The following is a 144,179-nucleotide window of genomic DNA, read 5'->3' on the forward strand; positions in this document are numbered from 1 at the left end:
GGACCCTTCACCTATCAATCTCAATTATCTTTGTAACTACAAAAGTTTGTGTGTATGAAGATGAAACATGATGCAAGCTGTTACCCTAAGATGGTATTTTATAGGCATAGTTATCTTATCTAGTAGACTGACATTCGATAACTTTGCCCACGGAACACTAAGGGTGTGTTTAGATCACTTTACATTTTGCGTTTTTATCAGGTAATCATCAATATTTGAAGTATTAATTGTAGACTAATCACAAAACTAATTACAGATCTCGTCTGTAAACTACGAGACGAATCTAATGAGCCTAAGTAATCCATCATTAGAGCATGTATACTGTAGCATTACTGTAGCAATTTAGTGTCTAATCATGTCCTAATTAGGCTCATTAGATTCGTCTCGCGATTTATTTTTCGACTACATTTAGTACACCATGTAAGCGATTTACAAAAATTTTGCGTTTTGTCTTTATGGCATCTAAACACGGCCTAACACGGTGTGCTGCTCGGGGGTAATGCGCGTGACCTCCAGCAGACCTGTCGCAGACAGCCCACCCCTCTAGGATTTCTTGTTCTGAGTTTAAAATTAGTCCAACAAACCGATCCATTCGTGTTTTGTTGCTGGAACAAAATTATTTTTGTTGCTAAAATATTTTTTTATTGTTTGAGTAATAAAAAATTATTAGTCACACATGTGGCCTTGTTTGGCATTCTTCAAAACTAGCGCGCACGTTTCCCAAAAAAGAATCTCGCATGCATGAAGTACTAAATGAAGTCTATTTGTAAAATTTTTTTAGGGATGGGTGTAACTTTTCGCGACGAATCTAATGGCGGTAATTAATCGATGATTGGCTACATTAATGCTACAGTAACCATCCTCTAATCGCACGGTCAAAAGCCTTATTAGATTCTTCAGGGTCACTAGCACGGGGTTCTGAAGTTGGTTTTATAAACTGACTTTATTTTATACCGTAATTAGCGGTCAAAATGTTACTATTCATTAGCACGCTAAAATCCAGGCGCGAACCAAACAAGGCCACAATTGAAACAAAAATGGCCTGAGCCCAAAAAGGCAGCGTGAGCCCAGACAGGCCTCAAAACAGAAAGCTCGAGCCCAGGCCCGTCCACCGCCACCCCTCACTTCCACCTGGGCCCCAGCCCGCCACGCCTCCTCGCCGCCCCCACCTGCACGTCCTCCGGCCATTAGCGCGCCTCCGACCTCGCCTCTCCCCCATCTAGGGTTCCCCCCCCCCCCCCCCCCCCCCCCGGCCGCAGCTTGTCATGGAGTCATCGCGGTCTCGGAAGCGAACGCGCCAAGCGTATGACGACCCCGCCGCGCCGCCACCTGAGCGAGAGGTGGTAGGGCCCGCTTTGCTCGTTTCTGCTCACGGATTTTCGGGGTTTGGGGGTGTGCTGATGCGGATTTGGCCACGCTGTGGACGCAGGTACCGAGGGGCGGCGAGTCGCCGCCGTGGAGAGAGGACGACCGTGACGGCCACTACGTCTTCGATCTCGGCGAGAACTTGACCCGCCGATGTGAGCATCCGACTCTTAGCTTTCTATTTGAGATCCTTTAGCCCTTGTGCGCAGATAATGTTTGTTTGTCTGTAATAATATGTGATTAACGGTGACATCTACTTGTTATTTTTGTTTTATGTGCTTTTTGATTGGCCTCTGATTCTGCTTCGAAACTGGTTGTCTACTTCTGTTGTCGCGTTGTATGAATTTTTCTTCGATAATTTGGGCTGTTAGATACTTCCATATATTAAATTGTTACTTACATTAGGTTAAGGAGTTGGATGAAGCAGGGTTCCCATTGTGATCTTTAAGTTCTTGTGAGTTTAGTAGTAAATTTTTTGCATGCATACATGCAGTTTGCTTAGTTCTCAGTATATTTTTGGACCTGTATTTAGTTGGTCCTATGTTGGGTTTGGCTATATTTATTGATATTCTGCTTTATGCTTATGCAGATAAAATTTTGAGCAAAATGGGAGAAGGTTCGGGTTTTCTGCAATCTGTCGTCTCCACTTCTGCTGGGTATCTTCGCTATTATTCTAATGAAGGGCGCTGCGAGTTGGATTTTCGTAGGTACTTTTGGGCGTGTTTTGGAATGCTGGGACCGTGAAACACGTGAATATGTTGCCATAAAAGTTGTTCGGAGCATCCGCAAGTACCGTGATGCTGCAATGATTGAGATAGATGTGCTTAACCGCCTCGCAGAAAATGAGAAATACAGATCACTGTGAGTGTCTCAGAAAATTTATTAAAGTATAACCTTATTCCGTTTCTGACTTGACTGTTCCTCTTCAATTGCCAGCTGTGTCCAAATTCAGAGATGGTTTGACTATCGTAATCATATATGCATTGTAAGTACTAGCTTTTTGACATTTATACTAGTTTTAAATAAAATCAGCTGCCAATTTCTGTCCATATCTTGTTTGTTGATAATATTTGTGTTATTAGCCCACCCTTGTTGGGATGAGAGATTCATCTGTACAAATTATGATAATTCACCTGTAGCGAGATTTGCTTAGCTGCAAAATCTTTTTGTTCTTTGCTCATGAAGGTTCCCTGATATGGTTACAAATTAAAAATACTGTTTATTCAATGGATATCAATGGTTTTGTCAGGTTTTTGAGAAGCTTGGGCCAAGCTTGTATGATTTTCTAAAGCGAAATAGATACCAACCTTTCCCTGTGGAACTTGTGCGGGAGTTTGGACGGCAACTGTTGGAATCTGTAGCATGTGTGTTAGTTATTGCTTGATTCTGTGCATCAATTATTAGCTAATTTGGCAACTGCAGCTTCATTATTCTATTGTTCCAAAGGGGCAGTATTGACCATCTTTCTTTATTTTTGAAACAGATATGCATGAGCTGCGGCTTATACACACTGATCTGAAGCCAGAAAACATACTTCTTGTGTCTTCTGAGTATATAAAAGTTCCAAGTTCAAAGGTACTTATTCTCACCCATTTTTAGTGATCATCTGCTATTTCATTAATAGGCATACTATATTAGCAGTTTTCTTGAATGATTGCTTGGGGTTGTACAGAAGAGTTCGCAAGATGAGATGCATTTCAAGTGCTTGCCAAAGTCCAGTGCCGTAAAGCTGATAGATTTTGGTAGTACCGCCTTTGATAATCAGGAACATAACTCGATTGTATCCACGAGGCATTACAGGGCACCTGAAATAATCTTAGGTAATTTGGTTATTCTTAAAGGTTTGATTCTATTTTATCTTGTTTGAGGTATGAACTATCACTCAAAAGTGAATATTCTTTTCTCTTCTCCAAATGGTAAAACAGATATCAAAATCTTAGCAGAGTCTGCATCCTAGTTCATACTCTTGTTTACGTTTAATGGCACAACTGACAGCAGTTTGAAAATAAAAGTTGTGTTTTCCCTCTTTTTCTGAACATATTGACATATTCAGTTGTACAGTTTATGGTTGAGTGTCACTGATTGTCGAAATTGATTGGACTGAGGTCCATGCTTATGTGCAAAACAAGAATAAGACTTATTATCATGCTCCATAGTTTTTATGCTTGGTATCATAATAGTTGCCTATGTTTCTTATCCAGCTATGGCAATCATTAATTCTGATGTTGAATATTTCTATTGCAGGCCTAGGCTGGAGTTTCCCATGTGATATTTGGAGTGCTGGCTGTATTCTTGTTGAGCTATGCTCCGTTAGAACACTTCTCACACTTGTATTATCTGACATTTCTTGATGGATATTTTCCTAATGTTAGCATGATTTTTAGGGGGAAGCATTGTTTCAAACACATGAGAATCTGGAACACCTAGCAATGATGGAGAGGGTTCTGGGACCTATACCGGAGCATATGATACGGAACGCAAGGTGCCTTGCAATCTTAATTTGTTGATCATTTAATCATGTTCAGCTTTTGAATTGAATGTATATGTTTTCAATTCAGCTTTGAGAGGCAAACTATCTTTATTTCCTTGATGTTCAAGGTTTTTTTTGGCAGGGATAAGGTTTTAGGTTTTACCATGCTTTCTTCTATATTTATTTGTTTCCAATCTGTTACACTTCACATTTAACCTTGTTTTCTTCTATATTTTTCCTTCAGTTATTTGAATCTTTTGAGAAAGTGGGGCATTTGATTCTGCCTGTAGTGTTGAACGAAGTTTACTTGTTTCTAATATGTTACAATTCATAGTATTTCTGCAATAGTAGAGTATCAGCTGTACTTAACTAACATGATTTATTCTATTTTGTTTTTCTACTTGATTTTCAAAGCTAATAGCCGCTGTTATGGCCACTAATAATACTACTTTGCACCCCTCTTCTATTTTCTGCTTCTTGATTTTGATTAAGGTACTTCTGCATGTGCATGTATCTCTGTTATGTGTGTTGCCTGCATGTTATGCTGAATTTGTCAATGCTGGAATTTCATGGAAACTCTTGTATACAGGGGATGCAGCTACATGATATTTATAGGGTGTTAACTTGCAATTTATTTATTTATTCTTTTGTTTTTTTCAATATTCATTCATTGTGCTTACATACGTCACCTGGAATGTGCAGTTCGTCTGCTCAGAAATATTTTAGGAGAGCGACGCGTTTAAATTGGCCTGAAGGTGCTGTTTCAAGAGAAAGTATCAGAGCTGTGAGAAAACTTGATCGATTAAAGGTTTCACTCAAGTTTGCTATTTTGCTATGCGTACCTATCAACTATTCTTAAGTTTTGGTTCAGAAACTTTAATACGTTCTTGTCGTTGATCTGGTTATCTTGTTTCCTAAATTCCAAGGGCAACTGGGGGGTTTGGTTAAGGTTAGAAGTTAGGGTTTGCACTTGTATGTCGTGGTAGTAATTAGGTATACTGTTTGCTATTCCTGCTAGCAATCTTTTGGACATATAATAAAAATATGTGGGAATGGCATCTATAAACTTTCTATTGAAAGGCACAAAATTTAGTCAATATGTAACTGCACATGGACAAAAATAGCGTCCTTCAGAAAACGGTAGCAGATATGGACCTTCTCTTTTGGAAGACACCAAATTTACTTAATAACACATCATAAAATAGGCTTGAAAAGGACAATCTGCTACCAATTCAAACATAAAAATCAGTTTGATTTGTTGGATTGAACTAGGAGACAATGTGCAGTTTTGTTAATTCAGTGAGTTGCTAGCGCTATCTTCATATTCTTTCATACCGAATATTAGATGAAAACTAGTGAAGCAGCTATTGATTATGCATCTGGACTAAGAGAATGTCAAATGTAACTCAACATGAGTAAAAAGCTATCAAAATACAAGGTGGTTAACTCTTGAATCCTGAACATATGGACCGCAACTTCAGGACTTGGTATCGAGGAGTGCTGACCATTCAAGGGCAGTGCTGGTGGACTTGTTATACAGTCTATTGCGATTCGAACCATCGGAGCGTCTCAGTGCCCAAGAAGCTCTGGACCATCCATTCTTCAGAAACCCGACATGACTTGTTGAAGAGGCTCGACTCCGACCCATGTAACATTGTACACCAAGAAGGTGGCGAGGAGAAAGCAGGCAAAGCCATCCGTTGCAAGCTGAAGGCATCTTGCTCCTCTGTACCAGGAAATTGATGTACGCATGTTGATAAGGCCTTTTGTGGTGAGAAAGCTGATGCTTCAGTTGGCCAATGTAATGTACACTAGCATTTTTTCCTAGGGAGCTTTAGCGCGCCAGATGGCGCTTGTAGTTGTTAACAGGTGCGTCCCAATATCCTCATGCTGTAATGGCACCGCAGTGTTGAAAAAACGAGTACAAAGGGTATGGGTCTTGTATGTCTGTGCTGCGCCCTGGGGTGCCCGTGCAGCTGTGCTCCCGCGGTGCACACACACATTTGAAAACAAGTATGACATACCTCTGACCTGAAAGCTCTACAGAATGGATGTCATGGGTATCTGATTTGTTGCATCCCAACTGCATGGTGTGAGGCTGAGGCGTGGAGAAAGTTAACATGATATCCATGTCGCGTCTTGTTGCTGAAACTTCCGTTGAGCTGCAGAAGGGCTGGGTTGCTTGAATTCTGGCGTGCCGAGCAGGGTGGCTGCGCCATGTGATAGGCAAAGGTGTAGTTTTGCTGAAGAGCGTATTGTCTGGACCAGAAGGGTTGGGTCGTTAAGGTCACAGCCACTACATTTGCTGATTTGCCTTGCCTGGGAGGCTGGGACCAAAAAACAGGTCACATTGTTGGCCGGAGGGGGTCTACTTCTCAAGCCCCCACATCTGCCTTGCCTGGTCACGCCACTGGCTGGTAAGTCTTTTGGACCCGTCCATCTGTCTGTCACACCCGTGATCCGACCCTGGCCTTGTTTCCTTGCTCGTGTTCTCTCTTCTCCGGTGGTGAGTTGGACACATCAGGAAAGAGGCAACACACGCCCTACGCAGAGGGTCCCGACCTGACCCCGCGATATTGGTTGACCCACCGAGTAGCCGGCGTCGTGTAGCTTACGCCCGGTGCACCCCGGCCACGACGGCTCCCGCGCTCTCCTTTTCCGCCGCGGTTACGAGGGCCCGCGCGCTGCCACGGTCTGCGTCGCCGTCGTGGTCGTGTCTCCCCCTCGGCTCGCGACCCAGCACACGCGCCGTCCGGCGACCGGCGGCACACAGCAGAGACGGCATGGCCGGACTCACGAACAGGCTTCGATGCTTGCCGTCATACGCGTACGTTAGTTGGGATGTCGCTGCGAATCCGCAGCATACCCCGGATCCTCGCGACAACGATTGGTAGAGAAAATTCTTTGTACCATGACACAAGAAGATAGCTCAATTTCTTTCTTAGCCCTGGAAAAATTTCGGTGCCTTATATGACCATCAATTTTAATTTTGTTCCTCTAATGATATTGCCATCAGTTTGTTGCCCAAACGCCGTGCCCCTGGAAGCAGAATGAAGTCTGCTGATCAGTAGAATTTGCCCCAGCGGTCAGTTTTCTTCTCATTTTCCTATATCGGCCACAACTCATGAGGAGCAAACTTTTGTAAAAAAAATACTTTTGTAAAGGTTAAGTCCAAATTATGCATAATTTACACACATTATAGAGATTAATATTTGTTGGATATCAACATTTTGGCATTATAGAGATTAACATTTTGGCATTTTTCTCGATGTCATGTGCCTACGGATGCAACGCTGCTTGCCGCCAAGGCGTCCTTGCCCTCGGCCACAGCACGGCCGCCACCGAGCCCTGCCCGCCACGCCCGAGGGGCAGCCGGCTGCCGCGCCCTTGCCCACCACACCCGAGGGACCACCGTCCGTCGCGCCCCTACCTGCCACGGCCAGGGCAGCCACCAGCCATCGAGCCCCTGCTCGCCGTGCCCCAGCCTGTCGCGCCCGAAGGCACCGCGCGCGCCCCCCTGCATCCGTCCATGGTGCTTAAAAGCCCGTCCGCTCTGCTGCCGCTGGCCATGACTGCCGGATCTAGGGTTTCATGAGGAAGAGAGGCGACGAACGAGAGAAACAGGGGGTTTTAGGGAGAGATCTCAAGGAACTTGATTTACCTCTTGTTAGAGTGAAGGGTAATTTCATCCTTCATTCATTTTCTGACATGGTTTCACAGGAGACTCATGGAAACATGAGATGAAATGGATGGCAGTGTAGTTGGAGCAACGGAATTATAATTCATGGTTATATGAGGCACCATTTTTTTTTGAACAGAGGCACAAAAAAATTTCTGAGTCGAGGAAGGAATTGAGCTATCTTCCGGTGCCATACAAGAAATTTTTATCCTGATGTCATACAAGAAATTTCTCTATAATCTAGTAGTCCTCCAAAAGCCCGTGTCCTTCCTCCGCCACATGCTCATCGTCCTCTTGTGTTTACCCACACCTCTCCTTCCGGGTCCGGGCTGTCAGATCCGGATCCGACCGCGTCCGTGTCCGCGCCTCCGTCAGTCAGACCGTCACGCTTCCATCGGTGGCCGAGGCCCCCGGGCATTGCCCTGCAGCCTTTGCTCTTGTTCATCAGCTCCCTGGCCAGGAGAGGGACACGTCGTCGACGCCATGGCATGCCACGCCACGCGCCCCGGCGACACCAGCTGATGCTGCAGTGCAGGTGCCTCGCCAGTAACCACACGTACTACCCGTCTACCCGTCCATGAACCGTCGCCATCCTCGGTTTCTTTTTCCGACGGCCGGTTGCATTGGCCGTGTGCCGCTGCTGCTGCCGGCGACGCCGACGCCGACGCGCCACGCACTGTCCGGCGACCGGGGCGGCGCGGACGCCTGTGGCAGCCTCCACGGCTGGCGACCGCCGCCGCTCGGCTGCCGTCGTGGCCTCTCGCCGGGCACGCTCTCCCGGGTGCTTGGTCCGGGTGCCTGCCACTCCCTAGCTAGCCAGTCGCGCGCGGGTCCTGAATGCACGGAGGCGTGTGCTGCTCCATGGGTGGTATCGGGAGCTGGCGACGTTGCCGGGTTGCCGGCAGGCCGATTCGAGAAGTGGCGGTCAGCATCGAAGACTTCCACACACACACATGGGGGCAAGCCGAGCTTGTTGAGCTTGACATTCGAATATTCGATCGTGTGAAAGCCCGGAACCCCCTTGTTGCGCGCGGGATTGTTTCTGTTCAAATGGAGATCTCCAGCGATCCGAGTAGCATTTCAAGGATATGATGTCATGCGGCGAAGATATTTATTACAAAATAACGCAAAATGACTTGCGAAAGAGCCACAAAAGTTAGATACATTTTGGGTTAATGTGTCGATAAAAAAATAATAAAATAAATTAGAATAACAATATGCGTAAATAGTTTGGGAGAAGAAATTAACTAGAGTGATGTACTATCGTAATTAATTAGCTAATTCAAAAATATTATCAGGTACCCACTGCATCCTTAGGCTTGCTCCAACGGAGTCCTACAAACCGCCCCCCACCCTATGTAGGGGGAGCTTTGCGGGGAAATTTCCTCCAACGGTCCCCCCAAAGCTCCCCCTATATATGGGGGGAGTTGAAACTCCCCTCATATATAGGGTGAGTTTCAACTCCCTCTATATTCTAATCACATCATTTCTTCATGATATTAATCTCGTTTGAGTCCCGTAATATGATGATAATGCGTATTATGATAGTACAAATACTGTATGATTTTTGTAAATTCAAAAACGATAAATAAATAGTTAGTTAATGAGTGATAGTATATAGAGGGAATAGATATGGGGGGAATGGTTGGAGAGAAGGAGTTATAGGGGGGAATCTTTTGGAGGGAGGTAGTAAAATATAGAAAATAATATGTTTGGGGGGAGTTGGATGGAGGGAATGGTTGGAGATAGCCTTACTTGAAAATATTGTTTGAGTTCGATCATTTCGATTTGCAAATGAATACAGATGGGATGGGTGTAGAACAGTGACAAATACGGAGCTGAGTCATGGTTACGTGACGCACCGTGTGCGCCCACTTGTGACATGGGAGAGGGCAACAGTGACAGAGCGCGCGCCCGCATCCGCTTAATTCAACGGGTCCTCGATCTTGAGTTCTTGACTTTGAGATGCATGCGTACCTAGGAGTATTTATTATTTGAAATGTTAATGACGATGGGACGGACAAAAGGTAATCCGACCTTGCTGTAAATGAAAAGAAAGGGATTACTGTAGCTGTCACACGCATGGCCTTTAGAAATTACGTAGGTAAAACGTTGAGGTCGCCGGTGTACTGACTAGCCATGGGATCGGAGACCTGCGTGCCTCTGCTGCACAAAGCTGATTTGTTCTGGTTGGGAACCTCGACAACGGTTGGGACAACCGGAAACACCACGCCGGGCCCTTTTGTCCCGGGTCTGGCAATCGGGACAAAAAACATCTTTTGTCCCGGTTGGTGTGGACGAAAGGTGCTGCCAGCGCCACGTGGCTGGCGCACCCTTGTCCCGGTTGGTGTTACCCATGGGGCAAAAGGTCCATTTTTTTTCTATTCCTCTTTTCTCAATTGTTTTTCTATTTCGATTATACTTTTACATTTCAATTAAACTTATGTATTGAAATTCAGTGGGTAAGATATCCACTAATATATACATATATATATAGTTAATTATATAATATTTGTCATAGATAGTTTCCATATATACACATATATATTATTGGAGGGCTTAAATATATAATACATACATACTCATAAATAGAAATATAATACATACACACATATATATTTACATAGATATATTCGTTCTTAATTATATATATATACATGTATATTATCATATTTGCTGCGATTGTCAATATTAGATAGTCCATCATAGTAGAATTCATCTTTTGGATCGAGGACTTGCTCAACAATAAATCCGGACAATTGTTCTTGAATCGCCATAATCTTTTCCTCCGGTATGAGTTTATCGCGCATCTCCTTGACCTATGGAAAAATGGGATAATTAATTTCGACTAATTAAAATACAAGTTCAAATATTAACAAGTTTTTTACTTACTTCCTCCTCCCAATCTGTCCAGGCCCTTGGAGGACCTACCAGACCATGGATGTTCTCGCATACATAGTATGCGCATAAATTAGTGTCTTGTTTCTGCCTCATACACTTTAAGAGAGAAGAAATTATCAGATATTTACATGAATATATAATAAAACTAATGAATCGTGCAACGAATCATCCAAGTGTGTACCGCAAAATCTGTCTTGATCTTCAATTCCTTGTCAAATTTGTCTGGCTCAATTCCATCACCGGACATATTCAAATATATGTCGGTATTGCTGCCATTATCAGCTTGTCCAGGGACATCTCCTTGACCTTCGGCAATCATATTCAACAGGAACTGTTCGTCTTCCGCGTCTGTGTGTCGCGGGTCCATCGTAACTAAAATATGAATACAAATAAAACTCTTAAAAAATCTCTAAATAATCCACATATTTGCGAGCATTTGACTAAGTACCGATCGATGGACGAGGTCGAGTAATATTCTCTAAGTAATTCAAGAAATAAACTTGAAATATTCTATATATGAAATATTCTAGACGGTTTTTCACTAAGCACCGATCGATGGATGAGGTCGAGAAATATTCTCTAAGTAATTCAAGAAATATAAAAGAAATATTCTATCGATAATTTCACTAAGTACCGATCGATGGATAAGGTCGAGAAATATTCTCTAAGTAATTCAAAAAATATACACGAAATATTCTATCTATAATTTCACTAAGTATCGACCGTGAAATATTCTAGATTGTTTTTTCACTAAGTACCGATCGATGGACGAGGTCGAGTAATATTCTCTAAGTAATTCAAGAAATAAACTTGAAATCATCTATATATGAAATATTCTAGACGGGTTTTTTCACTAAGTAATGATCGATGGATGAAGTCGAGAAATATTCTCTAAGTAATTCAAGAAATATACATGAAATATTTAAAAGAAATTTAAACTCACTTTACACATACATACATACATACACATTCATACATTTAAAAATTTGTAAATATACCTTAATTTACACAACAAATTATGATTTCACTCTGAACAACAAATTATGATTTCACTCTAAATAATATAATTTCAAAAGTAATTAACACCCTAATTGTCATCAAAATTAAACAAATTAACAAATAATCTATATTTTACAACATAATTTCTAAACAAATAATCCATATTTTCAAATTTAAACAAATAATCCATATTTAAACCAATTTCTAAACATATTTAAACAAATAATCCACATTAGGGTTAGGGCGGTGCTGGCCGGCGGCGCCGGCCGGGCGCTGCAGTGGCAGGGCCAGGGCGGCGCGCGGCGCACGTACGGCAAGGGCGCGCACAGGCGACAGCGGGGCGAGCCAGAGCACACGTCGGGGAGGCGGAGCCGGAGTCGGATGCGAGGGGCGAGGACACGCCGAGGCGGAGCCGGAGCCCTGAGGCGAGGGCCAAGGACGACATGCCGGGGAGGGGGACGACGGCGCGGCGGTGGAGTACGCGAAGTCGGGGAGGAGGAGGACGACGGCGTGTTCGGGGAGCACGTGGGGCTCTGGGCGGCGGCGTGAGGTCGGCTGCGCTCGGGGACGTTGGGCTCGCGCGGCGGGGGCCGGGCCGGGATGGCAGACGTCGACGGCGGCGGCGCTCGTAGGGACGACGGCGCTCGGGGACATTGGGCTCACGTGGCGGGGCTTTGGGCGGCGACGTCGACGGCGGCGGTGCTCGGGGACGTTGGGCTCGGGCGGTGGGGGGGCAGGGGACGGCGGCGGCACCAGGTGCAAATCAAGAAACCAAGTGTTTGGGGGAAGGGCGAAGGAGGAAGAAAATATATGGGGGGGGTCCTTTTGTCCCGGGTGAAGCCACGACCCATGACAAAATGTCATTTTATCCCGGGTGGTGGCTCCACCCGGGACAAAAGGTGTTTTTGGGCGGGCCGGGAAAATTCCCAGCCCGCGGCCCACCTTTAGTCCCGGGTGGATCTACCACCCGGGACAAAAGGGGTCCATTTTCCCTCATTCCCGCCAAATCTTATGTTTGTTTTTGTTTCTTTTTACTTCTCTTTTAAAATAGGCTTTCATTTGTTAATTCAGTTAATAAATTTTGATTTCAAAAATTATGGAACAAAATTTCTTATCTCTATATAAACTTGATACACGCAACAAAAATAATTAATTTTCATTCAAGTGATTGGGTCAACGAAATATCTAACTTTTTTTAATCATTTTTGTTATTTTGACCATGCAAAAATATATTAGGTGACCAAATTTTTTCAAACTGTTGCTTTTCGACAGAAAGTGGATTCTATTACGATATTAATGTTTAAAAAGTGAATTTTACATAAAATTAAGGAATTTCATGATATTAATGAGTAGTGTGTGAGTTTGAGAGATAGTGTGTGTTAGTGAGAGAGTATAGTGTGCTAATGTGAATGTAATTTCATGAAATAAATAAAATTAGTTGAGTAATCCATTATTGAATGAAAATTATAATTGAGTCTGATAATTAAGTGAAAAATATAAAAAATGATATATATAACACATAAAGTATAATTGTACAGTACACATATAATAAAAGTATTCGAATTGCGATTACTTTTTTACACAATAATATAAAATGATTCAAGTACATGAAGGATTAGCTGTAATAGACTTTCTCTTCACAAATGTCCCTTGATTATGATCACGGCACAAGTATGGAGCATCATCATTGGCTAGCAGGATGCATGGATCAGTATTTACTTCGAAAGGTGGAATGACAATAAAATTATTATATTCTTCTGACAAGTCTGTCTTGCCCTCCACTCCGACGATATTTCTCTTTCCTGATAGAACTATGTGTCGCTTATGCTCATCTTTTTACTTGTTTATCCCCTTCTTTGGCTTGCTGGACATGTCCTTAATGTAGAAAATCTGAGCGACACCCTGGGCTAGGACAAATGGCTCGTCTATATACCCAAGATTGTTGAGATCAACTATTATCATCCCATACTCATCTTTTGTTACCCCTCCTCCAGATAGCTTAACCCAATGGCAACGAAATAGAGGCACCTTGAAATTGGGACCGTAATCCAGCTCCCATATCTCTTCAATGTAGCCGTAATATGTGTCCTTTTTTCCATTATTGTCCGTGGCATCCATACGAACACCGCTGTTTTGGTTGGTACTCTTTTTATCTTGGGCTATTGTATAAAATGTGTTTCTATTTATCTCGTACCCTTGGTATGTTAAGATATTCCAAGATGGTCCCCTAGCCAATAAGAACAGTTGTTCACTTATATCCATGTTATGCATTAGATGCTTCCGCAACCAGCTGCAGAAAGTGTTCATGTGCTCACGTGTAATCCATTACTCAGACTTTTCCGGGAATTTGGAGAGAAGAATTTTCTTGTGTTCCTCGATATATGGGTCAACCAAGGATGATTGTTGAAGAACCGTATAATGCGCTTTCTTGAATGAGAAATCATCTAGGCAGACATAAAATTTCTTTCCTAATGTACCCTTTCCAGTTAGTCTCCCCTCATATCGCGATTCAGGGACTCCAATCGGTTTAAGGTCATCAATAAAGTCAACACAAAAGTCAATGACCTCCTCAGTTCCGTAGGCACTGGCGATGCTTCCTTCTGGACGAGCTCGATTACGAACACATTTCTTGAGTACCCCCATGAACCTTTCGAATGGGAACATGTTGTGTAGAAATATTGGTCCGAGGATATCAATCTCTTTCACAAGGTGCACTAGAAGATGTTACATGATGTTGAAGAAAGATGGTGGAAATATCAGCTCAAAGCCAACAAGACATTGCACCACATTGTTTTGCAGCTTTATCAAATTCTCCGGGTCAATTATCTTCTGAGAAACTGCATTGAGGAAGGCACATAGCTTCACGATGGTTAACCGGACGTCATCAGGCAGAATCCCCCGCAGCACAACCGGAAGAAGTTCGGTCATAAGCACATGGCAGTCATATGACTTGAGATTTGTAAATTTCTTCTCTACCAAATTTAAGATTCCTTTTATATTGGATGAGTATCCAGATGGAACCTTTATACTGCTCAAGCAGTCAAACATGTTTTCTTTCTCTTCCTTGCTAAGAGTATAGCTGGCAGGACTTAAGTATTGTCGTCCATTATCTCGCTGTTGTGGATGTAAGGCATCTCGTTCTTCCATACGTTACAATTTTTGATGTGCTTCTACTGTATCTTTTGTCTTTTTGTACACTCCCAAGAATGTTATCAGGTTGACGCAAAAATTCTTCGTGAGGTGCATCACATCAATTGCATGACGAACATCTAAGACTTCCCAATATGGTAGCTCCCAAAATATAGATTTCTTCTTCCACATGGGCGCCATTCCGTTTTCGTTCGAAACAGGTTGGCTACCAGATCCCTTTCCAAAAATAACTTCTAGATCTTTTACCATGTTGAAGACGTCTTTACCACTATGGTGCATCGGTTTTGTTCGGTGGTCCGCTTGGCCTTTGAAATGCTTGCCTTTCTTTCGTACCGCATGCCTGATGGGAAGAAACCGACGATGACTCATGTATACAATCTTCTTACAGTGAGTCAACCATATATTATCGGTATCATCTAAACAGTGTGTGCATGCTTTGTATCCCTTGTTCGAATGTCCTGACAAGTTACTAAGAGCAAGCCAGTCATTGATCGTTACGAACAGCAATGCTCGTAGGTTGAAGTTTTCCTGTTTGTATTCATCCCACATCCGTACACATTCATCGCCCCAGAGTAATAAGAGTTTTTCGACCAATGGTCTTAGGTACACATCAATGTCATTTTCGGGCTGCTTTGGACCCGGGATAAACACTGGGATCATGATGAACTTTCGTTTCATGCAGACCCATGGTGGAAGATTGTACATACAAAGAGTCACAGGCCAAGTGCTATGACCACTGCTTATCTCACCAAAAGGATTCATGCCATCCGTACTCAAACCGAACCTTATGTTTCTCTCATCCAAATCAAATTTAGGGTACGTTCTATCTATTTTTCTCCACTGCGACCCGTCAGCGGGGTGTCTCAACATCAAGTCTTTCTTGCGTTCCTCTTTGTGTCATCGCATCAACTTAGCATTATCTTTATTTCTAAACAGACGCTTCAAACGTAGTATTATAGGCGAATACCACATGACCTTCGCAGGAACTCTCTTCTAATCTTGTAACACAATGCACTGTATACGGGACATGCATCCAAATTCTCGTACTCGCCTCGGTACAGGATGCAGTCGTTCGGGCATGCATGTATCTTTTGCACTTCCAATCCTAAATGGCAAACAAGTTATTTGACTTCATATGTTGTGGTAGGCAATTCGTTGTCCTTAGGAAGCATTTTTTAACAAGTTTGAGTAATTCACCAAATCCCTTGTCGGATACACCATTTGTCGCCTTCCATTGCAGCAACTCCAAGGTGGTGCCAAGTTTCTTCAATCCATTTTGACAATCTAGGTACAACAACTTACGGTGGTCCTCTAACAACTTCTGGAACTTCAACCTCTCCGTTTCACTCTCACAGTCTGGCTACACATTGTGCAATGCCTGCCCCAGATCGTCGTTGGGATCATTTTCTGCTACATCTACTTCGGGCTCTTCCATGGGAATGTCATCATCGAATGCACCGATTCTAGCATTCCCGGGAAAGTGGTCGTCAAAATCTTCTTATTCATTGTCTTCCATGGTAACCCTCTGTTCTCCGTGCTTCGTGCAACAAACATACTTCTCCATGAAACTATTTGCGAAAATGTGGTTGTGTAGGATTCTTGAAGATGAGTAATCTTTGTTATTGTTGCAATGAACACACGGGCAGCACATAAAACCATTCTACTTGTTTGCCTCAGCCACAGACAAAAAATAATGCAGGCCATCAATTAATTCTTTCGAACGTCGGTCAGCATTGTACATCCATTGCCGGTCCATCTGCATTTTAAAGAAATCGATTTGAATTCTTTACACGTATCGAATAAATAAAATATATCAAACCTAAATTAAACTAAATGTAACATAACATGAATAATTAAAAGATCTGCTTAATCCATTAATAAAAATGAATATATGATCTGCTTAACATAACATGAATAACTAAATGTAACATAACATCTTGATTAATTAAAAGGAGTACTTAATCCATTACAGAATTTAACAAAGGAGTAATCAACATGAAACTTAAAAATTCGGACAACAACACATAGGTTTTCAACCGTCCTTGCGTTGGAACGTAGAATGCTCTAACGGATTTCTTGCTAGCGCAGAAGAAGATGGCGGAGCTGAAACCTCCGAGTTTGGTGGTGACGAACCGTAACGCCGCAATAAATCCTCAAGATCAAACGGAGGTTTCTTGCCCCTTGCCATGCATTCTCTATATTCTTTTTCCAAATAATGGAGCGCTGCCATATAAAAAGCACTAGGTTTTTTTGGACCGACGACCTACTTGAGTTGTGCCCTTCTCTCCAAAAGGACAACGATCACCCCCACCAGCGCCACTCCCTCCAGCTGCTGAAGCCATATTTTACTGAAAATACCTTTATTTTCCACAAAATTATAAATTCTTACCATTACAATGCAAATATTATTTACTATTACAATTACAATGATCAGATTAATAACTCTTGCAAATAACAATGAAATCATATAAAAAATATACAAATAATCCATCACTAGAGTGTGAGCATGAACGAATGCAACACTAGAGTGTCAAAATAATCCATTCATAATACAAAAAATTCTAATATACTCATTTCATTAATTCATTCATGAATACAAAAATCAACTATCTACAATATGGTCATATATACAAGTACATCGCATGAAGTGTCTACACTCATTCTAAAAATTTCTACTATCCACATACTCATCTAAATCTAAAAGAAAATCACACCTACATATGCAATCTAAATGTCCAAGGAATGAGCTAGCTATACATTTTCTCTATTTCTAAAGTATGAAATGAGCTATACAAGCCAAGGAAGAAGAGAAAAACAAGCCCCAAACCTTTAGCGCCGATGGATGGACGGCAGAATCAAAGATCTTCACAAATGTGGTGAAGAAATGAGAAAGAACTCTCCTCTCCCGAGCCAAGAACAGCAAGAACAAGTGAGCTGAATGGCTCGGGCGTGGGGAGATGGAAGGGGATAAGGGGGCCAATGAGTTTTGTCCTGGTTGGAGCCACCAACCGGGACAAAAGGAGGGCCTTTTTATCCCGGTTGATGGCTCCAACAGTGACAAAAGACCCCTGTCCTCCCCGCTGGCCCGGCTAGCCGTTGGACCCGGGACAAAAGCCACCTATTGTCCCGGGCCCAAAGGCTGCCGGGACAAATGGCCTGGAACAAAGGCCTGTTTTGTAGTAGTGGCTCAAGGAGTAGAAGAATTCTGATTCTGTTTGGATCTAAGTGCTAATGGCTGAATGCACTAAACTTTAACACTAGTGTATCCAAACAGGAGATAGAGTGGGCTAAAGTTTAACCAAGACTCAAAAACTTTGTCAAAAGTAAGTATTAAAAGTGCTAGGTTTAGCTCCTCCAAAGGGTATTAGCCCATTATGATGGTAACACGAGGTGAGGTCAACTTGAACTTTAGTGTGTTTTACTAGATGTGTACTAAATAATAAAGGTCACACTTGTTCTATTGGTTTTATTACTCATAAAACAAATAGTAGTACTCGCACTGTCTTCCTGAGGTATATGTTACACTTTGGTGAAGTAAGCAGGGTACCTAACAAACCATCACCGATGCCTACTGCAAAATCAATACCGTAAAAACCAATGAAATACGAACCCGTTTAAATAAATTTCATCGTATACTAATAAGCACACACATATATAATTTGATTAGTGGACGCTTAAATTTAAAAAGTTTAATCATTTTCAGATTTCTAATACAAGCAGTGGGAGCACGTCTACGGAGTTTATTTATTTATTAACTACTACTGCTTGCAAAGTTTGGTTGTTTAGGTGAAGCTCCACACACATGGGCCGGCCGTAAGTAAGGAACGACTTTGGACACGTTAATCAAAGATTATAATTACGCAAACAAAGCAAAAAAGAAAAGAAAAAAAGGTAAAGGAAGCAGCTTCTGCCTTTAAAAAGTGTGACCTTTGGCTCGTCCGATGCCGCCCTTTGGCTCGTCGTCCTGGCCTCTCCTGCCGTCCACTTTAAAAAGCCCTGCTGCCTCCAAAGCCTCCAGGTGCATCCATCGTGGCCTCCGACTCCATCTATCTATCCTCTTCCTCTCCAGCGCCACGCCGCGCTAGTTCACACAGCACACATCCCTCTGCAGACTCCGGCCCTGCGGGGGGCGGCGCCATGGCGGCTGCGAATGGGAGCGGCGGCAAGGGGTTCGAGGTGCCCAAGGTGGAGGTCAGGTTCACCAAGCTCTTCATCAACGGCCAGTTCGTCGACGCCGTCTCCGGTACGCCCATCGCCCATCATCCGTGCCTCTCTCTCCCTTCCTGCACCCGAGCTCTCCGCTCTTCCTGCCTGGTCACCTTCTGAAAGAACCGTGATGTCGCCGCTGGGTTCACCACTGCAGACAGAGTTTGGGGGCAGAGCTGGGGAAGAACCCTCGCGCTTCAATCCAAACGACGATGCCGTTCTCTAGTGGCACGCTAGTGCTATACTTACGATCTTCCAATCGAACACAAATCTCTTGGAAAGTTCAAATATTTTCAAAAGTATATTTATTTTGAAAAAAATTGATTTACCTCTTGAACTATCGTAAAAATTCGATTTTCAATCTTCAACTACACAATCGTATTATAGAGGTTATTCAACTATCGAAAGTGAGCAAATTTGGTCCTAGTGGTTTTGAAGTTTTTTTTTAAAAATAAAAAATCTAATTAGTCTAAAAAATCAAAACTAATTTATTTTAAATTAGAAAATTATGTAGTACTAAATTTTTTTTAAAAAATGTAACCTATCTACTGTTGCTCTATTTGAATTTTAGATATTCAAATAACATGCATAACTTCAAGGAATCAAATATTATGAATAGGATCCAAATAGTTGTCAAGTATCATACCAATAGATAGGTTATATTTTGGTATTTATTTCATATTTTTTTATTTAAAATAAGTTACTTATGAATTTTTCAGTTTAAATTAAAATACTTTTAATTCTCACAAAATGAAAAATCACCTAAGAAATAAATTTGCTTGGTTTCAATAATTGAATGATTTATGCCATTGATTTCATAGTTGAAAGTAAATTCGAATTTTTACGATAGCTTATGAGCGTAAATTGCTTTTTTCCCCTATTTGTGGGCACAAACAATCCGTTTCCACCGGCGGACGGGTGGCGACTGCGCGTGGCGCAGCGGGTGGCCACATCGAGGAGGTCAGGAGGAACAAGACAAGCTGCCTCGATGGCTCGATCGCTAGCTTCGGCCTTTGGATTATTCACCGCCTCACCGGTGAGATCTCGGGTGGAGGAGGCCAAACTGGGACCGTTCATGTCCTGGCAAAAGATAGGCCGTCACAGTAACCAAGAGCTGGCATGACACTCCTCTTTTTTTTTTATGCTTTGATCTTGTGCGATCGTATCGTGCCATCGTGGGAAGCAAGAGGCCACGACAAAAGTGAGGTGACCTAGCCGGCAACAAAGGAAAAACCCAGTGTTCATCCCGAGAGGATTTGCTTTATTTGCCTGCCACTTTCTAATTAAATACAACTGATCATTTTTAGGCTTAACCACGGAGTACTTGATGTTGAGTTGTACTCGAAGGTTGCACACTTGTACGCAGCAGTACCACTATTATTAGCACAATGCCGTAACTTAACTAGTAAGGACACTCATACTACGGATGTACTCTCATGAACAAGTGCTACCTCTTTCAAGGATATACGGACGTTTACTCTCGTTAAGTGCTAGTATTAGCTTTTTTGATATCATCTTGCCCAAACCACACAAGCTCTGCGTCTTGACGAAAGAAAAAGGCCTTCATTTTCATTTTTCAGAGTACCCATCAGCAGAATTTAACTCGCACCATCTACATAATCTTCGTATGTAAAATTTTTCTCTGAAAAAAGAAATTCTTTGTAACAAGCAGCACGAATATCTTCTGTCGATCTCTGCAACTCAACCTTCGACGAGCTATTTCGGCCATGCACTTTTCAGTTGACAGTGACCACACGCACCCTTCATGCATGAGGCCAGGTTGCTACCTGTCTAGCACAAAAAGTCGTAGTTGGACTTGTTCCCTTGCAAACGGTATAGTAGGTGCTTGGAGAGTCCTGAATTGTCTAAGCTGAGAGTCCTAGCTAGCTTTCCCGGTTCGTGCAAATTCACCGACGTCCCGCACACTGCCGCGACGCGTCCTTTTTTCAATAGTACAATAATACTGAAAGCCAGGGAACCCGGATGACTAGGACTTGCCACCCTGCTGTTCCATTGGTACATGATGGCCACGGCTCGATGCCTGCTTCCTTGTTGTCCCTGCTATTGCTAGGCAAATCGGCACTTGCTAGCTAGCTCGCAAGCCCTAGGAGTACACATCATTGACCTTCCAGTTTCTGCCCTCGTCGTGGGCACTTAATTTTGGGGAAATCTAGAAAAATCGGGCTGCTAAATATATTATAATACCAGGGGCTGCGTCGCATTGGCTTACCAAAGGTCTAAGGTGAATCACTTGCAAGTGCGAGATGGATGGTGCTGATTTCGCCATCACAGTCATCACGACAGCCACAAAACGAAACAAGAAAAAAGCTGAGCGACATTAAACTACATCACGCAACGACAAATTACAGCTTGGGTGTAGATTGACAACTACAGCCACCTCTAAGTACTCCTATATATATAGTGCACATGCCTAATAACCGATTTAGCCTGCTTTCACCAATTTCAAGCCGCGCACCATTGTAGTATTTATCGAAATTAATGAATAGCCCTGTCATTTTTGCATTAAAAATAGCTTAATTACTGAGCAAGTAGTAACATATATATGATTCAGGGTCTAAAAATTAGCCCCGCTCCTTTTAGCCCTAAAGGATCCAAACGGGTGGGGCTACAGTAAATCCCTCCATCCGAAAAAAAACTTAGCCCCTCCAAGAGATGTTTATTGGGGCTATTTCTGCGTGGACCCCACTAAAAGTCATTTTTCTCCTCACCCCTATGCATGGAAGGTAGAGCCATTGATTGCGATATATGCTTTAATCCTCAAATTAGCCTATGGATCCAAACAACTCTAGGAGGTAAACTTTAGAAGGATAATTGAAGGTAAACTTTAGTCTTCAAATTAGTCCAAGAGCTACTTCTGATTTTGTTTCTTTGTGAATAGATATACGATCCTTAGTGAAAACTAGCATGCAGCACAATTAAGCTGGGGAAACAGTACTTTTACCAATTCATGAAGAAACCATGTATATATAAAAATTTAAATCATGCATGTTGTTGTATACATATAGCTTCTAGCCTACTACTGCTAGGCAACAGTGTATAGTATGAAGTAGTCTTCATGTGATGAGGTGGATGGAGACAAGTCGCCCAACCGCTGAGCTGCGCGTACTAAACGCCATCGGAAGGAGCAATCACCCGCATTTTTCTGGTGCTGGCCTTTGTTTGGCTCGTTGGCTCGTTTAGCTAAACGCACGGGAATGGGACGGCCTCCAAATCAAAAGCGGACCCCCGGCCCGGGTGATGACGTACTCTTGCGGTGGCCTTGCTCCTCGATCTAAATCACGTTCACACCATAGTCACTCTAACGAACGCTGTTCCGGGATGGAAACATTATTTTCGTTTCAACCGCGCACATAAATTAATGTACATCCTAAATACTGTTTTTCATTCCTCGTTTGAAAGTTATCGGGTGCTCTAGCCTAAGAGGGGAGGGGTGAATTAGACACTAATAAAAACTTAGACCTATGGCTCCAACTAGTTTGCACAAAACTAAAACTAAAACATGCTATCTAGATGTACAACTAGGTTGTTCTAGTGTGAAACCCCTATCCCAAAAGAGTTTAGCAACCTATAGCTTTTCCTATCAAGAAACTATTCTATGAAAGAAGACACACAAATTGCTAGTATGAAATGCGGAACCTTAAAGAGCGGGATAGGAGATAGCAAACTCTTGACGCGGGTGTTTATCCCGTGGTTCGGTTAGCCACAAAGGCACACCTACATCTACGTTGTTGTAGCACTCACTAAGACTATTGCTACTCGGCCACCAAGTCTCTTTCGTGAACACAATCACGGTCACCTTGGCCCCGGGGTTCCACTAAGGAGCTTCTCCACAAAGGATGGGGTCTCCACGTCCCCCGCACAAAGATGTTGTCGCCGCTCCACACCAAATCGGAGGGTTGATGACGTTGCCGACGAGCTTCACGCTCCAAGGTGCCGGCGCACCACGCTCTTGTTTTGGCTTGCTAATGAACCACAGCACAAAGGCTCGAAGCCTTGCAATCTCACTCACTAAGAGCTAATCTTTTACACAACACTCTCAAAGTGTGCTAAAGGGCTAAGGATATGATCTTGATGCTTTTGTATGGCTTGGAGATATTCTTGGGTGTGTGAGATGTTCAGCAACTCTAGCAATCTTTAAATGGCCGGGGTGAGGCGTATATATAGGCCACCAAGTCTTGTAGCCGTTGCTCCAACGGTCAGCAGAAAATCTGCGTATCATCGGATGAACCGATGCCTCTGGCAAGGGTAGCGTCGGTTCATCCGGTCACTCTAAGACACGAAGTAGCCGTTGAACTTCTGACTGCTGACACAGTGACCACCGGTTGAACCGATGCTTGCCCGTCGGTTAAACCGGTCACTCACAGCCTTCTTCTCTTCTGCTGACGTCAATGCACCGACGCAATACTCCGATGCACCGTCGGTTGAACCGGTGCTGAAGAAAACTTCTCTTGGGCACTTGACATCGTCTCTGGTACACAGTACGCCCAATGCACCGATGTCCTTTCTTGGACCGTCGGTTCAACCGGTGACTATAGGCTGATTTGGCTTCGATTCCCTCCTGCACCAAACATCATAGCTCGGTTCTTCCGACAAGCGTCGGATGCACCGATGCTTAAGCATCAGTTCTTCTGGTGCTCCTGATCCGAAGAGATTTCAGGGCGCTGACCTGAGACCCGTGAGGGGCGGCGATACTGGCAGGTATCACTTCGTCGACGCCGTCCCCGGTCGGCCCCGTCCTGCTTGCCGTCTCTCACTCTCTCTCTCTCCGTCGGCTAGGTGATAGGATATTATTTTTTAAAAAAACATCTCCGTCGGCTATCGACAAACCAATAGAACGGCACCAGTCAAGTATCCAAGGCACAAAATGTCGTCAGGGATTCAAATGAGAGGATGGCATACGATAGCAGTGCGTAGAACATTGATACTAGTGATAGAGAACATACATTTCATTTCTCTCAAACAGAACATACCTGACATAATTGGAACGCGATGTATGAGTAGAGAGAGAGGGAGGGAGGGAGGGGGGGGGGGGGGAGAGAGAGAGAGAGAGAGAGGTATCATAACAACGGTGACCACAGATGTTCTCGAAATCCTTTGCAAACTTAAAAAGGGTCGCATCCTGATGGTGACGACGACCAGGACATGCCAACTAGAATCTGTTGGAATTTATGGCCGTGCGTGCTTAAGGCTCCTTTAGATCAATCTAGTTAATAATTCATTCATTAGCTGATTAACTAAAAGGCAACGTATGGTGGGATACTAATTTCGACAGCACCAGCTCCAGCTCTCCAAGACGAAGATCATTGCGTATGAAAACATGTCTCCGTCTGATGATGAGATGGAGACAAGTTACCCGGCCGGCTGCTGAGATGAGCGCCAGCATATGTGCACACGCCAACGCGCGGAGCAATCATCTTTCTGGCGCTGGCCTTTTGTTTGGCTAATTGCTCGTGTCAGGAGATAATGTTCCTGGCTTTGTCTTCATTCTAGCTACGCGCACAAGTCTCGTGATGGGGGAATCAAGGCACCATCTGCTCAGAATTATTGCTTGCTACGATTAACCTTTTCTTTCATGGCACTAGCTCATTCAGATGTCACTGTCATCACGAGACGTAATCCTGTAGTGTCAACGCCCAGCTTTTCTTAATGGCCGCTAGCAGAATGACCGGTGCTTCCACGAGTCATGGAAGAACATAACTCCAACCTCTAAATCATGCTGTAATCCAAAAAAAAAACTGCAATAGCAATACACAGCGTTTTCTTTTTCTTTCTTTGGGAGTAAATACACAGCGTTTTCAGCTGCACGGGTTCAGACAGTTTGGCTTTCCATGTTCCAATCTGTGAAAGCAGAAGCATCTGAATTTGCGCGAATGGAAAAGGAAATATAACTGGCCATTGTACTCTTCCCCGCAGGTAAGACGTTCGAGACCCGGGACCCGCGCACCGGCGAGGTCATCGCCAACATCGCCGAGGGCGACAAGGCCGACGTCGACCTCGCCGTCAAGGCCGCCCGGGAGGCCTTCGACAATGGCCCCTGGCCCAGGATGTCGGGCTATGTAAGAAGGAATTCCACCCACCCATTTCTTCGCTCCGGATTGGGCCCAACCCAACCCAACTGGGTGCAGCTTTTCACGCCATTGTTTCGCGCCATTTTTTTTTTTGTCACTTGGTTGATTGGCAGGAGCGGGGCCGGATCCTGTACAAGTTCGCGGACCTGATCGACCAGCACGTCGAGGAGCTGGCGATGCTGGACACGGTGGACGCCGGCAAGCTCTTCCTCGTCGGCAAGGTCTGGGACATCCCGGGCGCCGCGCACCTGCTGCGCTACTACGCCGGCGCCGCCGACAAGATCCACGGCGAGACGCTCAAGATGGCGCAGCGGATGCACGGGTACACGCTCAAGGAGCCCGTCGGCGTCGTCGGCCACATCGTGCCCTGGAACTACCCCACCACCATGTTCTTCTTCAAGGTCAGCCCGGCGCTCGCCGCCGGGTGCACCGTCGTCGTCAAGCCCGCCGAGCAGACGCCGCTCTCCGCGCTCTTCTACGCGCACCTCGCCAGGGAGGCCGGCGTCCCCGACGGCGTGCTCAACGTCGTGCCCGGGTTCGGCCCCACCGCCGGCGCCGCCGTCGCCTCGCACATGGACGTCGACAAGCTGAGCTTCACCGGGTCCACGGAGGTCGGGAGGCTCGTCATGAAGGCGGCCGCCGAGAGCAATCTCAAACCCATCTCGCTTGAGCTGGGCGGCAAGTCCCCGGTCGTCATCTTCGATGACGCCGACCTCGACATGGCCGTGAAACTGGTCAACTTCGCCACGTACACGAACAAGGTACGCGTGCATGATTTGCCGTGCTGTCAAGTATCAGATCATCTGGTTTTCTCATCAGTCATCACCTCTCTCTCTCTCTCTCTCTCTCTCTCTCTCTCTCTCTCTCTCTCTGCAATGTCGAAGGGCGAGATCTGTGTCGCCGGCTCGCGCGTCTATGTGCAGGAAGGGATCTACGACGCGTTCGTGAAGAAGGCGGCCGAGCTCGCCAAGAAATCGGTGGTCGGGGACCCGTTCAACCCGCGTGTCAACCAAGGCCCACAGGTATGAACATCAGGGATTCAGCGTGCAGAGAAGAACACACAGCACTTGATGCAACGACCAACTATGAGATTGCAATGCAGGTTGACAAAGACCAGTACGAGAAGGTTCTCAAGTACATTGATATCGGAATGCGTGAAGGCGCCACGCTGGTCACCGGAGGGAAGCCCTGCGGTGACAAGGGGTACTACATTGAGCCCACCATCTTCACGGACGTAAAGGTCAATGCTCAACGTGAACAGCAGATATAGTTTTCCTGACCATGAACAAAAAAGTAAAACAGAAGACTGAATTTTCTTAACAAAAAAATGCTCATGTAGGATGACATGTCGATCGTGCAAGATGAAATTTTTGGACCGGTGATGGCGCTCATGAAATTCAAGTGGGCTTCTTCCCTGAAACTTTTTTTTTTCAGTTTGACAGCTGAAACTGAATGCCTGAGACAACTGAACTATTACATTGCAGGACTGTTGAAGAGGTCATTCAGAAAGCAAACAACACCCGGTATGGCCTAGCCGCTGGCATCGTGACTAAGAACATTGACATCGCAAACACGGTATCGCGATCCATCCGCGCAGGCGCCATCTGGATCAACTGCTACCTTGCCTTCGACCCTGACGCGCCATTCGGTGGATACAAGATGAGCGGGTTCGGCAAGGACATGGGCATGGACGGCCTTGAGAAGTATCTGCAGACGAAGACCGTGGTCACACCCCTATATAACACACCCTGGCTCTGATCTCATCCTAAGACAACTGAACAGCACAAGAGGGGAAATGAAGAAACGTGTCTTATACAGATAAAAGAATGGGTTGCTTGTAGCTCTGCATCTACATGGATTGATGATGTACAATGTAGCATGGTGACTTTTTTTCAGAACAATAAAGACATGTTTCAGACTTTTGGTTGCATTGGCCGGTGTCTAATCTGTTGAAAGACATTTTTCAGAATTTTACTGACAAGTGACAACCATTGACTTCCATGGGAACCAATGTTCTCAAATCGTATTATCAAACCTAGTCGTAAGCCCACCGATAAGACGATTAGTCGCGATTAGTCGTTGATCAGTTCGATTAGTCGAGCTTAGTCAGTCCTAGTCGTAGTCTAGTCGTCCTGTATATTCCAAGATCAATACTATATATATCGGACTCATATACAATACAGTATGATTTAAAGCAAACCATAGCAACAGTAGTTGTAAGTTGTAACTTGTAAAGAAAGGTAGAGCAACCAACAAACCGTAGCAGCACTGCAGCAGTAGAGGTAAAAAAAAAACCGGTAGAGTAACCAGCAAACCATAGCAGCTAGCAACCACATAATTAAGCAAGTTCAGACTTCAGAGTTGAGTACACAATTAAACAAGGTCCGAAATAAAAATAGGCTTGTGCTCAGCTCAATGATAGTACAACTAATCTCAAGTAACGCTGAGACATAAACCTAAACCTAATGGGCCACCAAATTCCAACCCAAAAATTGCCCAGGCCCAAAGTTGCTGCGCACTAAAACTAGTCGTCCACATGCTAATCGTATGACTAATCATGGTTAGTCGATGATTAGTCGGACGACTAGAGTTCTAGTAGAGGTAATCGAGTCGGTGGTCCTTATCGGTAGCGGCTGACCGATAAGGGCGATTAGTCGGACGACTTAAAAACATTGATGGGAACCTTTTCTTGGATTAGTCGTACTGTAGAATTATATGGCTAGATTTTACGAATTAGTTCTGCTATGATAAAGATGCATGGGCGTCACTGAAAAAAAGTAAATGAATATCTTCGCAGGTAAATTGCTTGGAAAGTACATCCAGAAGTTGACCGTTGTCTAACAAACAATGGCTCTGATCTCATCTTATGAGCAATTGAACAGCACATGAAGAGATGAAGAAATAATGTCTTATACAGATCGAAAGGTTCAATAGTTTGATCCTGCTTGTTTTGATGTAGCAATGCTGCATGGACATGTTCAAGAACAATGAAGACACATGTTTCGGCTACGCCAGCTGTTGTTTCCTCTGTTCAAGAACATGTTTCAGTATATAACTGACCACCATGGACTTTGTGTGGATTCATTTTTGCTAATGACACTACCGGATTATGTTGCTTAGTTTTGTGGATCATTTACGATATGATAAAGACGCATAGGCGTCACTGAAAATGAACACGGAATAAGCGTCTTTTCAGAGACTTTTACTTGAAACAATGGAGGTCACCATTAAGCAACAAGTATTATATAAATATTGCAAATTGCCAACTTTAGTCGGGATGTCCCATCGGAGATGATTCTTTCTGATGTTGATGCTTGACAAAATGACAGCAAGGAATCCTGGATAGCTTAAAACAACAGCACATCCTTAGTCATATTTCGTCATTGGCAAAGACTTAACAAGAGTCAAATCAACAAAGTCTCTGTAACTCTTATTTCTCCCTGTCGCCGAGATTTGACCATACACATATCATGTCATAGACTGCTCTTTCTACTGACCAATAGTATACAATTGCTGACACATTGTTGTGGCTAGGATCGTGTCAAAACGGAAATGGAGCACAGGCTGCACATAAGGCTCCCCAAAGGAGCTCATGTAGCACTATCTAGTCATGACTGCGGTGTTTAGTAAGCTCCACGACTAACATTCTAATTGCAAATTGTTCAACAGATGGTTTTTGTCATCTTCACAATATACAGCACTGCAGCTCTTGGTCAGCTCATCTTCTTCCACATGGTGCTTATCAGTATGAAACAAAGTACTATTCTTCTTTCAAGAAATAAAATGCAAGGTCTGCACTACGATTCACTGCAGGGAATGAGGACCTACGACTACATACTTGCAATGCGAGAAGTAGGGGCAGCATATAATCTCTTCGAGGACTCTGATTCTGATGAGAGCATCGACTTCGACTCACCAGAAAGGCCATCCTTCCTGTCAAGGATGTTTTGCAGAAATGATGCAATGGGCGAAGTAAGAAAAATCAAAATCTCAGTGCTGACACCATTGTAATACAGCCATTCAATCGGTGCTAATTACAAAGCTCGCTTCAAACATTGACAGAGTTCCCGGAAGCTGTCAATCAGGATCGAGAGCGACCATGGCGACGCTTCCAAAAGGAAGGATGCCATCCAGATCAAACCATGGACTTGATCAAGATAAGCAAGGAGAAGGCGATGGCGGCTGCTGTGCGCGCACACGAGCGGATCAGGCAGAAGCTGCCGACCTCACCAATGAAGCCACTGCAGGTGGAGACAAAGCGCGGCCCTCTGAACCCGGAAAGGAGGCAGCAGCACGAACACATCACGACGGGGAAGGAAATCGTGCCGGTCTTCACCAAGAGTTGGCTTTCGGTGTCTCCCACGGCGGGAGTCTCAAGCCCCAGGCGGCGGTTCTCGGGGTCGCCGTCGCCCAAGCTCCAGAGGCACTGGCAAGTAGTGTTACATGGACATGGTGTGGTTGTCGGTATCCGACTCAGGTGCGGCGATTCGGCAAACTCTGAAAAAACTTCGTCGAATATATTTAATTATTTATAAAATTTATTACAAATAAAAGACAAATATTTAATTTTACATAAGAAGCATGAAAATAGACCTTACCATATGTCAAAGGCCCATGAACAAATATAGCCCATAACCTAGGCCCATATAAACCTACCCAAAACCCATATAAACCTAGGCCTCCGCCGGGGACAGCGCGGGGCGAGCGGCCTGGCGGCTCCGCCGGGGGCCGCGCAGGGCGAGCGGCGCGGTGGCCTCCGCCGGGGGGCAGCGCGGGGCGAGCGGCCCGGCGGCTCCGCCGGGGCAAGGTGCTGCGGCCTCGTCAAGGCATGGCGCGGCGGCTTCGATGGGGATGGCGCAGCGGCCTCGATGCGGCTGACGCGGCGGCCTCCACCAGGGCGTGGCGCGGCGGCTGCACCCGTCTCCCTCAAGTCCGGCAGGCAGCAGGCATGGAGGCTCCTCCCTGGTTTCTTGTTTCTGGGGGCGGCTCGGCGTGTCAGATGCGTGTCGCATCGTATCGGGTGTGAGTCGACGCGCCGATACGCGTCGACACGGCAAAAAAATTTCGCGTTAACACTCAGCAACTTCGACCTGAGGCTGGCCGAGGTGTCCAGGGAGCTGGAGACCCACATCTCGAAGCAGGTGCTGTGCTCCGTGGTCATGAAGGGCGTCGAGGACGAAGGCTCTTCGTTGTGATCTCGTAGGATGCTGTTTAGTTCGCAAGATTCATTGCATTTTTTGGTTCTTGATCCCTGGGAATGGTGTGCTGTGCTTGCTTAGCCCACAATTTATCAGGCTTGTTGATTGTGCCCCAGGTGCATACAAAAGGTATCTGCTGGAGAGCTGCTGTGATCTGATCTGCGTTCTCTGAGCATTTGAGTACAGCAATGTGATGTAGGCAAAATGATTTTCCGTAAGCATGTTCTTCTGTCCTGTGGTTATGTCATATTTATTTGATGAGAGCATATGCATTTTTTTTGAAATAAATATGCATTTTTTGATAAGCAAATACTATTGCATACATCACTTTATCAGGATCTGTGCACAGGGAAGGCTTCACGTGTTGGATCTGCTGTCCAATAGCAAAGCAACAACAGGATGGGGCTCCTGAAGTCTTGATGTATTGGTGGCCCTTGAGTAGGACTGGCTAATGTATGGGAACGCATGCAAATTTGGATAGCACTTTTTACCACATATTTATTCAAATTTAGATCTTTATTCTGATGTTCTCGAATGTGATGCAAATCGGATGGTTCGAATTCAAATCTTTATTTGGATATCCACTTAATTTGGACGATTAGAATTACTAGCTCATATCCATTCGTTTTATCATCGATGGTTCTAAAAGAATAAATATTATTTTTTAAGTAAGGATCATCTATTACAATACTATAGACAAATATTACTTTTTAAAATATTTTTAATAAATAATAGTATCATAAATAAATATATAAATACAACAGATAAATAAATAAAATTATAAAATATTTTATATTTATAAGTAAATAAAACAAAGTATTTAAAAGTAATGTACGTAAATAAATATGTCAAAATATTACTTTTTAAATATTTTAATAAATAATAAATATCAACAGATAAATAAATAAAATATTTTATATTCATAAAAATAAAACAAAGTATTTAAAAGTAATATACGTAAATAAATATGTTAGTTTCAAACTAAATAAAAATTAAATATTCATAGCATAGTTTAGATATGTGTTTATTGTATTCGAATACGAATAATATCGGATCTTTCGAATACGAATAATATCGGATCTTTCGCCAATCGAATTCGAATGTATCACTTAAACATGCATTTAACAATCGGATACGGATCTTTTTTTATCATATTCGGATTTTAGCGAATTCGAATATCAAATCTTTCGGATAACCACTTACCACTTACCAGCCCTTGAGGGCCTGTGGCTGATAGCGGCATAGCGCTTTTTAGGATGGTGGACGAGAAAGATAATACTGCTGCCTTCCCAGGAGCGAAAGGCTAATTTTAATATTATGTATATGTTTTTCGCTCTCTTTGGCGGTCGTCTCAAAATGACAAACTTCTTGGATGACATTAGCGGAAGGCGGCTGCCAGTGAGGGAGATGAAACCAATAGGTTTAGAAGGAATTTCCGACTGTGGCAGGCTGGCCCAATGTTGGTGACGCGCATTGGAGAGGGGTTGATCGCCTATGGGCGGGCAACGGGGGGTGGAGGCATGTCTCGCTGGGTTCGCATGGCAGCGGTGGCGGTTGCGAATTTGGTGGCATCCTCGCAGGGTAGTGAGCAGTCTCATGTGAACTAGAAAGTTACGAGCTTTTGAAGAAGACACCAGCATAGAAGAAGAACCATACCGCGTACTTGATCCATGAGATTTTAATCGCACAACAGGAAATGATCGACCGAAGAAATCAGGCCACCGACTACGAGCCTCTCCACAGATTTGTTCCATGGTCTAATAACAAGATGGACCTATACGTACGTGTCACATTCCCACACAATATAAGTTGGGATCCTTCGAACCACACCACAAACACAAAATCTTAGAAAGGATCAAAAGCTGGTAGATCCGATTAAATTTGCTAAAAAGAAAACTAAGGCCGATGAAGCATTAGCTACAAATTCCCATTGCCCCTGGTAATACTGCCTCACTTTTAAATATTTGACACCGTTAACTTTTTAACACGTAGTTTGATCAATCATCTCATTAAAATTTTCCAAATAGGAGAAATTTAAGGAACAGAGCCCGTGACATCCCACGATCGGGTGGTGTCCCGACATTATAGATGTCCAACGGGCCCAGCCCGGCCCGACCCGGCACGGGCCCGATCCGGCCCGGCACAATTAGCCCGGATAACTAATCGTGCCGGGCCGGGCCGACCCACGTGCCGAGCACTGTGCACGAGCACGGCACGATGGCCTGTTTGGCGTGCCGGGCCGGCCCGATATCCCAGCCGGGCTTCGTGGGACGTGCCAGCCTGAGCCTGCCTAGGCATCTCCACCAGGCCGCCACTCTATCAACTCAGAATGAAATCAGGATTTCAAATCTAACATTCAAATTCACAAATGCAATAACATATTGACAAAATCACAAATACACACTGAATCACAGATACATATCACAAAACAGAAGCATATTCATAATAAGAAATTTATTAAATTGAGCTGTTTTGGGTGCTGCCTCGTTAAAAACCTTTGTAGGTAAAACCCCACACCTTGTGAGGACAAAACCCTACAAAGAAAAAGAGTACAGCCAGCTCTAAATGTTCAAATGTTCATCACAAGTTCAAGTCTTGGACCACATGTCCACAGTCCACACTACACACTACACAGTTATACAGATTCAGCATCTAGATATAAGTTTTCAAATGATTCTTCAAGTTCTTCATCCTCTATGAGATGCTGAGGTCTTGCATCGGCTTGCTCCCAGTCCTTGATCAGAGCAAACATCTCCACGACCTCAGGGCCCAGACGCCGTCGTCGTTCCTCGATAATCCTGCCAGTCATACTAAATGCAGATTCTGATGATATTGCAGAAACAGGTACAGTCATTACATCTCTAGCTAGAATTGAAAGAACAAGATATGATAGCTTATGCTCATGCCACCAGTGCAAGATATTGAAATCATCATCAAACTAGTTAATAGTATCACTGTCTAGGTAGGCAGACAATTCAGAACCAGATGCTAGAGAAGCACCAGAAGTTGCAGCTTGCAACAGAGCACTAGCAGAGGTTCTTCTATGCAAGGAGGAAGTAGAACCAGAACCAAGACTAAGTACCAGAATCAAGAGTAGTACCAGACAAACTAGAACCAGAAGAAGAAGACTCACCACCAAAGATTCTTCCCCAAGCAGTTTTTTTCTTAGCTGTAGGGCCTGGTTGGGCAGGCCTTTGCAACCTTACACCACCAAACTTCTCATCATACTTAGCAAAAATAACAGACAACTCAGCCCTTACCTCAGTCAAGTAACATGAGTAATCATTACCATTAAGATGAGATAGAAGTCTAAGAATATTGGTGAAACCTTTCAGCTTAGCCCTAGGGTCCAGTATAAATGCAAAGGAGTAGAGCATGTGTATGTCACACCAGTATTGCAAGAACCTATCTTTCATAGGAACCACAACTGATCTTAATTCTCTATCATTTTCATAATTATTTAGATGGCTAGCTATCTCAAGAACATGATGCAATATTAATGGAGATGTGGGGTAATAAACACCAGACAGAACAAGTTTTGGCTTAAACACTTCAAGGCCAGCCTTAACAATAAGATTGATGATATGACAAGCACTTCTTTAATGCAGGAACAAGCTACCAACATAACCAGACAAAACAGGATTAAGTTGATTAATAGCCCTAGTGTTAGCAGCAGCATTGTCCAGTGTAACAACAAAGATTTTATCAGTTAACCCATAATCAGCAATAACAGAAGCAATACGCTCAGCAATATTCTCAGCATTGTGAGACACATCAATCAACCTGAGACCTAAGATCCTTTTCTCTAGTTGCCAATCAGCATTCACAAAATGAGCAACCACACTAAGGTAATCCTCCTTAGCATTGCCAGACCAGATATCATAAGTAAGAGCAACAGAGGATATAGACTTCAAACACTAAACAAGCTCAGCACGACGTTCAGTGAAGTACTTAGCAAAATCTCTAGTGGTTGTTTGCCTAGACACCTTAGCAAATCTAGGATTATGAGCAGTAGTAATGTACTCTTCAAAAGCATCAGACTCACCAATGCAAATAGGTAGGTGAAGACGAGCAATTAACATACACAACTGAGTACGAGCTACTTCTGGTTTGTACTCCCAAAGGTGCACAGAGCCATCAGGATTAAACTTAAGTTGAGATTGAGCCATGGCATTACGACCTTTCAAAATAGGGCATATAGGAATGTGCCGTTTCAAGTGACCAGTACCATGGGTTGATCTACCAGTGAGGTTTTTCTTGCAATGCTTGCATCGAGCACCAGTTCGACGTTCCTTACCATCAATTACCTCATAGATCTCATCAAAGTCTTTCCAGACCTTGGAGGTGGACGCCCTCCTCTTCCTGGTCGCGCCAGAAGCAGTGGCAGCAGCGGTGCTCGCGCTCCCATTGCCAGATCCAGATCCAGGATTCCCCTGAGGAAGACCTTCTGGATCTAGGTCGATGGCAGCATTGCTGCCAAACAGCTCAGCGGCATCCGCAGCCAGGTCATCCTCATCATCTCCGCGAAAGCCCATCGATCGCAACTCATTGTTATAGGAGTTGTCGGCGGCCATCACCGGTCTTCGGTCCCTCACGGCCTGCACAAGGAGGAACATCCGTGAGGGGGATTCATGAGAAAGAAGGAGAAGAAAGGCGAGTTCTGACTTACCTTTGGCCGGAGCACCGAAGACCGAAGTTGCCGTCGATGCCCTCACCGGAGTTGCAGGCCATACAGACTCACAAAGAGGGGAGAGGCGGATTCGTGAGGAAGAAGGAGAAGAAAGGCGAGAATGCAACAACCAAAAGAGAAACAGAACAAGCAAAAGAAGGGACTATGGAGGGAGCCAGGGAGGGCGGGAGGCAACCAAACCTAGCAGCAACAGTCCAGCACCTCTGCCTCACGTCGTCGCCCCTCACCTTTTCCCTCCTTCTTCCTCAAAAATCATAGTCGCCTGTCATGACAGGTCGCCAGATCTGGCCAAGGAGAGGGGGAGGAGGTGAGGGCCTGAGGGGAGCGGCGGATCTGGCCGAGCAGAGTCGGAGGAGGTCCACTGGAGTGGCGGATCTGACCGAGGAGAGGCAGAGGAGGTCGGAGAGCGGCGGATCTAGCCGGCAAGAGGCGGAGGAAGTGAGGGTAGTGGCGGATCTAAGCCGGCGAGGTGGGGTGGAGGTCAGGGTGGAGCGGATTTGGCGAGGAGCGGGGGAGACGGAGGACGGGAGTCGGGAGGAGACGAGGAGGCGGCCAGACGGGCGGCCGGGCGGGGAATGGAGGGGGTTAGGGTTACCGCACCCCGCGCCCGCCCCCTCCCCCTTATATATGGCCGGCCGGCTCGGGCTGGCGGGCTACGTGGGCTTCGTGCTCGCGGGCCGGCCCACGTGCCGAGTCGGGCCGGCCGCTAAACGTGCCAGATTATGCAGCCCTTCCTTTATAGCTACCTCACTCGCCCTCTTGCGTCCGCCAACGTCCATCCCGTGTGCTCCCGCCCGGCCACTAGCTTGAACCAGAGCAAGAGCCTGCAGCCTAGCACAGTAGCACCGCGGACAATGGCCGCCGCCTGCTCCCCGGCGACACCGTAACGGCCGGCGACACCCTTCGTGGAGCTGGCCGGGGCCGCCGCTTCCTCGTCGTGCGGCCGCGCGGCGCGGGGAGGCTGCTGCCGTCGTCGGTTGACGACGACGGCGGCGACTAGTCCGGCGAGGTGCGCCGTGGCAAGGTCGACCGCGGCCGTGCCCCAGGCCGCGGCGGAGGAGGGCCGCAGACGGAGGTCGTCGGGGCAGCTGGCCGTGCCGCCGGCGCTGGTGGACGAGCTCGTGGAGGAGGCGCTGGTGTGGTGCTCGCAGCACGGCCTCGTCGTCGGCGACAAGAACCACCCGGTACGCACGTCACCTTAATTACTATACCTGTACCACACACTTACGCGAGCAACATGCTATTCTTGCTTGATCTTTCCTCTTTCTGCAATATATATTATTTCCCATCTTTACGTGAAGTCGTTGCAAATAAGATGTTGCTCGCTTAGTTTAATTCGTCAGTTTGACCTGAAATTTAGTCTATCTCTCTTTCTTAAGGGAACAAATAAACACAATAATGTCCAGAAAATTTAAATGGCATCCTTGTGTGGCTGGTTTCCATACTTGTTGATCCCTTCCATTATCAGGATTCAGGAATGGGAACTTTTGAAAAAAAAAACTAATGGCTACCGTTATATATAGCAGCCTGAATATGCATGGAGTATTTAGACGGTCTCCAATGGTACCCTCTAAAATCCACACCCTAAAAGGAATATTCTCCTCACTCTAAATAGATTCCGCACTCCATATCAAAATCCTCTCCAACAATACACTCCATACCACACCCCCTATACCCCACTATCCAATATTTTGTATTTCCCTCTCCAACTAACTCCAACTACCTCTCCCCCCTCAAAACTAAAATAACTTGTTATTAATCAAAATCTGGACAGGAATACCAATGATAGTCTAGAGTGTATAATATATTTTTTGAAAAATAATTAATTAAGATAAGAATCAAATTTACAATTGCCTATTTTATTAATTACACGCAGACCACCATGCGCCGTCTCCCCGACCCGCCGCCGTCGGCAGCTCGCGCCCTCCACGGTCCGCCGGCTCCGGCTCCTGCTCCCCCTCTGCTTGGCCCCACGGGCAGTTGGAGTGCGTCCATATGCCCCCCAACTGTGGAGGGTCCTGCCATCGCCCTCCATTTTGGGGGGCCTTTTACAGTGCTCCATTGGAGCAGTTGGAGGAGATGACCCCCTAAAGGACGGTGCCGGGCGTGATACCGGCCGCCGTTGTGGACGGTCTTAGCTTGTAGTACGTCCTTAGGCAAATGCTACCTCCGTATCTAAATATTTGTCACCGTTGACTTTTTGTCACTAATTTGACCACTCATTTTATTCAAAAAATTTATGCAGAAACACAAAAATATAAGTCATGCTTAAAATACTTTAGATGATGAAGTGAGTCATACATAAATTTTTTGAAACTTACAAAACTTTTTGAATAAGACGAACGGTCAAACTTGTAATAAAAAATCAATGGCGATAAGTATTTAGATACGGATGGAGTGGTATACTTTCTAATGTTGGAATTTGTGGGCGCAACATCATTTTCAGGCCGATTGGGCCATGTTCACTACTACAGAATAGGCCTTTGTTCCAGGTCATTTGTCCCGACTGCCTTTGGGCCCGGGACAATAGGTGGCTTTTGTCCCGGGTCCAACGGCTAGCAGGGCGAGCGGAGGGGGGAGGGGGGGACAGGGGCCTTTTGTCCCGGTTGGAGCCACCAACCGACACCAAAGGCACCCCTTTTGTCCCAGTTGATGGCTGCAGCCGGGACTTTTATACCGGCTAGAGCCACCAACCGGGACAAAAGGGGGGTCTTTGGTCCCGGTTGGTGGCTCCAACCGGGACAAAACTCCTTGGCCCCCTTATCCCCTTCCCTCCCCCCTCCCCGTCCGAGCCATTCAGCTCACTTGTTCTTTCTGTTCTTGGCTAGGGAGAGGGGAGTTCTTGCTCATTTCTTCACCACATTTATGAAGATCTTTGACTCCACCGTCCATCCATCGACGCTAAAGGTTTGTGACTTGTTTTTCTCTTCTTTCATTGCTTGTGTAGCTCATTTCATGCTTTAGAAATAGAGAAAATGTGTAGCTCATTTCTTGGACATTTAAATTGCATGTGTAGGTGTGATTTTCTTTTAGATTTAGATGAGTATGTGGATAGTAGAAATTTGTAGAATGAGTGTAGACAATTTATGTGATTTACTTGTATATATGCCATATTGTGGATAGTTGTTTTTTTGTATTAATGAATGAATAAATGAAATGAGTATATTAGAATTTTTTGTATTATGAATGAAGTATTTTGACACTCTAGTGATGTATTTATTCAGGCTCACATTGAAACCATCTAGAAGCTTAAAAAAACTTTATTTCGAAACAAGTATACGTCGTTAATCTCCATTCACCAGTGATGGCACTACATTTCGGGGACATACGATGCGCTATATGAATGTCGCCAATAGGTTGGTTGCAACACCAGCATTTTCGGTTAATCCAAACGCAGCATTTGGCGCAGTCAGCGTGGCCGTTGTTTTACCGAGAGCATATCAACGAGCATGCTGCATGTGCAAAGTGCTGTGTTCCTATCAACCGAAGATGTTGGTATTGCAACTAGCCTATTGGTTACGTACTTGTACCGCACCGTGTCCCCCCGAAAGACAGTGTAATCACCGCAGGGTCGAGGTTACCGACATATACATTTTTCGAAATAAAGTTTTTTTCTTCTAGATGGTTTCTGGATATTGAAAAGAGTGTTCTCCTGGAACTGAAGGGTGTTAAAATAATTAGGAGTTATAGAGATTTCTTTCAATTAATTAGAGATTTCTTTCAATTAATGATACATTTCATCTTTGTTATTTGTTTTCATTATTATTTATAAGAGTAATTAATCTGATCATTGTAATTATAAAAGTAATTAATATTTGCATTGTAATTGTAAGAATTTATAATTTTGTGAAAATAAAAGTGTTTTTCAATAAAATATGGCTTCAGCAGCTGGAGGGAGTGGCGCCGGTGGGGGTGATCGTTGTCCTTCTAGAGAGAATGGCACAAATCCAGTAGGTCGTCGGTCCAAAAAACCTAGCGCTTTTCATAGGGCAGCGCTCCGTTATTTGGAAAAAGAATATAGAGAATGTGTGGCAAGGGTCGAGGAGCCTCCGTTTGATCTTGAGGATTTGTTGCGGCGTTACGGTTCGTCACCACCAAACTCGGAGGTTCCAGCTCTGCCATCTTCTTCTGCGCCAGTAAGTAATCCGTCAGAGCATTATGCGTTCCCACGCAAGGACGGTTGAAAACCTATGTGTCGTCGAGAATTTGGGAGGCGGTTAAGAAGACATTGATTGATAGATCCCCCGAGTAGGAAGTATTATCCTGTATTTTAATTTGTACTATTTACTTTGTTATGTTCTGTAATGGATTAAGTACTCCTTTTTAATTAATCATGATATATGATGGATATTGCAGATCTTTTAATTATTCATGTTATGTTACATTTAATTTAATTTAGGTTGGATATATTTTATTTATTCGATACATGTAAAGAATTCAAATCGATTCCTTTAAAATGCAGATGGACCGACAATGGATGTATAATGTTGACCGACGTTCTAACGAATTCATTGAAGGCTTGCATTATTTTTTTTCTGTGGCTGAGGCAAACAAGTAGAATGATTTTATGTGCTGCCCGTGTGTTAATTGCAAGAATAACAAGGATTACCCCTCTTCAAGAATCCTACACAGCCACATTTTCGCAAATGGTTTCATGGAGAAGTATGTTTGTTGGACAAAGCACGGAGAATAGGGGGTTACCATAGAAGACAATGAAGAAGAAGATTTTGACGACCACTTTCCCGGAAATGCTGGATTCGGTGCATTTGATGATGATATTCCTCTGGAAGAGCCCGAAGTAGATGTAGCAGAAGATGATCCCAGCGATGATCTGGGAAAGGCACTGCACAATGTGCGGACAAACTGTGAGAGTGAAACGGAGAGGTTGAAGTTCCAGAAGATGTTAGAGGACCACCGTAAGTTGTTGTACCCAGGCTGTGAAAATGGATTGAAGAAGTTTGGCACCACCCTGGAGTTGCTGCAATGGAAGGCGACAAATGGTGTATCCGACAAGGGATTTGGTGAATTACTTAAACTTGTTAAAAAAAAAGCTTCCTAAGGACAACAAATTGCCTACCACAACGTATGAAGCCAAACAACTTGTTTGCCCTCTAGGATTGGAAGTGCATAAGATACATGCATGCCCCAACAACTGCATCCTCTACCGAGGTGACTACGAGAATTTGGATGCATGCCCCATATGCAGTGCATTGCGTTACAAGATCAGAAAAGATGATCCTGCCGATGTCGAGGGGGAGCGTCCCCGGAAGAGAGTTCCTGCCAAGGTCATGTGGTACTCGCCTATAATACCACATTTGAAGCATTTGTTTAGGAATAAAGATAATGCTAAGTTGATGTGATGGCACAAAGAGGAATGCAAGCAAGACTCGATGTTGAGACACCCTGCTGATGGGTCGCAGTGGAGAAAAATAGATAGAACGTACCCTGAATTTAAATTGGATGCGAGAAATATAAGATTCGATTTGAGTACGGATGACATGAATCCTTTTGGTGAGATGAACAGTGGTCATAGCACTTGGCCTGTGATTCTTTGCATGTACAATCTTCCACCATGGCTCTGCATGAAATGGATGTTCGTCATGATATCAGTGCTTATCCGGGGCCCAAAGCAGCCCGAAAATGACATTGATGTGTACCTAAGACCATTGGTCGAAGAACTCTTATTGCTCTGGGGCGATGAAGGTGTACGGATGTGGGATGAATACAAATAGGAAAACTTCAACCTACGAGCATTGCTGTTCGTAACAATCAATGACTGGCCTGCTCTTAGTAACTTGTCAGGACATTCGAACAAGAGATATAAAGCATGCACACACTGTTTATAACGATAATATATGATTGACTCACTGTAAGAATGTTGTATACATGGGTCATCGTCGGTTTCTTCCCATCAGGCATCCGGTATGAAAGAAGGGCAAGCATTTCAAAGGCCAAGCGGACCACCGAACAAAACCGATGCACCGTAGTGGTAAAGATGGCTTCGACATGGCAAAAGATCTAGAAGTTAATTTTGGAAAGGGACCTGGTAGCCAACCTGTTCCGAACAAAAATGGAATGACGCCCATGTGGAAGAAGAAATCTATATTTTGGGAGCTACCGTATTGGAAAGTCTTAGATGTTCGTCATGCAATTGATGTGATACACCTCACGAAGAATCTTTGCGTCAACCTGATACCATTTTTGGGAGTTTACGAAAAGACAAAAGATACACTAGAAGCACGTCAAAAATTGCAACGTATGGAAGAACGAGATGCCTTACATCCACAACAGTGAGATAATGGACGAGAATACTTAAGTCCTGCCAGTTATACTCTTAGCAAGGAAGAGAAGGAAAGCATGTTTGACTGCTTGAGCAGTATAAAGGTTCCATCTGGATACTCATCCAATATAAAAGGAATCCTAAATTTGGCAGAGAAGAAATTTACAAATCTCAAGTCCCATGACTGCCACGTGTTTATGACCGAACTTTTTCCGGTTGTGCTGCGGGGGATTCTGCTTGATAACGTCCGATTAACTATCGTGAAGCTATGTGCCTTCCTCGACGCAGTTTCTCAGAAGGTAATTGACCCGGATAATTTGATAAAGCTGCAAAACAATGTGGTGCAATGCCTTGTTGGCTTTGAGTTGATATTTCCACCATCTTTCTTCAACATCAGGACACATCTTCTAGTACACCTTGTGAAAGAGATTGATATCCTCGGACCAATATTTCTACACAACATGTTCCCATTCGAAAGGTTCATAGGGGTACTCAAGAAATGTGTTCGTAATCGAGCTCGTCCAGAAGAAAGCATCGCCAGTGGCTACGAAACTGAGGAGGTCATTGACTTTTGTGTTGACTTTATTAATGACCTTAAACTGATTGGGTTCTCTGAATCGCGATATGAGGGGAGACTAAATGGAAAGGGTACATTAGGAAAGAAATCTTATGTCTGCACAGATAATTTCTCATTCAAGAAAGCGCATTATGCGGTTCTTCAACAATCATCCTTGGTTGACCCGTATATCGAGGAACACAAGATGATTCTACTCTTCGAATTCCTAAAAAAGTTTGAGGCATGGATTACACGTGAGCACATGAACACTTTCGGCAGCTGGTTGCGGAAACATCTAATGAATAATTTGGATAGGGGACCATCTTGTAATATCTTAACATACCAAGGATACGAGATAAATGGAAACACATTTTATACGATAGTCCAAGATAAAAAGAGTACCAACCAAAATAGTGGTGTTCGTATGGATGCCACGGACAACAATGGAGAAAAAGGACACATATTACGGCTACATTGAAGAGATATGTGAGCTGGATTACGGTCCCAATTTCAAGGCGCCTCTATTTCGTTGCCAATGGGTTAAGCTATCTAGAGGAGGGGTAAGAAAAGATGAGTATGGGATGACAATAGTTGATCTCAACAATCTTGGGTATAGAGACGAGCCGTTTGTCCTAGCCCAGGATGTCGCTCAGGTTTTCTACATTAAAGACATGTCCAGCAAGCCAAAGAAGGGGATAAACAAGCAAAAGGATGAGCCTAAGCGACACATAGTTCTATCAGGGAAGAGAAACATCGTTGGCGTGGAGGACAAGACAGACTTGTCAGAAGAATATAATAACTTTATTGCCATTCCACCTTTCGAAGTAAATGCTGATCCATGCATCCTGCTAGCTAATGATGATGCTCCATACTTGCGCTGTGATCATAATCAAGGGACATTTGTCAAAAGAAAGTCTGTTACCGCTAATCTTTCATGTACTTGAATCATTTTCTATTATTCCATAGAAAAGTAATGACAATTCGAATACTTTTATTATATATGTACTGTACCATTATCCTTTATGTGTTATATATATATATATCATTTCTTATAGTTTTCACTTAATTATCAGACTCAAGTATAATTTTCATACAATAATATGGATTAATCAACTAATTTTATTTATTTCATGAAATTACATTCACATTAACACACTATACTCTCTCACTAACACACACACTATCTCACAAACTCACACACTACTCATTAATGTCATGAACTTGCTTAGTTTTATGTAAAACTCTAGTTTTATGTAAAACTCACTTTTTAAATGTTAATTTCGTGATAGAACCCATTTTTTTGTCGAAAAGCAAAAGTTTGAAAAAATTTATTCATCTAATATATTTTTGCATGGTCAAAATAAAAAAATATGATTTCAAAAAAGTTAGATATTTTTTTGACCCAATCACTTGAATAAAAATTAAATATTTTTGTTACGTGTATCAAGTCTATATAGAGATAAGAAATTTTGTTCCATAATTTTTGGAACCATAATTTTTTTATTAACAAATAAAAGTCTATTTTAAAAGAGAAGTAAAAAGAAACAAACCAAAAAGAGAAAGATTTGACGAGAATGAGGGAAAACGGGCCCCTTTTGTCCCGGATGCTAGATCCACCCGGGACTAAAGGTGGGCCGCGGGCTGGGAATTTTCCTGGCCTGCCTAAAAACACCTTTTGTCCCGGGTGGAGCCACGACCCGGGACAAAAGGCCCTTTTGTCCCGGGTGGATAAAAGACCCCCTATATAACTCACCTTCTTCCTCGCCCCCTCCAACACATCGTGCTTTTCTTGATATGCGTCGGCGTGCCATCGTCCCCGAGCGCCGCTGACCACCGCCGCTAGAGGACGTGCCGCCCGAGCTTCGCCCCCCATCGCGCCGTCGTCCCCGAGCGCCGTCGTCGCCGAGCGCTGCCCCGAGCGCTGTCGTCCTCCACCCATGCGCCGCCCGAGCTCGCCGGCCTCGACCTCGCCTGCCGCCGTGCTGGCCCCGCCCCTCGAGCGACCTCCACCGCCGCCGGCCCGAGCTCGCTGGCCCCGACCTCGACGGCCGCCGTGCCGGCCCCCCGCTCTCGACCGCTGCCGTGTCGCCGCGACCTCGACCGCCGGCACGTTGCCCCTCTCGGCCGCCGCCTCGCCGACCCCTCGCGACGCACCACCGCTAGCGCCGGCCAAAGACGTAAGCCCTTTGCTGACGTCAGCACATAGTGCTGACGTCAGCTTTTTTTATTATGTTAGAAAAAGTCGAAAATAGATAGGAGTTTGTAGAAAATAGGTAGATAATTGTATAAAATAGGTAGAAAATTATAGAAAATAGTTAAAAATTTATAGAGAATAGGTAAAAATAGAAAATAGTTAGGAAATTGTAGAAATTTTTTAGAAAATCATAGAATTTTTTTGAAGAATCATGAAAAATAGTAGAAAATAGTTGGAATTCAATTATGCATATAGATATTTTTAGAATTATATTATGGATATAGTGTTTTATTTATTATATGTTAAGTTGAATTGATTTATAGATATATTATTAGAATTCAATTATGGATATAGTGTTTTCTTTAATTATAGAGATATAGTGAGAATTAGAGAGAATTTAGAGAAGGAAATAGAGAATTAGGGAGAATTTCTATTATGATGTATTCATTATTTAATTATGTCAGTCAAAGACTTTAATTTATCATGTATTCATTATTTAATTATGTCATTCAAAGACTTTAATTTATCATGTATTTATTATTTAATTATATCATTTAAAGACTTTAATTACATGTATTCTTCATTCTTAATTCAAAGGTGTCATTTATATTACTTCTCGCGCTCGCAAACTGGCGCTAACACACAAACTTACGCTCGGTCTCTCGCTCAGTCACTCACCGACGCACACACACACACGCACACATTCGTTCAACGCTCTCTCGCTCTCTCGCTGTCTCCTCACCGATCCCAAACGTAGTCCCCTTCTCGACCTCGTCCATCTAAACGAATTCTGATCCAATCCTCGCAAATATGTGTATTTTTTAGAGAATTTTCTTAAGGGTTTTATTTGTATTCATTTTTTAGTTACGATGGACCCGCGACAACAAACTGACGCGGAAGACGAACAATTCCTGTTGAATATGATTGCCGAAGGTGGTGGTGCACAAGGAGATGCCCCCGAACAAGCTGATGATGGCAGCAATACCGACATATATTTGAATATGTCCGGTGACGGAATTGAGGCACCATCCATTCAGAATGATGCTGCTGGTGAATAAAGTGCTAATGTACATATCACAACTATACTTACTTGTATTGAAAATCATATTTTCATCTGAATCTATATGAATACTATATAAATATATGAATGTTTTTGCATAGCCGTCTGGATCATCGTCGCAGCAGAAAAAGACGAAACGAGGCCCGACAAAGAAATTGGAAGGGCGGTACATTATAACGGAAGTTGGTCCAGATGGTGAACCGATCGCTCTAGAAGCTGCCGCCAAAAAATTCGTAAGACAATCCGGATGTATTGTTAGGGACCACATCCCGATCAGCTTCAGGCTATGGAAAGCTTCCAATCGAAGCGAGGAACGGGATGCGGTACCCGAAAGAGAAAAAAGAATGGTGCTGGCGGGAGCTTAAGAAGAACTTCATGGTTCCAGTTGAATCAGAAAAGATATGCAAGCGCTGGACCCTGAGCAAGATGGCCGAACAGCTGCAATCATTCAAGAAAACTTTGATGAAGAAATATATCAAGACCGGGACCACGCCTGTATTTACCGGCGAGCTCACAAAGCTAAGCGGCGAGCTCACAAAGCTAAGGGGTCACTGGGATGCATTTGTGCAATACAAGTCTTTAGAGCTTGGGCTTCAGAAGGTGCAGAATGGCAAAGTTAATGCCTCGAAGAAAGTGTACCATCACACTCTAGGGCAAGGAGGCTACAAGCTTGCGATACCCAAATGGGAGAAGATGGAGCAGGATCTGCTTGACAGAGGTATCCAACCTGCGACCATGAACTGGCCTGAAAGTTCAAGGACCTGGTTTTATGGTCATGGGGGAAGCTTGGACCCATTGACTGGGGCCTGATCTATGGGCCAAAAATCCAGCTAGCAGCCCAGAGATTACAGGAGGCCATATAAGCAGTGGCCGAGGGAACATTCCAGCCGTATTGAGAGAGGGACGAGTTGACTTACGCCATTGGGAATCCAGAACATCCGGGCCGCACAAGAGGCAAAGGCGTGGTTCCGTGAAAGTATGGGTTCCGTGATTACATTGAATCATATAGAAGTAGGCAAAGAAGAAGGAATGATAAGCGGGAGCACTTGCGAAGGCTTGAGAAACAACTCCTCTCACACGATCAAAGACTGGCGGGAGAGGTTCAACGCCAAGTGGCCATAGCAATAAGCCAGCAACAGCAAGCGCAACCGGTGCCTCCAGAGCCTAAGGTCATAGCCGATCATCTGTCTCGGCGGAAAAGCAGCTGCGCTTCCACAGACGTCCCCGTCGAGACAACATGAATCTAGGCCGCAGTTGAAGCGACGGCCCCGCAGCGGTTTCCAGTGGATGAGATCACCCAGTGGACCCCTTGTGACCTGCAGAATGCCATCAAGAACTTAATGTTCACTGTTGCGTATGGTACCGCCATGCCAACCTAACCCGGCGACGTGTACCACGGGCAGCAAATTCTGGCAGGATACACAAGAGTTGGCGTGGAGCAGGTGTGCCAGGGTTGGGAGACGCTCGAGCTTGATATTCCTGGAGGCGACAGGGAGAGGACACTAGCAGAAGCCATTCATGGCTACATCCTATGGGATAAGCGCTACATCGTCCTAAAATCGGATGATCAAACACTAAGACCGGCATCTCAGCATGCCTCTCCAAGGCCGTCATCTCCGCAAAACTCCCCAAGGGCAGCACTGTCTCGGAAAGGTTCACCGGCACATTCTCCATCACCATCATCTCATGCGCCGATGAACACTCAAGCGTCACCGTCACCTCCTTGGTCACCCCTTCCGCCGCCGGCAAAGAAACAAAAATAGTAGCCGGCAAAGAATGTAGCTGCACCGGCTAAGGAGCCTCCAAAGAAGAAGGAAAAGAAGAAAAACACCAAGGAGGCTCCTATTAAACCCTGAGACATGAGCCTTGAAGAATGCGATCGGATAACTCAAGAAAGAGTTAAAGAGCACTTCAACCCGAAGCCGAAGCCGAAGCCCGAGAAAGTGATAAATCCGGGAGTTTTGAAATTTTTTAAGGGAATGTGCAAAGCAAATAAGAGAAAATTCATTCCGAAAGATACCCCTTCAGACTATGACCGCACAATTATGAAAACTACTGAGAAAAAGAAGAGAAAAGCAAAGTCGTCGTCGTCGTCGTCCGACGTTCCACAGCTCGGAGCTCAAAAGAAACAATCAATAGAGCCTCTCGTAGTGGGATAGACAACGCAACAACAAGACTTCATTACATTTTTGAAAGAATCAAACCTGACGGTGGCTCAGATTGCAGGGGGAGAAGATATTCCAAAGGCCGAAGTTGTCGTCAAATGGATGTTTGAGCTGGGCAAATCTCTTGTACCCCCGAAGTAGTGACTGTGCTTCCAACGCAAATGTATAAGCTACACCAGCAGTACATGCGTGCGATGGCCGATTGCATCTTCATGTAGGGCACAAAAATTAAAGATGACGATTTCTTACCGGGGGAGGCCATTATATGGATAAACTGGGAAGAAGTTTACCAACTATTCCATCAGGAGGACCTCGACATCTCTATGGTCGGCTTGTGGGTTCTGTAAGTATTTTACTCTCCTTACTAATTGTTTTGCATGATCTCAACATATTGATCCCTTGATTTATTCGGTATCATATAGAATGGAGATACAAACTTGCACGAGAAAGGGATACTCTCACCTCGGCTTCATCGAACCAATTACTTGTAATTGGAGGCTTCTACGTGACAATTCCGATGAGATATTCCAAAACTTGTTCAAGTATTTAAGCGTTCATCACAACAAGCACATGATATTGTTTTCTTACAACTTTGCGTGAGTGATTCCTACCGTCTAACTCTTTCTATTCTATATCATCGAATTGTTTAAACCCTAACTATTCCGTATTATCTTGTAGTGAACACTGGGTCCTAATGGTCATACTTGTCGACATTAGCATGATGGTGGTTATGGACTCATTAAGGAGACCTACAGAACAATACAGTGACCTTCTTAACATGATGAAAAAGTAATTCTACCACTACTCCCTCGATGACTGGTACTTTCAATCACTCTGTTACTTGACTATAATTGTTCTAATCATGCACAGGGTTTGGAAACAAGTCACTAAAAATCATCCAGGTAAATTCAACAAGGAATTGAAGATCAAGACAGATTTTGCGGTACGTACTTGGATGATTCTTTACACGTCTCATTAGTTTTATTATATATTCATATAAATATCTAATAATTTCTTTTCTCTTAAAGTGTATGAGGCAGAAACAAGGCACTAATTTATGTGCATACTATGTATGCGAGAACATCCACGGTCTGGTAGGTCCTTAAAAAGACATGGCAGATTGGGAGGCCAAAGTAAGTAAAAAACTTGTTAATGTTTGAACTCGTATTGTAATTAGTCGAAATTAATTATCCCTCTTTTCCATAGGTCGAGGTGCTGCGCGATCAACTCATACTAGAGGAAAAGATTATGGCGATTCAAGAACAATTGTCCGGATTTATTGTTGAGTAAGTCCTCGATCCAAAAGGCAAATTCTACTATGATGGACACTCTAACATTGACAATCGCATAACATTGACAATCGCAGCAAATATAATAATATATGCGTATATGTGTAATTAAGAACGAATATACCTATGTAAATATATATGTGTGCGTATGTATGTATTATATATCTATTTATGAGTATGTATGTATTATATATATAAGTCCTCCAATAATATATATGTGTATATATATATATGTTTATATAATATTGGTCCTAGACATTTTCATATGTAAAAAAATTCACTCATATAGATATGTGCATACATATACATATATATAAGTGAATTATTTTATATATGAAAACTATTTAGGACAAATATTATATAAGTAACTGTGTGTGGGTATATATATATATTATTGGAGATCATACACACTGAATTCCAATACATAAGTTTAATTGAAATAGAAAAAAATTGAGAAAAAGAAAACAAAAAAAGGGAGCTTTTGTCCCGGTTGGTAACACCAACCGAGACAAAAAGGTGCGCCAGCCACACGGTGCTGGCAGCCTTTTTGTCCCAGTTGCCAGACCCGGGACAAAAGGAAGGACCCCTTTTGTCCCGGCCTGGCGGTCCCGGTTGGGAAACCGGGACAATAGGGGTTTCCCAACCGGGACAAATCAAGCTTTTCTGTAGTAGTGGTTTTTTATTTGATTGCTCACAATAATATTGTCTGTCCTTGTTAGCCACTTGGAATGCAATTTGGTTGAAAAAGTAATAATAATAATATTTTTTTTAAAAAGGAGCAATGTGGTTCACGTGTGTAGTCCTGTTTGGACGCCGAGCCGAAATCGCAACAGTTACCCGTCTGTTCTTTACATTGACAGGCGGGCCAGAGTTTGTGGTGACCACGAGTTAGTGAGCTTGGCTGCTGTTGGTGGTCGGTGGAACATGGGATTGTCTTTTTCTGCGGGAGATAATAAAGAATCGCGCACGCGCCGCACGGGGTTCGCGTGTCGCTTTCACGGGCTAGTGTTGGGATTGGGAAGCAACTTGGCCTCGAGATGACGGGCTCAAAAGAAGAGAACATCTAGTGGAGTACTCGCGACCCAGATTGGGTAAGAAATCAGTAACAAGTAAAAGAATATTGAAAAATAAAAAAAAACATGCTGGTGGAAGTGGTAATATACTAAAAGTCCAAAAAAGAGAGTTTCTAAAACAAAACCGTGTCTTAATTTTTTGTACAGCATGGCATTTCCTCCATTCTTAAATATTTGATACCGTTAACTTTTGACTCAATATTTGGCTAACCATTTTATTCAAAAAATATATAAATACAAAAAGAACATAAATTATGTTTAAAATATTTTTACTGATTAAAAAATAATAATTACATATATTTTTATATAAGATCAATTATGCTATGCATGTGCCTTCTTCTTTCTTTTGTCAAACCGAAGTGTGCATTATGTCATGGAATGGCCATCATAAACCTAGTTGGCAAGTGGGAACTCATATGAGCAAACTTTACAAACAAAAAACCATCGATGAGGTGATAAGTGGGACAAGGATAGGTAGATTTGATGCAATTTTTCGTCAATATTCAATAATATAATCTTCCTACAAAAAAAACCCCCTCCTATATTTGGTAGCCTAACATAGCCTAAAAAAACTTTCTAAACTTTGATCACTAATCTATATATCTTATATAATTGGTCCTCACTAAGTGCAATAAATGCTAATTCTCTCTTCTCTCAAGCAGCCACATCACCTTGAATACTCCAACCGTCCGATCAACTCCATGCACGTTTTCTGTCAATTACATGGATGTCTGTTTGATTTCATTCTTCTCTGATCATTAATTAAACCAAATAGGAATCCAAAAGTCCATGATTCCATCCAAGAGATCACTCACATAACTTTCAGTGTAATCTCTACAATTGAACCATCTATGCGAGCAACCAAACAACCAATTATTTTATTTATCTCTACATTTGAACCACTTATATGAGAAAATGAATACGCACCACCATCCAAGTCCTAATTTTCTCTTTCTTCATATGTCTTATATATATTCCTCTGGACTATAGTTTCATATGATGCATGTCATTTCATCTACAATATGCATGATCCCCAAGGATCATTGCTCCGACACACCTACCTCGACCAATATCGTTTCTTTCAATTTGCTGGGATGGTGATATGTAGCTCTTAATATACATATATATGTTGCAATATAGTTTGCTCCATTTTTGTAATTTAATTTAGAGTAAAATGCACTGGGGGTCCTTAAACTAGTTGACATGTTCTGTTTAGGTCCATAAACTCCGAAAGTGCATTTCTGGGTCCCTAAACTTTTTAAGTCGTTCACCGCAGGTCCATACGCATCCATGTGGGCAGCTAGCGCTGATGTGGCACGCTGACTAGGCGCTCTCTCTCTTTCTCTCTCTCCCCGTTCTCCCCCTGCACCGCGCCTTCGCCTCCCATTTCTAGCCGGCGCCGCCCCCTCTCTCCCCCCTGCGCCGCCAGCGAGGCGAGCCGCGGCGGAGGGACCGGAGCCCCGGTGAAGTGAGCCGCGGCGGAGGGGCCGGAGCCCCGGCGAGGCGAGGCTGGCGGCGGAGGGGCCCTCCAGCCCGACGCCCCGGCGACCACGTACTCCTCTACCTCGCCGGCGCGGAGCTGCGGCGGGCGAGCAAGGCCATGGCGGATCTGCAGGTGGCGGAGGTCGGCCGGCCATGGCGGATCTGCGCGCGGTGGAGCTCGGCCGGCCATGGCGGATCGGCGCGCTGTCGGATCCGGCTCCCCCTCTCCGGTCGGCGTGCTTCGGCGGCGGCGGGCCGACGCGCGGCAGGTCGGAGAGGCGAAGCGGGCTAGGACGGCGCTCGGTCAGCCGCGGCGGGGCAACGTCCTTGCCGCGGCGCCCGCCATGGTGTGCGGCGGCGCGAGGCTTCCGCCGGCGACAAGGCCAGCCGGCGGCAGGGCAAGGCGGCACGGCGACCAGCAGGAGGACGCGGTCCCGGTGCGCACGTCGGCGCGGCCTAGGGAAGCACGGGCTGGGCCTGCGGCGTGCGGCGGCGGCCGCGAGCGGCGGCGCGCGGTGGCACAACCGTTCCCGGCGGTGCAGCATGGGAACGGGCCGAGGAAGGGGGTGTGGAGCTGGAGGAGCTCACCTTGGATCCATTCCTGCTATCAGTTGGGGTGGAGGATGGCCGGAAGGGGGACGTCGATGGTGGGGGCGGAGCTCTGGGCAGCCTCTAATGGCGGCCGGCGGGGAAAAGTTCGATTCGGGCCTGGGGAAGCTCGAGCGAGGCTCGCGGAGTGAGGGAGGAGATTCTGGTGGGGGTGGCGCAGCTACCCACCAAAGGAATCAAACCGCTGCGGTCGGGGATGGCCGGAGCGGGCGATTTCAGCATCTCTGCTCGAGCTCTAGCACCCATGTCTGGAGGAAGAAGAAAGAGTGGCGCTTAGTCAGTGTGCCACATCAGCGCTAGCTGCCCACATGGATGCGTATGGACCTGCGGTGAACGACTTAAAAAGTTTAGGGACCCAGAAGTGCACTTTCGTAGTTCATGGACCTAAACAGAACATGTCAACTAGTTTAAGGACCCCCAGTGCATTTTACTCTTTAATTTATTTCCACATTCATTCTTTTTATCTATAAATTCCTATGAGATTTGTTATTTTATTTCATTGGTAAATGATTTCATAAGAAGAAAAAGGTAATTGAGCGTTGATGCATGTGTGTCAGCTACTATTATAATTACATCTTCACGCCAAGACTACCACTGTGTGTTAAACAAAATGTATCTATTTTTATGTGAATATCAGTTCTATTTTTACTAATTTTCTCCATATGTTCATTAGCCCCATGACAAGTTTCCTTTAATAGAAAATACACCATTTTATGTTTTCAGCAAATTCAGTCTAAAAACTTTTGCATCTTTTGGTTATAGGTTATCAAAATCCTCCCTCAAATCCCGTAGCAATGCGGGGGGAATCACCTAGTATATAGATATAGCTACCTACCACCGTAAAACTGGGAAAAAGGACTTGAAAGTAACACTGGTACCTTCCTACCACGTAAATGAATTTTTATTTTCCATTTTGATATAGCTACATGGAAGTCCCATCTTGAAGGTCGTTAGCAATAGAAGAAAAAAAGTCATTCTAATTCCATGTAATTAGAGCTACCATGTGTCTAAAAACACACGGATACGTTCCATATAATAGCAACTCCAACAGCCTGGCTAAATCCTTGGCCAAATTTGGAGATATAACAGCCTTCTAAAACTACGGAAGGCTCTCCAAACAAAGGGGAATCCAACAGGCTGGCTAAAATTTGGAGTTTGTATATTCAAATGAGTCTTGTTGGATCATGGCCCAGTCGTTCTATCTATGATCATGGCCCATTTGGCTTGGTTGGAGAGCTCAGCCCGTTCAAGTACTTGGAGGGCGGCGGCGGGAGCATGGCGGGAAGGCGGCGCGAGGGTGGTTGCACGGTGGCAGAAGGCGGTGCGAGGGCGGCGGGATGGTGGCGGAACAAGGGCAGCGCGAGGGCGATGGGAGGGCGACGGCGCGAGGGTGGCGCGAGGTCGGCCTCGCGAGGGCGGCACGAGGCGACGGGGTGAGCGCGCGGTGGCGCGAGGGCTCCGGCGTGAGTGCGGCAGGAAAGCGCAGGGAAAGGCGCGAGCGGAGAAGGGAATGGCGGGGAAGGCGCGAATCGCAGAAAAGAGCGCGGGAGCGGATGGATAGCCAGGGGGAGTGGCTGCTATATTTGGCTAGGTAGGAGGGGAAAATAGCCAGCCAGATAGCCAGCCTGGATGGATAGCAAGGCTGTTGGATGCAGGTTTTCTAGATTTTCCTTTTTTTAGGCAACCATTTAGGATAGCAAGGCTGTTGGAGTTGCTCTAAGTACTCTCCTCACATCTGTCACACCCTGAAATTTTTGAATTTCAGGATGTGATTAAAATTAAAAATAAAACAATAATTTTCTCATAATTTTAAAATTTTCTCAACATTTATTTTTCTTCACAGAGAATTTAGTGTAAAAGAAAATAAATATTGGTTGTTTTTCAAATTAAATGATGTTGTTCTTCTGGTGATGCATTCATGTCACATGCATAGTGTTGTTGAGTGTGAAAACCTTTCAAAACGTGTTCTATCATCAAAAGTTCTTCCCGGGAATTTTTCGGATTTTTCTGGATTCTTTTCCCATTTTCCCTAGAGAAAACTCTAATTTTTAGAGGCTCTTCCAAATCTTCTCACGAGCTCCAAATATTTTATTTGAGTTCGTTAGGTCCCAATATATTTCTAGGATTTTTCCTAGAATTTTCGGGCCATTTGGAATATTTTTCGGACTTTAAATATGAATTCTAGATTTTTCTAGAATTATTTTAATTTCGAAAATAATTAATTCCGAATTTTAAATGGGCTAAGTCTATCAAAAGTACGTAAATCTCTCATGGACCTCAAGGGCCCATTCGTGTGTTCCCTAATGGACTAAAGGCACGTAAAGCCCTTTAGCATGGGATGGAGGTTTAGTACCACATTACTAGTTGATGTGGGATAGTGAGGCTTTTCTCCCTGTACATTAAACCAACCTCTCATGGCAACTCCACACAAAAATATAGACTACCCATAGGGAGGCTCATTGTTTGGGAATCCCTAAAATAATCTTTTCCCCAGAATCCCACCATCCTCCGCATCCGTGCATCTCCGGTGAAATCCGACACCACCCTAGTGCTCAGCTCGTCGTACTCTTCGTCGTGGTGTCTTCCTTCTCGCGAGTCGTCGCCATTTCGCCGTCGACCCCGTGCCTTCTCCTCGACAAGTTCACCGCCCCAGAGTTTCGCAAGGTAGCAAGGGAGCTCTCCGGCCTTTTTTTTCTCTCCCCTCCCCTTCTCGCTCCTGCGCGCGCGCCCGCGCCCACCGGCTCTGCTCCGCCGCCGCTCGCCCCAGAGCCGCCTCCTACCGCGCGCAAAACCCTATCCTCCGCCGCCGTGCCGATTGGAGCTCGGAGTCGCCGCCGCGTGGCCGTTCTGTCGCACCCCGCCGTCTTCGAACCATCTCGGAGCTTCGCGTCGAGGTAGAGGAACTCGCCGGCCCGTTTCCCCCTCCCTCGCATTTGTTTCCGACCGGTCCTGCTCACCGTCGCCGCCGCCCCGCCATGAGCCGCCGCGAGCTCCACTCCGGCCATGAGAGCCCGCGCCGCTGCCCTAGATCACTTTCCCGCCCCGCGCGTTTGCTCCCCGGCCTAGTCGCGCTCGATTTCGGGCCCCGGACGGTCATTTTCTGCGAAGTTCGGAGACTCTCTGCCGTGCGCCGCCGCCGGCGCTCTGCGCCGCCGCCAGCCCACCCCAATCCACTCCCGCCGTCCGATTTAGATCCAGCGGCCCAGATCTAATATGACCCGAGTCAACTAAACCAAATACCGGTCAACCGTGGTCATTTTTGCAAATAAACCCCTCCATTTTTCCAAAATCAACCCTCCGTCCATCGCAGTTCAAAACTATTTCTGTTTTAGTCCAAATCTTTACGGAAAACACCCTGAGCTTTTCCAAAATAGAACCCGCCATCCTTAGTGCATAGTTTTGCAAGCTAACCCCTGTAGTTTAGGTTTAATCTCATTTTAGTCCTTGGTTTCTTTATAGCTAGCCCCTTTTCTTTAAAATCTATCGAAGATAAGTCCATAGAACCCTGTTTTAATCATAACTTCTTCGTTTCAACTCCGTTTTCATCGATTCTCGCGCTCAAGTGATCCTTGCAACGTGTGCGATAGCTTTATGACCTTGTTATCCTCTGTGAGCATAGTTTTCTGTGTCTTACAAATCTTTTCTGTTAGTCCTTAACCCTTTGGTTAATTGTGACTAATAAATTCCTGACTCACCGTTTAACCCATAGAATCGCCGTTTTAGCTCCATTTTTCGCGTTTCTTGCGCTCTCGTAATCATAGCAACGAGCCCTATCCTTTAGTGCATTCTTTTTATGCCTTTCTTTTGTTTTGGTATATTGTTCTTAGTTGTACTTGTTGTTTGCTTTGTATGTTTGCTCGATGATTACTTCGAGTAGGCGGATCGTTGTTGAAGCTTGAAGAATCAAGAATTGCAAGTGAGCAAAAGCTGAAGAGTAGTAAGAGTAGCTTTTCGTTGGAGAAAGGCAAGTGACCCTAACCATCTTTCTATCTATGCTTATATACAAGAGTACTTGATTTAATTGGAACATGGAGAACCACCCAAGAAAACCGTACAACCACAATACTATATGGCTCTGGTCTTGGCTAAGTAATTAGATGAACTATATGTTGTGTTGGGGTTGTTTCGCTTGGTGGTTATGAGTTTGTGTTGTGGAGCGGGTGAAGGAAGCTGTGTCTTCTGATAGACCGCAACGGCAGGGACCAACACATACATATAGGGATTCTTTGTAAAGGCCTCGTAGCGTCCCTATGCAATCACACCTTGGAAGTGTGGTATTGTGCCTAGCTAGCACATTGCGTGGTTGGGTTCAAAGTTCTTCGGAACTTTTACGCGAATTGTGGTGAAAGTGTACAACCTCTGCAGAGTTAAAACTAACCGGTTAGCCGTGCTCACGGTCAAGAGCGGCTTGGACCCTCACATGATTAATAAACTTAAAGATGGATATAAATCACATTCTGGTTATTTCTTGTGGCCTTGCTGAGTACCAACCATAAGTGTACTCACCCTTGCTTACTGCTGCTCAGAAGGAGAAGGTGTAAGAAGTATTTTGAAGATGTTGCTGAGTTCTAGGCGTACGCAACCCCCAGTCGATTGCCTGTGAAGTTTGGAGCCTTCGTTTCCAGGATAAGCTGTATAACTCTGATAATCTTCTATTTGTTGTAATTCTCTTTTACGTGATACTGTTACTGATTATTCACTTATGATGTCTCTATACGTATGAAACTTGATCCTGGCATACATATAGTTATGCATTCGGTTTTGTCCTTAAAACCGGGTGTGACAACTTCCCTAAAACATGTCGTTTTGAGTTTGTCCTAAGTCAACTATTTTAAACTTTGACTACAAATAAATTTTTATGAGTTGTTGTGAGATGCGAAAATAGTATGAGTAGATTCATCTCGAAACATTGTTTCATAAAAGCATATTTGACTATATTTTTAAAATATTTCATAGAAAAAATTAGTAGTCAAAGTTGTATTTCAAAAAGTTATATTTCAAAGACCGTGTCGATGTTTAAAACGACATGTTTTAGGGAACTAGAGGGAGTAACTAATAAGGAAAGTTATGATAGCTACTAGCTAGCTATTGCTGTGTGATAGATGTCACTATATCTTAGCGCCTTGCAACTATGCCATCTCGCTAGTAAGAAACTCACTGAGTTGCTTCCAAGTAGGGCTCCCTTTAACATTCTAGAACTCATTTATTCAAGTGCTCTTATGTTTGTCGGTTTAGATTATTGAAACTTTTGTAGTAAGTACGCCAAATTCTAATCACAGACCTATGGATTGACAATTCTTGGACCTTACATCTCGATTATAAAACAGCAGTTCTGGATAGATTTTTGTCATTATGATAATAGAAAATTGACAATGGACATACTCTTGGCTGCAGAGATCAGGAAAAGCCCAAGGCGTTGGTCTGCTGCATGCTCCGTTTTCTCTTTTGCCAATGGCGTTTCCAAAATTTTATTGGGAGCAGGCGCTTGAGTTGGCTCCTCTTTTTAACGAGCTACAGACCGTGTGAGCTTGGACGGGGAGTTCTTGCAACAGACTTTGGCAAGGTTATTTCCATTTGCATTAACACAATAAATGAAAGTTTGATTTTCTTGAAACGGAAAGCAGGCCGGCCTAAAAGGGATTCACCATCAACATCAAATGGTCCAGTGGCCATGAATCAAACTTGCAGAGTCATTGAGTTGGGCATAAATCCAGTACTAAATAAAAAAATGATTATTTTTATCTCTATTTATCTGTTAATGAAGTGCAATATTTAGGAGCATATTTACAATCAATTACTTAAAAAAGCTTTCACAAGTGTTTTCAGTTTTGTATACTCTCGTTACCTGGCATTTGCAATATTTCTCTTTCAGAACGAAACAGGTGGATTTGTTCACTAAAAGGCTTTTAGATATTCACTCTGAGATGATGGAACTAAACAAGAAAGAGGTAACCACGCAGCTTCTTTCAGTTCCAGTCATCAGTTAAAAAAATCTAAAAGTTCTTGCTAACCTAACAAATGGTTAATTATGGATAAATTTTTCAGGAAATTCGTTTAGGCCTTATAAGGTCAGACTACATGGTAGATGGAGCAACTGACTTGCTTCTTCAAGTGGAGCTCAACACCATTTCTACAATTCTACATCTTCCAATGGCCTTGCTTGTGGCGTATCTGAGCTTCATAGGTCAGGAAAAAAGGCATATGAGATCCTATTCCTATCCGATATATCTCATTCATGTGTTGGGGGGCGTTCTACAAATGAATGTGAATTGGTCACCGCTGGCCAAGAAGTGAACGTACCATGTCTAATTCAGAAATCAAATTCCTCACCCTGAACACATATTGTGACTTCATGGTTTCTTTGCAACCCTGGCCCTGGCTACAAGTCTACATATGCATGAATAAATTCCACAGTTTTTATTTATTTCCGTACTTGCAGTGAATCCTGGAAATTAATTAATTAATTATATTAAATGTATGCATTATTAGAGTTGCGTTCTTGATATTTTTACTGGACAGTTTTTTTTCCCAACAATGCTATACATACAACCAGAACGTGCAACTAGGCTGTAGTACTTATAGTTCAAAATGGGGAGTCAGATTTAAATTGGACCTATATAATAACACTAGTCGTGTTCCAGTTGTATATGAATCATTTTCCTTTTTTTTCCTGTTTGTTTTTCGTTCTGTTTTGCCAATACATAACATGAACAGCTGGATACTCTATGCAGAAACCTGGTTAGAATGCAAGAGAGGGAGCTCGGTTTTGATCAAACGAATGTTGTTAGGAACACAGCTATCACCCAGCATGCTGAAGCGCTAGCTAGAGCATGGGCAGAGTACAACAATCCAAGGTTACGTATGGATGATGCATAGCTTCTTGTTCAAAATGTACTTGACTTCCGAAGTCTTCACTGGCTGAAGTTTCTGTCATATACAGTGCAGTAGTCCTGGTGGTGGTTCAAGAAGAAGAGAGATATATGTATGACCAGTATTGGATCACTGTTGCCCTGAAAGAAAGATATCCTTCACATTTGATAAACAATATTAAAATCTTCAGGAACTAATTTGACACTGGAAAGGTGTATAGTGTTTCATCGTTTTCAAATTGTATCCCAATTTTACGTTTTCAAAATTATATCAAGATGTTTCTCTTAAGGGAAAATTCGATTCATGCCACCACAACTCTGTGGATTTCAATATGAAATCCAATTTCAAGAAATTGTAGTGGCATGGATCCAACTAACCCTTCTCTTTAACTCTGTGTCACGTATGGGGTCACAACTATTCGCAAAACGCTGGCAGCAATACAAGCAGAAGGGGAGCTCTGGTCTGATGGTACACTCATGGTGTACGTTCACTTTTCTCTTCAAGAAAATTCGCATGGATGTCAGATTCAATGATACAAGTATAACATAAAACCTTGTTACCTTTTCTCATGTAGGAATGGGTGGCCAGTTGCTCGTCTACTTCAGAGCAGGTTACTCACCGAACGATTACCCTTCACAAGCAGTATGTTTTCTTACAGCTTCCATCAGGAAACTCTTTAAATCTTCGTTTTTAATTTGATTCATTAGATGTTGACCTACAGGAGCATCAAATATTTTTGTCAGAACGTGGAAGTTGAAAAAAGATATTTGGGGTTCTGTTGTCGGTCAAAACCCACCGGTGAGTAGCGACATGCAACACGAAGAGCCGTGAGGTCGCTGGGGCGCTGGCAGGCACTGCTCCCTCGTCAACGGCCCGCAATCCTGGCACACGCCACGGTTTTCTAAGACGCAGGGCGTGCCACCTGACCAATACCTGATCAGGAAGGTGCGGATGTGCTTGCAACGATTTGCCTGCATACACAAACACGTGTAAACATTAGTCCGAGCCGTGGTCGGCTCCCCGGGACGACTCTTGCATCGGCTTTAAAGAGCCGATCGAGTCCCGGTGTCAGATTGGATCTGCATATCCAAATGATAATGGATAAAGCAAATAACTGTAAAGTTGCTTCAATTGAATCTAGCTAATCTAATCCACGACGGTAAAAGCTTCACTGCTAGATCGGAACATTCTACACGTAGTTAGGCCTAGCGAGCGTAATAAACAACCAAACCTTAACCAGAATAGAGGCCTAAGAATAAGCGAAAGCCGATTCTCGGATCAATTCCCTGTTAAGACTAAGGCAGAGCATCTAATACGTCACCGGATCATCCAACCCGTTTGCAAGGCCTAACCTAGCAGATATTAAGCCAATTCTTAAGTATAAGAACAAACCATAACAGATTAGATCTACTAGATAGAAAAGAAGCAGGGTGTTGTCTCCGCGCAACTAATTCTATGCAACGAGAATTAGCATAAGATTAAAACATGATCGCGCAGAGATGACATGATATTCGTAGATGATAAGAAACAAAAGCACGATGAATCTACTAAAAATCATGCTACGAATATCAGGATAACTAGCACTACTCGCCATAAAAAACATTTCAGTACGAGTAATACCAAGGTAAAAGCAAGAACAATGCTGCCCTGATCGCAAGAAGCGATCAGGGCAGCATGATGCTTACTTGGATGAAACCCTAGAATTAGGGGTGGCGGTGCGCCGAGAGTTGTTGTTTGCGAAATGTGATGATGTTCTTTCTTGACAAATGTCATAGAGTACATATTTATAGTCCGGAGACTTGGACAACAATCTAAACTAACGTGTCCATATCGCACTCTATCTCTAACTCAAACTGAACTAAATCTAAAGATACATGGCCCACATAGCCTAAACGCTTACGCAGGAGCCGATTCGTAAGCCTCCTTTAATTTCTTCATTAAGCCCAACTCACTCGCGGCCTATTAATTAACCTATTAATTTATGGCGATAACACATGCCCCCCAGTTTCAAAGTATGAATGCTTTGAAACTTTGTATAGTCGACGCCTCAATCTGCATGATGGACTCAGCGCCTCAGCTCTTCTGATGTTGCTCTTCCTATAGCTGATTCTTTACTGATAGCTGACGCAAAGAGACGAATCGACTTTACTCCTCCTGCTAAACAACTTGGATCTTTTGAACAGAAAATAACTTCACTCCTCAAATGATTCTCTCAAATCGCTCAATGTGTATGATTCCTCACCAAGACATTATATTGCCTCCTTTCTCCCTATCTCTAGTATGGCTTTTTGTGGAGTTCTGGGTAGGGAATGAAGAGGTAGCATACTCGGGTCGCACATGTTGCAAAGTCAAAGACCGGATCCAATAGAGAAAGCAAGTCATACAATCAGATCAAGATGTGCATGTGTGTGGAATTTTTGTGGCTGGAACTCGCATCCCCTTTTGCAGAACTCTTCCTTTTATCTTTTACTGAGATATGAGCTATCTTTCATTTTTCTTTCTCCATTTTTTTATGCTTTTTGGGGCACGAACATTTATATTTTTTCTTTTTTTTGTTTTACATAGCCCAAATCTTTCTACATGATGAATATAAAGAGTTCTGTCAAAAAAAGAATGGAGCATTTTTATGGATGGAAGGCATATACTTGCGTAACTTCTAGTGTAGAAGTCAGCATATGAGTGGTTGAGTACATGGAGTGTACGTGATCTTGATCTTAAAAATATGAAGCGAATCTCACAAGGATCACAAAGAATTTGACAATGCTCAACGCAAACACAAGCAGCATATGTATAAGGTTTTTAAATGTGTATATATGACTCTGGTAGGAATCTAGCATATCACTGAGGAGCTAAGCTATTTAAATTCAAAATTCCCAAGTATTTTGCAATAAGAAATAAAGTTTGCTCGTCATACTGGTATCAGCAGTGTTGGCGGCATCAGCAATTTGTTGGTGATCTCCTGTAGCTTCCCGATAACGTGTTGGCCTATCTCATTTTTGCCTTTTTTTTACTGGCCAACTCAACGTATTGGCCTATCTCATCATTTTTTTATTCTCTTTTTTTACTGGCCAACTCAACGTGTTGGCCTTTTATAATGCAGCCAGATGGATCTCATCAGCTCTTGTTAGTCGCCTTCCCACATACTCGGAAAATATTTCTTGAGGTGTTGGCCATTGACGGCTACAGGAAACTTGACATCATCTAATTCTTCAAGCATGTACGCATTTCCAGGCAGGACCTGATCAACCTTATACGGTCCATGCCAAGTAGGAGACCACTTACCATACTTCTTGTCTTTAGTTCCCAATGGTAGCACTGCCTCCCAAACTAGGTCTCCAACTTGGAATTCTTTCGGCTTGACCTTTTTGTTGTATGCACGAGCAACTTTAGCCTTGTTTTCCTTGATCTTCTCGAGTGACCAAAGTCTTAGCTCTGTAACATCCTCCACATTATCACTCATTAAGGCTGCATACTCTTCAGCCGATAGATCATTCTAAAACTCAACACACCTTGATCCAGCAGTGATCTCCCATGGCAACACAACGTCTTGACCATAGACCAGATGGTATGGTGACATCTTGATGGATCCGTGACATGAAATACGATATGCCCACAAAGCTTCTGACAACACCTCATGCCAGCGCCTAGGATATTCATCGATCTTCCCTTTGATCAGCTTGATAAGGCTCTGGTTGGATGCTTCAGCCTGTCCATTAGCCTGGGCATAATATGGGGATGATCTGATCAGCTTGAACCCCGTGTCATCGGCAAACTTTCTAAATTCCTCCAATATAAAGACCGATCCTCCATCGGTCGTAATGGTCTGAGGAATCCCAAACCTATGAATGATGTGCTCTTTAACGAAACTGATCACATCTTTCGATGCCACCGACCTCATGGGTACCGCCTCCACCCATTTTGTGAAATAATCCGTGACAGCTAACACCCATTGGTGACCTTTGCTAGATGGCGGGTTAATCTGGCCAATCATAACCATGGCCCAACCCTTGAATGGCCATGGCTTAATGATAGGATTCATTACTAATGCCGGCACCATCTGAATCTTTCCAAATCTCTGACATGCCTGACATCTCTTGTAATATTTAAAGCAATCCTCAAGCATGGTAGGCCAGTAATATCCCGATCGTCTAATCAGCCATTTCATCTTATGAGCCGATTGATGAGTACCGCAGGCTCCTTCATGAACCTCATGCAAGATCCGATTCAACTCCGAAGGCCCCAAATATTTAAGCAGCAGTCCTTCCAAAGTCCTGTAGAACATGTCGTCCCCTATCAGAACATACTTCATAGCTTTGAGTCTTATCCTTCTGGGTACCCCCTGAGCCGAATCCTTCAAATAATTGAAGATATCGGCTCTCCAGTCTCCAGGTTCTAGAAACTAAACCTCTACATCGACCCCATTGGCTGTTTCCTTATATCCGGAAGCCATCTGTGCCAAGTCATTGGCTTCACTGTTCAAAGTCCTTCGAATCCAGTGGAAATTAATGTACATGAATTGTGACATCAACTCACTGCACTGCATCCATATAAAAAAAAGAGCCTCGCTGTCACATTTATATTCCTCCGTGAGCTGAGAAATCACCAGTTTCGAATTCCCAAATATTTCCACTGCTTCTGCACCAGCTTCCAGGAGTAATTCCATCCCCTTGCGAATGGCCTCATACTCTGCTAAATTATTGGTGCATAGAGTAGTCATCCTGATGGAAAAAGAATAAGTCGACCCACGAGGCGATACCAAAAGAATTCCTACGCCGCACCCATCATCACAAGCCGATCTGTCAAAAAACATGGCCCAGGCACGTAAAAAAAGTGTGGACACGTCAGTGTTGACCCTGTCTGCAATGAGATCCGCCAGTGCCTGTCTCTTGACTGCCTTTGCAGGTTGATATCGGATATCGAATTCTGACAACGCAAACATCCATTTTTCTAGTCGGCCTTTTAGAATAGGAGCCGACAACATATGCTTGATGACATCCGATTTACATATGAAGATCGTTTCCGCCGAGAGCAAAATATGTCGAAGCTATGTACATGTAAAGAATAAACAAAGGCAAAGCTTTTCAATCTCAGGGTACTAGGTCTCGGCGTCCAACATGCGCCTGTTGAGGTAGAAGACAACCCTCTCCTGATCGTCATGCTTCTGGATCAGAACCGATGCGATGGAAGTGTCACCCACGGACAAGTACACGTAGAAAGGCCTGTCCTGTTGAGGCGGAACTAATACTGGAGGCTTCGACAAATATTCCTTGATTTCATCAAAAGCCTGCTGCTATTCTGCCCCCCAGTGAAACTCATCCTCGGACTTGATCTTCACCAGACCAATGAACGGCTCGATACGCCCAGACAGATTGGAAATAAATCGTCTGACAAAGTTGATTTTGCCGATGAGCTTCTGTAATTACTTCTTCGTAGTAGGCGGCTTCATTGTCTTTACCGCTTCTTGACTCTTCAAGCCGATCTCGATTCCTCGCTCATGTACCAGGAATCATAAGAACTGACCGGCCGATACGCCAAAGGCACATCTCTTCGGGTTCATTTTGAGCCCAAACTTCCGAGTCCGCTCGAAAACCTTACGCAAATCTTCCAGATGCCCCCCAGCCGATGTGGAGTTGACCACGACATCATCAATGTAGATTTCTACCAGCTTGCCGATGAGATCATGAAAAATGTAATTCATGGCGCGTTGATACGTTGCATCGGCGTTTTTCAATCCAAAGGTCATAACCAAGTACTCGAACAAGCCGACCGCGCCTGGTACTCTGAACGCGGTCTTGCTTATATCCTCTAGGGCCATGAAGATCTGGTTGTAGCCGGCGTTACCATCCATAAAGCTCAGCATTTTGTGACCGACAGCGGCGTTGATCAATGTTTCTGCCACGGGCATCAGATATTCGTCCTTTGGCGTCGCTCTGTTGAGGTCTCTGAAATCCACGCAGACTCTCCATCGGCCATCCTTCTTCTATACAGGGACCACACTGGAGATCCATTCTGCATACCTACATGGCCTGATGAATCCTGCGTCCAACATCTTTTGCACCTCTTTCTTGAACTCCTCCAGGACTTCAGCCTTCATCTGCCTTGCTCGTTGTTGAAACGAACGAAATCCTTTCTTAAGCGGGAGCCGATGTTCGACGATGCTCCTATCCAGACCAGGCATTTCAGTATAATCCCACGCGAAACAATCCCGATATTCCTTCAACAGTGCTATCATCGGCTCACCAGGCTCGGGTCTAGCTTCTTGCTGATAAATGTTGGTCGCGGCTTATCCCCGGGACCGATATCAACTTCCTTCAAATCGTCAGCTGATGTAAACCCGTACCCCAACTTGCCGTCGCCTGTAAAATTGACTGTGGACGCAGGCGACTCGTCATCATCTGCCACTTCGACAGCAAACATGGGGAGATGACAAAAGAAAATTTTCGGCCGACCGCTCAGGCCGGCCGTCTCTATATTACCACTCGAAACTGAATGCTCATTAATTAACCAACTGCCAGAGCAGGTTAAAGTCTTTCCACAATGTAACAGTTTCGACTCTAAACAAGAATTGTCTATTTTTTGGGGCCGGTCGCTAGGACCGGCCTCTCTAAACCTGCTAGGCTCCGTAGCGTGCCAGGATGTATTTATTCTATGAGGCCAGTGGATAAGACCAGCCTCAATCTGTTTTTTGTTGCTTCGATCCGATCACAGTCTTCCAGTGTGATCCCTGAGATCGGCTCTTGCCCTTCTACGTCCTAGGCGTTCATGTTTGCGAGCGAAACCTCGCTGGAGTCATCTGCACGGACCACCTCTACTTCGTCGCCATCCCATTGGACCAAACACAGGTGCATCGTGGAAGGAACACAACAATTGACGTGAATCCAATCCCTCCCAAGCAGCATTGTGTACGTACTCTTACTGTTGACGATGAAGAACATGGTTGGGACGATCTTGCGGTCAACTGTCAACTCCACATTGAGGATGCCCTATGCCTCCGATGGTTGGCCGTTGAAATCATTGAGCATCACGTTGGTCTTGATAAGATCAGCAGCAAAACGACCCAATCGGCACAGTACTGAGTACGGCATTAGATTGACCGCGGCGCCAGTGTCGACCAACATCCTGTTCACAGGCTTGCCGTCGATGAGGCCCTTGAGATATAATACCTTCAGGTGCTTGTAGCTTTTCTCCTTGGGCTTCTCGAAGATGATCGGCTGTGGACCAAGATCCAGCTGCGCGACGACCAATTCCTCTGGTTGGGGTGCCCGAAACTCCGACGGGAGCACGAACACCATATTCACATTAGCCGATGGCTTTTCATCGGCTCTTGGCTGCTTGGGGCGCCACTCCCTCCTTGGAGGGCACCTTTCCACCCTTCGTGGGTGCCTGACTTGCTCCGCGAGATCCGGACGCGCTTTCCTCAGCACGTCGAGGTACCTTGATTCTGCCTCCTCGAGATTGCGTAAGCGCTGCACTCTTCGCTTCTGTGAGCGGCTGAGCCCGTCAGGACACTATCGTGGATGATGATACTTATCTCCCCCTTCTAGCTCAAGATCATCCTTGGATGGCCGCTCAATATGGTTGTCGTGACGTGCTTTGGGCCCCAAGCACTGGAACACCAACGTCTCGCCTTGCTGACGCCCCCGAGGCCTGCACTCCAAGCAATCATCGATAGTAGGCAATCGGCTCATGCCGGAATTCCAACAATACCTGAAGAACGGGCAATGCCAGTGGTCGCGCATAGCCTGGCGCCTCCCCAACGTCCTCCCTGTACAGTGCTCATACTCCTCGTCTTCCGATTCATATCGGCGGCGCAACTTGTACTGATACTGGTATTTTTCAAGAAGCCGATTGCAAGTTGGGAGTTGATTGCGGATGTGACGCACTTGTTCTTCAGTAACATGTTGCTGCTCCAGCTCGTCTTCATCCTGGGCTCGTTTGCCAGAAGCGGCCTCTTTCCTCTGCTCGTCACGGCGGCGCATGGGTCCCGCCATGTTAATCTGGAACGCCAAGTTCTGGCCCTTAGGTCTAGAATCCGATAGCTCCACCACGTTAGCTTGTGGTAATGGTTGACTGTCCACCTTCATCGTGTGTTGGGCCAGAATCAATCGGCCTTGCTCGATAGCCGATTGGATCTGCCGACGCAGCTCCTTGTAGTCATTCGTGGCATGGGTGAACGAGTGGTGCCGCTTGCAGTACAGCCTTCCCTGCAGCTCTTGCGTTGTTGGCAGCTTGTGATTCTCTGGGAGCTTCAACTGCTTTTCCTTGAGTAGTAAGTCGAATATCTGCTCTGCCTTAGCCACGTCAAAGTCAAAGCCCTTCACAAGCCCCTTCTGTTTGACCCACTTGCACGGGACGGGGTTTGCCCCCCAGGTCCATTCTGCCGCAGCCACTTCTTGTTCCCCGCTAGAATCATCGGAGTCATCTGCTTGTGCCATGTTTACATGGCGCTTGAATTTTTCCTGGTACAGCTCCGGGTGATAGTGTTCATACGCTGTGAGCTTCTGCACCATGTGCGCTAGAGAAGTGAATTCCAACTAAAAAGCCAGATCTTTGATCGGCTTAGCGAGCCCCAAAACTGCCAAATCGACTGCCTCCTTCTCTGTGATGCGCGATAAGTAGCATCGATTCTTAACTTCTCTGAAGCGCTGCAAGTACTCCGACACACTTTCCCCTCACTTCTACTTGACTTGGGCGAGCTCGGCAATCCCGGCTTCAGCAGCCTCTGAGTGATACTGGGTGTGGAACTGATCTTCTAGCTGCCTCTAAGTCCGGATCGAATCTGGGGGCAGTGATGTATACCACCCAAAGGCTGAACCCGTGAGAGACTGGGAGAAGAAACGGATCCTTAGAGGATCCGACACTGAGATCATCCTGAGCTGCATTAGGTATTGGCTCACATGCTCAATAGAGCTGGCCCATTCTGACCCGCTGAACTTGGTGAACTCCGAGAGCCGATACTTGGGTGGCAACGGGATCAAGTCGTAATCACTTGGATATGGCTTAGAATAGCCGATCGTCTTTCTCTTGGGCAAGATACCGAACTGGTCCCTTAATATTGCACTGACTTGCTCCACATTCAGAACTCCTGGGGCCGAGGGCTCAGCACACGGCCCGGTAGCGTACTTCGCTAGCCATGCCTGCTTCTCCGCATCTGTCCCTGAAGCTCCCGTATTTGCCAGCTGTCCCGCGCGCGTTGGACTGATGCTGTCAGGTATGTACATGCACGTGTAGCCGTGCGGGATCTCCTTAGGTGGCTCGCTCAGGAACTGGCCTTCTCTAGGGTCACCGCCGATCTTGTGGACGACGTAGATTGGCGAACCTTGCGGTCCTGGGGCCGTGAGCGAGTACGATACTGGTGACCTAGAGTGGAGCAAGGCTTCTCCCCTGTGACTCCCCAGGATTGGTCCTGATGGGGAGTACTGGTTCTTGATCACCTCCTAGACGACACGATGTGCCACACGCTCAAGCTCATTCACCCGGCTTTCTGAGTGCCAATGAAGCGTGTGAGCCACCATGTAGTTCATCTCCTGGCGCAGGGTTCTGGTGCGCTCCTCTGATGGTACGGACAAGTCAACGTTGTCTAGAGCGCCTTCGGGTGAGAACCCCTTCCACCTGATGCCGTGGTTGCGGGTCCTCTCGAAAGAGCCGATGAGATCGGCTTCGAACTGAGCTTTGACCTCATCGTATTTCTGCTTGTGTTCTGGAGTCAGCTCTTCATATGTGACGGGTTTGGTGACCGGCGGAATCGGTGCTTGGTCCTGAGGTCCTGTCATCTTTGCGGCGGGCGTTGTTGCTGATGACGGTCCCACCAGGCGTGCCAGAATATGTTGTCGGTCAAAACCCACCGGCGAGTAGCGATAGGCAACACGAAGAGCCGGGAGGTCGCCGAGGCGCTGGCAGGCACTGCTCCCTCGTCAACGACCAGCAATCCTGGCACACGCCACGGTTTTCTAAGACGCAGGGCGTGCCACCTGACCTATACCTGATCAGGAAGGTGCGGACGTGCTTGCAACGATTTGCCTGCATACACAAACACATGTAAACATTAGTCCGAGCCGTGGTCGGCTCCCCGGGACGACTCTTGTATCGGCTTTAAAGAGCCGATCGAGTCCCGGTGTCAGATTGGATCTGCATATCCAGATGATAATGGATAAAGCAAATAACTGTAAAGATGCTTCAATTGAATCTAGCTAATCTAATCCACGACGGTAAAAGCTTCACTGCTAGATCGGAACATTCTACACGTAGTTAGGCCTAGCGAGCATAATAAACAACCAAACCTTAACCAGAATAGAAGCCTAAGAATAAGCGAAAGCCGATTCTCGGATCAATTCCCTGTTAAGACTAAGGCAGGGCATCTAATACGTCACCAGATCATCCAACTCGTTTGCAAGGCCTAACCTAGCAGATATTAAGCCAATTCTTAAGTATAAGAACAAACCATAACATATTAGATCTACTAGATAGAAAAGAAGCAGGGTGTTGTCTCCGCGCAACTAATTCTATGCAACGAGAATTAGCATAAGATTAAAACATGATCGCGCAGATATGACATGATATTCGTAGATGATAAGCAACAAAAGCACGATGAATCTACTAAAAATCATGCTACGAATATCATGATAACTAGCACTACTCATCATAAAAAACGCTTCAGTACGAGTAATACCAAAGTAAAAGTAAGAACAACGCTGCCATGATCGCAAGAAGCGATCAGGGCAGCATGACGCTTACTTGGATGAAACCCTAGAATTAGGGGTGGCGGTGCGCCGAGACTTGTTGTTTGCGAAACGTGATGACGTTCTTTCTTGACAAATGTCATAGAGTACATATTTATAGTCCGGAGACTTGGACAACAATCTAAACTAACGTGTCCATATCGGACTCTATCTCTAACTCAAACTGAACTAAATCTAAAGATACATGGCCCACATAGCCTAAACGCTCACGCAGGAGCTGATTCGTAAGTCTTTTTTAATTTCTTCATTAAGCCCAGCTCACTCGCGGCCCATTAATTAATCTGTTAATTTATGGCGATAACATGTTCATATTATGTAACCGAGGTAGCTGGCTTTCACTAAAGTACCCTTCTTTTTCTGTAGGAATGGAGAGCAAGAAGTTTGATTGAGCGATCTTCTGCAATAAAGTGCCCTTCAATATCGTACCATCTTGTTGGAACAAAAAGGATTCAGCAGGAACTAGCAAAGGATAATGTTCTAGAGAGGTAATTCACATTTTGTAATATTGCCTATTCTTCAGACTGGGTCGGCTACCAGCTTCTCTCTTTGTGGGTTGCTTTTACGTATGGAAATTAAACTGGGAATTCCAAAATGAGCTATTTCTATAATTTTACAGCTATCAGAAGAGGGCAAAAATAAAAAGGTCATGCCCATCTGATTCCGTTCTGTATATAACAGTGATGCTCTTCTTCTGTCATTAACCTGAACTTCTTACCAGATTTCTTGATAACAAAACCGACATCGAGAAAATACGGAAATGCTTTGCTGGACTGTGGAGCTTGGAGAATGATAACATAGTGATGTCTGCTATTGAATCACCGGAGTCGTTTGTCCTGAAGCCGCAAAGGGAGGGTGGCGGTATGATCTCCATCTCCAAACTATCGTCAATTTTTCTGAAGCACAGACTCAACGGGCAACTTTGGTGTTCTGGGCAGGGAACAATATTTATGGGGATAAACTGCGTGACACATTGCTTCGCCTGCGGAAGGATGGAAACAATGAACTTGCAGCATACATCCTGATGCAAAGGATCTTCCCACCATCATCTCCCTGCTATCTTGTTCGCGAGGGCACCTGTGCCAGGGAGAATGCAGTTTCTGAATTTGGGATATTTGGAGCTTACCTGCGGTAGTACATCGTCAACCGCTTTAGCATTCATATGTCTCCATATTTCACTGAACATTTGATTGTTGAATAATTCAGGAACAAGGACAAGATCATCATAAATTACCAGTGTGGTTGTTTGATGAGAACGAAGGCAGCTTCACTAAATGAGGGTGGTGTGGTCACTGGATATGCATTTTTGAATAGCATCTTCTTGACATGAAAAGGTAAATAGATGGCTGCTACTTTACTTCGTGAAATGTTTATGATTAGGCAAAGAATCAGGTCATCACTATATCTGAATATAAATATTTTGTTCAGTGTTAACTTTAGATACGATCTTCAAATCTGGAATGCTTTTCTTTTCAATATGCAAAGACATTGAGGAAATCATTTTGTTTCTTCGTTACTAGTGAACTACCACAAATGATTTGGTAGTCTCATACCTGACAAATCAAAGCCATCTAATGCATTCTAACAGCATTATTAGATATAAACTGCAGACTGCTGGAATTGGAGACAGAAATTATTCAAGGGACCTGCAAAGGCGAATGTTCAGCTAAGTGTGAACCCGCATTCGCTGAAATGGCTAAACACATAATGGGGAAGGACCCTGTAAACTGTAACCAGTAACCTGTGTATTCTGAATTCATTAAGAAATTAAAGAAATGACACTTCGTGGAAAGGCTGGAGCATATGGGATGCCATGCTTAATTGAAATTTTTATTGGTGACCTGGGGTGTGAGTCATTAAGCCTGGGCAATCTGTCAAAACTGCAAATTTGGTTAGGTTCGGTTTTTAAAATTCAGTTTTCAGAAATTAACTACCGATCAAGTCTGTAAAAAAAAATCCGATAAACAGTTTCTTCTCTGGTTTTTCGCCGAAAAACCGAACCTTATCTCCCCGTGAGCCGTGACAGCGTCTTCTCCCCACCCTCCCCCGACACCGCTGCCACCTCACCTCGTAACCTGAGCCAGGCAGCTGCTCCCAGGCAGCAATCTTGACCCCAGGCGCTCAAATCTGATGGCCTAGATTGCTTGCCTGGCCCAGGCAGCTTGGCCAGGTCACCAACCAAAGAAGCCCTTAGCTCCGCGACCCCGCACCCGTGCCTCGTCCGCTACTCGCCGCCGCCTGCCTTCTCGCTTGCTCCCCGCTGCCTCGCCTGCTCCCTACCGCCGCCCGCCGCGCGACCGCGCCTCGCCTACTCCCCTCCACCGCCTCACGTCCCCTCAATGCCGCAGCATCGCGCGTCCCCACGCCGCACTGCCACTGGGCCGCCTCGTCCCCTCTGCAACACGTCGCGTGTTCCCGTGCTACCGCCGCTGCCGTCACCACTACAGAGTGGTGTTAGGACCGAGACGCCCTAGGTGGGGGGTGAACTAGGGAATTCTAAAATCTAAAGGCTCAAGCACATATAAAAACTTACACAAGATCTACCTAGATGTGCACTAGTTTTTTTTATGTGTGACTATCTCTAAACGTCAAGGAAAGCACTCAAAAGAACCTATCCTATCAACGACACAAGGCAATTCTAGAGGTAAATGCGGAAGCTTAAGTGCAATAAGTAAATGCGGAATGTAAAGAGATGAGTCAAGGATCACTCCCGGCACGGCGACTTTTTCCCGAGGTATCGAGAAGCTCACGCTTCCCCCTAGTCCTCATTGGAGCCCCTCGCAAGGGTCAAGCTCCCGGTCGGGTAACTCCGTGGATAGCCCTGGTCATTCCCCACTCGCAAATGGGTCTCTGAGAAGGCCTCTCCCGGATGCTCTCCGCTGTCTGCACCATCGAGCTTTCGGCCAAACCACCGAGGCCCTCGTTCCCCTAGTACATTGTGGCGGCCACACCACAAACGCGGTTGGTGTGGTCTCGCAAGACTACAAGCCCCTCCACGTACAAACATGGTGCGCTCAAGCACTAAGGAGCACTACTAGAAAACGGGCCATCGGTCCTGGCCAAAGGTACCGGCTGCTGTTGCAGCCGGTAACGATGGGTACCATCGGTACCGGCTGCAACAGCAGCGGGTACCTTTGGCCATCGACCGACCTAGTGGAGGGCAATTGGCACCGGGTGGTGGTTCCAACCGGTTCCAATGCGTCACCATAGGAACCGGTCTGAACCACCACCCGGTACCAAATGAAGACTGCGCTAAAGGCACCGGTTTATAGGAATAACCGGTTCCTATGGTAATGAAACGTGGCAGCTGCCAGGAGCTCGGGCCTAAGGCACCGGTTGTTGCCTTGACCCGGTGCTATTGAATTAATTTTAGCACCGGGTCATTGAAATCAACCGGTGCCTTTGGCCCGAGCCTATAAATACCCCAGCCCCTCCCCCTCTCAAGCTGCCGTGAACTCACTGTTCATGGCAGCTGAGTGGGGTGAGGGGAGGCGAATTTTTGCTTTTTTTTTGAAAAAAGGTTAGTTATTTTTCTTTATAACTTAGCAATTAATTTTTAGAAACAGTTATTACTTGATTTAGTTTATATATGCGATAATTATTTTTATTTGTAGCATCTTATTGTAGTTATATACATTATCAATTTATTTGATATTTGAATACTATCAAATTATTGTATTTATATGTTTTTTCAATTTATTTGATAAGTGAATAGTATCTATTTATTATAGTTATATGCATTATCAATTATATAAATATATTGTTATAAATTGTTAGTATGAATGAACTATTTGTACAGTACAATGATGTATATAAATGTATTGTGGACCCAGATGAGTCGGCAATGGATGTACATGGCCGACCGGCGTTCAAAGGAGTTCATGGATGGCGTGCATGAATTCATAGAAGCGGCCGAGAAACACAAGTATGGCGGTTTCGTTCGTTGTCCATGCAAATTTTGTAAGAATAAGAAGGATTACTCATCATCAAGAACCATCCATAGTCACTTGTTCAATAGTGGTTTCATGCCGAACTACTATGTTTGGACCAAGCATGACGAAAGAGGAATTGTGCTAGATAATAATGTAGAAGAAGTGGACATGATTCTTGACTTTGCAGCCAATTATAATTCCTTTTTCAATGACACTGCAATGGGTGAGCCTGAAGAAGATACTGAAGGATACGTTGTAGAAGATGATCTTGGTCAGATGCTGCGCGAAGCTGAGGAAGGTTGCGAAACAGAAAAGGAATCGAGAGATCTGAAGCGTATGTTGGAGGACTACAGAATATTATTGTACCCTGATTGCAAACAAGACCAAAAGAAGTTGGGTACCACATTGGAATTATTGCAATGGAAGGCATCAAATGGTTTGTCTGACAAGAGATTCGAGGAGTTGTTGAAACTTTTAAAAAACTTACTCCATGAGGGTAACACCTTGCCGGAGACAACATACGAGGCAAAAAAAAGTTGTGTATGCTGGCAAATAAGGTTCCCAACATTTGCAAATGATGCGAGGAATATAAGGTTCGGCTTAAGTACGGATGGCATGAATCCTTTCGATGAGCAGAGCAGTGGCCATAGTACCTAGCCTATGACACTCTGTATATACAACCTTCCTCCCTGGTTGTGTATGAAGCGGAAATTCATTATGATGTCGGTGCTTATCCCCGGCCCAAAGCAACCCGGTAACGATATAGATGTGTATCTGAAACCACTGATTGAGGATATTCTATTGTTGTCGAAAGATGAGGGTGTTCGTATGTGGGATGCGCACGCAGAGGATCATTTTAACCTGCGTGCATTGCGTTTCGTAACCACCAACGATTGGCCAGCACTAAGTAACCTCTCCGGACAATCCAATAAGGGTTATAGGGCATGCACCCATTGTTTAGAAGAAACCGACAGCATGTACCTCAAGCACTGTAGGAAGATTGTGTATATGGGTTATCGACGATTTCTTCCGATCAAGCACCCATTAAGGAGGAGGCATGCTCACTACGATGGAAAGGCAGATCATCGTACCAAGCCTAGGCACCGTTGTGGGAAAATGGTGTTTGAAATGGTCAAAGATATAAAAGTAGTATTCGGAAAAAGACCCAACAGCAGATCAGTGCAGAGTGATGACGGACGTGCACCTATGTGGAAGAAGAAGAGTATTTTTTGGGAGTTACCTTATTGGGAAGTCTTAGAGGTCCTCCACGCAATTGATGTGATGCACCTAACAAAGAATCTTTGTGTCAACTTTCTAGGCTTCCTTGGTGTCTACGGTAAGCCAAAGGATACATTGGAAGCGCGGTAAGATCTTCAACGTATGAAACAATGGGCCGCCCTAAATCCAGAAAAAAGGGATAAAAGACATCATTACCTAGGTCATGCGTTCTACACTCTTAGTAAGGAAGAGAAGCAAAGTATGTTCGACTGTTTGAACAGTATCAAGGTCGCATCAGGCTACTCTTCAAACATAAAGAGGCTACTGAACTTGAAAGAGAAGAAATTCGCACACGTAAAGTCCCATGACTGTCACATGTTGATGACGCAATTGATTCCAGTTGCACTTAGAGGTATTCTACCAGCTAATGTTCGAGCAACAATTATAAAGCTATGCGCATTTCTCAACACAATTTCTCAGAAGGCAATCGATCCATCGAGTTTAAGCAGGCTACAAGAGGATGTTGTTCAAAGTTTAGTCAGTCTTGAAATGATATTTCCTCCATCATTCTTCAATATTATGACGCATCTTCTAGTTCACCTGGTCAAAGAGATTGGTATTCTCGGTCCTGTTTTCCTTCATAATATGTTCCCTTTTGAACGATACTTTGCAGTCCTAAAGAAATACGTTCGTAATCGGGCTCATCCAGAAGGAAGAATTGCTAAGGGTTATGTCACAGAGGAGGTCATTGAATTTTGTGTTGACTACGTGGAAGAACTCTGCCCAATTGGGATTCCAGTATCACGTCATGAGGGGCGGCTGATTGGAAAGGGCACACTTGGAAGAAAATCAGTAAATGCCACAGATCATGCCACGTTGAGCAAAGCACATCTCACAGTTCTGCAACAATCAGCCTTGGTGGCTCCATACATGGAGGAGCACATGCAAATTGTGCGAAGTATATACCCTTTGAAGTCTGAGACATGGATTACAAAACATCATAACGATACATTCGCCACCTGGTTGCAAAAGGAAGTCATGGCCAACGATCAAATTCATGAGCAGCTAGCTTGGCTAGCCAAGGGTCCGGCAAATTCAATCCTGATGTACCAAGGATATGAAATTAATGGTTACACATTTTATACAAGAGCCCAAGATAACAAGAGCACCAATCAAAATAGTGTGTGTCCGTATAGATGCCACCGACTCTAGTGGCCAAACGAACTCATATTTTGGTTACATTGAAGAGATCTGGGAACTCGACTATGGGCCGTTGAAGATACCTCTATTTCGTTGTCAATGGGTTAAACTCACAGGAAAAGGTGTCGATATCGACGAGTACGGAATGACAACGGTAGACCTCAAAGAGCTTGGCTATCGAGACGAACCATTCGTCCTAGCTAAAGATGTCACTCAAGTTTTCTATGTGCATGACATGTCTAGCAAACCGAGAAAGGACAAGTCCAGGAATAAATCAAGTTTTGTAGGTGCCGGAGATGAGGCAAAGCGTCATATTGTTCTGGCAGGAAAAAGAAAAATTGTGGGAGTCGACGATGTCACAGATGAAGAAGAATACAATAAGGTTGAAGATATGACTCCGTTCGCAGTGGAGGTTGACATAAGTATTCTTTTAGCCGAAGAGGAGGCTCCGTACGCACGTCATGATCATAATGAAGGGACGATTGTAAAGCGAACCATCGTTAATATTTCCTTAGTTGAATGATTATGTCTTGTAATATTTTCTGTGAACATTATTAGATTTCTTATGCAATGAATTGATTTATTGGACAATTAAATGATTTATTATGCAATTAGTTGATTCATTATGATTTATTATGCAATTAAAATGATTAGTTATGCACCAAAATGATTTATCATGTAGTATTTAGAATTATTTTGCATTTAAATAATTTATTATGAAATTATTTGATTTATTATGAAATTAAAATAATTAGTTATGCACCTAAATGATTTATTATGTAGTAATTAAAATTATTGTGCATTTAAATGATTTATTATTGTGCACCTAAAACCATAGTTAATATTTTCTTAGTTGAATGATTTACTAGGCAGTTAATAAATTTATTGAGCAAATAACAAATTTATTAGACAATTATTTAAATTATTGGATAATTATCAGATTTTCTAGGCAATTATCAGATTTATTATGCAAATATCAGATTTATTATGAATTATGAGTCAATTATTAGATTTACAAGAGAAAAAGAAAAGGGAAAAGAAAAGAGAACCTTTGGTACCGGTTGGAAAATCCAACCGGTACCTTAGGGTCCTATTTGGGTAAAAAAAAATTGGGGCATTGCGCGGGAGTCGAACCGTGGCCGCGGAGCCCAAATTACCGAGCGTTACCATTGAGATACTGAAGAATTCCGTTCAAACTGGGTCAAAGAGTCGTGAAAAGTGAACTTTAAATGGCCTAAGGTACCGGTTTTGGATATCCACCCGGTACCATAGGGTTTTTTCATTTCCCGCCCGTTGGGCCCTTAGGCACCGGTTGTGCGGAGACCCGGTACCTAAGTCCTCGCCTAAGGAACCGGTTGGAGATACAACCGGTACCTAAGGCCTACATAGGTACCGGTTGAGTTTTTGACCCGGTACCCTTGGCCAAGGGTATAAATCCGTTACCTTCTTCCTCCATTCTCCACTGCTCACCAGCGCACTCCTCCGGTCGACCGCCGCCGCCCTCCATCTCCGCGCGCGCACCGTCGCATAGTCCGCGCGCACCACCGCTTCTCCTCTGCGCTCGGCCCGTTGCGTCGTCCGCCCGCTTCTCCCCCACAACGCCACCTCCGCGAGCTCCGCCGCGCACGCCACCGCCGGACCTCGACGCCGTCGACCCTACACAGCCTCCCCGCTTGAATCCAAGTCTCGGTGAGCATTCACGCAACCCTCTCTAACCCCTACGCTAGTTATCTTGGCACGGGAACCCTCACCTAGGACGGAACACCTTCGCCGACGTTCCGCCGCCAAAGCTTCGCCATGGTAGATGCCCAGCAGCACTGCACGGCCACGCTCGCACCCCGCTCCGATCTGCCTTAGCACCGTGCACGCTCACGTACGCGTTTGAACCCACGCTCTTGCCCAGAACCGCCAGAACCCGTGCGCGCCGGCGAGTCCCATCAAGCAGAGCCGCCCATCGCCATGGCAAGCCTCGGCCAAACCCTAATCCGCCGCCCCGTTTGCCCAGACGAGTTCGCCGTCGCACGAACTCACTCCCAGGCCAAGCCCCGCTCATCTAGACCCCCGGAGGGCCGAGTTCGGCCATCTCCGGCGAATCCCGCTCCGCGCCGCCATGGACAGCGCCGCCGCTCCCGCGCGCGGAGTAGGCCCGGGCCGTCCGATCGGCAACGGACACGCCAGATTAGACCCAGCGTAACGCTTTGCCGGTCTTTTTGCTAAAGAGCCCTCGGGTTTTTCCCGAATTAACCCGCGGTCCACACTGCAGTTCAAAAATTCCAGAGAGGCCCTTTTTCTTCTGTTTAGGACCCTAAGCTTTCTAGGTTTTGACCCGCTGTCCAGCCCTCTTTTTTTTCAATCTAGTCCTCAAATCTAAGGTTTAATTATGATCTAGCCCCTGGTTTCTTGCAAATAAGCCCTTATAACCTTGTTTTAGCCATATCTTTAATATTTTGACTCATGTATTTAGTTATTAGAGAGACTTTATTAGAGAGACTTGTATTTAGCCATATATTTAACATTTTGACCCATGTTTCATCTTGCAAATAGTGTACAATGTTTTCATTATATATAGTGTATAATTTAGTTATAGAATTTAGTTATTAGAGAGACTTTATTTAATCATGTATTTAAATAGAGAGTGAATAATGCTTGTATTTATGTATATATCATGTATTTCTATAACTCATGTATTTATCATGCAACTCGTGTAACGACGATGAGTAATGACGACGAGTAACGACGAGTAACGACGACGAGGAATTTCGTATTCGCTCTCTAACTCACGCATTCGCCATCCCTCGACCCTCGACCCCGACTCTCAACCCCGTCCCTCGACTCTCGACCTCGACCCACAACTCTAGACCTCGACCCTCAACCCTCAACCCCGTTCCTCGACCCCATTCCACGACACACACACACACACACTGTCTAATACACTAACAAACACACACACACACACACACACACTCTCTCTCTCTCTCTAACACACTCTAACACAATTGTATAAAGTATCGACCCTCAAGACACACACACACACTCACACTAACACACACACACACACTCACTAACTCTCTCTCTTTCTCTGTCCCTCTAACATACACACACACTCTCTCTCAAACACGCATATTCGTTCAAAGAATTGAATTCTCCTGCTTCATTTAAGGATGGACACATACTCTAACACATTTTTACGGTTTCAGTTAAGGATGGACCCCTTCGGTGATGAACAGGCCGCCGGACAATACATGTTGGACGCAATAAACGAAGATACGAGGGTCAACACCACCCAGCCAATCGCTGAAGAAGATGCTCGGACAGCTGATTCGTTCCTGAATATATCTGGAGATGCCGATGAAGAAGATGATGACTTTGCGCCGCCGCCCAATCAACAGCAGCTTGTTCCAGTACGAATCTTAAAACTATATGCATGGTGACTTCAGTAGATTAGTTTTGTGATTAACATATCTTTTCTGTAATTTAGTCGACCTCCGCATCGACTTCGTTGAGCCAGTCAAAAGGGAGATGCCAGCCAACCAAGAAAATGGAGGGAAGACAGGTCGTCATAGAAGTGGACACAGAGGGCTGTCCAAGTGCTCCAGAGGATGCTAGCACAAAATTTGTCAACCAATGTGAGGTTATTGTTCGGGCAAGAATTCCGATCACCACAAGACTATGGAAAACGACCAAACCCGAAGAACAGCAACACGCCGTGCCTACACATCAGAAGGAAATGCTATGGACAGAACTCAAGGATATGTTCACTCTTTCTGAAGGAGTTGACGAAGAACTTGTGAAGAAATGTGCCTTCAGAAAGATGGCCCTTGCCTTTGCAACTTTCAAGAAGAAGTTGTACACCAATTACATCAAGAAGGATAAGGAGACGAACTGGGACGATCTTCCTCAGGTTAAACCATACTGGGAGGAGTTCAAACAATACAAACTATCAAAGGAACCCCAAAAAAATCCGAACAAGCCAAGGTGAATGCAGCAAATAAGAAGTACAGCCACCACCTTGGGGCTGCCGGGTACAAGAAGTCAGTTAAAAAATGGCAAAAGATGGAGCAGGACCTTATGGATAGAGGCATCAGGCCGACGACTTGGGATTGGCCGGATAGATCCAAGTGGTGGTTATTTGCTAATGGCGTGACACTAAACCAGTTGGATGGAAGTTTGGTCATGCCCGAGCATATGCAAGAAGTGTCCCGCGATCTAGTCGCTGCAATAGATGAGACTCAACAAGGAACATTCCAAACTCAAAGGGAGAATGATGAGCTGACAAGGGCATTAAAGAATCCGGAACACCCTGGACGAGCCCGCGGCATCGGCGTGGTCCCATGGAAAGTTGCTTGGGCTGGAGATCCCACTTACAAGACTCACCGAAAGAGCAAAGCCAAACAAGAAGAGAAACTTCATGCCATAGAAGAAAAGATGAACAAGAAGGTTGCGTCCTTGGAATCTCAGATGGACGCCAGGGTCAATGAGGTGGTGCAGCTAGCTCTGAGCCAAAGGGGCACTGCTGGGTCGCACCCGGATGTTGTGATAAGCCCGGCCTCTCAGCGACGCAGCAGCTGTGAATCCACGGCGGCGCCCGACGTACAAGTGGAACAGCAACCCCAGATTGAGCCAACGGCGGTAGATGACCAGAGGTATCCAGTAGATGATGTCACCATGCCGACACCGTGCGAGCTTCATGTGCGAGCAAGAAATATATCCATTCATGTCGCATACGGGTCAACCCTGCCCCTGAATCCTTCTACTACAATTCATGGAAGCCCGATATCCCCTGGCTACACCTCCGTCACAGTCGAGCAGATAGTTGGAAACAACGAGGATCTTGAGCTCGACTTTGTTGGAGGGGATGGAGAGAAGACATTGGGAGACGCACTGCACGGGGTCGTTCTATGGCGCAAGGCCGACATCAAACTTACTGCAAGCACAACAGCTCCCGTGCAGACCAATCGGCCGTCTCCGTGGCCTACCTCACCGCCGTCCCCACTACCACCTCCTTCACCACCGTCTCCGCCGGCGCAAAGGGCCACGAGTACTCCAACTCCTCCTACACCAGAAAAGGGAAAGAAAAAGACAGCATCCCTCCCAGCGGCTGGACCCTCAAAGAAGAAGCAGAAAACGGTCGAAAGACAATTAACCTACGAGAAAACCGCTGAGGAGTTGGAAGAGGAGACTGCTCGATATATAAAATAACAATTGAAGCCTAAAGTCCCCCCGCCGAGGGAAAAGGTACCTCTAGAACTAGGGAAAAAGCTTCTCGCAAACCTAGACAACCCACCAAAACCGAAAAGCTTACCCTCGGACTATGATCGTACTCTGACAAAGGCAGACAAGGTGAGAAATCTAAAGAAAAAATGTGGCAAGACCATTCCTCAGCTTGGCACACAACAAAAAGAACTCGAGCCCCTCCGGGTGCCAGGGTTGCCACTCCTACACCCGACGGACGTACAACTCCAGGCGGACCTACATGCTGCAATATTTCTTTCTGAAACTGGATTAACGCAAGAGGAGGCAACGGGGCATGTGGAGGCAAAAATCTCTGTTGCTCGCGCTATTACTCCATTCCAGCATGGAAAACCTTTTGTCACTGAGGAAGAGGAGAAAAGTCTAGGCACGCAGATGTTCAATTTGCATAGATGGTACTTGCGAATGGCGAATGACGAATGGAAAATGTTTGGAGTCAAGTATCGTGACCATGATTTCTTCCGCGGGGAGGACGACTTCTGGGTGTACTTCCAAAATTTATATCACATTTACCATCGACAAGCCCTCGACGCCTCTATCATCACCATTTGGGTTTTGTAAGTATCACTTACCTCTACATTAATATTTTTTGTTAACTAGAACATAATTATATGTGTGTATTATAAAATTTTTATTGCATCGTTTAGACAGGAGATCCAAAGAAGCCGAAAACATGGATGACACCATCAGATCGGCTTCATGTCTCCTTTACTAGTCAACCAGAAATTGATCAACGAAAGTTACAAGGAAACATGCCAAAACATGTACGATTCGTTGACTTGGCAAAATTACAAATCCTATATATTCATACCATACAACTTTGGGTAAGCCTTGGTCGACTCAATCCTCTGTTATATTACTAAATAAATACTAAGTTGTCTAATACATTTATATATATATATATATATATATATATATATATATCCTATCTATATCTGCAGTTATCATTGGATTTTACTCATACTTTCCGTAGAGACCGGCAATCTTATAGTCTTTGACTCAATGAGAAATCCAAAGTCCGCAATCCAACATATCATAGACCCCTTGAACAGGTAAGTTCAGTTTGCACAATCAAATCCTTTTTCTGTTAATAACAATTCCTGAATATCAAACTTAACTTTGAGTGCAGGGTTTGGAAAAAATTTGTGAAAAATAACAAAGGACGTGGTCAATGGAGGCCCGAACTGAACGTTAACATGGATTATCCGGTATGTTCATTCATAAAGATTTGTCTAGTTAAGTATATAATCCCAAATTGTTCTATAAATTGAGTAATTTATTTGTTTCTCCTTAAGTGTGCGAGACAACAACAAGGAATTGACTGGTGCGGGTACTACGTATGCGACTACTTGCACATCATGACTCCATGCGGGAAGGCTACTGATGAAGAAACGAGAGTACATCCAAACCGTTCACTAGTATATTTTCATAATTGTACTAACGCACATGATATTAATCCTTTTTTCCTAAATGATAGATATCTCAAATGGGGGTTGAATGTTACTCTACTAATTGGATCAACGCCGTGTGCGAGCAGCTCGCCGGATTCATTTTGAACGAGATCTTGTATCCTAGAGGCGAGTTCTACCACGACGGTCACATCTATAGAGGACTTCCATCGACCTCCTGAGGGGACTAGTAGTTGGACTGCTAACATGACTTGTACATTTGTAAATATTTTTAAACATTATGCCTTGATATTTGTAAATTTGTAAATATATTAGTTCATCTAATTAGCTTAATTATATGATCGCATTTCACTTTTAGTTAGTTTCAAATATTCTCTGAAAACGAACACGAACGACCAATGAACGTATAGTACTGTAGAGCTTGAGTGCGTTTAGCAATTATAAAATAATAAACAATAATAAATATAACAAACAAAACTGAATTTGGGAAAAAAAAGGGAATATGTCATTGGTACCGGTTGGAAATACCAACCGGTACCAAAGGGGCTGCCACCTTACGTCAGCATGGCAGCCTCTTTGGTACCGGCTGGTCTTTCCAACCGGTACCAATGGAAGCCTAAGGCACCGGTTGAAAAACCCGGTGTCTTAAGGCGAGGCCATTGGTCGCGGTTGCGGGGCACCGGTTGGGAAACCGGTGCCTTTAGCCCTTCTCAATTGGTGCCCAAGGCCCGTTTTCTAGTAGTGGAGTGAGAGATGTTCTAATCTCACTAACCACTAAGTCTAAACCTAGAGCAAGCGCTAAGAGCGGGTCTAACTAGCCTAAGCACTTTGTAAAGCACTATGCTAATCACCTAATCTTCACTTAAGAACTTATGGTGGTGGAGACACTCAAGATATGCACAAGAGCACTCTATAGCTTCAGCACACTCCAACCCACTTGAAATGGCCGGGGGGTTAGGGTATATATAGCCCTAAGGAAAAACTAGCAGTTGGGCTACTGACTGCCCAGAAACGACACTCACCGGACAGACCGGTGAGGTTTGAACAGAAGCACCAGTTCATCCGGTGAGTGCCTTTTGGCACCTCTGACAAACTAGCTGTTGGACCTCCTGCCAACTCACCGACGGCACTGTTGCCTTCGAGGGTTCTTCAAGTGGCCTCCGGATCCACGCATCGCGTTCCACAAGCCTCACCGTGGCTGCCTCCTCACCCTGCATACCGTGAGCCGCGCCATCGTCTATGTCTCTGGCCCCATGAGCATCCATGTGCCGCTGCCTGCCTAGGAGAGTGGAGAAGGGATAGGATTGCATAGGGTTTTAGAGTGGATCTTGAGGTAAGACTGTGGGGGATAGACTTGTAGCGGGCCGAGATTGAACCCCAAAGTCGAGGAATGCCATGCCCGGCTAAGGGACGGAGCTAGAGCATCATCAAGGGGGATGCGTGGACAGTGTGGTGTTTTAAATAGCGAAGCTGTAGCTGTTTTGGAAAACTACCACTATGATCAATGTAGTAGCAATAGCGGGCTATAGCGCGATATAGTAATGTTTTCAACAGTTGCGCTAAATCCCATTGCTCGATTTAAAACATTATTGTGAATGTCACACTCGGATACATGTATTCAGATATAATAATAAAACCATTGTTTTCAACATTAATTAATAGTCTAATATGTATAACTTTAATTTTTATATGATACCATGCACAAAGAGAATGAAGTAGAATTTTTTAAATAAAACACGACGAAGTAGAAAAAGTGACAAGAGATTACCAAAATGAAGAAATCACCTCAAAATTTTGGTCTTAATGAAAGACAGGAGGCCATATAAATATACAAAATTGGTCTACCGCAACTAACTACCGGTGAGGGTTACCAGTCAGATGTCCTGAGCTCACATTGTCCAAGGCAGCGAGGAACCAAAAGCACGAGATGCTTTCTTTGGGACAAAAGAAGAAGAAGCATGAGTTGGTGAAAGGAACGACGACGCATCATACAGCTAGAGAAGCATATATATAGGCGGATGGAAATTAGGGGGTGTTGAACACAATATATGTGATAGAGGATGTGCTCATGGAATACGATTATAGGCGTGCAATACTTTGCTGAATGGCTAGCAGGGTCCTGTGGGCAGCTGAACTTGCTGTTGGCTTGCTGCTGGGCGCCTTGGGGGGTGCAGAGCTTGGAGCCTTGGGGGGTGCACATGTGGTAGAAGTGTGACGGCAACAACAAAAATTTGGTTTTTTTCGTGGGTGCGGGTGCACCCAGTGGACTTCACGTAACTCCGCCCCTGATTAAGCCTGGGCAATCTGTTAAAACTGCAAATTTGGTTAGGTTCGGTTTTTAAAATTCAGTTTTCAGAAATTAACTACCGATCAAGCCTGTAAAAAAAATCCGATAAACAGTTTCTTCTCTGGTTTTTCGCCAAAAAACCGAACCTTATCTCCCCGTGAGCCATGACCTCTCCCCGTCTGCTCCCCACCCTCCCCCGACACCACTGCCACCTCACCTCGCCTTTATGGTTTGTAACCTGAGCCAGGCAGCTGCTCCCAGGCAGCAATCTTGACCCCAGGCGCTCAAATATGATGGCCTGGATTGCTTGCCTGGGCCAGGCAGCTTGGCCAGGTCACCAACCAAAGAAGCCCTTAGCTCCGCGACCCCGCACCCGTGCCTCGTCCGCTACCCGCCGCCGCTTGCCTTCTCGCTTGCTCCCCGCTGCCTCGCCTGCTCCCTGCCGCCGCCCGCCGCACGACCGCACCTCACCTACCCCCCTCCACCGCCTCACGCCCCCTCAATGCCGCAGCATCGGGCGTCCCCACGCCACACTGCCACTGGGCCGCCTCGTCCCCTCTGCAACACGTCGCGTGTTCCCGTGCTACCGCCGCTGCCGTCACCACTACAGAGTGGTGTTAGGACCGAGACGCCCTAGGTGGGGGGTGAACTAGGGAATTCTAAAATCTAAAGGCTCAAGCACATATAAAAACTTACACAAGATCTACCTAGATGTGCACTAGTTTTTTCTATGTGTGACTATCTCTAAACGTCAAGGAAAGCACTCAAAAGAACCTATCCTATCAACGACACAAGGCAATTCTAGAGGTAAATGCGGAAGCTTAAGTGCAATAAGTAAATGCGGAATGTAAAGAGATGAGTCAAGGATCACTCCCGGCACGGCGACTTTTTCCCGAGGTATCGAGAAGCTCTCGCTTCCCCCTAGTCCTCGTTGGAGCCCCTCGCAAGATAGCCCCGTGGATAGCCCCGGTCATTCCCCACTCGCAAATGGGTCTCTGAGAAGGCCTCTCCCGGATGCTCTCCGCTGTCTTCACCATCGAGCTTTCGGCCAAACCACCGAGGCCCTCGTTCCCCTAGTACATTGTGGCGGCCACACCACAAACGCAGTTGGTGTGGTCTCGCAAGACTACAAGCCCCTCCACGTACAAACATGGTGCGCTCAAGCACTAAGGAGTGAGAGATGTTCTAATCTCACTAACCACTAAGTCTAAACCTAGAGCAAGCGCTAAGAGCGGGTCTAACTAGCCTAAGCACTTTGTAAAGCACTATGCTAATCACCTAATCTTCACTTAAGAACTTATGGTGGTGGAGACACTCAAGATATGCACAAGAGCACTCTCTAGCTTCAGCACACTCCAACTCACTTGAAATGGCCGGGGGGGTTAGGGTATATATAGCCCTAAGGAAAAACTAGCAGTTGGGCTACTGACTGCCCAGAAACGACACTCACCGGACAGACCGGTGAGGTTTGAACAGAAGCATCAGTTCATCCGGTGAGTACCTTTTGGCACCTCTGACAAACTAGCTGTTGGACCTCTTGCCAACTCACCGGACGGCACTGTTGCCTTCGAGGGTTCTTCAAGTGGCCTCCGGATCCACGCATCGCATTCCACAAGCCTCACCGTGGCTGCCTCCTCACCCTGCATACCGTGAGCCGCGCCATCGTCTATGTCTCTGGCCCCATGAGCATCCATGTGCCGTCGCCTGCCTAGGAGAGTGGAGAAGGGATAGGATTGCATAGGGTTTTAGAGTGGAGCTTGAGGTAAGAATGTGGGGGATAGACTTGTAGTGGGCCGAGATTGAACCCCAAAGTCGAGGAATGCCATGCCCGGCTAAGGGACGGAGCTAGAGCATCATCAAGGGGGATGTGTGGACAGTGTGGTGTTTTAAATAGCGAAGCTGTAGCTGTTTTGGAAAACTACCACTATGATCAATGCAGTAGAAATAGCGGGCTATAGCGCGATATAGCAACGTTTTCAACAGTTGCGCTAAATCCCATTGCTCGATTTAAAACATTATTGTGAATGTCACACTCGAATACATGTATTCAGATATAATAATAAAACCATTGTTTTCAACATTAATTAATAGTCTAATATGTATAACTTCAATTTTTATATGATACCATGCACAAAGAGAATGAAGTAGAATTTTTTAAATAAAACACGACGAAGTAGAAAAAGTGACAAGAGATTACCAAAATGAAGAAATCACCTCAAAATATTGGTCATAATGAAAGACAGGAGGCCATATAAATATACAAAATTGGTCTACCGCAACTAACTACCGGTGAGGGTTACCAGTCAGATGTCCTGAGCTCACATTGTCCAAGGCAGCGAGGAACCAAAAGCACGAGATGCTTTCTTTGGGACAAAAGAAGAAGAAGCATGAGTTGGTGAAAGGAACGACGTACGCATCATACAGCAAGAGAAGCATATATATAGGCGGATGGAAATTAGGGGGTGTTGAACCCAATATATGTGATAGAGGATGTGCTCATGGAATACGATTTTAGGCGTGCAATACTTTGCTGAATGGCTAGCAGGGTCCTGTGGGCAGCTGAACTTGCTGTTGGCTTGCTGCTGGGCGCCTTGGGGGTGCAGAGCTTGGAGCCTTGGGGGTGCACATGTGGTAGAAGTGTGACGGCAACAACACAAATTTGGTTTTTTTCGTGGGTGCGGGTGCACCCAGTGGACTTCACGTAACTCCGCCCCTGGGCTTAATGACTCACACCCCAGGTCACCAATAAAAATTTCAATTAAGCATGGCATCCCATATGCTCCAGCCTTTCCACGAAGTGTCATTTCTTTAATTTCTTAATGAATTCAGAATACACAGGTTACAGTTTACAGTTTACAGGGGCCTTCCCCATTATGTGTTTAGCCATTTCAGCGAATGCGGGTTCACACTTAGCTGAACATTCGCCTTTGCAGGTCCCTTGAATAATTTCTGTCTCCAATTCCAGCAGTCTGCAGTTTATATCTAATAATGCTGTTAGAATGCATTAGATGGCGTTGATTTGTCAGGTATGTGACTACCAAATCATTTGTGGTAGTTCACTAGTAACGAAGAAACAAAATGATTTCCTCAATGTCTTTGCATATTGAAAAGAAAAGCATTCCAGATTTGAAGATCGTATCTAAAGTTAACACTGAACAAAATATTTATATTCAGATATAGTGATGACCTGATTCTTTGCCTAAACATAAACATTTCACGAAGTAAAGTAGCAGCCATCTATTTACCTTTTCATGTCAAGAAGATGCTATTCAAAAATGCATATCCAGTGACCACACCACCCTCATTTAGTGAAGCTGCCTTCGTTCTCATCAAACAACCACACTGGTAATTTATGATGATCTTGTCCTTGTTCCTGAATTATTCAACAATCAAATGTTCAGTGAAACATGAAGACATATGAATGCTAAAGCGGTTGACGATGTACTACCGCAGGTAAGCTCCAAATATCCCAAATTCAGAAACTGCATTCTCCCTGGCACAGGTGCCCTCGCGAACAAGATAGCAGGGAGATGATGGTGGGAAGATCCTTTGCATCAGGATGTTTGCTGCAAGTTCATTGTTTCCATCCTTCCGCAGGCGAAGCAATGTGTCACGCAGTTTATCCCCATAAATATTGTTCCCTGCCCAGAACACCAAAGTTGCCCGTTGAGTCTGTGCTTCAGAAAATTTGACGATAGTTTGGAGATGGAGATAATACCGCCACCCTCCCTTTGCGGCTTCAGGACAAACGACTCCGGTGATTCAATAGCAGACGTCACTATGTTATCATTCTCCAAGCTCCACAGTCCAGCAAAGCATTTCCGTATTTTCTCGATGTCGGTTTTGTTATCAAGAAATCTGGTAAGAAGTTCAGGTTAATGACAGAAGAAGAGCATCACTGTTATATACAGAACGGAATCAGATGGGCATGGTCTTTTTTTTTTGCCCTCTTCTGATAGCTGTAAAATTATAGAAATAGCTCATTTTGGGATTCCCAGTTTAATTTCCATACGTAAAAGCAACCCACAAAGAGAGAAGCTGGTAGCCGACCCAGTCTGAAGAATAGGCAATATTGCAAAATGTGAATTACCTCTCTAGAACATTATCCTTTGCTAGTTCCTGCTGAATCTTTTTTGTTCCAACAAGATGGTACGATATTGAAGGGCACTTTATTGCAGAAGATCGCTCAATCAAACTTCTTGCTCTCCATTCCTACAGAAAAAGAAGGGTACTTTAGTGAAAGCCAGCTACCTCGGTTACATAATATGAACCCCAAATATCTTTTTTCAACTTCCACGTTATGACAAAAATATTTGATGCTCCTGTAGGTCAACATCTAATGAATCAAATTAAAAACGAAGATTTAAAGAGTTTCCTGATGGAAGCTGTAAGAAAACATACTGCTTCTGAAGGGTAATAGTTCGGTGAGTAACCTGCTCTGAAGTAGACGAGCAACTGGCCACCGATTCCTACGTGAGAAAAGGTAACAAGGTTTTATGTTATACTTGTATCATTGAATCTGATATCCATGCGAATTTTCTTGAAGAGAAAAGTGAACGTACACCATGAGTGTACCATCAGACCGGAGCTCCCCTTCTGCTTCTATTGCTGCCAGCGTTTTGCGAATAGTTGTGACCCCATACGTGACACAGAGTTAAGAGAAACATCTTGATATAATTTTAAAAACGTAAAATTGGGATACAATATGAAAACGATAAAACACTATACACCTTTCCAGTGTCAAATTAGTTCCTGAAGATTTTAATATTGTTTATCAAATGTGAAGGATATCTTTCTTTCAGGGCAACAGTGGTCCAATACTGGTCATACATATATCTCTCTTCTTCTTGAACCACCACCAGGACTACTGCACTGTATATGACAGAAACTTCAGCTAGTGAAGACTTCGGAAGTCAAGTACATTTTGAACAAGAAGCTATGCATCATCCATACGTAACCTTGGATTGTTGTACTCTGCCCATGCTCTAGCTAGCGCTTCAGCATGCTGGGTGATAGCTGTGTTCCTAACAACATTCGTTTGATCAAAACCGAGCTCCCTCTCATGCATTCTAACCAGGTTTCTGCGTAGAGTATCCAGCTGTTCATGTTATGTATTGGCAAAACAGAACGAAAAACAAACAGGAAAAAAAAGGAAAATGATTCATATACAACTGGAACACGACTTGTGTTATTATATAGGTCCAATTTCTGACTCCCCATTTTGAACTATAAGTACTACAGCCTAGTTGCACGTTCTGGTTGTATGTATAGCATTGTTGGGGGAAAAAACTGTCCAGTAAAAATACCAAGAACGCAACTCTAAGAATGCATACATTTAATATAATTAATTAATTTCATTCCAGGATTCACTGCAAGTACGGAAATAAATAAAAAACTGTGGAATTTATTCATGCATATGTAGACTTGTAGTCAGGGCCAGGGTTGCAAAGAAACCATGAAGTCACAATATGTGTTCAGGGTGAGGAATTTGCTTTCTGAATTAGACAAGGTACGTTCACTTCTTGGCCAGCGGTGACCAATTCACATTCATTTGTAGAACGCCCCCCAACACATGAATGAGATATATCGGATAGGAATAGGATCTCATATGCCTTTTTTTCCTGACCTATGAAGCTCAGATACGCCACAAGCAAGGCCATTGGAAGATGTAGAATTGTAGAAATGGTGTTGAGCTCCACTTGAAGAAGCAAGTCAGTTGCTCCATCTACCATGTAGTCTGACCTTATAAGGCCTAAACGAATTTCCTGAAAAATTTATCCATAATTAACCATTTGTTAGGTTAGCAAGAACTTTTAGATTTTTTTAACTGATGACTGGAACTGAAAGAAGCTGCGTGGTTACCTCTTTCTTGTTTAGTTCCATCATCTCAGAGTGAATATCTAAAAGCCTTTTAGTGAACAAATCCACCTGTTTCGTTCTGAAAGAGAAATATTGCAAATGCCAGGTAACGAGAGTATACAAAACTGAAAACACTTGTGAAAGCTTTTTTAAGTAATTGATTATAAATATGCTCCTAAATATTGCACTTCATTAACAGATAAATAGAGATAAAAATAATCAATTTTTTATTTAGTACTGGATTTATGCCCAACTCAATGACTCTGCAAGTTTGATTCATGGCCACTGGACCATTTGATGTTGATGGTGAATCCCTTTTAGGCCGGCCTGCTTTCCGTTTCAAGAAAATCAAACTTTCATTTATTGTGTTAATGCAAATGGAAATAACCTTGCCAAAGTCTGTTGCAAGAACTCCCCGTCCAAGCTCACACGGTCTGTAGCTCGTTAAAAAGAGGAGCCAACTCAAGCGCCTGCTCCCAATAAAATTTTGGAAACGCCATTGGCAAAAGAGAAAACGGAGCATGCAGCAGACCAACGCCTGGGGCTTTTCCTGATCTCTGCAGCCAAGAGTATGTCCATTGTCAATTTTCTATTATCATAATGACAAAAATCTATCCAGAACTGCTGTTTTATAATCGAGATGTAAGGTCCAAGAATTGTCAATCCATAGGTCTGTGATTAGAATTTGGCGTACTTACTACAAAAGTTTCAATAATCTAAACCGACAAACATAAGAGCACTTGAATAAATGAGTTCTAGAATGTTAAAGGGAGCCCTACTTGGAAGCAACTCAGTGAGTTTCTTACTAGCGAGATGGCATAGTTGCAAGGCGCTAAGATATAGTGACATCTATCACACAGCAATAGCTAGCTAGTAGCTATCATAACTTTCCTTATTAGTTACTCCCTCTAGTTCCCTAAAACATGTCGTTTTAGACATCGACACGGTCTTTGAAATATAACTTTTTGAAATACAACTTTGACTACTAATTTTTTCTATGAAATATTTTAAAAATATAGTCAAATATGCTTTTATGAAACAATGTTTCGAGATGAATCTACTCATACTATTTTCGCATCTCACAACAACTCATAAAAATTTATTTGTAGTCAAAGTTTAAAATAGTTGACTTAGGACAAACTCAAAACGACATGTTTTAGGGAAGTTGTCACACCCGGTTTTAAGGACAAAACCGAATGCATAACTATATGTATGCCAGGATCAAGTTTCATACGTATAGAGACATCATAAGTGAATAATCAGTAACAGTATCACGTAAAAGAGAATTACAACAAATAGAAGATTATCAGAGTTATACAGCTTATCCTGGAAACGAAGGCTCCAAACTTCACAGGCAATCGACTGGGGGTTGCATACGCCTAGAACTCAGCAACATCTTCAAAATACTTCTCACACCTCTTTTTTCTGAGCAGTAGTAAGCAAGGGTGAGTACACTTATGGTTGGTACTCAGCAAGGCCACAAGAAATAACCAGAATGTAATTTATATCTATCTTTAAGTTTATTAATCATGTGAGGGTCCAAGCCGCTCTTGACCGTGAGCACGGCTAACCGGTTAGTTTTAACTCTGCAGAGGTTGTACACTTTCACCACAATTCGTGTAAAAGTTCCGAAGAACTTTGAACCCAGCCACGCAATGTGCTAGCTAGGCACAATACCACACTTCCGAGGTGTGATTGCATAGGGACGCTACGAGGCCTTTACAAAGAATCCCTATATGTATGTGTTGGTCCCTGCCGTTGCGGTCTATCAGAAGACACAGCTTCCTTCACCCGCTCCACAACACAAACTCATAACCACCAAGCGAAACAATCCCAACACAACATATAGTTCATCTAATTACTTAGCCAAGACTAGAGCCATATAGTATTGTGGTTGTACGGTTTTCTTGGGTGGTTCTCCATGTTCCAATTAAATCAAGTACTCTTGTATATAAGCATAGATAGAAAGATGGTTAGGGTCACTTGCCTTTCTCCAACGAAAAGCTACTCTTACTGCTCTTCAGCTTTTGCTCACTTACAATTCTTGATTCTTCAAGCTTCAACAACGATCCGCCTACTCGAAGTAATCATCGAGCAAACATACAAAGCAAACAACAAGTACAGCTAAGAACAATACACCAAAACAAAAGAAAGGCATAAAAAGAATGCACTAAAGGATAGGGCTCATTGCTACGATTACGAGAGCGCAAGAAACGCAAAAAATGGAGCTAAAACGGCGATTCTATGGGTTAAACGGTGAGTCAGGAATTTATTAGTCACAATTAACCAAAGGGTTAAGGACTAACAGAAAAGATTTGTAAGACACAGAAAACTGTGCTCACAGAGGATAACAAGGTCATAAAGCTATCGCACATGTTGCAAGGATCATGTGAGCGCGAGAATCGATGAAAACGGAGTTGAAACGAAGAAGTTATGATTAAAATAGGGTTCTATGGACTTATCTTCGATAGATTTTAAAGAAAAGGGGCTAGCTATAAAGAAACCAAGGACTAAAACGAGATTAAACCTAAACTACAGGGGCTAGTTTGCAAAACTACGCACTATGGATGGCGGGTTCTATTTTGGAAAAGCTCAGGGTGTTTTCCGTAAAGATTTGGACTAAAACAGAAATAGTTTTGAACTGCGATGGACGGAGGGTTGATTTTGGAAAAATGGAGGGGTTTATTTGCAAAAATGACCACGGTTGACCGGTATTTGGTTTAGTTGACTCGGGTCATATTAGATCTGGGCCGCTGGATCTAAATCGGACGACGGGAGTGGATTGGGGTGGGCTGGCGGCGGCGCAGAGCGCCGGCGGCGGCGCACGGCAGAGAGTCTCCGAACTTCGCCGAAAATGGCCGTCCGGGGCCCGAAATCGAGTGCGACTAGGCCGGGGAGCAAACGCGCGGGGCGGGAAAGTGATCTAGGGCAGCGGCGCGGGCTCTCTTGGCCGGAGTGGAGCCCGCGGCGGCTCATGGAGGGGCGGCGGCGACGGTGAGCAGGACCGGGCGGAAACAAACGCGAGGGAGGGGGAAACGGGCCGGCGAGTTCCTCTACCTCGACGCGAAGCTCCGAGATGGTTCGAAGACGGCGGGGGTGCGACAGAACGGCCACGCGGCGGCGGCTCCGAGCTCCAATCGGCGCGGCGGCGGAGGATAGGGTTTTGCGCGCGGTAGGAGGCGGCTCTGTGGCGAGCGGCGGCGGAGCAGAGCCGGCGGGCGCAGGCGCGCGCGCAGGAGCGAGAAGGGGAGGGGAGAGAAAAAAAAGGTCGGAGAGCTCCCTTGCTACCTTGCGAAACTCTGGGGCGGTGAACTTGTCGAGGAGAAGGCACGGGGTCGACGACGAAGTGGCGACGACTCGCGAGAAGGAAGACACCACGACGAAGAGTACGACGAGCTGAGCACTATGGTGGTGTCGGATTTCACCGGAGATGCACGGATGCGGAGGATGGTGGGATTCTGGGGAAAAGATTATTTTAGGGATTCCCAAACAAGGAGACTCCCTATGTGTAGTCTATATTTTTGTGTGGATTTGCCATGAGAGGTTGGTTTAATGTATAGGGAGAAAAGTCTCACCATCCCACATCAACTAGTAATGTGGTACTAAACCTCCCTCCCATGCTAATGGGCTTTACGTGCCTTTAGCCCATTAGGGAACACACGAATGGGCCCTTGAGGTCCATTAGAGATTTACGTACTTTTGATAGACTTAGCCCATTTAAAATTCAGATTAATTATTTTCGAAATTAAAATAATTCTAGAAAAATCTAGAATTCATATTTAAAGTCTGAAAAATATTCCAAATGGCTCGAAAATTCTAGGAAAAATCCTAGAAATATATTGGGACCTAACGAACTCAAATAAAATATTTGGAGCTCATGAGAAGATTTGGAAGAGCCTCTAAAAATTAGAGTTTGCTCTAGGGAAAATGGGAAAAGAATCCAGAAAAATCCAAAAAAATTCCCGGGAAGAACTTTTGATGATAAAACACGTTTTGAAAGGTTTTCACACTCAACAACACTATGCATGTGACATGAATGCATCACCAGAAGAACAACATCATTTAATTTGAAAAACAACCAATATTTATTTTCTTTTACACTAAATTCTCTGTGAAGAAAAATAAATGTTGAGAAAATTTTAAAATTGTGAGAAAATTGTTGTTTTATTTTTAATTTTAATCACATCCTGAAATTCAAAAATTTCAGGGTGTGACAGATGTGAGGAGAGTACTTCGAGCAACTCCAACAGCCTTGCTATCCTAAATGGTTGGCTAAAAAAAAGGAAAATCTAGAAAACCTGCATCCAACAGCCTTGCTATCCATCCAGGCTGGCTATCTGGCTGGCTATTTTCCCCTCCTCTCTAGCCAAATATAGCAGCCACTCCCCCTGGCTATCCATCCGCTCCCGCGCTCTTTTCTGCGATTCGCGCCTTCCCCGCCATTCCCTTCTCCGCTCGCGCCTTTCCCTGCGCTTTCCTGCCGCACTGACGCCGGAGCCCTCGCGCCACCGCGCGCTCGCCCCGTCGCCCTCGTGCCGCGCTCGCAAGGCCGACCTCGCTCCACCCTCGCGCCGCCGCCCTCCCATCGCCCTCGCGCCGCCCTCGCTCCGCCGCCATCCCGCTGCCCTCGCACCGCCTTCTGCCACTGTGCAACCACCCTCGCGCCGCCTTCCCGCCATGCTCCCGCCGCCGCCCTCCAAGTACTTGAACGGGCTGAGCTCTCCAACCAAGCCAAATGGGCCATGATCCAACGATAGAACGACTGGGCCATGATCCAACAAGACTCATTTGAATATACAAACTCCAAATTTTAGCCAGCCTGTTGGATTCCCCCTTGTTTGGAGAGCCTTCCGTAGTTTTAGAAGGCTGCTATATCTCCAAATTTGGCCAAGGATTTAGCCAGGCTGTTGGAGTTGCTATCATATGGAACGTATCCATGTGTTTTTAGACACATGGTAGCTCTAATTACATGGAATTAGAATGACTTTTTTTCTTATATTTATAACGACCTTCAAGATGGGACTTCCATGTAGCTATATCAAAATGGAAAATAAAAATTCATTTACGTGGTAGGAAGGTACCAGTGTTACTTTCAAGTCCTTTTTCCCAGTTTTACGGTGGTAGGTAGCTATATCTATATACTAGATGATTCCCCCCGCGTTGCTACGGGATTTGAGGGAGGATTTTGATAACCTATAACCAAAAGATGCAAAAGTTTTTAGACTGAATTTGCTGAAAACATAAAATGGTGTATTTTCTATTAAAGGAAATTTGTCATGGGGCTAATGAACATATGGAGAAAATTAGTACAAATAGAACTGATATTCACATAAAAATAGATACATTTTGTTTAACACACAGTGGTAGTCTTGGCGTGAAGATGTAATTATAATAGTAGCTGACACACATGCATCAACGCTCAATAACCTTTTTCTTCTTATGAAATCATTTACCAATGAAATAAAATAACAAATCTCATAGGAATTTATAGATAAAAAGAATGAATGTGGAAATAAATTAAATTACAAAAATGGAGCAAACTATATTGCAACATATATATGTATATTAAGAGCTACATATCACCATCCCAGCAAATTGAAAGAAACGATATTGGTCGAGGTAGGTGTGTCGGAGCAATGATCCTTGGGGATCATGCATATTGTAGATGAAATGACATGCATCATATGAAACTATAGTCCAGAGGAATATATATAAGACATATGAAGAAAGAGAAAATTAGGACTTGGATGGTGGTGCGTATTCATTTTCTCATATAAGTGGTTCAAATGTAGAGATAAATAAAATAATTGGTTGTTTGGTTGCTCGCATAGATGGTTCAATTGTAGAGATTACACTGAAAGTTATGTGAGTGATCTCTTGGATGGAATCATGGACTTTTGGATTCCTATTTGGTTTAATTAATGATCAGAGAAGAATGAAATCAAACAGACATCCATGTAATTGACAGAAAACGTGCATGGAGTTGATCGGACGGTTGGAGTATTCAAGGTGATGTGGCTGCTTGAGAGAAGAGAGAATTAGCATTTATTGCACTTAGTGAGGACCAATTATATAAGATATATAGATTAGTGATCAAAGTTTAGAAAGTTTTTTTTAGGCTATGTTAGGCTACCAAATATAGGAGGGGTTTTTTTTTGTAGGAAGATTATATTATTGAATATTGACGAAAAATTGCATCAAATCTACCTATCCTTGTCCCACTTATCACCTCATCGATGGTTTTTTGTTTGTAAAGTTTGCTCATATGAGTTCCCACTTGCCAACTAGGTTTATGATGGCCATTCCATGACATAATGCACACTTGGGTTTGACAAAAGAAAGAAGAAGGCACATGCATAGCATAATTGATCTTATATAAAAATATATGTAATTATTATTTTTTAATCAGTAAAAATATTTTAAACATAATTTATGTTCTTTTTGTATTTATATATTTTTTGAATAAAATGGTTAGCCAAATATTGAGTCAAAAGTTAACGGTATCAAATATTTAAGAATGGAGGAAATGCCATGCTGTACAAAAAATTAAGACACGGTTTTGTTTTAGAAACTCTCTTTTTTGGACTTTTAGTATATTACCACTTCCACCAGAATTTTTTTTTCAATATTTTTTTTACTTGTTGCTGATTTCTTACCCAATCTGAGTCGCGAGTACTCCACTAGATGTTCTCTTCTTTTGAGCCCGTCATCTCGAGGCCAAGTTGCATCCCAATCCCAACACTAGCCCGTGAAAGCGACACGCGAACCCCGTGCGGCGCGTGCGCGATTCTTTATTATCTCCCGCAGAAAAAGACAATCCCATGTCCCACCGACCACCAACAGCAGCCAAGCTCACTAACTCGTGGTCACCACAAACTCTGGCCCGCCTGTCAATGTAAAGAACAGCACGTAAACGTAGACGGGTAACTGTTGCGATTTCGGCTCGGCGTCCAAACAGGACTACACACGTGAACCACATTGCTCCTTTTTTTAAAAAAAATTATTATTATTACTTTTTCAACCAAATTGCATTCCAAGTGGCTAACAAGGGCAGACAACATTATTGTGAGCAATCAAATAAAAAACCACTACTACAGAAAGCTTGATTTGTCCCGGTTGGAAAACCCCTATTGTCCCGGTTTCCCAACCGGGACCGCCAGGCCGGGACAAAAAGGGGTTCTTTTGTTCCGGGTCTGGCAACCGGGACAAAAGGGCCAACCGGGACAAAAAGGGGCTGCTAGCGCCATGTGGCTGGCGCACCTTTTGTCCCGGTTGGTGTACCAACCGGGACAAAATGTCTCTTTTTTTTCTTGTTTTTTTCTCAATTTTTTTTCTATTTCAATTAAACTTATGTATTGGAATTCAGTGTGTATGATCTCCACTAATATATACATATATATATACATAGTTACTTATATAATATTTGTCCTAGATAGTTTTCATATATAAAATAATTCACTTATATATATGTATATGTATGCACATATCTATATGAGTGAATTTTTTTACATATGAAAATGTCTAGGACCAATATTATATAAACATATATATATACACATATATATTATTGGAGAGCTTATATATATGATACATACATACATACTCATAAATAGATATATAATACATACATACGCACACATATATATTTACATAGGTATATTCGTTCTTAATTACACATATACGTGTATATTATCATATTTGCTGTGATTGTCAATGTTAGAGTGTCCATCATAGTAGAATTCACCTTTTGGATCGAGGACTTGCTCAACAATAAATCCGGACAATTATTCTTGAATCGCCATAATCTTTTCCTCTGGTATGAGTTGATCGCGCAGCACCTCGACCTATGGAAAAGGGGGATAATTAATTTCGACTAATTACCATACGAGTTCAAACATTAACAAGTTTTTTACTTACTTCGGCCTCCCAATCTGCCATGTCCTTTTGAGGACCTACCAGGCCGTGGATGTTCTCGCATACATAGTATGCACATAAATTAGTGCCTTGTTTCTGCCTCATACACTTTAAGAGAAAAGAAATTATCAGGTATTTATATGAATATATAATAAAACTAATGAAACGTGCAAAGAATCATCCAAGTACGTACCGCAAAATTTGTCTTGATCTTCAATTCCTTGTTGAATTTACCTGGATGATTTTTAGTGACTTGTTTCCAAACCCTGTGCATGATTAGAACAATTATAGTCAAGTAACAGAGTGATTGAAAGTACCAGTCATCGAGGGAGTAGTGGTAGAATTATTTTTTATCATGTTAAGAAGGTCACAGTATTGTTCTTTAGGTCTCCTTAATGAGTCCATAACCACCATCATGCTAATGTCGACAAGTATGACTATTAGGACCCAGTGTTCACTGCAAGATAATACGGAATAGTTAGGGTTTAAACAATTCGATGATACAGAATAGAAAGAGTTAGACGGTAGGAATCACTCACGCAAAGTTGTAAGAAAACAATATCATGTGCTTGTTGTTATGAACGCTTAAGTACTTGAATAAGTTTTGGAATATCTCATAGGAATTGTCACGTAGAAGCCTCCAATTACAAGTAATTGAGTCGATGAAGCCGAGGTGAGTGTATCCCATTCTCCTGCAAGTTTGTATCTCCATTCTACATGATACCGAATAAATCAAGGGATCAGTATGTTGAGATCATGCAAAATAATTAGTAAGGAGAGTAAAATACTTACAGAACCCACAAGCCGACCATAGAGATGTCGAGGTCCTCCTGATGGAATAGTTGGTAAACTTCTTCCCAGTTTATCCATATAATGGCCTCCCCCCATAAGAAATCATCGTCTTTAATCTTTGCGCCCTGCATGAAAATGCAATCGGCCATCGCATGCATGTACTGCTGGTGTAGCTTATACATTTGCGTTGGAAGCACAGTCGCTACTTCCGGGGGTACAAGAGATTTGCCCAGCTCAAACATCCATTTGACGACCACTTCGGCCTTTGGAATATCTTCTCCCCCTGCAATCTGAGCCGCCGTCAGATTTGATTCTTTGAAAAATGTAACGAAGTCTTGTTGTTGCGTTGTCTGTCCCACTACGAGAGGCTCTATTGATTGTTTCTTTTGAGCTCCGAGCTGTGGAACGTCGGACGACGACGACGACTTTGCTTTTCTCTTCTTTTTCTCAGTAGTTTTTATAATTGTGCAGTCATAGTCTGAAGGGGTATCTTTCGGAATAAATTTTCTCTTATTTGCTTTGCACATTCCCTTAAAAAATTTCAAAACTCCCGGATTTATCACTTTCTCGGGCTTAAGCTTCGGCTTCGGCTTGAAGTGCTCTTTAACTCTTTTTTGAGTTATGCGATCGCATTCTTCAAGGCTCATATCCCAGGGTTTAATAGGAGTCTCCTTGGTTTTTTTCTTCTTTTCCTTCTTCTTTGGAGGCTCCTTAGCCGGTGTAGCTACATTCTTTGCCGGCGGCTGTTTTTGTTTCTTTGCCGGTGGCGGAGGGGGTGACCAAGGAGGTGACGGTGACGCTTGAGTGTTCATCGGCGCATGAGATGATGGTGATGGAGAATGTGCCGGTGAACCTTGCCGAGACAGTGCTGCCCTTGGGGAGTTTTGCGGACATGACGGCCTTGGAGAGGCATGCTGAGATGCCAGTCTTGGTGTTCGATCATCCGATTTTAGGACGATGTAGCGCTTATCCCACAGGATGTAGCCATGAATGGCTTCTGCTAGTGTCCTCTCCCCGTCGCCTCCAGGAATATCAAGCTCAAGCGTCTCCCAACCCTGGCACACCTGCTCCACGCCAACTCTTGTATATCCTGCCGGAATTTGCTTCCCGTGGTACACGTCGACGGGTTGGGTTGGCATGGCGGTACTGTACACAACAGTGAACATTAAGTTCTTGATGGCAGTTTGCAGGTCACAAGGGGTCCGCTAGTTGATCTCATCAACTGGAAACCACTGCGGAGCCATCGCTTCAACTGCGGCCTGGATTCCTGTTGTCTCGACGGGGACGTCTGTGGAAGCGTAGCTACTTTTCCACCGAGACAGATGATCGGCTGCGACATTAGGCTCTGGAGGCACCAGTTGCGCTTGCTGTTGCTGGCTCATTGCTATGGCCACTTGGCGTTGAACCTCTTCCGCCAGTATTTGATCGTCTGAGAGGAGTTGTTCCTCTAGCCTTCGCAAGTGCTCCCACTCATCATTCTTTCTTCTTTGCCAACTTCTATATGATTCAATGTAATCACGGAACCCATACTTCCACGGAACCACACCTTTGCCTCTTGTGCGGCCCGGATGTTCTGGATTCCCAAGGGCATAAGTCAACTCGTCCCTCTCTCTATACGGCTGGAATGTTCCCTCGGCCACTGCTTGTATGGCCTCCTGTAATCTCTGGGCTGCTAGCTAGATTTTTGGCCCATAGATGCAGGCCCCAGTCAATGGGTCCAAGCTTCCCCTGTGACCATAAAACCAGGTCCTTGACCTTTCAAGCCAGTTCATGGTCGCAGGTTGGATACCTCTGTCAAGCAGATCCTGCTCCATCTTCTCCCATTTGGGTATTGCAAGCTTGTAGCCTCCTTGCCCTAGAGTGTGATGGTACACTTTCTTCGAGGCATTATCTTTGGCATTCTGCACCTTCTGAAGCCCAAGCTCTGAAGACTTGTATTGCACAAATGCATCCCAGTGACCCCTTAGCTTTGCGAGCTCACCGGTAAATATAGGTGTGGTCCCGGTCTTGATATATTTCTTCGTCAAAGTTTTCTTGAATGATTGCAGCTGTTTGGCCATCTTGCTCAGGGTCTAGCGCTTGCATATCTCTTCTGAGTCAGCTGGAACTGTGAAGTTCTTCTTAAGCTCCCGCCAGCACCATTCTTTTTTTCTTTCGGGTACCGCATCTCGTTCCTCGCTTCGATTGGAAGCTTTCCATAGCCTAAAGCTGATCGGGATGTGGTCCCTGACAATACATCCAGATTGTCTTACGATTTGTTTGGCGGCAGCTTCTGAAGTGATCGGTTCACCATCTTGACCAACTTCCGTTATAATGTACCGCCCTTCCAATTTCTTTGTCGGGCCTCGCTTCGCCTTTTTCTGCTGCGACGATGATCTAGACGGCTATGCAAAAACATTCATATATTTATATAGTATTCATATAGATTCAAATGAAAATATGATTTTCAATACAAGTAAGTATAGTTGTGATATGTACATTAGCACTTTGTTCACCAGCAGTGTCATTCTGAATGGATGGTGCCTCAATTTTGTCACCGGACATATTCAAATATATGTCGGTATTGCTACCATCATCAGCTTGTTCGGGGGCATCTCCTTGTGCACCACCACCTTCGGCAATCATATTCAACAGGAACTGTTCGTCTTCCGTGTCTGTTTGTTGTCGCGGGTCCATCGTAACTAAAAAATGAATACAAATACAAACCCTTAAGAAAATTCTCTAAAAAATACACATATTTGCGAGGATTGGATCAGAATTCGTTTAGATGGACGAGGTCGAGAAGGGGACTACATTTGGGATCGGTGAGGAGACAGCGAGAGAGCGAGAGAGCATTGAACAAATGTGTGCGTGTGTGTGTGTGCGCGTCGGTGAGTGAGTGAGCGAGAGACCGAGCGTAAGTTTGTGTGTTAGCGCGAGTTTGTGAGCGCGAGAAGTAATATAAATGACACCTTTGAATTAAGAATGAAGAATACATGTAATTAAAGTCTTTAAATGATATAATTAAATAATAAATACATGATAAATTAAAGTCTTTGAATGACATAATTAAATAATGAATACATGATAAATTAAAGTCTTTTACTAACATAATTAAATAATGAATACATCATAATAGAAATTCTCTCTAATTCTCTATTTCCTTCTCTATTTCTCTCTAAATTCTCTCTAATTCTCACTATATCTCTATAATTAAAGAAAACACTATATCCATAATTGAATTCTAATAATATATCTATAAATCAATTATACTTAACATATAATAAATAAAACACTATATCCATAATATAATTCTAAAAATATCTATATGCATAATTGAATTCCAACTATTTTCTACTATTTTTCATGATTCTTCAACAATTTTCTATGATTTTCTAATAATCTTCTATAATTTCCTAACTATTTTCTATTTTTTACCTATTCTCTATAAATTTTTAACTATTTTCTATAATTTTCTACCTATTTTATACAATTTTCTACGTATTTTCTACAAACTCCAATCTATTTTCGACTTTTTCTAACATAATAAAAAAAGCTGGCATTAGCACATAGTAGTGCTGACGTCAGCAAAGGGCTTACGTCCTTGGGCGGCGCCGGCGGTCGAGGTCGCGCCGGCACGGCGGTGGTCGAGGGTGGGGGGCCGGCACGGCGACCATCGAGGTCGGGGCCGGCGGCGGTGGAGGTCGCTCGAGGGCGGGGGGCCGGCATGGCTGCAGGCGAGGTCGGGGCCGGCGAGCTCGGGCGGAACGCGGGTGGAGGACGACAGCACTCGGGGCAGCGCTCGGCGACGACGGTGCGATGGGGGGGGGGGCGAAGCTCGGGCAGCGCGTCCTCTGGCGGCGGTGGTCGGCGGCGCTCGGGGACGACGACGGTGGCGAGTAGGAGGCGGTTCGGAGCAGGGGGATGACGGCGCGCCGGTGCAGATCAAGAAAAGCACGATGTGTTGGAGGGGGCAAGGAAGAAGGTGAGTTATATAGGGGGCCTTTTATCCCGAGTGGAGCCAAGACAAAGAAATGAGCAGTCCCAAAGGAATGAACCGGAATATCCACCTTTAAAAGGAATTAACTGAATCAGCAAATGCGCCTGTTCAGGCAAATGCTGAAAACAGAGCTAGCACCGATGAGCATGTGGTCAAGCACCAAGAATCTACCCGTGGCCGAGCTTCGTACCATGATCAATTCACTCTCTCACGAATCTTCCGCTTCCATGGCGCTTCTAGATTGTTCTTTTTTGTGTTGACCGTCTCTGAAAAGCTCGGTATTGTTCACTACATTCCAGCACTCTTTAGGCGATAGGGTTCTTCTTTCTCTATTTGAGAAGGGGGATCTGTCTAACTCGCACTATGTTTAACCCATTGACTTTGAAGTGGTCCTACTCTCTTATATCTCCGACACGATATGCACGTCGTGGTGGAAAAATCTGGGTGCGTATCTTTCCCGACAAACTGACCAGAAACTGAGTGAATAGCGAGTTTTTGTATCCCTGCAAGTACAGGTACAACCACAACCGCTCGGGGGAGATTCGACCTCCTAGAGTTCAACTCCCGCTCTCAACGCGTGAACAATATGAGTCCGAAGCTTCTTTCGTAACTCCCGGAATTTCTTCGTAGTGGCTCCATTCTATAGTCTTAGTCAGAGGAGGTAGAGTGAAAGATTCGCCAGGTGTGAAATCCCATCGTATTCGAGGAGTCAAGGATTTGCTGGGATTCCGGATCGTAGAAAGGGAAGATCTAAATATGGTGCAGAAAGGCCAAAATCGAAATGAATGGAAGATGCCTCTGGAACTTTTTGGTTCTTTTGTTCTGGAGACAACCATTGTAGATTCCAGCCGAGAAGGGTCTCTCTCTCTGTATTTCGAGCCCACTTCACCGAGCTTAACGCCCTGTGGACTTTTTTTACGAAGGCCTCTCTCGAACAAACTAGCCCGCGTCTTTCTATCGGACTAGACCGAACGAAGTAGCTTGTTCCATGATCAAAACACCGCTGTTTTGGTTGGTACTCTTTTTATCTTGGACTATCGTATAAAATGTGTTTCCATTTATCTCGTATCCTTAGTATGTTAAGATATTCCAAGATGGTCCCCTAGCCAATAAGAATAGTTGTTCACTTATATCCAAATTATGCATTAGATGTTTCCGCAACCAGCTGCCGAAAGTGTTCATGTGCTCACGTGTAATCCATGCCTCAAACTTTTTTGGGAATTCGGAGAGTAGAATCTTCTTGTGTTCCTCGATATACGGGCCAACCAAGGATGATTGTTGAAGAACCGCATAATGCGCTTTCTTGAATGAGAAATCATCTGTGCAGACATAAGATTTCTTTTCTATTGTACTCTTTCCATTTAGTCTCCCTCATATCGCGATTCAGGGACCCCAATCAGTTTAAGGTCATTAATAAAGTCAACACAAAAGTCAATGACCTCCTCAGTTCCGTAGGCACTGGCGATGCTTTCTTCTAGACGAGCTCGATTACGAACACATTTTTTGAGTACCCCCATGAACCTTTCGAATGGGAACATGCTGTGTAGAAATACTGGTCCGAGGATATCAATCTCTTTCACAAGTTGCACTTGAAGATGTGTCATGATGTTGAAGAAAGATGGTGGAAATATCAACTCAAAGCCAACAAGGCATTGCACCACATCGTTTTGCAGCTTTATCAAATTATCCGGGTCAATTACCTTCTGAGAAACTGTGTCGAGGAAGGCACATAGCTTCACGATGGTTAATCGGACGTTATCAGGCAGAATCCCCCGCAGCACAACCAGAAAAAGTTCGGTCATAAACACGTGGCAGTCATGGGACTTGAGATTTGTAAATTTCTTCTCTGCCAAATTTAGGATTCCTTTTATATTGGATGAGTATCCAGATGGAACCTTTATACTGCTCAAGCAGTCAAACATGCTTTCCTTTTCTTCCTTGCTAAGAGTATAGCTGGCAGGACTTAAGTATTCTCGTCCATGATCTCGCTGTTGTGGATGTAAGGCATCTCGTTCTTCCATGCGTTGCAATTTTTGACGTGCTTCTAATGTATCTTTTGTCTTTCCATAAACTCCCAAAAATGCTATCAGGTTGACGCAAAGATTCTTCGTGAGGTGCATCACATCAATTGCATGACGAACATCTAAGACTTCCCAATACGGTAGCTCCCAAAATATAGATTTCTTCTTCCACATGGGCATCATTCCATTTTCGTTCGGAACAGGTTGGCTACCAGGTCCCTTTCCAAAAATAACTTCTAGATCTTTTGCCATGTCGAAGACATCTTTACCACTACGGTGCATCGGTTTTATTCGGTGGTCCGCTTGACCTTTGAAATGCTTGCGCTTCTTTCATACCAGATGCCTGATGGGAAGAAACCGACGATGACCCATGTATACAACCTTCTTACAGTGAGTCAATCATATATTATCATTATAAACAGTGTGTGCATGCTTTGTATCCCTTGTTCGAATGTCCTGACAAGTTACTAAGAGCAGCCCAGTTATTGATCGTTACGAACAGCAATGCTCGTAGGTTGAAGTTTTCCTATTTGTATTCATCCCACATCCGTACACCTTCATCGCTCCAGAGCAATAAGAGTTCTTCGACCAATGGTCTTAGGTACACATCAATGTCATTTCCGGGCTGCTTTGGGCTCAGGATAAGCACTGGTATCATGATGAACATCCGTTTCATGCAGAGCCATGGTGGAAGATTGTACATGCAAAGAGTCACAGGCCAAGTGCTATGACCACTGCTCATCTCACCAAAAGGATTCATATCATCCGTACTCAAACCAAACCTTATGTTTCTCGCATCCAATTTAAATTCAGGGTACGTTCTATCTATTTTTCTCCACTACGACCCATCAGCAGGGTGTCTCAACATCGAGTCTTGCTTGCGTTCCTCTTTGTGCCATCGCACCAACTTAGCATTATCTTTATTCCTAAACAGATGCTTCAAATGTGGTATTATAGTCGAGTACCACATGACCTTGGCAGGAACTCTCTTCCGGGGACGCTCCCCCTCGACATCGGCAGGATCATCTTTTCTGATCTTGTAACACAATGCACTGCATATGGGGCATGCATCCAAATTCTCGTAGTCGCCTCGGTAGAGGACGCAGTCGTTGGGGCATGCATGTATCTTCTGCACTTCTAATCCTAGAGAGCAAACAAGTTGTTTGGCTTCATACGTTGTGGTAGGCAATTCGTTGTCCTTAGGAAGCATTTTTTAACAAGTTTCAGTAATTCACCAAATCCCTTGTCGGATACACCATTTGTCGCCTTCCATTGCAGCAACTCCAGGGTGGTGCCAAACTTCTTCAATCTATATTCACAGCCTGGGTACAACAACTTACGGTGGTCCTCTAACATCTTCTGGAACTTCAACCTCTCCGTTTTACTCTCACAGTCTGCCCGCACATTGTGTAGTGCCTGCGCTAGATCATCGCTGGGATCGTCTTCTGCTACATCTACTTCGGGCTCTTCCATGAGAATATCATCATCGAATGCACCGAATCCAGCATTTCCGGGAAAGTGGTCGTCAAAATCTTCTTCTTCATTGTCTTCCATGGTAACCCCCTATTCTCCGTGCTTCGTCCAACAAACATACTTCTCCATGAAACCATTTGCAAAAATGTGGCTGTGTAGGATTCTTGAAGAGGAGTAATCCTTGTTATTCTTGCAATTAACACATGGGCAGCACATAAAATCATTCTACTTGTTTGCCTCAGTCGCAGACAAAAAATAATACAGGCCTTCAATGAATTCGTTAGAATGTCAGTCAGCATTATACATCCATTACTTGTCCATCTGCATTTTAAAAGAATCGATTTCAATTATTTACACGTATCGAATAAATAAAATATATCCAACCTAAATTAAATTAAATGTAACATAACATGAATAATTAAAAGATCTGCAATATCCATCATACATCATGATTAATTAAAAAGGAGTACTTAATCCATTACAGAACTTAATAAAGTAAATAGTACAAATTAAAATACAGGATAATACTTCCTACTCGGGGGACCTATCAATCAATGTCTTCTTAACCGCTTCCCGAATTCTCGATGACACATAGGTTTTCAACCGTCCTTGCGTGGGAACGCAGAATGCTCTAACAGATTTCTTACTGGCGCAGAAGAAGATGGCGGAGCTAGAACCTCCGAGTTCGGTGGTGACGAACCGTAACGCCGCAACAAATCCTCAAGATCAAATGGAGGCTCCTCGCCCCTTGCCACACATTCTCTATATTTTTTTTCCAAATAACGGAGCACTTCCCTATGAAAAGCGCTAGGTTTTTTGGACCGACGACCTACTGGAGTTGTGCCCTTCTCTCTAGAAGGACAATGAGCACCCCCACTGCCGCCACTCCCTCTTGCTGCTGAAGCCATATTTTACTGAAAAACACTTTTATTTTCACAAAATTATAAATTCTTACAATTACAATGCAAATATTAATTACTTTTATAATTACAATGATCAGATTAATGACTCTTCTAAATAACAATGAAAACATATAACAAAAATGAAATGTATCATTAATTGAAAGAAATCTCTAATTAATTTAAAGAAATCTCTATAACTCCTAATTATTTTAACACCCTTCAATTCGAGTAGAACACTCTTTTCAATATCTAGAAACCATCTAGAAGAAAAAACTTTATTTCGAAAAATGTATATATCTGTAACCTCGATCATGCGGTGATGACACTGCCTTTCGGGGGGACACGGTGCGGTACAAGTACGTAACCAATAGGCCAGTCGCAACACCAACATTTTCGGTTGATAGAAACACAGCACTTGGCACAGGCAGCATGCTCGTTGATATGCTCTCAGTAAAACAACGGCCACGCTGACTGCGCCAAATGCTGCGTTCGGATTAACCGAAAATGCTGGTGTACCTATTGGCGACGTTCTTATAGCACATCGTATATCCCCATAATGTAGTGCCATCACTGCTGAATGGAGATTAACAACGTATACTTGTTTCGAAATAAAGATTTTTTAAGCTTCTAGATGGTTTCAATGTGAGCCTGAATAAATACATCACTAGAGTGTCAAAATAATCCATTCATAATACAAAAAATTCTAATATACTCATTTCATTTATTCATTCATTAATACAAAAATCAACTATCCACAATATGGCATATATACAAGTAAATCACATAAAGTGTCTACACTCATTCTACAAATTTCTACTATCCACATACTCATCTAAATCTAAAAGAAAATCACACCTACATATATAATTTAAATGTCCAAGAAATGAGCTACACATTTTCTCTATTTCTAAAGCATGAAATGAGCTACACAAGCAATGGAAGAAGAGAAAAACAAGTCACAAACCTTTAGCGTCGATGGATGGATGGTGGAATCAAAAATCTTCATAAATGTGGTGAAGAAATGAGCAAGAACTCCCCTCTCCCGAGCCAAGAACAACAAGAACAAGTGAGCTGAATGGCTCGGGCGGGGAGGGGGGGAGGGAAGGGGATAAAGGGGCCAAGGAGTTTTGTCCCGGTTGGAGCCACCAACCGGGACCAAAGACCCCCTTTTGTCCTGGTTGGTGGCTCTGTACCGGTTGGAGCCACCAACCGGGACAAAAGGGGTGCCTTTGGTCTCGGTTGGTGGCTCCAATCGGGAAAAAAAGCCCCTGTCCCCTCCTCCCCCCCAAAGGGGTGCCTTTGGTCTCAGTTGTTGGCTCCAATCGGGACAAAAAAACCCCTGTCCCCCACCCCGCTCGCCCGGCTAGCCGTTGGACCCGGGACAAAACCACCTATTATCCCGGGCCCAAAGGCAGTCGGGACAAATGACCTAGAACAAAGACATATTCTGTAGTAGTGAACATGGCCCAATCGGCCTAACAAAACATATAATGCCAACCGAAAGCAAAATCTTGTGAAAATGATGCTGAGCCCACAAATTCCAACATTAGAAAGTATACCACTCCATCCGTATCTAAATACTTATCGACATTGATTTTTTATCACAAGTTTGACCGTTCGTCTTATTCAAAAAGTTTTGTAAGTTTCAAAAATTTTATGTATGACTCACTTCATCATCTAAAGTATTTTAAGCATGACTTATATTATTGTGTTTCTGCATAAAATTTTTGAATAAAATGAGTGGTCAAATTTGTGACAAAAAGCCAACCGTGACAAATATTTAGATACGGAGGTAGCATTTGCCTAAGGACGTACTACAAGCTAAATACTCCATGCATATTCAGGCTGCTATATATAACGGTAGCCATTAGTTTTTTTTTTCAAAAGTTCCCATTCCTGAATCCTGATAATGGAAGGGATCAACAAGTATGGAAACCAGCCACACAAGGATGCCATTTAAATTTTCTGGACATTATTGTGTTTATTTGTTCCCTTAAGAAAGAGAGATAGACTAAATTTCAGGTCAAACTGACGAATTAAACTAAGCGAGCAACATCTTATTTGCAACGACTTCACGTAAAGATGGGAAATAATATATATTGCAGAAAGAGGAAAGATCAAGCAAGAATAGCATGTTGCTCGCGTAAGTGTGTGGTACAGGTATAGTAATTAAGGTGACGTGCGTACCGGGTGGTTCTTGTCGCCGACGACGAGGCCGTGCTGCGAGCACCACACCAGCGCCTCCTCCACGAGCTCGTCCACCAGCGCCGGCGGCACGGCCAGCTGCCCCGACGACCTCCGTCCGCGGCCCTCCTCCGCCGCGGCCTGGGGCACGGCCGCGGTCGACCTTGCCACGGCGCACCTCGCCGGACTAGTCGCCGCCGTCGTCGTCATAACCGACGACGGCAGCAGCCTCCCCGCGCCGCGCGGCCGCAGGACGAGGAAGCGGCGGCCCCGGCCAGCTCCACGAAGGGTGCCGCCGGCCGTTACGGTGTCGCCGGGGGAGCAGGCGGCGGCCATTGTCCGCGGTGCTACTGTGCTAGGCTGCAGGCTCTTGCTCTGGTTCAAGCTAGTGGCCGGGCGGGAGCACACGGGATGGACGTTGGCGGACGCAAGAGGGCGAGTGAGGTAGCTATAAAGGAAGGGCTGCATAATCTGGGCCGTCCGATGAATGTCGGGACACCACGCGATCGTGGGATGTCACGGGCTCTGTTCCTTAAATTTCTCCTATTTGGAAAATTTTAATGAGATGATTGATCAAACTACGTGTTAAAAAGTTAACGGTGTCAAATATTTAAAAGTGAGGCAGTATTACCAGGGGCAATGGGAATTTGTAGCTAATGCTTCATCGGCCTTAGTTTTCTTTTTAGCAAATTTAATCGGATCTACCAGCTTTTGATCCTTTCTAAGATTTTGTGTTTGTGGTGTGGTTCGAAGGATCCCAACTTATATTGTGTGGGAATGTGACACGTACGTATAGGTCCATCTTGTTATTAGACCATGGAACAAATCTATGGAGAGGCTCGTAGCTAGTCGGTGGCCTGATTTCTTCGGTCGATCATTTCCTGTTGTGCGATTAAAATCTCATGGATCAAGTACGCGGTATGGTTCTTCTATGCTGGTGTCTTCTTCAAAAGCTCGTAACTTTCTAGTTCACATGAGACTGCTCACTACCCTGCGAGGATGCCACCAAATTCGCAACCGCCACCGCTGCCATGCGAACCCAGCGAGACATGCCTCCACCCCCCGTTGCCCGCCAATGCGCGTCACCAACATTGGGCCAGCCTGCCACAGTCGGAAATTCCTTCTAAACCTATTGGTTTCATCTCCCTCACTGGCAGCCGCCTTCCGCTAATGTCATCCAAGAAGTTTGTCATTTTGAGACGACCGCCAAAGAGAGCGAAAAACATATACATAATATTAGGCCTAGTTTGGAAGCCCGTTTCCCGGCCGGGATCCCCGTCATTTCCCTGGGCCGGCAGCCCACGCGGAATCCTTCCACGCGGAGCCCGACATGTGACTTTGGAAGCCTGCTACATTGGGATTTCCGGCCCGGGTGAGTCCGATATCCCCGTGGAATCAGGCCCGGCCTACGAACATCGGGGAGAAGTCCCCCCGTCCGGCCGTCCCTCGTCTCTCGCTCGACTCCGCGAGGCGCCGAAGCGGAAGTGCCGCCGCCGCCGGCTCCGTCGCCGGCGCTTGATCTCCTCCTCCAACCTTGCGACGACAGCTTCTCCTCCGCCGGTGTCCCTGCAGTCTCCTCCTTCGCATCAGGTGATTCCCCTCTCCCCGTTCCCTCGCATCTTCTTGCCCCCAAGCTAGGGTTCCTCCTCTCCTCACATCTTTTCTTGTACATCTTGTTGAAGAAAATTCGCGGCCAGGAGCAAGAGGAGATCCTGGCGTGGGTTCAACGGAGCAGGCGATCTGATACGCACGCTCCTCTCCATTCTCCCTGATCCCTCCCAGATCGACGCTTGTAATAGGTAAAGCAAACTCTGATGTGCCATATTTTGTTGATTTCCAGTGCCTCAGTGCTTCACATGTACCATTTGCTTTGCATCTTGATCACAATTGTCACCGAAAAACACTGCTGATTTGCCTTTGTTCACCAACTGTCCCGATCCCCTATTATACAAGTCTAGGATCTCATTAATTCTAGGCGCCTCTTTCTGTTGCTTGTGCAAAAATAATTAGACAATCGCCTGCAAAAAGGAGGTGATAAATCCATGGCGCACTGCAGCTGACCCTGATCCCTCTTGTTGTAAAAATCTTTTATCTAGAACCATCAATAAAAGAAATAAGATCTTTACTGAAGGTGTAGTTACCACCCTAGATTCTTTGAGTCAAGTGTTATGGGGTCTCTTTTTCTGCCTCAAGTGCTTGACAGTGGTCTACAGCTTGTTATACTTGTAGTTACTAAAGGTAGTTTCTGCATCCTCTCTTAGTAGATTACATTTTAAAACAGCTTGTTAGTGTTAAGCATGAGAAGTACCTGCATCCTAATGGGCACTTTAGTACAAAAATGTTCAGATGGCTTCTCAGGCTAATACGATTTGTTGTTCCAGTATTTTTGACCTATCTTGTGGTTGATGCAATCATTTTATTTTATTTTCCACCTTGTTACCTATGGTGCATCTATTGCCAAGAACAGATAAATTGAGCCATCATTTGGGGGCAATGTTTTAACAGCTTTAAGTTTAACATGAACGCAAGTCATAATTATTCTAATGGATAATGCTTTTTTTATCTGGAAGATATCATTTGATAGATGAATTATATATATTTTTTGATCTGGTCCAAAGTAGTAGGATTATTTATTTGATAATTAATATGTCCTTGCTACATGATCATACAAGTATTGATCTATTTTTTTTAGGCATTACCTTAGCTATTGCTGCCTTGTACCATGTTAGTAAATAATAATTTACTAAATAATATTATCTATATACTAGATCATGGACTCTTGGGAAGAGGAAGTTAGGAGATTCATGTTAGAGGAAGAAGAAGAGGATGATGAATTATTTTTTGTTCTGGTCCCCGCACTTCAATTGGGCATGTATGATGAGAAAGAGCCAGAGCACACCTCAGTTTTGACCGGTCCCAAATATGTCAAAGAAGTCTTAGAAGGTCATGAGAGGTGGTGTAAAGTGGACTTTAGGATGGAATCTGAGATTTTTAGAGCTATAGTACACTTTCTTAGAGTGGAGAATCTATTACGTGACACGCGTGGTGTTATGATTGAAGAGCAGTTTGCAATGTTTATGTTCATGCTATCTCATAATGCGAGCACCGAGAGGCTAAAAAAGAGATTCCAACATAGTGGTGAGACTATACATAGGAAAATTACAGAGTTCTTCGATATAATTCCAGCCCTTACTCATAAGTTTCTGAAGCTTCCAGATGTATACCAAACACATGTCAAGATTGCGTCCGACCCTCGATATATGCCTTTCTTCCAGGTTAGTTATAGGTACTAGATACTTGGCCCAATCATAACTGCACAACACATGATTCCAACACTCATTCCTTGATTTAATTTTTTTTACTGCAGAACTGCATTGGTGCTATAGATGGAACCTACATCCCTATCACCATTGCAGAAGAAAAGGCACCTCCTTACAGAAACAGGAAAGGAACATTATCACAAAATGTAATGTGTGCCTGTGATTTTGATCTGAAATTCACTTTCATATCATGTGGATGGGAGGGATCTGCATCTGATGCAGGAGTTCTACGGTCTGCTCGTAATAAGGGATTTAATGTGCCGGTGGGGAAGTTCTACCTTGTTGATGCTGGATATGCAAATACACCCTCATTCATTGCTCCGTATAGAGGAGTTAGATACCACCTTAGTGAGTTCAGGAGGCATAGGTCATATGCAAACTATAAAGAATTATTCAACCATCGGCATGCACAACTGCGTAATCACATTGAAAGGGCTTTTGGAGTGCTGAAAAAGCGATTTCCAATTCTGAAAGTGGGTACATTCCATCCCATTGAAAATCAAATTAAAATTCCAGCAGCAGCAGTAGCATTTCACAATATTATTAGAGGGTATAATGGGGATGAATGGTGGCTGGATCACCAACCAAACAATATCGACCCATCTGATTATGTTGAGCTACCAGAGGGTGATGATGAATACCCAAATGAAGTGGAATCAATCGATGGAAACACCCTGCGAGACCAAATTGCCCATCAGATGTGGGCTGCATACAATAATTAGTTGATCTTATGTGTGGTTCTTGTAATAATGTAATCTAGTACTATTATTTTATATGAAATGTAATGTACTCTATGTGTACTTTGTAAGACATATTATATATTGTAATAATGTAATTGGATATGTTTGTACTATGTTACTTCTGTTCCAGGGAGTGTTTAACTTCATCTTAACATCTTTGTATATGACTAATGCCATTGGATATGCTTTGGGACATGCAGCCATGTCAGGTGATGTTTCAAGGGCTGCTTGGAACTCCGCATACGAGAAAGGGCTTGTTGAAATATTACATGAGTATAAGGATAACCCAAAATATAAAGGTCAGAATGGTTGGTCATCAGAAGGGTGGAGGATTATCACTGCCAAGTTCAACGAGAGCTTTCCCATAGCTCACTTCACAAAGCAACAAATTCAAGAAAAGGAAAAGGAGCTTAAAGGTAACTACAAGACACTAAGAGATGCAAAAAAGGAAAGTGGTAATGGCTGGAATGAATCTTTGTGCATGATACTTGCCGAACCAAAAATCTGGGAGAAGTTAATTAAGGTAAGCTATTTGCTATATAAAATATAGTTAATGCTGCATCTATGTTACCTATATTGTCTAAGAAAATGTTGAGAACTAATTATACTTTTTATTCAATAGAACCATCCAAAAGTAGCAAAGTTTCGCAAAAAGCCATTTCCTCTCTTTTACCAATTGGAAGCACTATATGAAGGTGAAGTTCTCTCACCTAATCTGTTACTTTCAGCACTTAATTTGCTATTTGTAGAACCTAATATGATATTTTTAGCAATTATTCTATTACTCTCAGCAGCTAATATGATATGAATTATACTTTATTTGTACAGGAAGTATTGCCACAGGGAATCTTAACTTCACTTCAATTCAGCAAAAGGATCCTCTTGATGATGCTCCTATGGCTGCTCCAAGGGTTGCTCCTATGGCTGCTCCAAGGGTTGCCCCTATGGCTGCTCCAATGGTTGCTCCTATCGCTGCTCCAACTGTTGCTCCTATGGCTGCTCCTGCTGAGAGAAGTATCTCTGAACAAAGCCTCCACAGTGATCTTAGAGACTTTGGCAATAATCCGTATGTTTCAAGTTTTGATGGCCAAGGGACCTCAAGTGCACGCAATGAACAAAATGAAGCTCATTCTGCTCCAAGTGAAGGAGGAAGTGGGAGAAAGCGTAAGCAAAGTCACATTGGATCCGCTCTTGAGGATTATGTGGAGTTTAAAAAGAGTCAAACAAGCAAAACTTTGGAAGCTTTGAATGAAAAGAAAAAGCATGCTGAGGAATTTTGTTTTGAGAAGTGTGCTGATCAAGTGGATTCTATAAATGAATTAACAAATGAGGAGAAGTCATATGCTATAGAGCTCTTTGAATCTGATACAAACAGAGAAGTGTTCATGAAGACCAAAAATCCTGAAGTTCGTCTAATTTGGCTAAAGAGAAAAATCAGGTCTGTCTCTTTGAATATACTCAATATACTTAGTTAACTTGTCTGATCAGGTCTAACAAGAAAAACAAGTAGAGTTACTAAAGATGAATAGCTAAACTGATACATGTGCCAATTTGTGTTACCTGCAGAGTGCTCAGCGGACGTGCGATATAAAATCTGAAGAAAAATCAGGTATGTTTGGCTTGCACTTGAAATTAGACTGCTAATATGCTTTTTTAGAGTAGAACTGAATGTGCAGTGAGCAGTCATGGACTGCATCATTGTTTCTGAGCAGTAAGAGCATTTTGGCTGCATTTGACTATGTTATGTTGTGTCCTCCATGTGTCATGGCTTCCTGTAAAGAACCTACACGTTAGTCAATTTTCTATTGTAGATGTGTTTGACACCATCTTTGATTAACAAATCTACTAGTTGAGTAGCTATTTCTAGTAGCACAAAGCTTCAAAGATGTGTGTTAGATTAATGTTATTTTGTTTGATTAATGTGATTGCCAGTACCTGCTGGAGTTGTCAGGAAGGGTGGTACAATTTTGCTACTGACAGTGGCTCATACTGTTTAAATTTGATATCTTTTCACTCATGTTTTGGCGTTGCATTCACCGGTGCTTTGGTAATTAAAGTAAACTTACTTTGTGTTGCTTTACAGAGCGCTTGCCGGAAATGGTGCTTAGAAGGTAGAAGTTATTTTGTGCAGGAGTGGAGCAAATGGAGATTGGTGAAAGTTTGTTATTGTGTTGCTAGTGACTTTGAAATGACAGATAGTTTTGCTTGAGTTCTTCCTACTGTCTTAATTTTGTTCCAGTTCGAAAATTGTCAAATAAATAGCTTGTGACTTCAATTCTGAAGGCCACATGATTATCATGTTGCTCTGTTTATCCTCTAAAATTTTCTTAATTTTCTGAAGGCCACATGATTATCTTGGTTGGACAGTATATCTTTGCATGAATTGGACTCTCAAAACATGTGAGCTGGTTTCTATCAACAGCAATGGTCTCGTATTATGAATTATATGGTGCTGTTTATCTAGTAAACCTTGTGTTTCATGCATTTTGTGACTTTTCAAAAACAAGCTGTATGTCTTTTTTTTCAAAACATACGCATCATCTCTCTCTCGTTGTCCAAAACAGCAAAACAGCAGAAACAGACAGTAGTTATCTCCCCGGGAAAAAGTGTTCCAAACTGCAGCAGGGAGATTCTCCCGCTCGGGGAAATATCCCTAGGATGGAGGCGTGGAATTGATTGATCCATGAATTTCCCCGTCGGGGCTTTTCTCCACCGGGTTAAACAGCTCGTGCTGCCAAACTAAGCCTTAAAAAGCTTAGCCTTTCGCTCCTGGGAAGGCAACAGTATTATCTTTCTTGTCCACCATCCTAAAAAGCGCTATGCCGCTATCAGCCACAGGCCCTCAAGGGTAGGGCTGGTAAGTGGTTATCCGAAAGATTTGATATTCGAATTCGCTAAAATCCGAATATGATAAAAAAAGATCTGTATCCGATTGTTAAATGTATGTTTAAGTGATACATTCGAATTCGATTGGCGAAAGATCCGATATTATTCGTATTCGAAAAATCCGAAAGATCCGAATATGAAAAGAGAGTTACAGAGACTTTGTTGATTTGCCTCTTGTTATGTCTTTGCCAATGACGAAATATGACTAAGGATGTGCTGTTGTTTTAAGCTATCCAGGATTCCTTGCTGTTATTTTGTCAAGCATCAACATCAGAAAGAATCATCTCCGATGGGACATCCCGACTAAAGTTGGCAATTTGCAATATTTATATAATACTTGTTGCTTAATGGTGACCTCCATTGTTTCAAGTAAAAGTCTCTGAAAAGACGCTTATTCCGTGTTCATTTTCAGTGACGCCTATGCGTCTTTATCATATCGTAAATGATCCACAAAACTAAGCAACATAATCCGGTAGTGTCATTAGCAAAAATGAATCCACACAAAGTCAATGGTTGTCAGTTATATACTGAAACATGTTCTTGAACAGAGGAAACAACAGCTGGCGTAGCCGAAACATGTGTCTTCATTGTTCTTGAACATGTCCATGCAGCATTGCTACATCAAAACAAGCAGGATCAAACTATTGAACCTTTCGATCTGTATAAGACATTATTTCTTCATCTCTTCATGTGCTGTTCAATTGCTCATAAGATGAGATCAGAGCCATTGTTTGTTAGACAACGGTCAACATCTGGATGTACTTTCCAAGCAATTTACCTGCGAAGATATTCATTTACTTATTTTCAGTGACGCCCATGCATCTTTATCATAGCAGAACTAATTCGGAAAATCTAGCCATATAATTCTACAGTACGACTAATCCAAGAAAAGGTTCCATCAATGTTTTTAAGTCGTCCGACTAATCGCCCTTATCGGTCAGCCGCTACCGATAAGGACCACCGACTCGATTACCTCTACTAGAACTCTAGTCGTCCGACTAATCATCGACTAACCATGATTAGTCATACGATTAGCATGTGGACGACTAGTTTTAGTGCGCAGCAACTTTGGGCCTGGGCAATTTTTGGGTTGGAATTTGGTGGCCCATTAGGTTTAGGTTTATGTCTCAGCGTTACTTGAGATTAGTTGTACTATCATTGAGCTGAGCACAAGCCTATTTTTATTTCGGACCTTGTTTAATTGTGTACTCAACTCTGAAGTCTGAACTTGCTTAATTATGTGGTTGCTAGCTGCTATGGTTTGCTGGTTACTCTACCGGTTTTTTTTTTACCTCTACTGCTGCAGTGCTGCTACGGTTTGTTGGTTGCTCTACCTTTCTTTACAAGTTACAACTTACAACTACTGTTGCTATGGTTTGCTTTAAATCATACTGTATTGTATATGAGTCCGATATATATAGTATTGATCTTGGAATATACAAGACGACTAGACTACGACTAGGACTGACTAAGCTCGACTAATCGAACTGATCAACGACTAATCACGACTAATCGTCTTATCGGTGGGCTTACGACTAGGTTTGATAATACGATTTGAGAACATTGGTTCCCATGGAAGTCAATGGTTGTCACTTGTCAGTAAAATTCTGAAAAATGTCTTTCAACAGATTAGACACCGGCCAATGCAACCAAAAGTCTGAAACATGTCTTTATTGTTCTGAAAAAAAGTCACCATGCTACATTGTACATCATCAATCCATGTAGATGCAGAGCTACAAGCAACCCATTCTTTTATCTGTATAAGACACGTTTATTCATTTCCCCTCTTGTGCTGTTCAGTTGTCTTAGGATGAGATCAGAGCCAGGGTGTGTTATATAGGGGTGTGACCACGGTCTTCGTCTGCAGATACTTCTCAAGGCCGTCCATGCCCATGTCCTTGCCGAACCCGCTCATCTTGTATCCACCGAATGGCGCGTCAGGGTCGAAGGCAAGGTAGCAGTTGATCCAGATGGCGCCTGCGCGGATGGATCGCGATACCGTGTTTGTGATGTCAATGTTCTTAGTCACGATGCCAGCGGCTAGGCCATACCGGGTGTTGTTTGCTTTCTGAATGACCTCTTCAACAGTCCTGCAATGTAATAGTTCAGTTGTCTCAGGCATTCAGTTTCAGCTGTCAAACTGAAAAAAAAAAGTTTCAGGGAAGAAGCCCACTTGAATTTCATGAGCGCCATCACCGGTCCAAAAATTTCATCTTGCGCAATCGACATGTCATCCTACATGAGCATTTTTTTGTTAAGAAAATTCAGTCTTCTGTTTTACTTTTTTGTTCATGGTCAGGAAAACTATATCTGCTGTTCACGTTGAGCATTGACCTTTACGTCCGTGAAGATGGTGGGCTCAATGTAGAACCCCTTGTCACCGCAGGGCTTCCCTCCGGTGACCAGCGTGGCGCCTTCACGCATTCCGATATCAATGTACTTGAGAACCTTCTTGTACTGGTCTTTGTCAACCTGCATTGCAATCTCACAGTTGGTCGTTGCATCAAGTGTTGTGTGTTCTTCTCTGCACGCTGAATCCCTGATGTTCATACCTGTGGGCCTTGGTTGACACGCGGGTTGAACGGGTCCCCGACCACCGATTTCTTGGCGAGCTCGGCCGCCTTCTTCACGAACGCATCGTAGATCCCTTCCTGCACATAGACGCGCGAGCCGGCGACACAGATCTCGCCCTGCGACATTGCAGAGAGAGAGAGAGAGAGAGAGAGAGAGAGAGAGAGAGAGGGGTGATGACTGATGAGAAAACCAGATGATCTGATACTTGACAGCACGGCAAATCATGCACGCGTACCTTGTTCGTGTACGTGGCGAAGTTGACCAGTTTCACGGCCATGTCGAGGTCGGCGTCATCGAAGATGACGACCGGGGACTTGCCGCCCAGCTCAAGCGAGACGGGTTTGAGATTGCTCTCGGCGGCCGCCTTCATGACGAGCCTCCCGACCTCCGTGGACCCGGTGAAGCTCAGCTTGTCGACGTCCATGTGCGAGGCGACGGCGGCGCCGGCGGTGGGGCCGAACCCGGGCACGACGTTGAGCACGCCGTCGGGGACGCCGGCCTCCCTGGCTAGGTGCGCGTAGAAGAGCGCGGCGAGCGGCGTCTGCTCGGCGGGCTTGACGACGACGGTGCACCCGGCGGCGAGCGCCGGGCTGACCTTGAAGAAGAACATGGTGGTGGGGTAGTTCCAGGGCACGATGTGGCCGACGACGCCGACGGGCTCCATGAGCGTGTACCCGTGCATCCGCTGCGCCATCTTGAGCGTCTCGCCGGGGATCTTGTCGGCGGCGCCGGCGTAGTAGCGCAGCAGGTGCGCGGCGCCCGGGATGTCCCAGACCTTGCCGACGAGGAAGAGCTTGCCGGCGTCCACCGTGTCCAGCATCCCCAGCTCCTCGACGTGCTGGTCGATCAGGTCCGCGAACTTGTACAGGATCCGGCCCCGCTCCTGCCAATCAACCAAGTGACAAAAAAAAAATGGCGCGAAACAATGGCGTGAAAAGCTGCACCCAGTTGGGTTGGGTTGGGCCCAATCCGGAGCGAAGAAATGGGTGGGTGGAATTCCTTCTTACATAGCCCGACATCCTGGGCCAGGGGCCATTGTCGAAGGCCTCCCGGGCGGACTTGACGGCGAGGTCGACGTCGGCCATGTCGCCCTCGGCGATGTTGGCGATGACCTCGCCGGTGCGCGGGTCCCGGGTCTCGAACGTCTTACCTGCGGGGTAGAGTAAAATGGCCAGTTATATTTCTGAGGAATGTTGAGTACTCTATCCTGCTTGTGATGAGTGAATTGTCAACCGTGCGGTGTAATCGTGCGCTTGGTCTTTGGATTGCAGGTACACGGGCGTCGAGTGTCGACGGGGAGCTGCCGTGGATGTGCTGTGGCCGAAGGACCGTGCGGTGGACGGTGGTGAAGGGCAGCCGGGACCGGAGCTCGGACCGGGCGGCAGCTGTGGCGTCCACTCCTGGATCAAGGGCGCAAGCGGCGATGGAAGGCGGGTTTCTTGGTTTGTGCCACAAAACCATGGAGGCGGACGGCGGTTGAAGACGCCAAATCGTGGAGGCACGGGCATCGGTCTCGGGACTGACGGAGGCGACGGGCGTCGACGGCGTCTAGGGCCTCGCTGCGGGCGAGGAGGTGACGGGCGTCGGGCGGCGTCTAGGGCCGTCAGAAGGCCGAGGCGGGAACGGCGTCTAGGACCACGGCGCGGAGGCGGGAATCTTCCCGCGCGTGAGGTTTTGGCGGTTTTCTCAAAACCGGTCACCTACCCGGGTTTCGCGGACCCTCCAAAACCGCGGACTGGATCTTCATCAAGACGGCGGCATCGCGGAGAAGACTTCGTTTCGAAGAAAGAACCTCGGTCGTCGGATGAGATCGTTGTACAGGGGGTGCTGCAGGCCAACCGGTCTGACCGGTCCCTGGCACCGGTCTGACCGGTCTAACCAACCGGTCTGACCGGTCCAGCGTACCGGTCTGACCGGTCCCGCGGGTATAAATACCCCTTCACTTGTGTTAGGTTGATTGCGGCTTTTGTAATCTGTTCGTGGACTCTCTGTTTCTCCAGGCCGCCGCCCCTGTGTTCTCCTCCCCCTGTTTCTCTCTTTAGAGTAGATTTGTCCATGGATTTGTGAAAGTTTGTATTGGATTTGATTGAGAAAGGAGGCCCCATCCTCCTTGTGCCCTCTGGGCTTTTGAATCACTCCAATCCTGTCCCTCTTGTGATTTTTGTGATGGATTTTTCGTTTTGGTTTTGATGCACTTGATTGCGACGGTTCGTAGGGCTCTTTGGAGTGATTCCTGTGCTTCTAGCTTCATGTCAATCCCTCTAGAATCACGAGGTCTTCAGATTTGAAGTTTTCGAGTAGTTGAGAAAACCCCAATCCCTTTTGATCTCCCCCATAATTCTCTAGATTTGTTGACCTTTAGGCCGAGAACTTTTGGGGATATGTTCACGGGGTAGGGGCGAAACAATCCCCCAAGTTTCACCGATTTTCGTGGTCGTTTGCTCAAGATTCACCGTTTGAATCCTTTTTCTCGGGGGTTTTCTGGGTGCTACCGGTCAGACCGGTAGGACAGACCGGTCTGCTCTTTTTGAACAGACACGACCGGTCAGACCGGTCCATCGCACCGGTCAGACCGGTCCTGGCAGATCAGTCCTGAAGTTTTCCCACTTTGCTTCCGATTCGCTTCGTGTTTTCGTTCGCTGGTTCGAGGCCTTTTGTGTTGGTTTAGCTCTTCAATAGCTACTCCAAACGTTGGTCAGAACACTTGAGGGATTGGGCGATTTTGGGATATAGGCCGACGATTCGAATTTGGAAGAAATTTTGATCGGCTCCCATTCACCCCCTCTGGTCGCCGGCTTCGGTCCCACAATTGGTATCAGAGCTTGGTTGAGGTTTTCAGTACGTTAACCGGTTTGAAAACCACTCGGCGACTATGGCTAGTCTTGGTAAGATCCCGGTGTTTTGCGGCGAGGATTATGCCTACTGGAAGGTTCGCATGAGAGCCTTCCTGCAGAGCATGGGAGACGATGTCTGGGAGATTACCACGAACCAGCTTTACGAGGTGCTTGCTGTTCGGACCACACCTCTTCAGGTGACCCAGCACGAGGCTAACGCCAAGGCCGTCAATGCCTTGTTCGCTGGCGTTTCTCGTGCGGAGTTCTCACGCGTCCAGGGTTTTCAGGAAGCCCACAAAATTTGGACGTGCCTTGAGAACTACCACGAGGGTACACCTCAGGTGAAGGCCAGACTGTTCGAGACTCACCGGCGTGAGTACGAGAACTTCACACAGGAGCCGGGTGAGAGCATTGACCTGATGTTCAGTCGTTTTCAGTCGATTGTGAACAAAGTCAATGCGAACAGATCTGCTGGTGCCCATGAGTACACAGAGCACGAGAAGGCCCTCAAGTTGCTTTACACACTTGATCGCTCTGTGTGGGATCTCAAGGTGAACACCATCATTGAGTCTGCTGGCTATGAAACTCTGACGGTGAACGAGCTTTTTAGCAAGCTCAAGGCCACGGAGGTGGATAACCAGACACGAGCCAAGCTCAATGGTGCCCCTCCTTCCAAGAGCGTCGCTCTTGTGACTGGCCCAGGTGGATCGAGCTCTAACGCTAACTCTGCTCTTGCCTTTTCTCTTGCCTCTTTGCCTTCTGTTTCAGATGAGCAGCTGGAGACGCTGGGCGACGACGACTTGTGCCTCCTCATCAGCAAGTTCCAGCGCGTCTACCACAACAGGCAGAGGAAGAAGAACCCCGGGTGCTACAACTGCGGCGATCTGAACCACTTCATTGCCGATTGCCCCAAGAAGTCCGGCGGTGGCCAGAACAACTCCTTCGACTACTACCACCACCGCGACCGCGACGAGGGAGGCTCCAACAAGGAGCGTCGGCGTCACAAGCACCGCAGTCGTGACCGGGGAGGACGCTTCGACAAGGAGTCGCTCAAGAAGTGCTTCCAGTACAAGGCCAAGAAGCGGGAGAAGGCCTTCCTGGCGCAGCTCAACGACCTCGACAAGAGCTCCGACACCGACCGCTCTTCTTCACCGACCTCCGACGACGACGATAAGAAGAAGAAGAAGCGGGACAAGGAAGCCACCGGCTTCATCGGCCTTTGCTTGGTGGCCGGTCGGCGCAAGAGCTTCTGCACCAAGGCGGGCGAAGCCAATGGTGCTCGTGCGTCTTCGGGTGGACACGCTACACCGACGCACTCCGGCTCTCTCCTGGATCCGAGAGCGATTCAGAGGTAAACTTCACGATCGACCTGCTTGATACAGAGGTTAGGGAGTTGTACGCCGCTCTCGACAACCAGAAGAGGCTACTTAAGGAAGCAGCTAGAGAGCGTAGAAAACTTAGGGCTGAGCTGGCTTGTGCTAGGGAGAAGTCTAGTGAGGATGAGTGCGCTGGCTGCATATCTCACATGAACGATCTTGTTGCTCTCCGTGCCAAGCATGATGAGAACGTCGTGGACTTAGATGTTGCTAAGATTTCGCTTGCTGACGTTTCTCATGAGCTCGCTAAGGCCAAGCATGAACTAGAACTGGTTAAGGATGCTCCTATTGTTAGCGATGTGCTTGAATGCGAGGAGTGTTCTATCTTTAAGTCCGATATAGCTTCGTTGCAGTCCAAGTTTGCTACTGTTGTGTGCGAGCTAGAGGAGATGAAGTCTAGGCCAGTTTTGCTTGGTGCCTGTAAGCTTTGTCCCACGCTTAGGTCGGAGCTAGAGGAGAAGAACGCTTTGATCAAGTCTTTTGGAAAGACTAAGGTCATAGAGTCTAGCCCACCTATTGACTGCTCTATTTGCCCTGGTTTGATCTCTGATTTGGATAATCTTGCGGTAGAGAAAGCCAACCTGGAGAATGAGAATACCTATCTTAGGGCGATTCTTAGTTGGGTTTCTGCTAGTGAGCCGCAGTTGGGCATGATGATCAAGCAGTTCAAGCGTGGTGATGGGTTTGGGGTCGGTTACACATACACGAAGTCAGACTTTGACAGGTTGTATGGTAAGATCGGCAAGGCTGCTGGAAACACTGCTAGCACAACCACGCAGCCTTCGCTTGTTGACTCCGCGGATGGTGTGCTTAAAGAACCACCGAAAGCACCTCCGCAGAAGCAGGTTTGGGTTCCAAAGCCCAATGAGCTGAGGAACTACCTCGACACGCTCCCTGCTGCCACAGTCCAGGTTGCCCAGAAGAAGAGGGCTCCTCCTCCCCGTCCGCAGGCTAGGCCTCCACCTCCCAAGCGTGAGGTGAGGTACCACTGCGAGTTCTGTGACAGGGAAGGTCACCTGGAGGAGTTTTGCTTCAGGAGGAAGCGGGCTGTGAGGAGAGAGCAAGAGAGACGGAACGCGGACATGTACTCTGCTCGGGTGCATGATCCTTCTCGGCATGGTGATAGGCGAGATGCTAGGGCGCGCCGTGTAGGTGGAGGTCAGGGAGACAGTGGTGGTTACCATGCTCCAGCGGGTGGTCGCTTTGCCGGCCGTGCTCCTGGTCGTTTTCAGTACGGCTATGGACCACGAGACCGAGGCCTTGGAGGAGGTTTTGAGGCTCCACGCTTTCCTCGCGGTGGTGTTTATCAGTCACGCGGTAGACGGGACGGGGGATACGCTTTGTCTGGTTTTGCTAACCCTTCTGTAGAGCAAATGGCTCGACACTGGTTTGCTTCTCACTTTGCTAACCCCAGTGTTGAGACATTTTCTCACCCTTTGTCTCACTTCTGATGTGCAGGACGGAGGCTTGGAGAACAGGTGGATCATGGACTCCGGTTGTTCACGCCACATGACCAGAAATGACAAATGGTTCTCCAGCCTCACCCCGATGCGCTCAAAAGAGTACATTGTATTCGGGGATAATGGAAGAGGAAAGGTACGTGGACTTGGCGCTGTTCGGGTTTCTGATCGCTTTACCCTGAGAGAAGTTGCTTTGGTTTCGAATCTTGGCTTCAATTTGCTTTCTGTTTCGCAACTTCTTGATGAGGGGTTTGAGGTTCGCTTTAAGGAGGGCTGTTCGCGTGTTTTGGATTCCAGGGGAGATTTTGTTTGCCGGGTTACACCTCGCGATCGAGTTTTCTTGGTTGACTTCTCTGGAACTCCTTTTGGCCCTTCTCATTGCTTGATGGCTGGTCCTTCTTCTGATTTGTGGAAGTGGCATAGGAGACTAGGACATTTGAGCTTCGATTTGTTGTCGAGACTGAGCTCACTTGGCCTGATCCGAGGATTGCCCAAATTGAAGTTTGAAAAGGGCCTTGTTTGCCATCCGTGTCGCCACGGGAAGATGATTGCCGCTTCTCATCCGCTTGTTAATCAGGTGATGACCACTCACCCTGGAGAATTGCTACACATGGACACAGTTGGTCCTTCTAGGGTGATGTCTGTTGGTGGGAAGTGGTACGTGCTCGTGATTGTGGACGACTTTTCTCGTTATTCTTGGGTCTTTTTCATGAGAACCAAGGATGAGGCTTTCGAGTTTGTTCGAGACTTGATCTTGAGGTTGAAAAATGAGCTTCCCCAGGCCATGCGAGCGATTCGCAGTGATAATGGCACAGAATTCAAAAACGCTCATTTTGACGCCTTTTGCAGTGATCAAGGGCTTGAACACCAGTATTCTTCTCCCTACACTCCACAGCAGAATGGAGTTGTAGAGCGGAAGAATCGGACGCTGGTTGAGATGGCGAGGACGATGCTCGATGAGCATAGGACTCCTCGCAAATACTGGGCTGAGGCGGTTAACACCGCTTGTTACGTGTCCAACCGCATTTTCTTGCGTGCTTTCATGCACAGGACTTCTTACGAGTTGCAGTTTGGACGCCAGCCCCGTGTTGACCATCTCAGAGTTTTCGGTTGCCGGTGCTTTGTGCTGAAAGATGGAAATCTTGATAAGTTTGAGTCTCGCTCGTCTGACGGTGTCTTTCTCAGTTATGCTTCTCACTCTAGAGCGTACCGTGTGCTGATTATTGATACTAACATCGTCAGAGAGACTTGTGAAGTCACTTTCGACGAGACTGCACCATGCAATTCTTCTGTCTTTGAAGTTGCAGGAGATGATGAGCTCGGCACCTCCATCTTTGAAGATGAGGAGGAAGAAGCTGCAGATGGCGAGGCTGAGGCTACCACGCGTGCTGTGGACCCAGCTATTTCTGCCACGAGCTCGGACGATGATGACGGCCCCGATCCGACTACGTCTACTTCACGGGGGCTATTCGAGGAGGTGACTCAGGCTACACCAGCTGATCCTGAGGAGACACCAGCTTTGGTTGAGGAGGAGGCGACTTCGACACGGGAAGCACCGCGACACATTCAGCGCCGCCATCCACCTCAACAGATGCTAGGTGATCTCAACGAGCGAGTCACCAGGTCCAAGGTAACAAGTATCGCTGGTTTTGCTCATTCAGTGTTTGTTGCCTCTTTTGAGCCCAAAGATATTGGACACGCTCTTTCTGATTCTAATTGGGTCAATGCCATGCATGAGGAACTTGAAAATTTTGAAAGAAACCAAGTTTGGGTTTTAGTCGAGCCTCCACCTGCTTGTAATCCCATCGGAACGAAGTGGGTTTTCAAAAACAAGCAGGGTGAGGATGGTTTGGTTGTTCGGAACAAGGCTCGTCTTGTTGACCAGGGGTTTTGCCAAAAAGAGGGTATTGATTTTGAGGAGACTTTTGCCCTTGTTGCTCGTTTGGAAGCTATTCGAATCTTTCTTGCATTTGCTGCTTCCAAGGGTTTTAAGGTTTTCCAAATGGATGTTAAATCTGCCTTCTTGAATGGTTTTATCGAAGAAGAGGTTTATGTGAAGCAACCCCCTGGTTTCGAAAATCCCAAGTTTCCAAACCGTGTTTATAAACTTCATAAAGCTCTTTACGGTTTGAAACAGGCGCCTAGAGCTTGGTATGATAGATTGAAAACCTTTTTGTTGGCTCAGGGCTTTAAAATGGGATGTGTGGATAAAACTTTGTTCCTCATGCGATCTGGCACTGATTTTCTTTTAGTTCAGATATACGTGGATGATATTATCTTTGGTGGCTCTTCTCACGCTCTTGTGTCCAAGTTTTCTGAGCAGATGTCCAGGGAGTTCGAGATGAGCATGATGGGTGAGCTGCAGTTCTTCCTCGGGCTGCAGATCAAGCAGACTCCTCAGGGCACTTTTGTCCATCAAGCCAAGTACACTAGAGACTTGCTGCGGATTTTCGACATGAGTGACTTGTCTCCTCAGCCGACTCCGATCAGCACATCTACGGCGCTTGATGAGGACTTGGACGGTGAAGCGGTGGACCAGAAGGAGTACAGGAGCATGATCGGCTCGCTCCTGTACCCGACGGCGACGCGACCGGACATCCAGTTCGGCGTCTGCCTCTGCGCGCGGTATCAGGCTTCGCCGCGCACCTCCCACAGGCAGGTGGTGAAACGCATCTTCAGGTATCTGAAATTCACCCCTGAATTTGGTCTTTGGTATTCTGCGGATTCTTCTCTGGTTTTGATGGGCTTTTCTGATGCCGATTTCGGTGGGTGTCGGTTGGATCGCAAGTCGACATCCGGCACTTGTCAATTTCTCGGTACATCTTTGGTGTCTTGGTCCACTCGCAAGCAGGCTAGCGTAGCGCTTTCTTCCACAGAAGCTGAGTATGTTGCCGCTGCTAGCTGCTGCTCCCAGATACTTTGGATGAAACAAACCTTGCAGTATTATGGCTTGAGTTTCGGTAGGGTTCCCATCTTTCTAGACAACATGTCAGCCATTAGCATTGCAAAGAACCCTGTCCTACACTCCAGAACCAAGCACATAGACATCCGATTTCATTTCCTGCGAGACAACCATGAGAGAGGACACATAGACTTGATCCATGTCCCTTCAGAGAGGCAAACTGCAGATATCCTCACCAAACCGCTAGAGCAGGACACCTTTGCTTGCTTGCGAGGGGAGCTTGGGGTGTGTTACCCCTTTTGATTGCTGACTTCTCTTTGGTTAGCTTTGTAGGCTTTATTTGCTTCTCTTTGATTTCTAGGTTTGGTAGTTGCATTGTGCATATGCATTGTACATAGTTGCATTTTGTATTGTCTCACTTGCACTAGCATTCTTGTATACTTTGCTATGATCTTCTAGTGCCTGCTAGTGTGAGTTGATAAACTTGATCATGTATAGCTTGCTCCATTATGTATATGACATCATCTGAGTTAAGCTATTTTGATTTGAAAATATGATCACCCTGTCTTGGCTACTAGCATGTTAGGGAGTGTTGATGTGCTTTGCTATCTTATTCATGCTAGTATAGCCTTCTGTTAGCAATTCACACTTGAAATGATCTAAATCTGATAAAATTGCTTGAACTGTTCTTGAAATGGATTGAAAAGATCCAGGTGCGATTGCTTGTCGCACTGATCGAGCTTTCGGGACGGCTCAGTTTGCACTTGTGAGAACCCGGGCAAGGCTGTGCATGACTGAAACGAGTGCTTTAAGCTTTTGATTGTCTTTGGCATAGGCTTGGCCTCGTTGCTAAGTAAAGCATGACAAGCTTTCAACCCCTGGCATTAAGAATTACTTCATATAAATTTGGTTGAAAAATGATTGTGTGCAATATGTTTTTGGCTGGTTTGGCTCACCTGTATGAGTTTGAGTAGCACTGCTTCCCATTTCCTAATTGTTGGTGCTAGATCATGGGTGATGCTTTTATTTCTCCTAAACTGAACTTGCCTAGCTCTAGACTGATTTGATATACCATGTTGAGCTAGATGCAGGTCTTGTTTATGGATGCACACATGCTTGAGACTAGATGTTGCTCATATCTTTGTATCCCTGAATGCTTTCACTTACACCTCCTGCATTGCATTCATTGCATAGCATCTGTTCAGGGGGAGTTTCAGCTTCAGGGGGAGCTTTAGGTCTTTTTAGGCTTGATGTGTGCATGTGCCAACAAGGGGGAGAATTTTGAGAAGTGATCGAACAAGGGGGAGACTTGTTTGATTTTTGAAAAACTTGTTGTGCACAGGGCTTTGAGAGTGCATCATTTTGGGAGAGTTGCACATGTGAGAGGGAAAAACTTTGCTTGTGGAGTTTCTGCTTTGGTTTTGGCTCCTGGTTTTCCTCGTTTTCCCTCTGCTTCTTGCATGACTGCGTCGAGCGTTACCTTTGTCTTTGAGAAGTCATGTTGTGGCTTTTGGTCAATTGCGTCGAGCCTTTGCCCTTGTCTTAGGGGATCGATCTTTGCTTGAGTAAGTGACTGGTCTTGCTTCCCTGAGCTTTGTGTCACTTGCTTGAATTCTTCACTTTCTTGCTTCTCTTTTTATCACTTCTCTGCTTTCAGGTGGTGTGTTGGCAATGCACTCATCAAGGGGGAGATTGAGGAATGTTGAGTACTCTATCCTGCTTGTGATGAGTGAATTGTCAACCGTGCGGTGTGATCGTGCGCTTGGTCTTTGGATTGCAGGTACACGGGCGTCGAGTGTCGACGGGGAGCTGCCGTGGAGGTGCTGTGGCCGATGGACCGTGCGGTGGACGGCGGTGAAGGGCAGCCGGGACCGGAGCTCGGACCGGGCGGCAGCTGTGGCGTCCACTCCTGGATCAAGGGCGCAAGCGGCGACGGAAGGCGGGTTTCTTGGTTTGCGCCACAAAACCAAGGAGGCGGACGGCGGTTGAAGACGTCAAGTCATAGAGGCACGGGCGTCAGTCTCGGGACTGACGGAGGCGACGGGCGTCGACGGCGTCTAGGGCCTCGCTGCGGGCGAGGAGGTGACGGGCGTCGGGCGGCGTCTAGGGCCGTCAGAAGGCCGAGGCGGGAACGGCGTCTAGGGCCACGGCACGGAGGCGGGAATCTTCCCGCGCGTGAGGTTTTGGCGGTTTTCTCAAAACCGGCCACCTACCCGGGTTTTGCGGACCCTCCAAAACTGCAGACTGGATCTTCATCAAGACGGCGGCATCGCGGAGAAGACTTCGTTTCGAAGAAAGAACCTCGGCCGTCGGATGAGATCGTTGTACAGGGGGTGCTGCAGGCCAACCGGTCTGACCGGTCCCTGGCACCGGTCTGACCGGTCTAACCAACCGGTCTGACCGGTCCAGCGTACCGGTATGACCGGTCCCGCGGGTATAAATACCCCTTCACTTGTGTTAGGTTGATTGCGGCTTTTGTAATCTGTTCGTGGACTCTCTGTTTCTCCAGGCCGCCGCCCCTGTGTTCTCCCCCCCTGTTTCTCTCTTTAGAGTAGATTTGTCCATGGATTTGTGAAAGTTTGTATTGGATTTGATTGGGAAAGGAGGCCCCATCCTCCTTGTACCCTCTGGGCTTTTGAATCACTCCAATCCCGTCCCTCTTGTGATTTTTGTGATGGATTTTTCGTTTTGGTTTAGATGCACTTGATTGCGATTCGCTTCGTGTTTTCGTTCGCTGGTTCGAGGCCTTTTGTGTTGGTTTAGCTCTTCAATAGCTACTCCAAACGTTGGTCAGAACACTTGAGGGATTGGGCGATTTTGGGATATAGGCCGATGATTCGAATTTGGAAGAAATTTTGATCGGCTCCCATTCACCCCCTTCTGGTCGCCGGCTTCGGTCCCACAATTTCCTTTTCCATTCGCGCAAATTCAGATGCTTCTGCTTTCACAGATTGGAACATGGAAAGCCAAACTGTCTGAACCCGTGCAGCTGAAAACGCTGTGTATTTACTCCCAAAGAAAGAAAAAGAAAACGCTGTGTATTGCTATTTCAGTTTTTTTTTTTGGATTTTTGGATTACAGCATGATTTAGAGGTTGGAGTTATGTTCTTCCATGACTCGTGGAAGCACCGGTCATTCTGCTAGCGGCCATTAAGAAAAGCTGGGCGTTGACACTACAGGATTACGTCTCGTGATGACAGTGACATCTGAATGAGCTAGTGCCGTGAAAGAAAAGGTTAATCGTAGCAAGCAATAATTCTGAGCAGATGGTGCCTTGATTCCCCCATCACGAGACTTGTGCGCGTAGCTAGAATGAAGACAAAGCCAGGAACATTATCTCCTGACACGAGCAATTAGCCAAACAAAAGGCCAGCGCCAGAAAGATGATTGCTCCACGCGTTGGCGTGTGCACATATGCTGGCGCTCATCTCAGCAGCCGGCCGGGTAACTTGTCTCCATCTCATCATCAGACGGAGACATGTTTTCATACGCAACGATCTTCGTCTTGGAGAGCTGGAGCTGGTGCTGTCGAAATTAGTATCCCACCATACGTTGCCTTTTAGTTAATAAGCTAATGAATGAATTATTAACTAGATTGATCTAAAGGAGCCTTAAGCACGCACGGCCATAAATTCCAACAGATTCTAGTTGGCATGTCCTGGTCGTCGTCACCATCAGGACGCGACCCTTTTTAAGTTTGCAAAGGATTTCGAGAACATCTGTGGTCACCGTTGTTATGATACCTCTCTCTCTCTCTCTCTCTCTCTCTCGCCCCCCCCCCCCCCCCCCCTCCCTCCTTCCCTCTCTCTCTACTCATACATCGCGTTCCAATTATGTCAGGTATGTTCTGTTTAAGAGAAATGAAATGTATGTTCTCTATCACTAGTATCAATGTTCTACGCACTGCTATCGTATGCCATCCTCTCATTTGAATCCCTGACGACATTTTGTGCCTTGGATACTTGACTGGTGCCGTTCTATTGGAACTTGTTGATGAGGAGGCATAAGTCGTCGCCGCCCAGCGTCTCTAGCTGCTCATCTGTAACAGAAATGAACCAGTTCCTCCTTGTTATCAAGTCACTATAAGCTGGCCCATTGGCGAAGACAGGGCATTCCTCTGAATAATACCTGCAAGAAAGATTTAGGTATGTTTTTGTCAAAAACCACTTCGTTTCTAGTTAGCCAAATAGCCCAACAAAGTGCCGTTGCTGCTACTAGTAACAGAAATCATCTGTTTCTAACTAAAACTTCCCATATATATATCATCCTGGATATTCAAGACTGATGCTCTGGAAAATGGGTGCTTCGTTCTAAGAAGGTATAACTTGTAGAGTAATATATGTAAGCTGGGTCCACATAAAGGAATAAAAAGACATGTTTTACAAGACACAAATCTTGAAGACGGTGCTTCTATCCACAAAAACTCTTCTCTTCAATCAGTTAAGTCATTTTATTACTGAGTCGCCATTTCAACTCTAGGCATAGACATATGTCATCCAGAAAAAGAATAATTTCCTGTAGCTGTCATTCAATTGTTAAATCCTGGACTCGAAGACAAAACTAGCCAAGAAAGACATGAAATAAGTAAAATGAGTCCCGTAAGAAAACCATACCTTGCATTGACTGGTGCCGTAAGTAAAATGATCATCATGCGTATAGGATATGTTTCGTAGGATCTAAATGGAGATATAAATGCACGGGCCACTGAACTGTTTATGACGCTGACTGCTCAAAATAAAGACAAAAACGTTTTTGCCAAATGCTCCATCTTACTTCTTTGGACGGTACTCCTCCAAGCTGTTACTGTAGCTTTGGTTTGGCTAAAGGTAGTATGACTTGAGCTTGACCACCCAAAGATAGCTTGTGAATGAAGGATTTTCCTAGCGGAACGGAGCATCTTTGTTTGTCTTGCATCCTGATCATCGTTTGTTTTAGACAAAGTGCTCTACGTAAAACATCTTAACTTTATTTCTGATAAGGAGCTAAAGAAAGTTATGTGCCCAGGGAAGTATCTCTGAAAGTCACGGCGAAGAAAGAGAAACTATGATTGGCCAAATGATTTTGGCCTTGTAATCAGACCCTTATCATCATATGCCTTACGGAAACTGGCCGCCCTATCCCCTCTATCATGAAAGTCCGATAGCTGCTAGTTGTCAAATTCTTCTATATAACCGCCAACCAGCCGTGTTCCATCGACTCATGAAAAGTACACCTGCTGTCACACTCCAAACTATGTTCCGTTGCTTTGCCACCGTGTATGTATCACATATTAGTTCGTTACATTATATAACAATTAATTATCATGCCTGTAAATACTAGAAATGATATACATGATTATTGTTATACTTGGTCCAACTTTTTGAAACTAGGAGACGGGTTGTTGTGCTATAAAACATACTTTTATGTAAAGATACGGTCTATTGCAATGTTCGAATACTGTAAGTAGCTTTAAAATCTTTTACAAGTTCTCTTAATAATGGATGCAGATGCCATTGAAGCTACTCAGCTCCTGGCAATCACGGGCGATATAACTCAAATTAGCTTTTCCATCGTTTTGACTAGTGAAATCAAATAGTAGCAATACATTAGTTGCATCCTTTGCAAACTCTATCCCCTTTAATTAAAAGCAGTAACACACGCAACTGGAGAAAAATCTACGCGTAAAAGCCAATCCGCTTCTGCTTATGGATAACTTTTTCTCCCTTTCTTACCACAATTATTGCGACCTTTGAATATATAAGACGCACGTGCCTGATGATGAACGAACACTCGAAGCTAGGCTACCTTTCGTGTTCCAACTAACTGATCAATGTATTCAGTCAGTCCTCATCGTCATTGATCTCCCGGCCTATATATTGAACTCCATGCCAACCTTCTCATACATGTCTCCAATCAGTTGCATAACAACAGTTCTCTTCTCTAACAACCATATCATATCCTCATCCTCTTCATCAGCTAGTCTCTGTGTACAGGTCGTTGATTGAAGAGAGCCATGGCCTGGCCTTGGTTACTGCCTCTCGGCCTCTTTTTCGCTGCCTCTGTTGCTCAAGCTGCTGTTGTGGAGCACACCTTCAATGTAATCCACATGTGCATATATAGTTTTTCTTTTCTACTTCATATATCTCTCTCGTTGTTCGCCATGAATATATAGTATATGTTTAATTAAGATAGTTTTGCTTTGCAAGCACCACATGTATATATACGGTTTTGATATATTTATATTGTTTCTAATGATGTTCATGCATCGGTAGTATTATTTCTTGATTCTATTAGCGGGGCATCATGCACATGCCAATTAGGTTTACTAGTGGATCACTTGCTTAATTATTATATTTTTCGTGTTACTAATCGCTCGTGTATGTGTTTAATTTATGGCCAGGTCGGGAACCTGTCTATAAGCCAGCTGTGCGAGCAGGCGATGATCATCACGGCGGTGAACGGGCGGCTCCCCGGACCGACCATCAAGGTCCGGGAGGGCGACACGGTGGTTGTCCACCTCGTCAACGAGTCGCCCCACAACATGACCATCCACTGGTAACTACTCCCTGCACATCCCTAAAATATGTCGTTTTGAGTTTGTCCTAAGTTAACCATTCTAAACTTTGACTACAAATAAATTTTTATGTGTTGAGTAGTGAGATGTGAAAATAGTATGGATAGATTTATCTCGAAACACCGTTTCACAAAAGTATATTTTGACTATATTTTAAAAATATTTCATACTTAAAAACAGTAGTCAAAGTTGTATTTCGAAGACCGTGACGCCATAACGTCATGTTTTAGAAAGCTGGAGGGGATAACTAATCGCTGCCAGCAAACTATTAGCTATAGTTCTTTATTTTTTCGTCGTGCATCAGCTTGCGCAAACCAAGCTTTGTTTTGAGCATTCACTTCGCACTAGCTACCTAGCTGCATGAGCGTGTGAAGTAACTGTTAGAACTAATTAACTATGAACAGGATCTTAGCTTAGCCTAATCATGATCACTAATTAAACTATATGCGGAAAAACTTATATTAATACTGACCAGAACTAATTGGATCCATGAACACCTCTGTAGTCGAAGCAGTAGGGCTGATGAAGATGCAGATCGAGGGACACCGTACTTCTAAGCCTTCCAGCACCTTAGAGATCGGTTAGGTTAGGAATATGCTAACCTTGACGGCTAAACTCGTGAGTAATAACGCTTAGGGAAAACCAGGGGTTTTCCCTTGGTTATATAGTGTTGTAGGCTTGGGCTGGGCCCTTAAATGGGTTGAGTTTGCCTCCCGATCAAAGGCAACTAACAGGGATTAATTTAATTGGATTAGGATTGGGCCTTTCGGCCCAATTAGATCTTGACCGAGGTCAATAAATCCAACATTCTCCCCCTTGACCGAAGGTCAACAACTTATTCTTTATAATGTTCAAAACATTAATCACGTGAAGGTGGATACACATGGATCAATAATCTCCCACTTAATCGAACAATCTTAATCATAAACTTAAACTTTTGTTCGTCTTATGTTCACACTCAATACCATAGCAAAAACCATAGCAAACATTATAGAAATACCGAGACACCATTAACTAAAGTTTACTACAGTACCTCGATAGAACACTTACTTAACTTATTTTGGGAGTTTAATTATTCGGCCTCATCCAGAATCACATTTCAGGTTTATTATCAAATCCATACTAACTTTCCCGAAAATAGGATAAGAGATAAAAACCCTCGATTAGTCATGTTGCTAGCAATTTTACTTAATGCATTAAAATAACTTGATCCTGGGACCCTTTATTCACAACATAATAGTTTAAATATCAATGGGCTTGACACCATCAACCAAAAGTTGTTACTTTAAGGGAATACTGTCATTAAACAGCGACATTGATTCAAAACCAATGTTAATACATTAATATTACCGGAATATATATATTGCACATGCCTGCCTAAAACATGCTATACAAAATTGGCCTTAATTATGCCAATCTTGTTTAGAGCTTTCTGCAGAATTGCTCATATATGTAAGAGTGAAAGACATAAAACTAATTTTGCACATTTATATCCACACACTCTTACAAAATCTTGTCTGAATAGTACCTTAATTAAATAAACATGTTATTATGGTGTTTCTATCTTTTAACACCTTTTTCCAGTGGACCTCCCCTGGACTGAAACTAATAAAGTTTTGTCAAGCATTCCGGCTTGTTATGCTAAGTCAATTACTTATAGGACTTAGCATAGAGTTTCAAAATTGAAACCTTAGGAACATCTTCTTATTTATCTTATTCTTAACTTTATTCTTATAACAAAATTTGCTATATCACGCAAACAAAATAGGCATGGCTGTGTATGCATTCATATGTTGTCTATTTAGAGTCTTTCTTAACATACACCCTTTAGTGACAAATCCCAATACTCACTATGGTCCCGTCTTAGTATCATGCTCCCCCAGAAACTAGGCACGCATTCTTACTTTAGTCAGCTTATGAAGAAAATATTCACCTTAGAGTATCAGGATAATTATTAATCCACCTTTACTTTATAAAATGAATCATAGTTACCCATGAACTTAGCATCTTAGTTTCCTTTGGAATCACGTTTCAAAACTTGTAGACCCATTACAGCCTATTGCCTTGACTCCATCAGAAAATTGCCATGATATGAATTGTTCAAAATTCACTTCCATTAATTTTAAAATAACTGAGACTATTACTTTTGTGCCCTAATTATCATTAAACATTATGTATCTCCTCAACAAAGTTTGGAAGAAAATTGGAGAAATACTTATGGCACGATATATATATATATATATATATATATATATATATATATATATATATATATATATATATATATATATATATCATCTCAAGTCATTGATATAGAGAAAACTTATCCTATATCTCATTAAGATTTTCGTCTCTATTTCCTTCTTTCTTTGTGAGCTTCCATTGAATTCTGAATAATCAGAATATTAGAAGCGTCGGCCCTTAAACTTAACTGAAATAATTCACAACGGTAGCTCTTTTACTATTTATCTTGGCACGACAAAAAACTATACCACTGATCAGCTTTCTTTGCTATCCTAGCTCACCCCAGCGGTGGCTAGTTAATGAACTAGAGTAGCAAAGCTATGATTAAATGTTCACAAAACAGCGGTGGCCAGAATCATGAACACAACCATACTTCAATCATCTCTGATCCAAATTGAACTAATCCACAACAGTGGTGGCCAGAAAATGGATAGAACAGCAGGACCTGTGAAAATTATCCCGTACTTAGCGGTGGCCAGAATAAAGAATAAAATCACACTTATTTTAGACAATTGGCTTTCTCATCACAATGGTATTTGAATAATCATGTTTTAGCATGATAAAATTGCTCTTAAACTAACTTAGTAATCATATACAATGAAATGCAAATAAGCGCATGATAATAACCCTACGTTGGTCTGATTATAATCACGCAATAAGTAACAAATTGCATCACCGGTGGGGATAACAAGAAAAACTTATCTGAAACTCATAATTAAAACAACGGTGGTCAGATTTAATTATAAGTTGACTCTAAATAAATTTTCCCATTGGTTCCATTTATTTAGAGGCATCTCATAGTATATTGGTGTATAAGCACCAGCTAGTATTTCATACTTAAAACTTTATACTTAATTTTGCCCATGAGCTTATTAACAACGAAATATTATGGAAAGATTTATAATAAATGTATCTTACAAGAGCAATTGTTTACTAGCTTTATTAATTGGAGCATCTTATGAATTGATGAGACATTCCACTCTCCCCTTCGAATTTGTGGTCCAAACGTTAGTGTGCTACATATTCGACAAGGTCTCATCACTTAACTTATCTCATCTAATTCTCACGTGTTAAAATATTCATGATAAAATTATGAAAAAATTCTCTTGTAGAGAAAAATAATAATAACTTAAAACTCGATAATATAAAAGACAATCACTTAACTTAGAGAAAAATACTCTTTAATATTGAAACAAAGGTTTCATGAATAAGTACATTGATATCATCAAACTTAATGTTGAATCTACTAACTAATTCTAAATGAAGCTCTCTACTATATGAACTTCAACTTATTTCTATCAACTAATTCTAAGAAAAACTCCCCCAATCTCATGGATCTCTTATATATTGATTAATATAATGCTCCACACATGAGTCGGAGAGATTAATTCCAAGAACCTTAATCTCATAAGCTATGTTCAACATATGATGTATGTGCTTTGCCAATCCACCATGCCCATTGTAACGTGAAGTGGTTAATCTATTGAAGTAACTTATGCAGACTTGCCTATGACTCATCTCAATTAAATAGAGGAAACCACAAGCAGTCTTGTCCTCATCATCATCAAAAACTCCACTTATGCCATCAGAGATTGAATGCTTAATGATTCTTTTGGCAAGCTTATTATCCTTCTCCCATTGCTCTAATTTGAAGTGATACTCATACATCTTCTCATCATAGTCCTCAATGCCAGAAGTAGGAGGAAATGGCTTGACTGTATAGAGCATATAATCAAGCTTCAGAAACTCGAGAATGCCTTCTATCATCTTCTTCGATAAAGGAAAGTCAATGCCATTAAATTGCTTAATAGCCTTCATGTAGCTTGTATCTGAGATGATAAAGCAAATAATAATATTTAGTCAATATCATAATCTTATGACTTAGAATCAGCACGAGTGGAAAAAATTTCAAATGTCTTAATGTGCTGATAGTGCAAGTACTTATGGGAACAATAATGCAAGTGATGCATTATTTAATCTTAGAGCATAAAAATAATTTAGGCATTTCTTATTAATCTAAGACATAGCTTACTGTGATGGAAAAGCACTTAAGCTTGAGACTGAAATTTTAAACTCAAACTTGAGCAGTGAAAATAACACATAAGAGATCAAATTTCACTGTAAATATAAGCCTCATCAAACCTTAACTTTGTCTTATATAATCAGCGCATAAAACATTATTAAACTTAATTGCACTGAAATTTAAATCTTATTGCACTAAAAGAAATAAGGCTCATTAATCTTTAGATTATTTTCATATTTAATAAGCACATCAAACTTTATGAAATTAATTGTGCTTGTAATAACAAGACTCATTAATAGCCCAAGAAATAAACTCATTTATCAATGACGATTTCCCATAATTATTCTTAAATTGACTTTATAACATCAAAATTATGGAAAATATCACTATTCGTAATTGAGAAATATCTATCATAGATAAATTAAGCAATAAACTTATTTGCGAAATTATAAACAATAGATATATCAAATATGAAATAAATACTCATGGGCATTAAATAAACATGAGGCTGGTAATTATAAGTGCAACAGTAATTAATTAAAGCCTTTAATCTTAAACAGAGAGGAATTAAAACTTAAATCATTAAAACAGGAAATAAAAGGCTTTACAACTTATACTGGGCTAAAAGACTCATGAAACAGGCCCAAAAGTTTCCCCTTGTGCGCAGCCCAATAAGCTTATCGGCCCAGTTCGGCCCAACCGGTGCAAACCCTAATGTTGGAGCGATCTGGACCGTCCGTGAGATCTAATGGCTATGAGCTATGGTCATCTCATATAAAATGCAGAGGAGGTGTCGGAGGTGCCCTAATCCTCTCACTCCCTCTCCTGCTTCTTTTCCAGACCGAGCCGCCGCTCTTCATGGCCTGCGCGGGCCTGCACCCGTCCGGCCGCCGGCCGCTTCGCTCTTCACCTCATGCGCCGTGCCGCATGGGCCACCAGCGCCGCAGTGCTGGCCCACCGCGCGCGTGCCTCATGCGCGAGCGGTGCTGCCTGCAGCCGCTGGCTGCCGCGTGCGCGCTAGCCTGAACCCGCCTCTCTTAATGCGGGCATGCAGGCAGGACCGAGGCACACGGGCTACCGGCCGCCGCCTGGCTGGCGCCCACGCATGGAGCACGGCTCCCGCCTGCAGATGCGGTGCCGCCGACTTACGCGCGCAGGCCGCGCGCTGCCTCATGCGCGGGCCCTGCGCCGGGAGAGGTGGGCGGCGCAGGCAGCCACCTCTGGTGCGTGCGTGCGCCGCAGAGCCGCGCTGTCGCGTCTTAATGCGCCGGTCTTCCTGATGCGCCGCTAGCCTTCAAGGTACTCCTGTAGGCCCTCTCGCCGGTGTGCGCGTGCGTCCTGGACGCGCGGCATCCCGTCGAGGGGCTCCACTGGGGTACCATACTTTCACGCCAGCGGCACGGCGATCCAACTCATGGTCGCCATCCAGGTAATCTTAGGGTTAGGGTTCATGAAAATTTGGGGATTTTTTATGCGATCTGAAATTTGCATTCCCCTTCTTCTCAAATGCTTACACTGATGCATGTAAACTCATGATTTGGATCTAATTTACGGAAATTAACATGAACAGAGGCTTAATTTTGGGGAAAAACTTAGTACCAAAACCCTATATCCCTAATTGCATAATTCCTTAACTTAATCATGAAATTTGTCTCGGTCTAACCATGAATTAGCATAAACATTAATGATTTGCATCTAATCCGAGACACTTAGCATTAACAGATCAAGATTAATTTTAAACTTGACCTAAACCAAAATAGATTAGATCTAATCTCGTGATCGGAAATCTAATTAACCTTGATTTAGATCTAATCATGCATGATTAAAACATAAAGCTTTTTTGCAAGAACTAATTGCATCTAAAACTTAATTCAAATTTAACTGTGCCATAAGATCGAATTTGCACAGTCATATGCATCTTAAACGGACAACAGAGGCATGAACATGGCTTTAAAGAAGGTAGATCGTGCATGAACAGATCCAATCAGAGATCAACAAAAGCTTAGAACAAAATGGCTCTTGATTAGGACCATGACAGATCTAAGAAGGCTCTTGATACCGATTGTTAGAACTAATTAACTATGAACATGATCTTAGCTTAGCCTAATCATGACCACTAATTAAACTATATGGGGAAAAACTTATATTAATACTGACCAGAACTAATTGGATCCATGAACGCCTCTGTAGTCGAAGCAGTAGGGCTGATGTAGTTGCAGATCGAGGGACACCGTACTTCCAAACCTTCCAGCACCTTAGAGATCGGTTAGGTTAGGGATATGCTAACCTTGATAGCTAAACTCGTGAGTAATCACGCTTAGGGAAAACCAACCCTTAATTATATAGTGATGTAGGCTTGGGGCCAGGCCCTTAAATGGGCTGAGTTTGCCTCCCAATCAAAGGCAACTAACAGAGATTAATTTAATTGGATTAGGATTGGGCCTTTCGGCCCAATTAGATCTTGACCGAGGTCAATAATTCCAACAGTAACATCATTTGTGGAAGGATAAAGTCTCGTGTAAACCAGTGCAACATCAAACGTAGCAAAACCCTACATCCCCGAGAGGTCTCCTCGTTGACGTTTCAGCTTCCGATCCACTTTAATAAATAGCTTTAGACGTGTCAAAATTACCTATAGCTAGTAGATCGTACCTTATTGCTCATCCCCAAGGGTACTTAATAATTTGCTTGCTAACATCATTATAGATAGATTCACTTACTGGCAACAGTGGTAAAAGAATTTGCACACACATGTATAGCTGAAATCGTTTTTGTCTGAGCGTGCTAATGAAAAACCTAACAGTAAATTGAATTCGCTGCAGGCACGGCGTGTTCCAGCGCGGCTCGCCGTGGGCGGACGGCCCGTCGATGGTGACGCAGTGCCCCGTGATGCCGGGGTGCAACTACACGTACCGCTTCAACGTGACGGGCCAGGAAGGCACGCTGTGGTGGCACGCGCACATCTCCTTCCTCCGCGCCACCGTCTACGGCGCGCTAGTCATCCGACCCCGCGGCGGCGCCGCCTCCTACCCCTTCTCCCCGAAGCCCCACCGCGAGGAGGTCCTCCTCCTCGGCGAGTGGTGGAACGCCAACGTCTACGACCTGGAGCGCACGGCGTTCCTCTCCGGCAACATCACGGGCCCCGCCAACGCCTACACCATCAACGGCAAGCCGGGCGACCCCTACAGCAACTGCTCCGCCGCCGACCAGACGTACAAGTTTCATGTGCGGCGGAACGAGAAGTACCTGCTCCGGATCATCAACGCCGCGCTCAACACGCCCATGTTCCTCCGGGTGGCCAACCACAGATTCACCGTCGTCGCCGCCGACGCCGCCTACACGACGCCGTACGAAACGGACGTGGTGGTGGTAGCGCCGGGGCAGACCGTGGACGCCCTCATGGCGGCCGCGGGCGCCGCCCCCGGCCGGTACTACATGGTGGCGACGCCCTACGACAGCGCCGTCGGCGGGACCCCGCCGTTCAACCCGGCCACCGCCAGGGCCGTCGTCGAGTACGCCGGCGCGGCCGGGGACGAGACGCCGCAGCTGCCACCGCCGACGCAGAACAACGACACGGCCACCGCGTTCCGGTTCCTCTCCAACCTCACCGCGCTGGTGCTCCCCGGCAAGCCGACGGTGCCGCTGTCCGTGGACACGCGCATGTTCGTCACCGTCGGGCTCGGCAACGGCGACTGCCAGCCGAAGCAGACGCTGTGCAACACGACCGACGGGACGCGTCCCCGCATCTTCTCCTCCAGCATGAACAACGCGTCCTTCCTCCTCCCCGACGCCGGCTCGCCGTCCATGCTCCAGGCGCACTACGACGGGAACGCGTCGGGCGTCTACACCCGCGACTTCCCCGACCGGCCGCCGGTGATCTTCGACTACACCGCGGACGCCAGTGACACCGACGAGCTCAAGTACACGACCAAGTCCACCAAGGTGCGGACGCTGCGGTACAACGAGACTGTGGAGATGGTGCTGCAGAACACGCGGCTGATCGCCAAGGAGAGCCACCCCATGCACCTCCACGGCTTCAACTTCTTCGTCCTCGCGCAGGGCTTCGGCAACTACGACGAGGCCGCGGCGGCGCCGGGGTTCAAGTTCAACCTCGTCAACCCGCAGGAGCGCAACACTGTCGCCGTCCCCACCGGCGGCTGGGCCGTCATCCGCTTCGTCGCAAACAACCCTGGTAAAGAACGAATTTGTACCCAACATTTTGCAGAAATCATACTGTATTTATTTTATTTCATTGCATCGATCCAAATGTACTATTAATAACTAATAAGGATCAAATAAATTGTATATATCTGCAGGGATGTGGTTCATGCACTGCCACTTCGACGCGCACCTTGATCTGGGGCTGGGAATGGTGTTCGAGGTTCAGGACGGGCCCACGGTAGAGACATCGGTGCCGCCGCCGCCATTGGACCTACCTCACTGCTAAAGCCCTTGTCAAATGTGATTTTTTTTATTTGAATTCGGTGATGGATTTGTCGACAAGAAAAGTGTACAAGCTTTGTCTAGCTATGTCGTGATTTTCAACTATTGTTTGTCCCATCCGTTACAAGATTGTTCTACTGGCATAGGGAGCACACGCGTTTTTATATGTAAAGGGTCGAGTCATGGATATCATTGTTTCAGTTTGGTGTATAAATAAATTGGATATGTCAGTACCTGAAGCAGCCTGGATATGCGTTTGACTAGTTGCTAAGGTCGTTTGATTTTTCCAACCTCAAATTTGACCACTCATCTTATTCAAAAATTTGTGCAAAACATCACTTTTTTGTTGTGGTTTCACTACCGGAAACTTCGATTTTGCCGTGTGCACCATAGTTTGCCGTGTGCAAATTCACGGGCACACGTCAAACATGATTTTTGCCGAGTGTGCTCAAGAAAACACACGGCAAAACCAAAGCACACGGCAAAGTCATGGTTTGCCGTGAGCTTTTTTGTGACACACGGCAAAGTCATGGTTTGCTGTGTGCTTTTTTTTGGCACACGACAAAGCAATTAATTTTTTTTTCTTCTCACTTTGAAACTTTTTCTACTCTTCACATACAACATGTGGCACTCCATGTTAAAATTTGATTCATTTTTGTATTTATTTGTTATATTTAACTAATTAATTGCATTTCAAGTAATTTTTGAATCAAGTCAAATTTGAGCCGCAAGTGATTCAAATAATAGAATAAAATGAGTGAAAAATGATACTCATGTTATTTAAGCTAGTTTGAGGCCTTACCCATTAAATGAAAAGAAATTTCGAACATCTTGTGCAGGAAACACGACCATGAACGTGTGTCCGAATGATTTTAAAATTCTAAAAAAATCAAATGAAGTCTAAAAATTATGAGATTTGGCAATATCTCATGATATCATGTGTGGAGGCTATGGTAAAAATTTGAGTGGATTTCAAAATTTTATCATGTACGATGCTTACAAATGGAAATATCTACGAAGAAGAATAAAAGAGTTGAGAAGGATGCAGTAAGGTTTGGAGTGAAAGTTACGATCGAATTTGGATTTGACTTCAAAATTTTTTCTATTAAGAATATACAATTTAAATTACATCACGTAAAATTTTGGTTATTTATCGAAGCCGTTTAATAATTTTATTTTATTTTTGCAATTAAATAATTAATTTGAATTTGAGCTTGAAACACATTAGATTATATATTTTTTCTCATAGAATCATCAAATACGAATTGTTGAGTCACTTTGGCAAGGTAAAAATTGTGACAAAGTTATGCAAACATAAAATATTAGAACAAATTGAATGGTAC

The 144,179-nt window shown here is 44.5% G+C and overlaps 5 protein-coding genes and 3 pseudogenes across 10 annotated transcripts; 6 read left to right on the forward strand and 2 right to left on the reverse strand.

The window, feature by feature from the left end:
• Positions 1-1,143: 1,143 nt before the first annotated feature.
• LOC120673432 (serine/threonine-protein kinase AFC3-like) lies at positions 1,144-5,912 on the forward strand. 3 transcript variants are annotated; one of them, XM_039954259.1, is made up of 12 exons: positions 1,144-1,343; positions 1,430-1,520; positions 1,955-1,981; positions 2,073-2,226; positions 2,302-2,350; positions 2,615-2,729; positions 2,849-2,940; positions 3,038-3,185; positions 3,610-3,674; positions 3,750-3,847; positions 4,538-4,619; positions 5,317-5,912. In XM_039954259.1, exons 1-12 carry the CDS (start codon positions 1,266-1,268, stop codon positions 5,452-5,454), a joined length of 1,137 nt encoding a protein of 378 aa, XP_039810193.1. In that variant the 5' UTR covers positions 1,144-1,265; the 3' UTR covers positions 5,455-5,912. The 3 variants fall into 3 exon arrangements, with proteins under 3 accessions (XP_039810193.1, XP_039810191.1, XP_039810192.1); XM_039954257.1 differs by having other exon boundaries at positions 1,178-1,343; positions 4,538-4,643; positions 5,317-5,900; XM_039954258.1 differs by having other exon boundaries at positions 1,242-1,340; positions 4,538-4,643; positions 5,317-5,865.
• A 12,655-nt stretch (positions 5,913-18,567) lies between these two features.
• On the forward strand, positions 18,568-26,789 carry LOC120673236 (aldehyde dehydrogenase family 2 member C4-like). The gene is made up of 7 exons (XM_039953994.1): positions 18,568-18,807; positions 24,705-24,847; positions 24,973-25,620; positions 25,744-25,881; positions 25,962-26,099; positions 26,199-26,260; positions 26,344-26,789. The coding sequence occupies exons 1-7, from the start codon at positions 18,702-18,704 to the stop codon at positions 26,615-26,617; spliced, it is 1,509 nt and encodes a 502-aa protein (XP_039809928.1). The 5' UTR covers positions 18,568-18,701; the 3' UTR covers positions 26,618-26,789.
• Positions 26,790-28,528: 1,739 nt separating this feature from the next.
• Positions 28,529-30,299, forward strand: LOC120674818 (annotated as a pseudogene).
• Positions 30,300-35,601: 5,302 nt separating this feature from the next.
• Positions 35,602-70,391, forward strand: LOC120674819 (annotated as a pseudogene).
• Positions 70,392-87,606: 17,215 nt separating this feature from the next.
• LOC120674820 lies at positions 87,607-109,817 on the reverse strand (annotated as a pseudogene).
• Positions 109,818-110,983: 1,166 nt separating this feature from the next.
• Positions 110,984-115,753, forward strand: LOC120672756 (protein ALP1-like). Of its 3 annotated transcripts, XM_039953326.1 has the most exons (7): positions 110,984-111,071; positions 111,164-111,280; positions 113,742-114,064; positions 114,164-114,236; positions 114,370-114,979; positions 115,108-115,150; positions 115,625-115,753. In XM_039953326.1, the coding sequence occupies exons 3-6, from the start codon at positions 113,744-113,746 to the stop codon at positions 115,130-115,132; spliced, it is 1,029 nt and encodes a 342-aa protein (XP_039809260.1). In that variant the 5' UTR covers positions 110,984-111,071; positions 111,164-111,280; positions 113,742-113,743; the 3' UTR covers positions 115,133-115,150; positions 115,625-115,753. The 3 variants fall into 3 exon arrangements, with proteins under 3 accessions (XP_039809260.1, XP_039809258.1, XP_039809259.1); XM_039953324.1 differs by lacking the exons at positions 113,742-114,064; positions 114,164-114,236; positions 114,370-114,979; positions 115,108-115,150; positions 115,625-115,753 and adding exons at positions 112,250-112,756; positions 112,849-113,595; XM_039953325.1 differs by lacking the exons at positions 113,742-114,064; positions 114,164-114,236; positions 114,370-114,979; positions 115,108-115,150; positions 115,625-115,753 and adding exons at positions 112,250-112,756; positions 112,849-113,595 and having other exon boundaries at positions 110,990-111,071; positions 111,179-111,280.
• Positions 115,754-118,027: 2,274 nt separating this feature from the next.
• LOC120672757 (aldehyde dehydrogenase family 2 member C4-like) lies at positions 118,028-119,980 on the reverse strand. The gene is made up of 5 exons (XM_039953327.1): positions 119,237-119,980; positions 118,980-119,117; positions 118,762-118,899; positions 118,601-118,662; positions 118,028-118,517 (listed from the first exon to the last, which is right to left on the reverse strand). The coding sequence occupies exons 1-5, from the start codon at positions 119,819-119,821 to the stop codon at positions 118,244-118,246; spliced, it is 1,197 nt and encodes a 398-aa protein (XP_039809261.1). The 5' UTR covers positions 119,822-119,980; the 3' UTR covers positions 118,028-118,243.
• Positions 119,981-131,361: 11,381 nt separating this feature from the next.
• Positions 131,362-143,085, forward strand: LOC120672758 (laccase-25-like). 2 transcript variants are annotated; one of them, XM_039953328.1, is made up of 6 exons: positions 131,362-131,413; positions 131,575-131,718; positions 133,546-133,649; positions 133,953-134,107; positions 141,216-142,585; positions 142,710-143,085. In XM_039953328.1, exons 3-6 carry the CDS (start codon positions 133,566-133,568, stop codon positions 142,838-142,840), a joined length of 1,740 nt encoding a protein of 579 aa, XP_039809262.1. In that variant the 5' UTR covers positions 131,362-131,413; positions 131,575-131,718; positions 133,546-133,565; the 3' UTR covers positions 142,841-143,085. The 2 variants fall into 2 exon arrangements, with proteins under 2 accessions (XP_039809262.1, XP_039809264.1); XM_039953330.1 differs by lacking the exons at positions 131,362-131,413; positions 133,546-133,649 and having other exon boundaries at positions 131,429-131,718.
• The last annotated feature ends 1,094 nt before the right edge of the window (positions 143,086-144,179 follow it).

The sequence above is a fragment of the Panicum virgatum genome, chromosome 5N (assembly GCF_016808335.1).
Source record: "Panicum virgatum strain AP13 chromosome 5N, P.virgatum_v5, whole genome shotgun sequence".
NCBI lineage: Eukaryota > Viridiplantae > Streptophyta > Magnoliopsida > Poales > Poaceae > Panicum > Panicum virgatum.

Excerpts from the sequence above, each read along its gene's own strand:
- LOC120672757 (XM_039953327.1), bottom strand. The coding sequence starts at position 119,821 with ATGCTGGACACGGTGGACGCCGGCAAGCTCTTCCTCGTCGGCAAGGTC. Across the intron at positions 118,900-118,979 it reads GTGTCAACCAAGGCCCACAG|GTTGACAAAGACCAGTACAA; the intron begins GTATGAACATCA and ends ATTGCAATGCAG. Across the intron at positions 118,518-118,600 it reads ATGGCGCTCATGAAATTCAA|GACTGTTGAAGAGGTCATTC; the intron begins GTGGGCTTCTTC and ends ATTACATTGCAG.
- LOC120673236 (XM_039953994.1), top strand. The coding sequence starts at position 18,702 with ATGGCGGCTGCGAATGGGAGCGGCGGCAAGGGGTTCGAGGTGCCCAAG. Across the intron at positions 25,621-25,743 it reads TCGCCACGTACACGAACAAG|GGCGAGATCTGTGTCGCCGG; the intron begins GTACGCGTGCAT and ends GCAATGTCGAAG. Across the intron at positions 26,261-26,343 it reads ATGGCGCTCATGAAATTCAA|GACTGTTGAAGAGGTCATTC; the intron begins GTGGGCTTCTTC and ends ATTACATTGCAG.
- LOC120672756 (XM_039953324.1), top strand. The coding sequence starts at position 112,253 with ATGGACTCTTGGGAAGAGGAAGTTAGGAGATTCATGTTAGAGGAAGAA. Across the intron at positions 112,757-112,848 it reads GATATATGCCTTTCTTCCAG|AACTGCATTGGTGCTATAGA; the intron begins GTTAGTTATAGG and ends TTTTTACTGCAG.
- LOC120672758 (XM_039953328.1), top strand. The coding sequence starts at position 133,566 with ATGGCCTGGCCTTGGTTACTGCCTCTCGGCCTCTTTTTCGCTGCCTCT. Across the intron at positions 134,108-141,215 it reads CACAACATGACCATCCACTG|GCACGGCGTGTTCCAGCGCG; the intron begins GTAACTACTCCC and ends AATTCGCTGCAG. Across the intron at positions 142,586-142,709 it reads CTTCGTCGCAAACAACCCTG|GGATGTGGTTCATGCACTGC; the intron begins GTAAAGAACGAA and ends ATATATCTGCAG.
- LOC120673432 (XM_039954257.1), top strand. The coding sequence starts at position 1,266 with ATGGAGTCATCGCGGTCTCGGAAGCGAACGCGCCAAGCGTATGACGAC. Across the intron at positions 2,941-3,037 it reads TAAAAGTTCCAAGTTCAAAG|AAGAGTTCGCAAGATGAGAT; the intron begins GTACTTATTCTC and ends GGGGTTGTACAG. Across the intron at positions 4,644-5,316 it reads GAAAACTTGATCGATTAAAG|GACTTGGTATCGAGGAGTGC; the intron begins GTTTCACTCAAG and ends CCGCAACTTCAG.